This window comes from Pelecanus crispus, chromosome 7 (genome assembly GCF_030463565.1).
Source record: "Pelecanus crispus isolate bPelCri1 chromosome 7, bPelCri1.pri, whole genome shotgun sequence".
In the NCBI taxonomy this organism is placed as follows: Eukaryota; Metazoa; Chordata; class Aves; order Pelecaniformes; family Pelecanidae; genus Pelecanus; species Pelecanus crispus.
The window spans coordinates 28,424,740-28,568,918 of NC_134649.1; the positions used below are offsets into that span (position 1 = coordinate 28,424,740).

General features: G+C 40.1%; 5 protein-coding genes across 10 annotated transcripts; 2 read left to right on the forward strand and 3 right to left on the reverse strand.

Moving 5' to 3' along the window:
• The first annotated feature begins 28,572 nt into the window (after positions 1-28,572).
• On the forward strand, positions 28,573-31,923 carry GP9 (glycoprotein IX platelet). Of its 2 annotated transcripts, none has more exons than XM_075714320.1 (2): positions 28,573-28,648; positions 30,580-31,923. In XM_075714320.1, the coding sequence occupies exons 1-2, from the start codon at positions 28,591-28,593 to the stop codon at positions 31,173-31,175; spliced, it is 654 nt and encodes a 217-aa protein (XP_075570435.1). In that variant the 5' UTR covers positions 28,573-28,590; the 3' UTR covers positions 31,176-31,923. The 2 variants fall into 2 exon arrangements, with proteins under 2 accessions (XP_075570435.1, XP_009488046.1); XM_009489771.2 differs by having other exon boundaries at positions 28,614-28,648; positions 30,542-31,923.
• Positions 31,924-53,519: 21,596 nt separating this feature from the next.
• On the forward strand, positions 53,520-66,513 carry RAB43 (RAB43, member RAS oncogene family). Its single transcript, XM_075713664.1, has 3 exons — positions 53,520-53,741; positions 64,355-64,538; positions 66,260-66,513. The coding sequence occupies exons 1-3, from the start codon at positions 53,520-53,522 to the stop codon at positions 66,511-66,513; spliced, it is 660 nt and encodes a 219-aa protein (XP_075569779.1).
• A 15,595-nt stretch (positions 66,514-82,108) lies between these two features.
• Positions 82,109-95,061, reverse strand: LOC104034192 (haloacid dehalogenase-like hydrolase domain-containing 5). The gene is made up of 8 exons (XM_075713662.1): positions 94,918-95,061; positions 92,318-92,527; positions 91,111-91,223; positions 89,382-89,475; positions 88,147-88,180; positions 87,088-87,262; positions 84,827-85,015; positions 82,109-84,016 (listed from the first exon to the last, which is right to left on the reverse strand). The coding sequence occupies exons 1-8, from the start codon at positions 95,059-95,061 to the stop codon at positions 83,620-83,622; spliced, it is 1,356 nt and encodes a 451-aa protein (XP_075569777.1). The 3' UTR covers positions 82,109-83,619.
• A 1,041-nt stretch (positions 95,062-96,102) lies between these two features.
• Positions 96,103-110,463, reverse strand: ISY1 (ISY1 spliceosome associated protein). Of its 3 annotated transcripts, XR_012831186.1 has the most exons (13): positions 110,436-110,463; positions 110,117-110,139; positions 108,569-108,620; positions 106,731-106,796; positions 105,864-105,906; positions 105,584-105,696; positions 104,757-104,874; positions 103,746-103,868; positions 101,210-101,319; positions 100,014-100,100; positions 98,608-99,088; positions 98,106-98,262; positions 96,103-96,119 (listed from the first exon to the last, which is right to left on the reverse strand). XR_012831186.1 is itself a non-coding variant. In XM_075713663.1 (11 exons), exons 1-11 carry the CDS (start codon positions 110,436-110,438, stop codon positions 98,981-98,983), a joined length of 846 nt encoding a protein of 281 aa, XP_075569778.1. In that variant the 5' UTR covers positions 110,439-110,463; the 3' UTR covers positions 98,281-98,980. The 3 variants fall into 3 exon arrangements, 1 of the variants encoding a protein (XP_075569778.1); XR_012831185.1 differs by lacking the exon at positions 96,103-96,119 and having other exon boundaries at positions 97,912-98,262; XM_075713663.1 differs by lacking the exons at positions 96,103-96,119; positions 98,106-98,262 and having other exon boundaries at positions 98,281-99,088.
• Positions 110,464-112,279: 1,816 nt separating this feature from the next.
• On the reverse strand, positions 112,280-122,998 carry CNBP (CCHC-type zinc finger nucleic acid binding protein). Of its 3 annotated transcripts, none has more exons than XM_009482820.2 (4): positions 117,336-122,998; positions 116,969-117,059; positions 116,580-116,786; positions 112,280-115,640 (listed from the first exon to the last, which is right to left on the reverse strand). In XM_009482820.2, the coding sequence occupies exons 1-4, from the start codon at positions 117,436-117,438 to the stop codon at positions 115,523-115,525; spliced, it is 519 nt and encodes a 172-aa protein (XP_009481095.1). In that variant the 5' UTR covers positions 117,439-122,998; the 3' UTR covers positions 112,280-115,522. The 3 variants fall into 3 exon arrangements, with proteins under 3 accessions (XP_009481095.1, XP_009481097.1, XP_009481096.1); XM_009482822.2 differs by having other exon boundaries at positions 116,580-116,778; positions 116,967-117,059; XM_009482821.2 differs by having other exon boundaries at positions 116,580-116,778; positions 116,967-117,062.
• Between the last annotated feature and the right edge of the window lie 21,181 nt (positions 122,999-144,179).

Below are 144,179 nucleotides of genomic sequence, written 5' to 3' on the forward strand. Positions count from 1 at the left end.
TTTCTATTCATAATACACTGTATAGCTTACACACACCTCCATCCAAAATTGTGATACGTTACTTAGCATTTAGAGCCATGTTAGTAACAAAAATTTGCAATAGATATTTTCATTTCATTTTAGAGGAGAAATAAAAGGTGCTTTTCAAACAATGGAACAAGCTCTGTTCAATGGTGTTTTACCTGGGGTTTTTTTTCCTGGTTTAACAGAGGAAGATTTTAAGAATAGATATATATATTTTTTTAATCTAGATTTTCATAAAGATAAATTAGACAGGATATATATACATAGTGTAATATTCACCCTGTGAGACCAAAAACTGTACACTAATACTAAATATAATACTAATGTAATATTAAGCATTACATACTATTACTTAGTATATACTAAACTACATGCTCATATTACAAAAACTACACACATGTGAACAGATAAAAATGAAAATGAGAAAAACTTAGTTCCCTGCTTGGGTTCATTTTCTAAAACAAACAAAACAAGTATCAGCTTACATTTTGTGCAGCGCTCTCAGACTTTCCCAGGAATACTGTGTATGTATAAAGAGAGAAAATGCCAGCAAATCATTAAATAAGCATGATTTGTGTGTATAGTTAGCAGAAGAGGCACTTCAGGAATAGGATTATAATGCAAGTACATACCTGATTATGGATACCCTCATGAACTCCAGGATTCTTTTATCATTTGAATTAATATTACTTACTGTATCTACTCTCCCTCTGTACACATATATATATGTGTGTATTTGAATTAGATATACTTATGTATACCTTCAGATTGCTATCTAATTGTATACTTTTGGTACCTTTTTCACCAGTAAGTTTCTACTTCACTTTCTGATACACTTCTAGAAATCTTGACTATTAAGTAAACTGTTGTCCTAATGCCAAAATGGGGGAGGAGCAATATAATCTGAGTGAGTACTGCACAGTTTATCCAAGCAGCAGTTGAACTGTAATTAGAAACTGTCACTGGAAACCTAAACTGGTGTTAAAGAATATGCAAACACTTGAGATAAAAGGAAGCTTTTAATAAGCAGCATTTAACTGATATAACAAGCAGCAAAATTGTATCTTGCTAAATTAGCTTTCAATACTGTAACAATTTTTGTTTCTTTAAGAAATGTCTATATCAGCATCTTTTTTGATACATCAGCATTTGCTGATTAATCTTTTAATAATAAAAGCTGATTATTTTAACTCCAAAAAGCAATTAATATGGAGCAAGTCAGACTTGCAGTATTTCCATAAGAAGAAGATGTTCTTCAGGATGGATCGAGAAATTCTTGCTGTAAATCACAGGCAAAGCAAAGCACTGTACTTCGAGAGTCCTTGTTTGGTGACCTTAAAATTGATTTTTTTTCTTAAATATTTTTACCGTAACATGTTATACTGAGCCTGTCAGCAGTGTTGCTGAGGCTGATAAATATTTCATATGAACCTGTATAAATATGTGATTTTAAATCAATGTAATTGAGAAATTTATAGCTCTGCCTCAAAAGCAAGGAGGCTTCTACAGTTTGAGTTACTATGTGGAACATGTTCAAAAGAGTCTGCACAGTAATCATGGGGAGCAAACCCAAATCTCTAGGTTTTTTTTAAGAGACCTAGCTTCTTAAATCAAGTGATTACTGCAGATTTCAGCTACCTTTTTTCTACAGGGAATATATAAAAAGTTTAAACTGACTTTGTAAAAACAAATTCCCCTGTGTGACAAAACCTGAGAAGATAACAAAGCACACTCAAAAGCCTTCAATTTAAAACATACAACCCCAAATCCAGTATCTCAAACCCCTGCAAACACTTTATTTTGTTGTATGTTTACCAAATGGTAATAAGTGGCCATTTACTTGCATGTTGACTTCTCAGTAAAGAAAAAAATCATGGTGAGATTGCATGTGCTCTAAACATAAGTGCAATTGCCCATCTAAAATTTTGTATAAGCAGACAAAGGCTAACAGAGCGTACATTCCCAACATTTCTTTGTTCAGTAGGAAAACCACTGGAGGATTACACGTGATTTTACCAGGTGAGACCAGAGCCCTGCTGTACAGTTTCCAACTTTTAAGGGTTACTTAGGTCTTGTCTGTAGAAAGGACCTGTACTACTTTGATTTTCAGTAAGAAAGCCAATGGGCATCTATGAAAGGGCTAAAGTCAACCTAATTATGCAGTCTTTGAGGCACTCCTGTTGAACTCTGGCCTTATACCATGCTTGAGATTTTATCCCCTCCCCAGCATGCTCATTCCTTATTCTAGTAGATTTTTTTTTTTTTTAACTTGAGAATAATTCCATTCTTACAGAAAGGACAGTTTTGTTTCCTCCCTGTTGGATCTTCTGGGGACTCCCTAATGTAATTCACCCCAGCAAAAAAGTTATTCTTCATCACCTCTTCTATATGCCCTTTCCTCGTTCACTGCTAATTGCAGAGCAATAAATCCCTTGGGCTCCCAGATTTTGTACGTTAAGACTGGTGTCCAGTCTTTCCTTGAATGAGCTGCCTGGAATGTTCTCAGCACCCCTAACTCTCACTCCTACAAGTCTCATGGAACATGCCCTTTTTCCTGCTCATGTCCCCTAAACCTGGCAGTTTAGCTCTCACAGACTTTGCTCGTATACTGTGTTGGCATTTTCTTAGCCTCAGCAGTTCAACATTAGATCTCCACAAAATGTGATCAAGCTCGCTTTCTTAGCAGTCACCATCTTAATTTGTTAATTTTCCATTAAAACTGCAAATTGGCCCTAACAAGGAAGTGGGGACATTTCCTCCACTGGTCTCCACTGTGTTTCCACAAAACAAGCTTTCTGATTTGACTTCGTTCTCAAACTACTTTCTCCTCCCAATGCCTTCCTCACTTATCGTTTGGCATATTTATCGCTGACATAAACTAAGGGTCTGCAAACTTCTAGCACAAGTTACATTTTTCAAGAACAGTTTCCTCCGCCCATTATTTTTTATTTTCTATGAGGTATTAGCTATTAGTAAATTAAAGTCCACCTGATAGAATCATAGAATGCTTTAGGTTGGAAGGGACCTTTAGAAGTCATCTGGCCCAACCCCCCTGTAGCGAGCAGGGATATACAGAGTTATTCAATAATTGTCCAATTTATTTTCATTGAAGCTCTCTCTGAAGTGTCTGGCAGTGACTACTCGTCACAGATGTTACCCTGGTTCGCAAAACTTTTGCACCAAATCAATGTGGCTGTCTCTAGCCAGAGCTACTCCAAGAGGTTGATGGCATTTGTACACACTTTTGGAAGAAAAACATCCTTGGCACTGGTATGTTTAAATATGCTGAATCTCTTCAAATTAAATCTCTTCCCTTTCATTAATCTACTACATGGTGCATTTTAATGATGAAAGGCTGTTTAGATTTCATTCTTTGTTTCTGTCTTGCTGTTAAGAAGAAGGGAACACTTTCAAGCAGTGCTGCATAAAATAGAATTGCTTGGTATGAGAGAATGACAATAAACATTCACAGCATGTGTGTGACATTGCATTACCAGCCAAACGGTTTCTCTTAGATTTATAATTTCATGGAGTTTAAGACACTGAATCCTTTAATATTAACATTATCTTATTTGCTGAATAATTTTATGTGTAATACCACATAATACAAAAGCTATAGAATACGTTTCTTAGTGTGAAATTCAATTGAAAATTGAATCATCCTTATTTCCTGAATTACACTTTACTTTCAAGATGCCAGGATTTTCACGGTTCTGTTTGGTTTCTATTCTACTTTTCTGGCTCTTGTGTAATACACCAGCAGAAACATCCTTACCCATTTCCCATGGTACTGTCTGTTATAGTACTTTGGTGGCCCTAAATTGTGGGGTTTGCAGGCAACTGGTCAGACTGAATATGCATTTCTTTGGGGATGCTACCAGACCTTCCTGAGCCCAGCTTCCTCCCTGAAAAGAAGGAAGACAGACTCAGCATTCCCCATCTTGACCTCAAGCCAGCAGATGACATCACCAGAGCACTGCCCATTTCAGCTACACGTGTATATATCCTCAGTGGAGTGTCCATGGGCTGCCCATGGGCAGTAACTCACTGCTCTAGGCCAGTCTGCTCAACAGCTGTGGAAATCCTGGGGAGACTGAGAGAGGCACTTTTCTGGCATTGCCTTAGCATGCCCAAATAGCTCAGCTTCATTTTGTCCCCTTGACTTTTTTCAAATTAGTATTTGTCCTTCAGGCTGAAAGTATTGGACACCACACGTGGACTGATGTACTCAGGTTCTTAGAAGAGCTCCTCCTTAGTAAATCTCTTTATTTAAATAGAATCATAGAATCATAGAATGCTTTGGGTTGGAAGAGACCTTTAGAGGTCATCTAGCCCAACCCCCCTGCAGTGAGCAGGGACAGCTTTAACCAGATCAGGTTGCTCAGAGCCCCATCCAACCTGACCTTGAATGTTTCTAGGGATGGGGCCTCCACTACCTCTCTGGGCAACCTGTTCCAGTTCTTCACCACCCTCATTGTGAAAAACTTCTTTCTAATGTCTAGTCTAAATCTATTCTTCTTTAGTTTAAATCCGTTATTCCTTGTCCTGTCACAACAGGCCTTATTAAAAAGATTCTCCCCATCTTTCCTGTAGGCCCCCTTTAAGTATTGGAAGGTCGCAATAAGGTCTCCTCGCAGCCTTCTCTTCTCTAGGCTGAACAATCCCAACTCTTTCAGCCTGGCCTCATAGGAGAGGTGTTCCAGCCCTCAGATCATTTTGGTGGCCCTCTTCTGCACCCGCTCCAGCAGGTCCATGTCCTTCTTAAAAGACATGGAGAGAGACTTCTTCACTTAGGAGGGGTGTCTGCATTAGAGCAAACCTCCCTGAATTGAGACTCACATTTTAAATGCCATTACTTCCTAAAATGCTTACACTTTTCTGAACCATAACAATTTCAGACCCTGACTGAAGAACTGTCTGCTCCTCAAATTAATACCCTACCCATTTCCAGAGTGTATTAACAGTAGAACAAAAGAAAAGAATAAAAAGGCTCAGAGGAAATTCCAGAAATCCTAGCTGGCATTTTAGAGCAAGTTGCCAGTTAGACATAAAACTCAATTCATGACCAGTTTTCCTCCTGCCAATACTACATTTTTGTCTAATGAAACTCACAAAAGGATAGCAGAGTGTCAGAATCAGTAGGCAAAGGTCTGCTTAAACTTCTACATTTGCCAAAACTTGGAGCACAGAATACAGATAGCTTTTTATTTTTAAGCTAAATAAGTCTAGGAAATAAAAAAGAATTAACTCAGCATGATACTAATGCATGCTTCAGAGAATGCAGACTTTGTACCTTTGCGATTCCAATCTGTGAAGGAAATAGCCCTTACTTAGTTCAGACTTCACTAGAAAGTTTTGGTAATGAAAGTTCAACTGCTTCCACACCAGCTGCTTGTGAGCTGACAGAGGCCTGGTGCAACAGCTGGGTAGCATGTCTTCCTTAGACAAAACAAACCCTTGGTTTTCATAAGGCAGCCAACATAAAGTTAGCATAGATGCACTCCAGCATCCATAGGGCCCCCCAATAGCGATGCTCAGGTACCCTGTAGGTTAGCTATTGTTGTGTTAGCTTTTCTGTGTTATACTGACTGAGTGCCGTGGATGCTGTGAAATGGAAACCCACGATCCTGCAAATCCATTCTTTCCGTCCATTACTACTTGGAAAATGCAGCTGAATTACAGGATTTGTCACAACCACAAGCTCACACCACAACACTGTGCCTGCTGCAATAGGGAGGTGCCAATTATTCTATGTTGGGAGGGGGGCGATATACAAGTCCTGCTCTGTGGGGACTATAGAGACGTTTCTGAGGAAACAGCAGAGGGTAAGCAGCCCAAGGTATATAACGAGGCTGAAAGCAGTACAGGACTGGTCCTACCAAAATAGTCTGTGCCAACTAACCTAAAGCTCACTACCATATTTTTCAGAACTCACACCTTAGTGAGCTCAGCATATGTCAGGCCTATAAAATACTTAATTTCACACACCATATAATAACCCACTTTTACATACTAATGAGATGAGGCCTATGAGCACTGTTCCTAGTGAGGGTGTCTCTTCACTACAGACTTATTTCAAGTGATCAGCAGCCTGATCTCTGGATGCCAGGCAGCTGTACTTAGGTGAGAGTGGGTAGGCTTCAAAAACCCCTTGAGTCACTGTGTTCCCTGTGATGTTTTGTATGAATAGTACTTTTTGTGAGCAAAACATAAATTACATTATAAATGACTGGTTTATGATTCTGCCTCAAAGAACTATGAGATAACTTATCTTTGTCAAGCAGTAAACAAGGACTGTAGGATGACATTGAAAAATTATCAGTATTCAAGTGGTTTCACCCACACCCTCACTGCAAAGCAAAAAGGTCATAAGAGCTGAGTGTGCTATTACAGTTAGGGATAATTTCTGTACTTGAAGAAGGTTTTATTGTTTGATAGTTCTGGTTTTGCTGATTATTTCTCATCAATTTTTTCACAACTACAAATGGAAAAAAGTTCTCTAATAAAGGCAAGGTCCAGTGTTTTGTGAGGGATTTTCTACCTCTGAGAGTTGCGGAAAAATAGAAAAAATACATGGAGGGTGAGACAACTTGACCCAAACATACCATTTAGATAAAAAACGTTATTTTTAAATAAAGAATATGCAATACCCATGGGAGGGTCTTTTTTGTTTTTAAACTAATCTTGGAAGTAGAATTCATTACACATTCACAGTGCTAGTCCAGCACATGCAGCCCTACTGCTTGCTTTCTTGTCAAGCAGCGCAACTCTTACCAGCAGAGATCAGCTCTGGGGACTACAGGGGAAGTCAGTACAGCTGCTAATTGCTTGTGAACAAACATCTGTCATGCCCAGGGCTGAGACACACCACTGACTCATCTACCAAAGGATTGATAGTCACCCAAAAATGTCACTAGGTTTTGAGTCATTTGAAAGTAGCTCTCAAATTTGCTCACATTTTAAACCTAATAGCCTTCTGGGGCCTCCTCTGAGCCCTGCCTTCAATAGCATGTAGCACATCCTACTGCCATGGAAACCATTTCTAGGTCATCTTTACATAACAGTGCAGAGAAAACATCTTATCACCAACTCCACCATTAAAGCACACTCCTTTTCAATGAAGAGAGCAGTGACCAGCTTAACATTTACTGTAATTATACATAATATGCCACAAATGAAAAGACATACTCTAGTGTAAAGATGGGAACGTATATACCATGCAGGAGATCTTGGTTCAGATTCTGCTGTTATACTTCTAGTCTTCTATCGAGGGAAGCAAAATGATTGCCTGATCCTATGCATCCATTTTGTAACTCAAGCTGTGTAACAGCTTGGGTTAAACTAATTCTGCAGAGAACATCATTAACACTGGAGAGACCCTACCAAGAGGGAAAACACAGCTGGAGCTGCTTTTACATATCTGGCTGGAGTTACGTATAAATAAAACTGACAGAACCCATAATTTGAGTCACAAAATCAGATTTAAGGAGCCATTGAACTGAACAACAATATATTGAGTAGAGACAGAAAAGAGATAGGAAGCATTTCAAATCCTGAAATACAGAAATATTTCAGGACATAAGAAGTAAGAAATAATTACATAGCACATTCTTTTCTGTTCAGGGAACACTGAAGAGTTCCTGATGCAGGAAGAAGAAACTGAATTTTTACAGCAACTGTTAGTGAACACTCTAGCTTAATTGTTTTATGTAAGGAATCAAGATGTTCAGATCTGTGAAGGAAGTGTCTTTAGCAAGATAGAATTTGGGAAGGGAACGTAAGAAGAAAGATAACAAAGTTTTCATATTACATTGATAAATCTGGAAAATTTACTTCTGTGCTGATAATTTTAACCAGTTGCTCTCAAGAACTCAAGTTTGAACTTATACTGCAGGACTTCTAGCTTATGTACAGGGCACAGTCCCCCATTCCAACACCCACAAATCCTCAAGAAATATGTTAATATTTATAGCTATCATTTGTTTTCTTTTTTGCAATTGTTGGGTTTGTTGTTGGTTTTTTTTTTTCCCTAATGAAGAAGCAGAATAGTATATCTAGCAACCAATATTTCATAAAAGGAAATTGTTGCAAGTGATGGTAGACTGACCTCAACTTATACTATTACTTTATTGATTGTACAAATCATTCCCAAACTCTTGCGAGTTAGAGCATGACAGAGATCACAAGCAGTTAAAAAGTACAGGAAGAGGAAAAAAATATGGCCAAGACTGAAATAAAGTGTATTTGACAATGCTGAGACTATGGAAAAGGAGATTCTGCTGACAAGACTTGTACAAGAAAAAGCTCTCTAGAATATGTAGAAGGAGAGGGTGGAATTTCCTTGGTTTTATTTTATCTCCTGTAGGGACAAGGATGTCAGCAAATGCGGAACTGAGACCGTGTCGACAAGGTGGAACTGAGAAAAGCTGAAGGACAATTTTTCAAACAACTGAAAAGTCCAAGCTACTTCAATAGTGCATACAAATGCAGCACTGTATTATTATCACCATTATTTTAAAAGTCTAAAAATATGAAGGATTTCATAATAGGTTAGGATAAAACCCTGCTTGCTCCTTTTCTGAGGAATGTTTCTGAAGATACTTTACTAGAACTTGGATTAGCATTGGAAAAAGGCTGTGAAATTTCATTAAGGAGAATATACATCAGTATAATTAAATATAGATTATAAATTATAAACTGATCAATTATATGGGGAATAACTAAAGAGCATGCTTGTTTGTGCTATAAAACCATCTAGGGTTACAAGATCAAATATTTGAACAATCTGTTTAATTATAAATAATTAAATATTCAATGGGCCATTGAGAGACTGACTCATCATCAGAGAGGAACATGGAGAAATACATAGATACACGTTTTTGCACTCGAACTGCAGCACTGTAATGAGAAGAGACCCACCTTCACACAGTCGGTCTGAATAATCCACTAGTCAGGGTACTCATCTGAGACAGGTGGAGCTGAAATTCAAGTTTGTGCTTTGAATCAAGGGGGACTTCAATCATGATCTTTCAACCCAGATGAAGACCAATGGCATCCTGGGCAGCATTAGACACAGCATTGCTAGCAGGTTGAGGGAGTGATCCTTCTTCTCAGCTCAGCACTGGTGAGACATCTGGAGTGCTGGGTTCAGTGCTGGGCTCCCAGTACAAGACAGTCCTCCCAGAACTGCTGAAGCAAGTCCAGCGTGGGGCCACAAAGACGTTTAAGGGACTGGAACATCTGACATACAAGGGGTGGCTGAGAGAGCTGAGGTTGCTCAGCCTGGAGAAGAGAAGGCTCGGGGGGGAACCTTATCAATGTGTATAAATACCTGATGGGGGGAGTAATGAAGACGGAGGCAGACTCTTCTCAGATATCCATTGACATGCAAGAGGCAATAAATTGAAATACAAGAAATTCCACCTAAACATAAGACCTTTTTTTTTTTTTTTTTAAACTGTGAGGGTGGTCAAACACTGCAACAGGTTCAGGTTGCCCAGAGAAGTTGTGGACTCTCCAGCCTTGGAGCAATTCAAAGCACAACTGGACATGGGAGCAACCACCTTCTGCTGCCCCTGCTCTGAGCATGGCAGTTGGACTAGACGATCTCCAGAGGTCCCCTGCAGCCTCAACTATTCTGTGATTCTCAGAGTCTCTTACATATGGAGATGAAGGTCCCTATAGTTTGTGTTTTTCATTAGTAACTTTATGAACAAGGAGAGTATTATAGAAAATATCCAGCAACAAAACAAACTGACAGCACAATAGCCCTTGACTATCCTAACATGGGAAATCTCTGTTCCTCACTTACCAGAAGGTCCACCCTTGACAAAACACCTGTTTATGTTCACTTGACCTGTTCCACTTCAACTGAATCTCATTTTGTGATTACCAATGTAATGAGGAATCCTAACCTATTTTAGAATTTAGAGGCATTTAAAACTAAAAGATTTGGCAATACAAAAACCTTGTTTTTCTTTATTCTTTTGCTCATGCAAGAAAACAGCAGCTCCAAGCTTACTACTCTGTTCATATTTTTTAAGGAAAAGGAAGCTTAGAACTAAAAACTAGTAAGACTTTTTAAAGCCATTTCAAATCTTACAAGACATTTGACATTGCCTTGTAAGCAGAAACAGACTTAATAACACAAAACAGCATATAGGCCCATATATTACTGCTCCTAAAAATGGGAAGAACTAACTGCAGCAATCTGTATGAAATCTTTGGAAATTCCTACATCTGCTGTTGAATGATAACATTATGGAGACCTGGTCATAACTTCTGCTGAAAATAAACAGTTGGAGATCTTTGAAGGATAGTGGAATTGTAGTTTAGCCTTTGACTAGCTCATGAATTGTCACACAAGCAAATAGCAAATGTAAGTCACATTTTCCTTTCTTTCTTCCCTATCAGTCCTTGTCCAGCCAATACCACATAAAAATTTCCATACAAATTACAGCAGGTATGGACACAGAAATGCTGACAAGTCACTTAATGGCCCTACTACAACTATGTTACAGTGCAAGAGTGCTAAATAGACCCCCCCCCCCAAAGGTCTTTGGAAGCATTTTACACAATTATGAGAAGAAAAATGAACCATAATAGGCAAGTCTTTCAGATTCAAGTTTAATTTTTCGTAGTAATAAATGGCTAAGAATGATTCAGAAAACATACTTAGCAATTGGTACGCTGTGTTTACATACACCCCCACCATAATTAAACACAAGGCAATTTTTCTATTCAAACAATTTGACCATTGCATGTTCATATTTGTTCTGTTTAACCATCAATGCCAATGTAATGAAAAATTCCTATTCAGCTACATCTAGAGCACTTAGTCATTCACTTGACTCTACCCTTTCTCAGTTCCAGGTCCTCCAGTATTCACTATTTCCTTTGACCTTAGCTTTTGCATTGGGAGAATAAATGGTTCTCTGCCTGGCAGAAGGCAGATAAGGGATATTTCCCAATAAACAGTTTCTACATTGCCTGATCAAGGGCACCTACCTGTGTCAGTGCTTTACATTCCCTGCTTGGTTCTAATAACTCTCATTTATCTTTGTGCTCTAAAGTGCATACAGTATTTAGTATGAACCAACCCATAGAACTCCCACCATCTTCACAGTAAGTTGTATGGGAAATCAGCTCCTCATGAGTGAAATCTCCCTGTCTAATTCTGTTTTACCAGTCCATCTTCACTTATTTCTCTGACTGAAGTAAACGTTGGATATGCAAGAACAAGAGAACATTTTCATACCATGCACAGAAATAGTATTTGATAAGCATAACAGCAAAGATACTTGCATTTGAAAAGTGAATGCAAGATAAAGACAGCAAGCACATGCCTTTTCTTGGTAAACTGGTGGCACTGATACATTCAAAATTAGTAGAAGTCCATCATCAGGTCAGTCACATTAGGCCAACTGTCTTGGAGTTTTAAGAATACTGGTGAGAGGTACCAAGTGAACTAATGCTGTTCAGTTCAGGCCTAAAAAGCCTTGTTGAAATGAAGAACTATTCTTTATGCTACTCATCCAGAGCATGTTTTTACTATGCATAGATCAAAACTTCTGATGTGGCCTACTCGGAGCACTTCTGGACACACTGAAAAGTCCTATCTACATTACAGGTGTGCACAGTACACAGCCCCTGGGTGGGCTCCTGCAGGGAGTCTTTTAGGCCACAGGAATTCTCCATGACTTCTTTTGGCTGAGGTGCTGGAGAGCTTGTTTATCCCTCTAAATATCTCAGGGGGCAATGGGACAGAACTTGAGGATCATCTGTTCCCGCCTGATCTAGCCGGCACCCTCGGTGCACAGGGGTTGGTTCCAACTACCTCAAAGCAGCAGTGAGGTTGTGAGTGTACATGCGTGCACATGGGGCAGGGGCTTTGCAGGCATCTGCCTTCAGGGGCAGCAGGAAGTTAGGATGCCCTAAGAGATGTCTCAGCTTGGGTGAAAAGGATATAACTTGATTGCAGTTTTAAAAGATTTTCTGGCTTGAATAATAGGGAGGGGAAATTTTGGGTTCTGTTCAGAAAGTTCCAACAAAACAAAAAGAGGAAAAAAAGCAAAATTACCAGACAACAGAGGAGAAAATAATGTAGCCATTTCAGTAGATCTGACACTCAAAAAAATCCAGTCTGGCAAGTGAGTGTGCCCTACCTAGAATGTGAAATTAGTTCTGCGCATGGTAACAATTGCTAAGCACATCACTATGGAAATTGAGAGCTCACAGCAGGCATAAGGAGACTTAGAAATGTGGAAAATGCACTGTATGCTGTGGCGAAGAATGATTCCAGCAGAGTGACCTTTAAACAACTTCATAGATTGTAAACCAGCCAAAGAGAAGCGCAAGAGGACAAGCCAAGCGCCGGAGAGTGCAGCCACGCTGCAGCCCCTTGGCCAATGGCAGCACCCGGGGTTCCCCAACACCTCAGCCTGGCAGTGGTTCTGTGGGATGGGAGAAATAACAATAAGGATTATTTACCCATGTTTAAGGTAAAATGGGTAGCTATTCAATGGTAACGTTACATAATAATTTGAGAGGAGAAATAGAAACTACCCCACACTGTGGATATTACATAGCATATTAAGACAAAAAGAATACCATTGATGAATTTGGTCAGGACATCTACATTAACAGCTCTTCCTTCCACAGAGTGACAAGGACCCAGTAAGTGAAGTCCTCAGGGTGGCAGAGGGAAGAGTAGATGATATATCATTCCCTTCACACAATTGGAGGAAGGACAAACTTAGCAAGCAAAACAGACCAGGAATTTTCCAGTGAAATACTTTGGTCAGAAAAAGTGGACTTCATTAAATTGAATGTTATTTTGTTGATACAAGTTGCATCAAGAGTTCTGCAGTATAACCAGCAGCCCAGGGATATGGTACTCACCCGGGAGGTGGAAGATTGAATATAATTGAGTAGGGGCTTAACTTTGGTCTCCCATATCATTACGAATTCTCTAACCATTGCACTATTGACCTGCTGGGTTCTCTCTTAATCTTTCCTGTTGGAGCTGCTCCACTTTGCATAAATAATTGCATGTTATGCAGAGCAAGGAATTAAACCCAGTTCTCCCATATCCTAGATGAAAACCATGACCAATGGGGTATCCACTTCAACTTTACATACACCTCTTGGGTTAAACCAGTTTAAATCAGCTTTCTGAATAAGGTATAACAGTTATCTAAATCAGATCAAACAAATCTGAAATAAGCAATTTACACTCAGCCTTCCCTTCTTGTCCCCAGAACAAGAAAAACTGTTCACGCAGCCTTTTGTATTGGTTTAATTACAGCAGTTTAAAATAAGACTTTAAATAAGAACAATGCAAACTGCTAGCACGGAAGAAAACTCATCTGAACTGAGTTGCTCCCCATCACAAAACCCACTGCTAGTCACTGTTGTCATCCCCCCGGGTACTCAGGCCCCTGAGCTAGAAGACAGGGATGGGGACCAGAATGGAGCCCTCATAGTCCAGGAGGAAGCAGTTAACGACCTGCTATGCCACCTGGATGCTCACAAGTCTATGGGGCCAGATGGGATCCACCCGAGAGTATTGAGGGAGCTGGCAGAGGAGCTCACCAAGCCACTTTCCATCATCTATCAGCAGTCCTGGTTAACACAGGAGGTCCCTGATGACTGGAGGCTTGCCAGTGTGATGCCCATCGACAAGAAGGGCCGGAAGGAGGACCTGGGGAACTACAGGTCTGTCAGTCTGACCTTGGTGCCTGGAAAGATTATGGAGCAGTTCATATGGAGTGAACTCAACAGGCAAGTGCAGATCAACCAGGGGATCAGGCCCAGCCAGCATGGGTTCACGAAAGGCAGGTCCTGCTTGACCAACCTGTTCTCCTTCTATGACCTGGTGGATGAAGGAAAGGCTGTGGATGTCATTTACCTGGACTTTAGCAAAGCCTCTGACACAGTCTCCCATAATATTCTCCTTGGGAAGCTGGAAGCTCATGGCTTGGATGGGCGTAGTCTTCGCTGGGTAAAAAACTGGTTGGGTGGCCGAGCCCAGAGAGTAGTGATGAATGGAGTTAAGTCCAGTTGGCAGCCGGTCATGAGCAGTGTTCCCCAGGGCTCTATTTTGGGGCCAGCCTTGTTTAATATCTTTATCAATGATCTGGACAAAGGAATTGAGTGCACCCTCAGTATGTTTGCAGGTGACACCAAACTGGGTGGGAGTGTCAATCTGCTGGATGGTAGGATGGCCCTGCAGAGGGACCTGGACAGGCTGGACCGATGGGCCAAGGCCAACTGTATGAAGTTCAACAAGGCCAAGTGCCGGGTCCTGCACTTCAGTCACAATAACCCCATGCAACGCTACAGGCTTGGGGAAGAGTGGCTGGAAAGCTGCCTGGCCAAAAAGGACCTGGGGGTGCTGGTTGACAGCCAGCTGAACATGAGCCAGCAGTGTGCCCAGGTGGCCAAGAAGACCAACAGCATCCTGGCTTGTATGATGAATGGTGCGGCCAGCAGGAGCAGGGAGGTGATTGTCCTGTACTTGGCGCTGGTGAGGCCACACCTGGAATACAGTGTCCAGTTTTGGGCCCCTCAATACAAGAAAGACATTGAGGTGCTGGAGCGTGTTCAGAGAAGGGCAATGAAGCTGGTGAAGGGTCTGGAGCACAGGTCTTATGAGGAGCGGCTGCGGGAATTGGGATTGTTTAGTCTGGAGAAGAGGAGGCTGAGGGGAGACCTTATCGCTCTCTACAACTACCTGAAAGGAGGTTGTAGCGAGGTGGGTGTTGGTCTCTTCTCCCAAGTACTTAGCGATAGGACGAGAGGAAATGGGCTTAAGCTGCGCTAGGGGAGGTTTAGGTTGGATATTAGGAAAAATTTCTTCACAGAAAGGGTAGTCAAGCATTGGAACAGGCTGCCCAGAGAGGTGGTGGAGTCACCATCCCTGGAACTGTTCAAAAAATGGGTAGATGTGGCACTTTGGGACATGGTTTAGTCTAGTCTACCCTTGATTGGTTTAGTGTGGACTTGGTAGTGTAGGTTAATGGTTGGACTGGATGATCTTAAAGGTCTTTTCCAACCTAAACGATTCTATGATTCTATGATTCCTTGTGTCCATTGTACCAGGCAGGCTGGGTATTGAAGAGTAAGGAAGAGCATTACCCTTTCATCCTACAGCCTGGGGGCTCTTTCAGGGCAGAGCTGGGAAAGTTGAAGGGGAAGAATGGAAAAGGCTGCTTTGCAGAGGCCTGTACTTTATCTGCTTTGTGTATGCAGCTCCTTCATTAGCATTACAGTTACTTTCAGAAAGTCCAGCCATGTTAGTTCAGAAAAAGCTTGACCATATTTGGCCCATAGAACACTGGGAATGGTATTTACTGGCATTACTCAATTCTGAAGGATGTTTTATTTGTAATAAGCATTTTAATAACATACCAAAAAGAAATAATTCAAAATGTAAGGAAAAGCTTTATATCTACTAAAACCACATTGTGCAAACGTGTCCATCATATTTTACAGACTATACAATGGCTCTTTAAATCTCTAAAAATTATTGTAGACCTCAAGCATATTTTCTGCAAAAAGATATTTTTTTTTTTCTCCCATACATTTTTCAATTTTTCTGGTGATTCTTCTTTCAGAAACTGAAAATTCCCATTCCATTGTTTCAAATATTTACTTTTACCTGTCACTCACTCAATGCCAGTCTGGCTTACATTTCCTCTTACCTACAGCTTATATGGTATGATTCAGGGTTAAGCCGCAGTAAATATCCATAAAAATAGCTAGTCATACAGAAACATAATTTATTTAGATAGTACTTTTCTTCTCATCAAGAACCAACTATATATAGAAATACAATAAATGCTACAATCATCAAAGAAGGAAGCTCTTTTTTTTAGTATCTTCCTTTTGCAAATCATAGTAATTTAAATCCAGTCTCCGTGTGAGAACATTCACCTCATTTAATAACGGTAAAACTTCAGTTCTTAAGACCCAAGAAAGTTGTACATTTTCTTATGTGCTACTATACATTAAAAAAAGTAGCAGACAACCTGTAATTTAAAATCAATCTAAGAAATTTTTCACTGGCTTAATAAAAGAACTAAGATCTTTAGTTTGTCTTTCTAGCCAAAGGAAACACAATCAGTATTATATAGTAATTTGTATTGTCTACTTATCCAGAGAGAGCTTCAGAAGGCCTTGATTTCAAAGAGTGGTCAGTCAGCAGTTCCTTAAAATTAGGGCTGTTAGTAATTTCTCATTTAGGTATGAAACATGGTGACATGAAAGTAAGTATTTCCTTTTGAAAAAAGCATTCTGAATTATTTTTTGAGAAGGATGTCAGTCTATTAAGGTCAATAACAAGCATCCCTATGCTGAAGCATTTTACCAGTGATCATCTAGAACTCCAAAAGTAGCAGAAGAGAGTCAACACTCCCCTTTCCTTTGCTGCTTTACTGAAAATGGCTTTGAAAGTAGCAAGGCTGTTTCAGGTGGTGTTGGTTGGGAATATAGTTCTTAAATATTGTAAACCAAAAGTAAAATTCAAAAGTAAATAAACTCAGCCAGACAGTTTGTAAGGCTTCAAGAAACTGTTAAGATAGTAAAAATCCTTGGTCACTAATGAAGATGGGGGCGAGGGAGAAGAGGTAAAGAGGTGTAGGGGGAAGATCTTGTATTTTTTCACCCAAACAATCTGGCTTTGAATGAAAAACATAATGTGAAACTAAAGATTAGTAAAAAGAACCCTGAGAGCTTCCATACTATAGTAGTAAGTATATACTTATATTTTACCTGCTAGCACAATCTGAATAAACATAGTATTTCTTCTTTACATATTGTCTATGCTACAATGTTATTGTGCTACTGGTTTGATATTATCTTCTTCCAGTCTGAACAACAAAGAACATTTTTTTTAACTTTCTCCAGTTTTACCCCAGTATCTGGAGATTATTTTTATCCATACTTCCTTTTTCACCTAGCTCCTTATGCATAAAGAAAAATCACCTCTAGCCTGAAAACAACAGTATATCAAGAATTTAAAGAGTTGAAAGGAACTTGCTTGAGACTTGCAACACCATCACCAATGGTTTAAGCCTGGAAAAGGGACTGAGCTCTTATCATTGATTTTTGGCTGAAGAGATGGGTAGTGTACTCATGTTGAGTCTTTGTCAAAGGTATGGCCAAAGTCAAGGTGTAGGGGAAAATTTGTCAGCTTTTCAAATAGATTATATTATTCCTGTTCATATTATATGCACTTATTTCAGCAGGCTGAGACAGTCTGGTGGGTGAAATATCAAAAGCCAAAAGATTTATACCTATTTCAAAAGCGTAGTGCAAAACATACTCCTACTCATAGAGCTGTGGTACCTGGACTCAGTAGTTAATGCCAGTAACATCACTTAACAGATTACCTCAATAATCTTCTATTATCTGATTTTATTTTCCTATAAGAAGCAGTTAGGACATACTCACTTCTTCATGGCATTACAGCTTCCATGGCATTCAGGTTGCAGTACTGGCTAAGCCAATCAATCCTTTCCACAAGAGGAGAGAAACTGCATGCAGGCTTTAAAATACTACAGAGAAGGTCCTTCATTTCTGCCTTTTTTCATTAAAGTAAATTGTAAGCTTTGGAATCATTACCATCAATATTATCATTATTAGCTAATCTGAAGATTAGCTCCCACATCTTCTTCAAAGTTGCCTCACTGAGCAACTTTGTCAGCAAGTGCCAACTTTTACTAAATATATTTAGAGTATAGATTCCAGTATATCCAGTGACTTGCCATCCATCCACCTTTCCCTTACTTTGCAAGGTGAACTGCCTCAATTTAGGTTAGCTAAATTGGGCAAAACCAGGAAGGTGTCAAAGATAGGAGTCAATCCTTAGCTTCTATTCAAAAAGTTCTCAAATGCAAATATAGTTCATACTGTTGAAATTACATTACAGAAAGCTTATTCAATGGCATGAGTTTTTTTTGCCCACTTAACTCTAATATGAAAATAACAGCAGATGGATTTTCTGGCTTGCAGTCTGACCAAGCAGAAGTTTTTGAGGAAAACTACCACATACAAAATACCAAAATCTCAAGCTGTGGTATATTTGGGTTCATACATAGCAATAGGTCGAATGCATCTTTGTTGACTATGAGTTAGATACACTTTAGAATATATCCCTAGCAATGAGTTTTAACAGGGTTCTAAACCATGGCTGAGTTTTCTGGACAACTTTTATACCCACAATTTCACAAAATGAACACTTAAAAGAATGAAATTACATAAAGACTGAACCAGGTTGTTAATCAATACAAACTATGCTTCCTCCCCCCAACAGGACAACACCTCCAAGATATATTTGCATATTGCATATGTCTGCATTGGAAATAATGCAGTTGTAATAGGTGGAACAGATGGCAGGATGAAAGAGAAAAACTAAGTGGTGAAGAGCATACATCTATCTCTAGTAGCAGCAAAGCGCTGAAAGGAAGACCTGGAGTAGCCAGAAAGAAAGACGTTTAGAGAGAAACACTTTAGAGATATAAGCTGTTCAACTTCCCTTTTCTCCCCTATTAAGTAAAGATAACTTGCTCTTATCACTCTCTACAACTACCTGAAAGGAGGTTGTAGTGAGGTGGGTGTTGGCCTCTTCTCCCAAGTACTTAGCGATGGGACAAGAGGAAATGGGCTCAAGCTGCATCAGGGGACGTTTAGATTGGATATTAGGAAAAATTTCTTTACGGAAAGGGTAGTCAGGCATTGGAACAGGCTTCCCAGGGAGGTGGTGGAGTCACCATCCCTGGAAGTGTTCAAAAAAATGGGTAGACATGGCACTCTGAGACATGGTTTAGTGGACATGGTGGTGTTGGGTTGATGGTTGGACTGATGATCTTAGAGATCCTTTCCAACCTTAAAGATTCCTAGTTTTTACTGTCATTAAAAACAATCCAGCCACCAAGCCAGGAAACACAAAATTGCTACTCTACCCCTAATTGTTTTAGTGGTGGACTTGGTGGTGTTAGGTTAATGGTTGGACTGGATGATCTTAAAGGTCTTTTCCAACCTAAACGATTCTATGATTCTATTCGTAAGATGTAACTACTGCATGTGGCTATTATTTTGGTATAAGATGCCTTTTTCTTGTTCAGCTTTGCTGAATGTTTTTGGCTTAAAGTAAAGGAAACAGGCACCTTGCAGCATGTGTCCACATATGGAATTTGTCAGGAGTAGCTGCTTCTGAGCAGGTTCAAGTGCAAACAAGACCTGCATATTACATGTCCACTCTGGTTTTCTAAAGAAAAAGAAATCATGTTTACTATCAATATATGTGCAATACACTTAAGGCTCTAAATGGAGTTTGAGTGATTCCTTGGCTTTTGGCATGTGATGAACATCATGGCTAACTGTCTTTCAAAGTTGTGAAGAATGTGCTGTTAGCTATGTGTAGGCCCTCCTTTTCCACATTGCCGAAGATTACCACATAAGCCTTTGCCGCAGTCAGATCATGCCAGCAGTTTTACACACTCATCTGATTTTCTGCACTGGTTGTGCAATGACCTTGCTGTTATTTTTATATTGTACGAAGTAGCACCCAGACTTTTCATTCTATTTTAAGCATTCTGCCCTTGGGGCTTACTTCATGTAAATGAAAAAAGCTGTTAGCAACTCCATACTCATGAAAATTCACATGACACCAACACCCCAGCAAGACCTTTAAAACCTTTCAAAGATGAATCTCAGGAACATTTGTTCAGAGTCACAGATATCTTCACCCTCTTCAAGACACTACTCTCCATGCTGACTCTGAACAAAAAAGACAGCTACTGAATTTCAGTTTTACAGACTTCCTTAGAAACAATGAAAGCCTAAAAATAAGGTGACATCTGCACTATTTATTAGTTGTATCCAATATCCTGAAGGCTGAGAAAATCTCAGACTTCACTGAATTGAGAATTAGCATCTGTGCTTCTTTCCTCAGATGTTCAATTTGTATCCACTAGGAACTTTTCCCTGAGTAAAATTGCAGACTGCTCTGTACGTTCTTTTATTCCACTATTAATCACAATCAAGATAAGAAGCTTCTTGAACAAGTATTTTCAAACACAAGGGTTTGATGGCCCTGCTTGACACATCAGGAAAAAAAAATGTAATTTTGGCACTCTGGAAATTCATGGATTCACATTTTTGTCAACCCACAGGAAATATACCTTTTTTTCACCCATTCCCTAAAAATAGTATGTCTGTTTACTGACTCTATATATGGAGATGATTCAGCAAAGTCCTACCCACTCAAGCCCCAGGTCCAAGCCCTAGCAGTTAGTTTATTTTTCCCTCCAGAAATCCCTCTCTCAACCAGAGGTTGGCACATGACATTAAGCTCAAGAAAGTGCTTAGGTTACAGAGTTCTCATGGACACTGCTTCCTATAACCAAACCTTGGGGTGTTAGTTCACTAGCTTGACTAGCTCTTTCTATTGTTTCCTTTTCCTTTTTTTTTTTTTTTTAATTATACTCCTGGCTGTAGAGGGGTGGGATAACCTCCTCCCCACCTTTTCTTTCATATGGGATGTATAACTGTAACCCCAAATAGCACCTGCAAGTCCCACAGGTAAGCATCTGTCTCTGCTGTATCTACCCAGTTAAGCCCTTCAGGCATAGCTTTATCACAGAAATGAAACACTCTTTTTCATCCTATTGACTTTCAGAGCAAGATTAAGAAAGAACTAATAGAATTTTGATAAATTTTTCCCAAATACCAGATATGTAAACTGAGCAAAAGCTAAGATTTGTAACAAAGCTCTGTTCAGCTGCAGCAATCTAGCAATAGTGATTAAACTGGAGGTAGTATATAGACATTTAACTTGCCATATATTCTGGAAAGGCATCCTCACTACTATAAATTGTGTCTTATTCATACAGATTTATCAGAAACGCCACAGAGTTTAGAGAAGAGAAGGAAAAATAATTGGGTTCACTAGGAAACAAATTGAGACATCCAAAAGAATGTAGATGATGAGTAAAGGCAAAAAGCAAAGCACAGAAGCAAAATCTCAGGCAAAGCACTGTGATCCCACTAACACACTTAGGTCGTAATGAAAGTCTCCCTTAAAAAAGTGAAAGTACAAAATACTTCTGAAAGGGAGACAGTAACAAAGACTTAGTGGGAAGCAGAATCCCATAGATTTTTCTTTCTTCATCCTTTTATCTGAAAGAGCCTAATATTTCAGAATACTTCATGTGAGGACTCCTCATTTAAAAAAAAAAAAAAAAAGTAAAGTAGACAGATTTTCTGTCATCATAAAACCTGAACAATGTTCTTTAACTTGTGTAAATAAAGGTGCTGCAGCTAGACCTGCAGAAAGCAGCCAGCCAGGGTAGGAGGCAAATGCTGATTGATTTCAGATGTGTACTCAGGGCGAGCTGTTGACTAAAGAGGACAGAGAGGTTTCCTCTCATTACAGGCTCTGATTTTTCCTAGTAGAGGCTGAGATACTGCAGGTGTTCCATGCCTGTCAGCATGGAGAGAATGACACCATGAGTGTCATTGCAGGACAACATCAAACCACCAAGATTCATCAAAACTGATGTGGAAATAAATATAAATAACCTCCACCTAGCTCCATTAAATGTAGGAAGTTTCACTGAAGTACAGTCACCAACACTGTGTTTGAGCTAGAGGGAGCAAATGAGGGCAAAGAAAGAATTATATTATGTGGGAAGAGACTTGCAGCATCTTTTAATGAATTTACAGTCCTCCTCAGAGGAACACTGCTTATTTATTCCCTGGTGTATGTGACCATATGATTAATTCATCTGCCAGCTTGATAAAACTGACTCTCCTAACTGTTCACATATTAGGATTCAGTGATAGGAAATAATAGGATTAGCAAAGCAGCATTTTCAGCTTTTGTGATTTTATCACAGGTCACGCTATATAAAAGATTTCCCTCAGAACCCAGCACTTGGAGGCATGTGATTAGAAGTGAACCTCAGTTTTCATAAGTAATACCTAGCCTTAATGACTATGAGCAGAACTTGGAAAATGTGTATTTTAATGGCTCAAAACACCAAGCCCACAAAAAAAAAATTTTCAAAAAAAAATCAACATACATCACTTTAAAATGTAAATACCATACCTTTGGGGATGCAATGCAAGAATTGTAAAATTGGGATTGGCAATAATGTTATCTCACATACTAAAGCAAGTACTCTGTGGTAACAGTTTTTGAGAGCATTGTTCCTGACTATCCTCCCTCCCAACCACATGAAAACTCTGCAGTTTTGACGGCACCTTCTAAGTGGGTTAAATGGGTTAGCTAGGGTGTGCATTCCTGACAATCCATCTGCTTTGCAGTAGAAATACAGCAGAACTGGATTACATCTGTCTGCAGTGAATTTCTATGTGATCAGAAGTCTGGGCAAAATCTTCTGCAGTTCACTGTGGCACAAAGAACATAACTGGGCACATCTGCAAATTTTAGCAACACAAACGGTGTGTAAATACAGCATTAGTATGGAAGGAGTGATGTGACTGTACTTGCTCGCATCTGGAAAAATTAATTCGTCATTGAAAACATGTCCGGAGTTGACTGTTTTATTTCAAAAAAACATGAAGTCATAGCTTTATAAAGGGCAATATAAAAACTAACCATCTTATCAGTTATGAAGAGTGAGTTAAATTCTACAACAAATTACCACGGTAAACTCATCACTTGGGTTTTTCCAATACAGTCTTTTACATCAGACACTAATTAACTTCTAACTGATCTTTCCAAGAACAACTGTTCTGTGTGACCATAAAGTCCAATGCCCTGCCTTCAACATTGCCAACTGAGCAGAAAACAGCAGAACTTTAGCTAATGGGGCTGAAGACTGATTTTGTTTATCACCAAACTCCTTAAACAAGGGCAACACCACAACACCAGAGTGCTGCTTAATCTCTTGTATTTCACAATCCTACTACAGCTATTATGCAGTAACCTGGTAAAGATGCTTAAATATCTTTAGCAGGCTTGACTGCATAGTTCAAACAAGGTTCACTTAATAGAATAGAATCGTTTAGGTTGGAAAACACCTTTAAGATCATCCAGTCCAACCATTAACCTACACTACCAAATCCACACTAAACCAATCAAGGGTAGACTAGACTAAACCATGTCCTGAAGTGCCACATCTACCCATTTTTTGAACACTTCCAGGGATGGTGACTCCACCACCTCTCTGGGCAGCCTGTTCCAATGCTTGACTACCCTTTCTGTGAAGAAATTTCTCCTAATTTATGCACAGCTCTTTGGCTGTCACACTGCCAATGTCTGTATCAAACAGAACAGCCCAAAGAGCTGGATCACAGCAGTGAAACAATCTGGAACTGACGACACCACATCCAACCATATATACTAGGAGAGGAGGTGTTATTTTGGACTGTCTTTAGTCTGGTCCCAAGTGTTGAACCTTAGCACCTGGAACAAATCAGATGTATTTCCAGAGGGAACACTGCAGTTTAGTTTCATCTAAAAGGCATACATGGAAAATTGAGAAGATCATGAGATTTGCTCTGAAAGCTCAATCCTGATCCTAAATAAAACATTCACATAAATGCAGCATTGTGTCGTAGTTGTTTGACTGAAACACGGTATTGTATTTTGAATAACAGTGACTGTGCATAAAGAGCTAGAAAACTAATTACTTTTCATTAGAGCAAAACATTTAATTCAGCAAAGCAAGCAAGGCAGAGAGGGGCATAGCTGACTTCATTTTACCAAGCTCAGCACTTCGCACCAAGGTGCCAACATCGCATTCAGTTCATGGAACACAGGACAGAAACACTGACTGCACTGACTGCTGTCGGGATGACTGGGTTCCTTGGTGCACATTCAGAGCTGCTTAACCGAACCGGGTGTGCAGGGAACTGCTTAGGCACTATCTTGTGGTGGGAAATACTGCCTTGATGGGGGTCTTTTCATTATGCTTTTAGAGATTCTCCCTCTAGAAGCTTCCCCATGTGCACTCTATCATTGCTACAACTTAGCATAAATGGTATTAATATTTTCCTGAGGACAGTTTGAATCCAAATTGCCTATGAATATTTATTTTCATTAACAGGCTCAAGACCCTAAGAGTTCCATAAAACACAAACATTGTGATTAGCTATCTGACTTAGACAGATCACTTTATATAGACATTTTGTACCTCTGTTACATTTTTACCTTGGAGGCTACAGAAAAAGTAAAATCCTAAAAGAATATAATATTTCAGTCGTTCAGACAATTATTTTGAATTGATAAATTATATCTAAAGGGTGATTCAGACAGTGTATGCTCAACATTTAACAAAAAAATAACTCGAATGACACCTAGTGGAAAGATAAGCAATAGCTGATGATTGCACAGCAGCTATGTACAGTTTTGAACAGTGAAAACAGCAAGGAGGGAGATTCTTTACGAGAATGGGTGGGAGGAGAAAGAATTATTTGATAAAATGGGTGGAGTACAATTTAGAAGAATTTCCTAAATGATAAGAGTTTATCAGCCTGTATAATAATCTTCTGAGGAAATGGGATATTTGATTTGACAGAGGCAAAATTAAATCAGGTAAAACCACAATAAATGTGCAGTGGGAAACAAAACAATAAGCAGAATATAGACAGGATGAAATTCAGAGTCCTCCTATGTATAAATACCAAAAAGGCTTTGGCAGGCTAGCTCTCTAGGGTGCAGGAGATAATAGAAATATTTTGGCCCTGGGGTGACAATAACTCCTGATTGTGAGAGAATCCACAGATTTTCTTTAATTCATTTCTGCAGGCAATATTCCTTGATGATTAATTTCATGATCGATCTTTTTTTTTCCTTCTTTTTTCTTATTCACTTATTGGTATAATTCATTAATTACCAGTGACTCACATCCAGTTATAAAGAAATATTTTGGTTAGTCTGTTCTCACCGACCTATTTGAAAATATGAAAGAACAGGTTTAATCAAGGTGATAGAGCTTAAATGAGAAGCACTTTCGCCATCTATTGACAATGTGATGTGGCAAGTCTTTTCAGCATTGGAAATGGAAATAGTGCTTGAGAAAGACTGCTGTCTTTCTACGTCAAGAACCAGTCATTGACAGCAATAAATGCCTGTAACTCCTTAAAACCTTCTATAAAAAATGATGGTATATTCTGCCTGAATTTCCTCTTAGCAGGTCACGCATTTGATCTGCACATTTATCTTTAACTTGCAGCTTTTATATTCTTAACTGCAAGAAAACTAGTAATCTCCCTTCCACTCTTTTTTCTCCCTACATAAGCAACCAGATGCAGCACCCATGTAACTGACTGGAAAAGTCAAGGCATCAAAAGAAAACTAATCCAGAGAAGTGTGCTTTCAGGGAGTAAGGTAGCGAGAGAGGTTTTGTTTGGGAAACAAGAGTGTTCAGAAATACCTCTCCGCTGAGAGAAGACAGAGCCTCTCTCATTCACAAAATGTTCAAACAGATTCACTCTGTGGAAAATATATTTTCAGACTATAACAAGATTATAGCAGATCATAACTTTTTTTTCAAATTGGCTCTTAATAAATCCTCTTAAACGGAGAATCCTCATTTGGCCTACAAAAAGCTATAGCCCTAAAATCATAAATGTAAATGCCTTGTATTTTAAGCGCTGCTCCTGCCCGATACTCCCTGTGTACATTCACCTCCACACAGAGCTGAAGAAACTGGCCCATGGTCCTCATCACAAGTAACAGATTCAGTGACTCGGCATGACCAGCTACTTCTCCAAGCATGTGTGACACAGCAGCTGGAGGAAGGTAGGACTGCTGTGAGGATTACCCAGAGCACAGAATTTGAGTATGGATTCCAGAGGATTCCAAATATTTTCCATCCATTTCAATGCAAAAAGATGCAGCATTTGATTTCACCATATAACAGAAAAATTTTTATTCTGTGTGGCAGCATTCCTTAAGACATATGGCATAGATTGTGTGGTACAAGAAACAGGCATAAGGGAAGACAGACTTTTATGAAATCTATGGTCTAGTGATGTACGTTCAAAAAAAAACAAAAAGAAACAATCCCTAAGATAGAAGGATCTTCCCATTATTAGCAGTCCTCCAGCTGTTGAACATCTGACAGGCAGATGAACTATTAATTTCAACAAGGGAGGAAACACTTTCCTTATTGTCCTGGTTTCAGCTGGGATAGAGTTAATTTTCTTCCTAGTAGCAGGCACAGTGCTGTGTTTTGGATTTAGTAGGAGAAGAATGTCGATAACACCCTGATGTTTTAGTTGTTGCTAAGTACTGCTTATGCTAGTCAAGGACTTTTCAGCTTCCCATGCTCTGCCAGGTGCACAAGAAACTGGGAGGGGACACAGCCAGAACAGTTGATCCAAACTGACCAAAGGGCTATTCCATACCATATGACGTCATGCTCAGTATATAAGCTGGGGGGGGTTGGCCGGGGAGCAGCGATCGCTGCTCGGGAACTGTCTGGCTATCGGTTGGCAGGTGGTGAGCAATTGCATTGTGCATCACTTGTTTTGTATATTATTATTACTGTTATTATATTGTTATTATCATTACTATTTTACTTTACTTCAACTATTAAACTGTTCTTATCTCAACCCAGGAGTGTTTCTCACTCTTACTCCTCCAATTCTCTCCCCCATCCCACTCGGGTAGGGGGAGTGAGCGAGCGGCTGCGTGGTGCTTAGTTGCTGGCTGGGGTTAAACCATGACACTCATAGAAAAGATCAAAATTCAAATGGGTTTGAAATATTTTTGTCTTCTCCCTCCAGCACTGTCTAAATTACCTTTTAAAATTCTAAAGAGAAAAGATACATATTAAGTAGTTTTCTTAAGAAAGTTCCTAACAAACTTCAGGCTACTGCTAATTGATTAGACTTAATGAAGAAAAGTACTTGAAATATAAGTAAGAACTAAACAATAAGAATTGTTACCAGAATAATGTTAAATTTCAGAATTTTCCCCTCCCCCCAAGAACAGCATGTTATAAAGAAACAGCAGCACAGAAGCAGGGCTCTACTGCACATCTACAACATCTTTAAACTCACCTGGGTTTCACTTCCAAATGCAGAACATAGCTCAGAGCCTGACCCCAAAACAACACACTAAACAAGAACTGGCCTGAATTAAATATCAGATGCACAACACACTGCGTTTCCAAATGTCAGCTGCTGTCTTAATTCTAGAGCGTTCCTGTCTGGTAGCTAAGGATAAGGATAAATAAGGAAAACTTATTTCAATACTATCCCAAAATTTCACATACCAAAAAAAAAAAAAAAAAAAAGTGAAAACAAATTCCTATTTTTGTTTTTCTTTTACACAAACACAGCATTCTTTATTTAGATGAACAGATACATGTATATTATAAACTTGTATCATCCTGAATTACCAGCTTTCCAGCCAAATATACACAGAGCATGTTATGTTCTAAGATGTCACATTGCTGTTATTCAGCAGTTGATATTCTTTGGCAACTTGACTGTGAAAAAATTGGCAGGATCATAGTCCTTTCGAGGACATAGTTCTTTTGAGCTATGCACAGCTCTTGTGACTGGGAAGAAAAGCGATATAAGTGCCCAAGGCTGTCCCTGTCCTCTTGGCTGTGCCGATTAAGGAGAGCCATACTACCATGACAGTAAGCCTTTCCCAGTGCACCTTCCCTGACTATTCTGGAGTTCATTTCTAAACTCCAAACTAGGACATTACAAAGAAATTATATTCCACAAAATATCACAAGAACCAAAATAGGAATTAATCCATTGATCAATAGACATGTACCCTTCTTCACATCCAAGGTTGTGTCAGGGGCACCTACCTGTCTGAGCCGTTCTGGCACAGGTATTTCTGCATTGCTCCACATCGCAGGGTCCAGGTCATTCCCAGCCTCTTTGCATAACATAGGTTCTCCAAATCCCTGATCATCACAGAAACCTTCCTTTCACTTCTTGGCTTAATCTTTTTTGAGCATGGGCGACCAGAATTGAATACTGTATTTTGGGTGACTTTTCACCACTATTTCAACATAATGGCATTAATATTTCTCTATCCCTTAAAGATCTCATCTGACATATAAGCTGACCTCATCTGACTAACATAAGGTATTTCAATGCTATGGTATGTTTTTTACAAATTTTACTTAATCAGTGGAAAGGCAGATATCAAACACACCCGACTTTGACTAAAACAGAACAACTCTACTTCCTGAGCTAACTTTAGCTCCCTTATATCTTACTTGGGCTTGCATGTGTCAGCAGCTGAAGGACAAGCTAACTTTTATACCTGTAGATAATTACAGCTGAGGAAAAAACCCACTAGATTTCAGATGAGTCATTTTAGGTTTTCCAGACATTGCCAGGTTTAATGGGAAAAATACAAAAAATAAAAAAAAATTAAAAACTATTTCCTCTTGTCTGCAGAAAATACAAAAATGCCCCAAGCACTATATGCCATGACATGTCAACCATATATAGCATCTTCCAATGGGAATGGTTTCCTGTTATGCATAGGAAAAAGCCCGTCTTCTTTAGCACATTTCCTTACCGAGCCTTTAAAAAGTCAGCTCCAGTTGCTATATGTACTCCAACACTTTACCAAGCAGAGGTAAAAGGAATCAAGAGGGAATAAATAAAGGTAAGTGTCAGTCAGGCATCTCACCAACTCTTCCTTTCTGCATTTTTGCCACAGTTCTTATTTCTGTTTGATTTGGAATTTCTTGCTGTTTATATATTAAATCAGAAGAGAGCGTCTTTTCTATAGATATTGCTTAACTTTATTTTAGTCACATGACATAGTCTGTCCTTGTAAGATGTCTACTTTGAAAAAACAGCTCTAGTAGATTTCTTGAAAAATAACAGATGAGTATCCAGATTCAGGGCAAAGATATTCAGACTACCTACTTGCAATCAAAGACATAAGCGATTGTTAAGATTTCAGCTTCTCTGTGATGAAGCTTATAATTTTAGGTAGTGTTAATCCAGTTTAAAATATAGGAATGTAGTATTTAGATCAGGAATCTAAAGCTGTCTAACCTTATTTTGATAAAGCTGATTACATAATCCTTGCAAATAAATTGAAGCAAATTAATTTAAAACAAAATAAATCCATTTTTCCTACAATTTAGTCTTTATTAAATGAAACTTCCTAGAGAAAAAAAATAGTCTCAGTTTATTTTAAGTTTTTAAGAGGAAAACTTTTTTTTTAAAATTCTAAAATATCTCTACACTTGAAAACATTATTTTGAAGACTTTTTTTTTTTCAAATTCCATTCTGCGTTAGTATAAATTAGGCTCCTTATTGCCTTAGTATGTAAAAACCTCTTTTACTCTGTATTTGTTGTTGTTAATAGGTCTGTTCTACCCACTTGTTATTTCTCAGGCTTTGTCCAGTCCAATTTTAAAATCATACTCAATGTGCTTCTAATGCTTGCCTGCAAACAAATTTATACAACTGTTTTCACGTTCTTCAGTTAAAATGGAATTTTCTTTAAGTGGATAGTGTATAAAAACCCAACACTTCTTACATTATCTGCCATTCTGCAAGTAGTATCCGAGGCAATATACAGTCAAATATTTTTGCTTCAGTACTTACTTATTGCAAACAAATTGGAAAAAAGAAGAAGAAAATACATTTTAATTATGGGATGTATTAAAATCATAAAGAAAGATGGTTTCAAGATTGGAAATTCCCCAACTTGTGCAAGGGAGTTTGTATTTCAAATTCCAATCTGGTCCCAAGGCTAGCTATGTATTTTTAAATGCAGAGTAGTAGTAGGAAATACAGGAAGGGAAGAGTTTTCAAGGTTTTAAGCTGCCAAATAGAAGGGACTAAGATGGAAGTCTAGTGGGATCCACTCTACACAAGTGGGAATGACATAGCAAAAGGGATAATTATCTGCTAGCCTAAAGCATGGTTATTTAATCCCTAAAAGACAAGCAGTACCAGATATGCAAAATTTCCAGTTTTCTATTCATCCAAATCTTAAGCTGTATGTTCTCAGAGATGCATGAAACTACAAGACAGCAAAAAAGAACTTTTTGCCATATAAAAATACATACTTCCTGGTTAGAATCTTCATACTCTCAGAAAGAAGATTTTTAGACATTTACAATTATTCAATCTCTTAAGCTCAATTTTGAAAACTGAATTCAATGCACAATTTTAACACTAGACCTATGAAGATACAGAAACAGAATCAATATCTTTGCCTAAAACTAACCTAGTTTTTACCATTGTCTCCTGGTGACATTCTGTTCTAAAACTTTGAACAATAATTTTGTACAATTACAAAGGAAAAGCAATGAACTAGAGACAAAATGGAAGCACTGTGCTCTCTCCCAGTTGCATTTATGCTACTTAATGTCAGGAAGAATGGTTCTGTGGGAAATCAGAAAGCTAAAGATTTTCTTCCAAAAACCTGAACCTCACGAGTAATCCTGAGAAAGAAATAGCTGTGTTGTAGTTCTGCATTTAGAAACATGCTGATGAATCATACTTATCACATTATTATTCTTATTTTCTGGGTAGTTGAAACATGAACAAGACAGAATTCATCACTCTTGCAGGATTTGCCATATCGTTGCTGTTCCACATGACCCAAACTGAAGTCTGTCCTCCCTCCTGCAATTGTAAGTCACTGGGAGAAATGAAGGGTTTGCAGATAGACTGCAGCTCAAGGAAGCTGACGGAAGTGCCTGCCCTGCCTGTTGACACCAAGAGGCTTTATCTACAGAACAACAGCCTGACCTCGGTTCCTCCCGGTGCCCTGGACAGCTTGCACAGCCTGGAGGAAGTGAAAATATTTGACAATCCTTGGAACTGTGACTGTCATATTCTGTATCTAAAACTCTGGTTAGAAGATATCTCTGCACCCTCTCTTGCAGACATCAGATGTGCAACCCCAGCTCCCATGAGGATGAAACCCTTGAGGCAGCTGACTGGGAATGAGCTGGGGACTTGTAAGAGGCTTCTCCCAATCAAGTGTCTTGAGTTCTTTTGGCGAGACCTCATTTTAATTGCTGGAGCAATAATTACACTTATTTTAGTAACATGGGCTCTGAAATTCTCAAAAAAGCTGGTCTCCCAAATAAACCTAAGCCGATATGACTCTAGGCGCCCACTGTTTGGGAGGCATACCTCCAAAACCCACAAGATACAATGAGCTGTTCACTACCACTAGCTTGAACAGAAACATCAAACTATTCTACCACAAAAAAGCACATGCACTGGCAACACTAGTTTTAATCACAAACATGCTACAAACAGATCCCAGGGCTCAAAGTCTGGGTCCTCAGATAGGCAAGTTTGATTTAATTTCATTTCAAAAATAGGCTTGGTGATGTACTGACAGGCAAGTTTCATTCTGCTGCCATCTACTCATATGAAAAGCAGTTTCTAAATTTTAAAAAATCATTTAACTTAGTATTTTTCCACTAAATTATCAACTCTTATAGCAAGAAGATTTACATCCCTAAATCCTACACTTTTTAATATATGGAGATTAATTGTACTATTAGCAATTCTTTTCTCAGTCGGAAGCTATGTGAGTTTGCAACCAGTTGCCCCCTCACAGTGTCCCACTGGGCTTGGTAGGACCATGCTTGTGTGCAAACAAATTCAACCATTGCTTACTCAGGTTCATGAGTTTCCTGCCAGCAAAACCACTATGATTATATAGGCCAGCTATTTAATGTATCCCTTATTGAATACGTTTAAAGATGGACTGGTAATGAGAACATAATCAGTAAAAATAATTTAAAATATTGTTGAATTTCCTAGAGACTGAACAATAAAAAAGCATTCTATGTGAAATTGAAATAATGGATGCTTATTGAACATTCATACTCACTCAAGTTTGATCTCTCTCACAATTCTACGGATTTCTGATTAAAATCCTAAGAAATTTCCAGAGCTTGTCTTCCAGTTTTACTACTGAAATTTGATACTCTGGATTTTATGCAACAGCTTTGAAGAGGATGTACTCTCTTCCCTTCTCTTCTTGTGCTCCCCATCCTCATAGCAAAACTGTTGTGGTAACTCAAGCATATTGTTTTCTCCCTAGCCTCATTATTCACAAGACTCCAAGAACAGCAGTTCATGCTGGGACACCATCTAGTCTGGTGAAGTTAGGCTAGTTAGATGGAAGATCTCTGAAGGTCTTCCAAAATTAATACTACTCTTGGCAGTTCAATTTAAGACACATTTTGCAAATGCTACTCCTAGACCCAAACCTGAGCTAGGTATTAGAGGTTATCTGCTGAAGATGCTAAAGTCTGCTCGGCTCTTTATGTAGCACCTTGTCACATGAGTGGGGTTCCTTGTTAAAGCATGTAATATCCCTAACAAAGCTGGTGGTTAGCTTTCTTCTGATAGGTGGGTTTGCAATTACCATGTGCTGTCACTTCTATAAGATGAGACTCATTCCTAGCCACAAACACCCAAATCAAAGACAGCAGAAGCTCACAGGGACATTTCCAGGTCCCTCTTGCCCCTGCCAAAGCACTTCAGCAATATGGAGTCAAACTGTCAATGCTGACTGCTGGTGACATTCTCAGACAGCTTTAGAAGAGACATAGAATCATAGAATCATAGAATCGTTTAGGTTGAAAAAGACCTTTAAGATCATCCAGTCCAACCATTAACCTACACTACCAAGTCCACACTAAACCAATCAAGGGTAGACTAGACTAAACCATGTCCTGAAGTGCCACATCTACCCATTTTTTGAACGCTTCCAGGGATGGTGACTCCACCACCTCTCTGGGCAGCCTGTTCCAATGCTTGACTACCCTTTCTGTGAAGAAATTTTTCCTAATATCCAACCTAAACCTCCCCTAGCGCAGCTTAAGCCCATTTCCTCTTGTCCTATCGCTAATGACTTGGGAGAAGAGACCAACACGCACCTCACTACAACCTCCTTTCAGGTAGCTGTAGAGAGCGATAAGGTCTCCCCTCAGCCTCCTCTTCTCCAGGCTAAACAACCCCAGCTCCCTCAGCCGCTCCTCATAAGGCCTGTGCTCCAGACCCTTCACCAGCTTCGTTGCCCTTCTCTGAACATGCTCCAGACATGTTACAGTCTGTAAAATATCTTCACTGTTGGTCCTCTCTCTCCTGCACTAGCAGGGAAAGGCCAGTCTGAGACATCACCACTTGTCAACCTAAACTGATGCCAATTCAGGATGAGTCGCTTGCCCCTCTCTGTGACACAAGGAACGGCCACTGAGTACAGTGGAACTGCTGAAAGAACCTCTGAAGTGCAGATAGATTTGGGGAAAGGACACGCACCATGGTAGAGGGCTGCACAATTTAGTAGCAAAGTGTAGCATGGGGCTTTAGATTGAGGAAAGGAAAGAACAGAGTTAGATGGTTTCCCTGTAAAATAAGTAATGATTTGGGAGACAACACGCTCATTGCAATGTTAAAGTCTGCAAATGATACACAGCAGGGAACAAGAAGAGGGAAGTCATAAATGCAAAGAGCGGCAGGTTACTTGCAGTGCCAAGTAATCGAAAGCAAGATCATACATACATCATACATACATACATACATACATACATCAAACAAAAGATGGACTGAGGACTCGGTTCAGAGAAGGCAAATAATCTGGTAATCATGATTTCCCATGTATTACATTGCAGCAAAGGGCTAATGTGATCTTTTCTTGTTAAAATAGGCAATACCATTTAGGGATAGATATATTTATTTACTTCCATGTTTAGATAAGCTACAATAATCCAGTATCAATGTCCAGAAATCGAGAAGAATCAGCTGCAGAAGAATCAGAAAAACAACTGTAATGCAAATAAAGGATTGGAAAATATATCTTAAAAGGATGTTAGTCAATTTCATTTAATAAAGAGGAATTTAAGGAATTACAAGATCACAGCTTGTATGAATCTACATGAAGAGAAATTTGTTAACAAAGGGCTGGGAGCAGAAATTAGAACATCAGACTAGAAACAGGGCTCAAAATCTAACAGTGAAAATAAACACTGAAACAGCTCATCAAATATCATGGTGAATCCTATAGCTTAACCAACATGGGGCATTTTTTTTAATTGGTAGGTGCTACCTGAAATAAGAACGATTTTAACAGAATTGTATGAGACACCTAAAACATTACAGCTATTCTTATTGCTTTGGTCACCTGCAAAATTTATGGTGGGACAGGCCATGAAAAGAAAGACCACAATGGCAGTGTGTCACAGGGACATCCTTAGTGAGCACTGACAACACCGCTGAGGAACTCAGTCTGTGCTGGCTGAGCCACCCTCCCACGCTCCACAGCAGCAGTAATATTCCATTCCACCTTCTCCCGTTGCATACTGCATTCTTGACCATGAGTACTCAAAGCGCGGCAAAGAATTTGCTTTTTGCAAAGTGTTGCATCCCTGCTGCAGCAAGTGAACCACATAACCTAGAAACAGCATGGTTTAGTAAGGTTGTATCACCCTCCGGTGCAGACCAGAGTAAAATTGTGTCTTCAGATTTATGTGTGCATTTTGATCGGGTGAGCACAAACATCCAGAATTTCTGCAGATTTATTAAATGTTATTCTACATAAATCACCTCTGCAGGAGAGAATTTCAAATAAACACATAGGAACATAGTGGTGTACGCACTTGGATAATTTTAGAATATTTTCTCTGCACTGAGCTTTTCAATTTTTTTAAAAGGCAACCATCATTTTGTATTAATGCAGAATATTACAGAAGAAATGCACTATGCAATCTCTCGTGGAGAGTTTCCTAAATGATATTTCTTGTTTCCCCAAAATAAAATAATCACTCTCTTGTGACTATAAACCTAGATATGCATAAAATAGTAAACTGCTTTACTGTATAGCTTTAATTGTACAAACATAAAAAAATGAGCAATTAGCAAACATTTCTGCTTATACCAACCAACACATTAAATCAGATGCGCAGAATACAGAAGAAAAAAAAAAAAGTATTTGAGAGAACATGTTTTCTGACCTCATACGAGGAAAGAAGAGGGAATCTATTCCGTGGCAGTATTTCACATTCCACTAAAATAGCATTGTATTTACCACTTCCGATCCATTTGTCTTTTATCTGAAAAAACCCCCTCTGCAAAGGGGGAAGCTGGAACTGCTAACTGAAGGCTCAAGAGCTACATTCAACCGTTTATCTGGCGAGGCCATTATGTTGTGCTTAAGCTACATACTCCATCAAACTGTATAAATAATGCTGCTAACAACGTGCAAAGACAGGAAAACACATCAGCTATCTACATGAAACATACAGACAGCATTCCCAACGGAGTTTGTAAAGATCCCAGAAAGTGTTACTATATCATGCCTGCAAGAGTGCAAACTAGTGAATATATCTGTTTTCACATTCTTTGATAACATAGGTATAACTGCTAGGATTAATTGCAACTAAAAAGTTACGAGTTTTGCTTCAATATTTAGCAAGACAGTAATACTCAGGATTATTGAGCAAGAAACAGTTCACTAGTACACAGAGTACACATTTGTATAAACTGCAATTCTGTAAACTGCAATTCAATTAATGTGGAAGAGATTTGCAGGCTTCATTTATTAAATAGAATGGTAAGTGAATCACCTTTTTTCTTGAAATGCTCAAGGTTTTCTTAACATTGTAGCAAAAAGCATTGTTCAGTCTGAACAATTTCTGTTTAGCTTAATGCTTTCTTTCTGTCTAGGATCTACAGTTAGAATTTATTCCAGATCTATTGTTTGAGTTCATGTATCACAGAAGTTTGCTGCTTTCCCCCCCCTCCCCCCCCCCTCATTTGACACTAATAAATGTTCAGCATTGTTTGGAAAATAGCTTCCAATGCTTATGTGAATAAACATATAGGGAGGCTTAGAAACTAGCCATTTTGTTGTGACCTTACAGTTCCATCCCACACCCAACCTACTTCAAATGCTACTGAAGGCAGTGGCAGACTCTTCTTGGTTTTGGAACATGTCATGCCCATTCACAGCTGAAACATGCAGACATTTTATTTCAACAGGTCTTACCACATTTGACTTCCAAGTTTCCCTGTTCCCTCAAACTTGACGTCACAGCGTCTTGCATCCATGACAAGCATTGTCATGCATTTGTGTTTCACTTTGGCAGTTGGTTTCTAATGTACTTGGATTTTTTTTTTCACTTTTCCATTAATTTGATAAATCAGTTTGGGGAAAAAAAAATCTTTAGAACAGCAGGATAACTCCCACTAAAGCAAGTGCAATATACTTAAGTGACTAGTGCCTGAAATTTGAGTGTAATAAATGGTGGCTACAAACATACAGGACCCTTATTAAAGTGCACACAATGTAGGATGTCAGCATGAAACAGAGAGGTGAAAATCAATAGTTTTGCTTAAAAAAAAACTAATTAAAAATTAAAATCTGTTCTCTGTATACAGCAGGCTGCTCATGTATCTTCACAAAGGCATAAGAATCTCACATGGCCCTCTGATGAAACATGAAATAGAAAAGAACTTATGCATATACAGGGTATATATATGCAATTTAAGTAACATGAATATACACTAGAGTACTGGGTTGCTGGTAACATGGTCTGATCACATGGCATGTAACACTCAGTATTTGGTTGTATTAACGGGTATACTTAAACCACTTCCCTGGGTAATATTACCCCTTATGATGACTTACAGCCGATTCTGAAGAAACTAACCTTTACACCCTCTAGTGCTGTCTAATGATTGAAACTTTTCATACTCCCTTTTTGCCCCTACTGTTTCTTTGTTATCACAAAGACCATCATCAAAACAGTGAGTCACAAATACTCTTGGACAGAGTAGATTATTATCCTTCAGTGCCTGCCCCTACATCCACGCCAAAAATGAGAAACCTGTTTTCATTAGGTATATCATTAAGCTGTTTGCAGTTATTTTTGGTAAAGCTAGAAAAGAAAACTTGTCTGTATTGTAGCCTTATTTTAAATCCCCTACTGTTTCAAAATCGGGAGGGGAGGGGGGGTAAGCATCTCAGTGGAAAACTAATGAATTTTAGAATAAAATTTGGTTATTACATTGTATGGCATTTGGCTGAAGATCCTTAATTCAGGTTCTGGAAATGGACTAGAACAACTTTTCTAATGATATCATTGCTAGATGAAAGAATTATTTCATTCTTAAACAAAAATAAAAATGTATCTAGTTCTTCTTTTTCCATTTTCATTTATTTACAAACATCTTTGAGCAGTAAATTTAATAGCAGGCTACCAGATTATCCATTGACACAACTCCTTTCTTGAAAGTTGCACATTTATTTACATGACTTGTGTTCTCTACAACAAACCAGTAAGGAAGAGGTCTTGGCATGTAACAGAATAGTTTACATAGAACCATGATGTCATAGACTAAAAATCCTCTAATATCTCACTCATGACCTGGATATAATTATATCCACTGCTGATTAATATAATTATGAGTGAATAAATGAACAATAAACTTGGTAGTGTAGGTTAATGGTTGGACTGGATGATCTTAAAGGTCTTTTCCAACCTAAACGATTCTATGATTCTATAATAAATGGTTACTGTTTCATATAAAAGAATGTGATTATTTTACTCCATCACATTATGAGTGTGATGGAGTAAAAGCTCCATCACAAAACTCAGAACCATCTCCCTGCCTTATGGCACTAACGTATCATCAAGATGGAACAAAGGAATAGACAACACTTCCAGTCCATCGTGGGACAAACATTTCACAGCTAGGCTGTAAATAACTGTGTTATCCATTTTTTCATTGAAGAGAGAACTACAGTGTCCAAGTCTAGCATTTCAGGTCTTTTAAAACCTCCTCTGGTTTTAATGTATTAATAGTTAGTACTTTATAGTCACTTGAATCTCTCTGACCTGCCAATGATGATATCACTCTGACTGGTGTGATCCTGAAAGCCCAATGGAATTACACTGGGGATAAATTCCCTCTGAAGCTTTTATAGGCTTCATTTGTATTTTTGTGTACAACCTTCACACGTCTTACACACACATCACACAATGCTGTTCTCTGTTGTGCTAAAGGGCTACAATATCATTAATGGCAGGTAATTATTATGATGAATGTGCTAACAATCAGCTTTGGAGCTATATAAAACACAAAAAAGCTCATTCCCTAAAAATTACCATGTCTCAGTTCAGAGTAGGCTGAAAGGCATAAGTGCTCTGTCAAGTACAACTGCCTCTGTGCATTAGTGGAGTCAAACTGTAATATTATTATGCAGTTATTGAGACACAGCAGTTTGGCTTTGCATCACTAATGCCATTCCTCTGAATGCAGCCACTCTGGATCTGTCTTCTGAAGTTAGCTACAAATACTGTTTTCTTCACCCGAGATAGATGAGTACTTAAGAATTAAGGCATTTTTGCTACTTTACAAGACTGCAAGCAACAAGGAAAAAACTCTGAAAGAATACAATAAACAAAACAATAGCACAATTTCCATCTGGGCAGCAGTACCCTGGTCAGGTCACTGGTGCTCCTCAGAAGCCACAGCAAGAGCAGCGAAACCTGGGGAGGAACCGCACAAAGGACAGAGCACCCTGGGATGTGAAGGATGGAGCTAAGCAGGAAAGCAAGTGGAGAAAACAGTGGTATTTCCATGGACAATTGACATGCCTTCTTTCTCCCCCCTCCTTTTTTTTTTTTTTTTTTTTTTTTCCACAAAAACTACACACCCTTCTCCTGCACTCAGAGGACAGGTGGCTGGACAACTACCAGCAGCATTGCTACGAGTGATACTGACAGGAAGGGCTGATTATTTTGGGCTCAGCACCACGATAGTGTATATAACTACATGGCTTTGAGAATGGAGCTAGCTCATGTCTTTCAGCCTTGGCATGAGTGTCTGCTTGCAAAAGAGAAGAGCAAGTGCATGTCTGTGATATAAGTTATTTTAGAAGTGATGCTGATTTATAGTAAAATTACATATTTACAGTAAAAAATACATTTCCACATGCTGTGGATTCACTGAAATTGCTTGATTTCCCCCCCCCCCCCCCCATGTTCTAAGGATGTTGGTATTTTGAGAATATACATTTCTCATGTGTTTCAAAACCCACATTCTGCAGATGAAGGTTAAATGAATGAGATCTAAGTGTACTCAACACCTTTTTTTTCCCTCACAAAGAAAGGAGGAATACTAATTGAACGTACAAAATATATGTAAAGTGACAGTGAGACAAGCTTGTAAATTGGTCTAAGATACCACAGTCGTATTCTTTAAGGTAAACTAATTAGCCAATATACATACATTTTCATACTGGTTTTATGTGTAAATGCACTGTTTTGGGAATTATTAAAATAGAATTTGAGGCTTTAAAAAACTGCTGTTTTTCTTGGACTCTTAAGGTCCACATACTTGTGTGTCATGATCTATATCTGAATTACATGATTTTACTTTTGCCTGACAGCAGGTGAAATGACTACACTGAAAAATTAACAATTCCTGTCTAATGATTCCTTTGATAGTGCTAAGTTTATTGTGATGCTTAGTAATGCTAAGTTTATCTTAGTAATGCTCTTTATCTTAATGCTTTTTCTCTTCAGAGCACTACACAAAACAATTTTCAAAAGCCCTTCTGTTGCTAGAACCCATGTAAATATTTTGCTATTAGATTGACTCCAATTACATTTAGATTACACTCAATAATGGATGTGTGACAACAAATTGCTTTAGTTGCATAACAATCACATGGCTGCTATTTATACTGAACTCCTTCCCGGGGGCAATTTGCTCCCTGATGTATCCTCTCAGAATGCCTTCCCCAGTGGCATATTCTCAGTTTATCCAAACGATTGCCCATGGGCAGCAGCACTGATGTCACTTTAGCAGGCACACAGCTACTGACTGACATGGCAAGTTCATTTTAGGCAAAATAAATCTGAGGTACCTGACAGCAGTTCATTCAGATTTCATTTAGCTTTACTTATGACTTTCTTGTTTGACCATCAAGCATCCAGTCCTTTAACAACCTATAGTTATTAAAGTTGAATGGCACTGTTTTACACAAGTACGTTCTCTGGGAAAAGTGGATTGAGAAGACCTCTTCCCTCTGAAGAGTATTAAGAAATAGGACTAAGGAAATCCAGAACATTCATAAAAAAAAAAAAAAAAAAATCAAGCAAAGCCCTTTCTTAAATGGCCTTGATGTATAGGGAAGGAAGTGTCAGCAGGGATGTATTACAGGCTCCCTTTTCCTCCTTGAATTCTTTTTTCTTGTCTCCTCTATAGGGGTCAGAAGGTTTTTGCCTCTGATATTAATAATTTATTTTTTGGCTAGGATTCATATATTGCCTCTTATGACCATGGAGAAGGACTATGGAACCTGACACATCTATATAAAATCTACCTTTGCAACCCATTCCTATCAGCAGTAGTACAAAGTAGTGGACGAACGTGGCAATCACCACATCATAAAAGGTTGCCTTCAAGACAGTAGAGCACTTAGAAGCAAGTTTATGTTTGACTTCCCTGAGTTTGCAAGGCAACCGCAAAAACTGGGAACTTAATTTTCAGATATACTTACCAAGAGCTGAATTATCGGAAAGACTAAAAGAGCAGCAATTACAACCTGAAGGAAAAATGCCAACTGCAGTCCATAAAAGAGCACAAATTGTGCATAACAGAATCTGAGAGCCCCTGAAGTGATTCCTTTAACTTTAGTAACAGCTTTGTCAGACAGGCAGCTCTGAAACTGGATCAACATTGTCACCTAGCGGCTGCTGAAAACTGCCAGTGAGAAAAATTCCTTGACACTTGTCACCTTTTCATACTAAGACCTCAGTAATGGGATGTGATAGAGTGATTTTCCAAATAGGCTACCAATTACTGTTAGCTCTTTCTAGAGTCTTAATACAGGTCTTCTGTCAGGAAGTGTCAGATGTCGCAAAACGTACACTGTTTTCTATTGACAGAAATCTAAAGTTACTATACTTTCGGACATTGGACAATACAACCTCCATTTACTTTCTTCACTGTGATGAATCATTTTTAGACCTGCCTTAAGTTTTCTGCTACTATGACTCCCAAAGACTCAGCTCAATCTTTATATTAAAACTTGACATAGGTTTTCTTTCTTCTGTTCTCCTAAGGTTGTGATGAACTTTAATGTAAATTAAAATTTGACTAATCAGTTTGGTACTGTAGCTTCATCCTATTAAAGTGCAATAAAATAAAGAAGAAAAAAATTGTAAATTAAGTAACTAAAATAAAATAATGAAATCAAAGCAAACAGCACTTTTGTTTTTTTTTTTCCTACCACTCATCCCCTGTTCCTGAAAGTCTGAGACAGATCTTTCTGAGATAATTTCAAAAAAGAAGACTAAAACTTCAACAAAATCAATCCAAAAAGAAAACAAAATTAAAAAAAAAAAAGCCGTGGCAATCTGTTAGCTATCTTCAATAAAGTAAGATAAATGTTTTTAGATATATTTCAAACTTAGAAATTATGATCTGTTGTTCTACTTTGCATAAAAATACACAGTATGATTTTTCTCAAGCAGCTTCTTGGGGTAGAGATTCTTAACATTTTTTACTTAAGCAGTTAGCTAGTTTCAGGTCAATGCACTTTCAAGAACCTTGTGAGGGAAAACAATACATCCATGTTACAGATGGCAATACCACATTTACAGCAACTCTCAGCCAAGGAACTTAAATTTTTATGGAAGTGCTGGCTGAGTGCACACTGCTGCAGAAGCCGTGTCAAGACACACCAATTCTAAGGCCCCCAGCTTGCTTCCTGATCAACACAAACAAATCCTTACAGCCAAAGAAGTCCCACCAGCCTAGTGGGATAGGCTCTGTTTAACAGACAAAGAGCTGTCAGTGAGAATCCAAGCCCAGGATCTTAGGCAAACCAACATGAATACCTGGAGAAAAGAAGTGAGAGCTGATTACTCTCCATTTTCCTGCTTGTGTTTAAGATAGTCAGTTTATTTTATTTGTTATTATCATAGGTGATAAAGCCCACATTTTTGCATAATCTGAGTGAATTTTAGGCTGGGAAATTCTGGTTTCAACACTTCTTCAGTAAATGTTGTGATTTTCTAAGGTGCTTAACTATGGTTTCAAGAGTAGTTTACATGGCAATGGCAGCACTAAGAGTGCTGTGGCCCCGGAAGAGCTGCCTTCCTTGAAGCTGTAGCAGTGCGTCGCCTCCCTTATCTCCTGTAAAGGATATAGCTCTCAATTATTAGTTGAAAAAGGCTCACAGCTCCTGAAGCAGAGATTGGTGCAAATGCGAGATTATTTTGTTTTCACTTTCTTTGGGGATGTTTCCTTTTTTTTTTTTTTGTTTGTCACTATTTATTCATAGACTGCAAATATGCCTTCACAAGACAGATATAGGTACATCGTTTTGCCCTGGTTACAATATTAAAACACAAACTGGTTTGTTTTGTTCTGGATTTTTTTGCAGCACTATTCAGCATGACCAAGTGCGTCTCAGTATTTTAAGAGTTTTATCTATTTACAATGAAATACCCGCCCCCCCCCCCCCCCCCCAAAAAGCAAACATCCAGGAACCAATCTCTTTTTTTTTGAGTATTGGCTACTCCTTTTCATATCATAATAAAGGATGAAGCACATCCCACATGTACATTTTTTTTTTTTTTTTTTTGCACATTTGAGATAGTCTACTGCTGTAGAGGTAATCCGAAGCTCAAGTATATAATAAATAAAACAAATTACTATAAAACAATAAACAAAACCTTAATTTATTCAGCAAAGGAGCAAGGTTTATGTTCTTTACATACTTCACACAAGAGCTGACAGCTTGCCAGTCTCATTAAATTTAATTGTGTGATGTACCTATATTCGCATATACATCTATCTTTCCAAGTTTGACACAGTACCCCATACGAATCTGCAAAAGTAGCAATAAAGCCACAAAGACTGAATTGCCACATCTGCATTGAAAATGATCTCTGCTACTAGTGACACTAAGAACTGCAACATCAAAAGAATGAGAGGGCTGACAGAAGAATTTTCATATTAACTGTACCTATCATGACAATGAATGCAATTGAGGAACACATATATTAACCTTAATTAATACGTATATTTTTGTTCTCTTAATTTCAGTGAGGATTTATTCATAATATAGCCTAAGTTTGGCAAATAAAGTACTTAAACTTCTATTTCCCAACACAGAGATACCACATGTAAACAGTTAGAGGAAGTACAAGACATCTCCCTGCATCAGAGGCCATCAAATACCAGGTGCGGATTTGGTTTGTCAAAATTTTGTACACAGAATTTGGCAAAATCTGTAATATTATACTTAAACACCTTTGAAGTATAATAGTATTGTAACAACACTGGTCAAATTCAGATTTAATAATGTATCCCATGGAAATATACAAAAGTATTCACTAGCTTTTGGGGCCCAATTTAACCAGGTATTTGACTACATCTTAACTTCAAACATGCAAATTCATTCCACTGACTCTTGCGAGATCAAAACCTTTGAGAAGAGTAGAAATAAATATCAGGAAATACAGAAACTGAGAACAGTTGAGCAAAAAGAGCATGCTATTTAAATCAGCAGAACACCACCATTAGAGTTGGAAAGGCAGACATTTGCTTTACTGCTGAGCTCTCATGAAAGAGTCAGAGAAAGCAGAAGATAAACTAATGGAAGTCTGAAGCCAGGTCTCTGGCGTGTCTTCTCACAAACTGCATGCTTCTTTTGATAGGTACCCAGCTGTCCTTCAGCTGTGCCCTTTTCCAAGTACATTCAGGTATAAAAATCAATCCTCCATCTAGCTGCACACACCATGAAAATGACCATTTTAAGACCCTTGTTGGCATATGCACAAAGCAAGCAAGAAGCCTTGCAATCACTTAAGGGGGAATTAAATTATGCCACTGATGGTGATGATGAATTTTGATAAGATATTGAAAAAAATTATTAATTCTGGTAAGAATTTCAAAATGCTTAAATGAAAATAAAATGTAGAGACTTGTATAATACACTTCTAGCAAGCTAAGCATTTTGATCTTTCACATTCTTGGTATGATAAATAAGATAAAGCAAAGAATTACTGGCCTGAGTGGGAAATAAGTTTCACTTCAGAAATGAAAACCTCCATCCAGTATTACTACCTGATGTTAGCCGTCTTTGAAGAACATAGCAGTAATGTCAAGTGCTCAGCAGATTCACAACATATTCCAAAACTACAAAGATATCTTTTTAGTACCAATCATGTGTAGACCTGAACTGTAGATGTACCTCTACTGCAAATAAGTTATACATATCAATGGTGTATCTGACCATTAATGAGTTCACATTGCTATCAATCTCAATTGAGTAATATAAAATTGCTCTTTATCCTTACACTTACTGTTCAGCGACTCAAAAATTATGTTAAATTTGCTGTGTATGAAATGAAAACAAAAATACTATTCTACCCATAGAAAAAAAAAGAAAAAGAAGAAAAAAAGAAAGGCATTTTCTTACCAGATTTTCTCCGTTTATGTACGCAAGATCTTGCTCCTCATTTGTCTAAATCCTCCAGAGGCAGCATAACTAAGGCAAAGATCTGGACTGTATTGCATACTGGCAAAGTTATTTCACATGTTCTAATCCCTGCTGCACCTCTGCAGTTCAAAAGACAACAGTTGGCACAAATATTACTGCAGGTTGAATTTAGCCCCAGCTTTTTTATTACTGGTGATGGGACAAAAGTAGTAATAAATTCAGCTTGCCCTCAGAACAAAAAATGGGGCCACAAGTCAGAAGGGGAAAAAATATGTTTAATTTAGGCTGAAAACACATTGAGTCAATGACACCATATTTTCCTAACACCATTTTTACAGTCCATGCTTAGAGTCAGTAGTTTTCTTAACCTAGTTTTATTAATCCAGCAACTAAATTACTATGCCATAGACGTATCACCATTTTGCTTGAGGCAGATACAAGTTCCAGGGAAATTCAAAGCAATAAACTGCAGGAGGATTTGGGGAGTACTGACAGAATCATGACATTGTGACAACTGCCACACTCATTATCTCCTCCAGTATAATACAGAAAAATTATGTCAAAAAGGATTGACTACCTGCAATTTTAAAACCTTACGTTTGGAATTGTGAAGAACTTTGTAAATGCTAGGTATTCTTGCTATGACAGGATTTTAATAACTGCCAACTGCTCAATTAGCGCACTCTGAAAACACACTAAAAAGTTACATCTTTATTAAAAGGTGGACTGAAAGATGTAATACTAGACTCACAGAATCATAGAATGCTTTGGGTTGGAAGGGACCTTTAGAGGTCATCTAGCCCAACCCCTGCAGTGAGCAGGGACAGCTTTAACTACATCAGGTTGCTCAAAGCCCCATCCAACCTGACCTTGAATGTTGCCAGGGATGGGGCCTCCACTACCTCTCTGGGCAACCTGTTCCAGTGCTTCACCACCCTCATAGTAAAAAATTTCTTCCTTACATCCAGTCTAAATCTACCCTCTTTTAGTTTAAAACCATTACTCCTTGTCCTGTCACAACAGGCCTTGCTAAAAAGATTCTCCCCATCCTTCCTATAGGCCCCCTTTAAGTACTGGAAGGTCGCAATAAGGTCTCCCTGCAGTCTTCTCTTCTCCAGGCTGAACAACCCCAACTCTCTCAGCCTGGCCTCACAGGAGAGGTGCTCCAGCCCTCGGATCATTTTTGTGGCCCTCCTCTGGACCCGCTCCAGCAGGTCCATGTCCTTCTTGGGCTGAGGGCCCCAGAGCTGGACGCAGTACTCCAGGTGAGGTCTCACCAGAGCAGGGTAGAGAGACAGAATCACCTCCCTCGACGTGCTGGCCACGCTTCTTTTGATGCAGCCCAGGATACGGTTCGCTTTCTGGGCTGCAAGTGCACATTGTTGGCTCAAGTCCAGCTTTTCATCCACCAGTACCCCCAAGTCCTTCTCTGCAGGGCTGCTCTCAATCCCTTCATCCCCCAGCCTGTATTGATATCGGGGGTTGCCCTGACACAGGTGTGGGACCTTGCACTTGGCCTTGTTGCACCTCATGAGGTTCACACAGGCCCACCTCTCCAGCTTGTCCAGGTCCCTTTGGATGATGTCTCGTCCTTCTGGCATGTCAACTGCACCACTCAGTTTGGTGTCATCTGCACACTTGCAGAGGGTGCACTTGATCCCACTGTCTATGTCATTGATGAAAATATTAAACAGTACTGGTCCCAGTACGGACCCCTGAGGGACCCCACTTGTCACCGGTCTCCGTGTGGACATAGAGCCATTGACCGCTACCCCCTGGATGCGACCATCCAACCAATTTCTTATCCACCAAACAGTCCACCCATCAAATCCTTATCTCCCCAATCTAGAGTGAAGGATGTTGTGGGGGACCGTGGCAAAGGCTTTACAGGAGTCCAGACAGATAACATCCATTGCTTTTCCCTTGTCCACTAATGCAGTCACTCATTCATAGAAGGCCACTAGGTTAGTCAGGCAGGACTTGCCCTTTGTGAAGCCGTGCTGGCTGTCCTCCATGTGCTTTAGCATAGCTTCTAGGAGGATCTGTTCCATGATATTCCCAGGCACAGAAGTGAAGCTGACAGTTCCCAGGGTCCTCCTTTCTTCCTTTTTTAAAAATGGGCACAATGCTTCCCTCCTTCCAGTCACCAGGAACTTCACCTGACTGCCACAACTTTTCAAATATCATGGAGAGTGGCTTGGCAACTATGTTAGCAAATTCCCTCAGGACTCTGGGATGCATCTCATCAGGTCCCATAGACTTACTTACATTCAGGTTCCTCAGGTGGTCTCAAACCTGATCTTCCCTTACAGTGGGAGGGGCTTTAACTCCCTGGTCCCCAATTTGTAGTCCATCAACTTGAAAGGGGTGAGGAGAGAGGCTGCCAGTGAAGACTGAGGCAAAAAAGTTGTTGAGTATCTCAGCCTTCTCATCTGTTGATCCTAGGTCGGCATCCTTGTTCATCAGGGGTGTACGCTTTCTTTAACCTTCCTTTTCTGGTTGACATACCTGTAGAAGCCCTTCTTGTTAATCTTTACATCCCTTGCCAAATTCAGCTCCAGCTGTGCCTTGGCCTTCCTGACCCCATCCCTACAGGCAAAAGGTCATTATTATATTACAGGCAAAAGTTAAATCACACACTACTATGATATTTGAAAGAAGTTGTTTGTAGGTTGTTTATATAACATGACATCATGTAATTGAAACTACAGAGAAAGTACTAGAATTTAACAGAAAGATAAATTTTGCTTGTATTTTTCCAACATGTTATATCAAAACTCTCATCTATATTTGGGAAAACTGGAATGTGCACTTGAACTGAAGCTTTGCTGGCTGCGTTTCAGTTCCATCTTCTAGATATAGCAAAAAATTGTTTGTAGGATATATTCTAGATTTACTCAAGTCACAAGGCCAAAGCAACTGTTCTCAGGAAATAAGAAAGCTATATGTAAGACTTAACTTGGAAAACCTCTACACAAACACTTCAGGGCTGAAGTAATCCTTATGGTACTCCAGGAAGAAAATGGGACATTTCATTTTTTGAATCTCACATGACAACATTTCAGATTTCACATAGGAGAAGCAGCAGCAATTACAGCATAAATACTGACAGAAAATATGTTGGAGAGGAAGTATTCACAGCCAGTATTTAACCTATTTACACAATTCAGAAGGTAACAGAAATCAGTATGTTTCAAATGAAGACACTAAACATGAGCTCATATTGAGAAAAAAATAAGCCTTTTAAAAACTGTAAGTAGAAGAGATAAAATGTCTTGGAAATCAAATACGCAGTTGTACAGAAACAATAAAGCAAACTTGCTTAATGAACAGAAACATCAACAGACAAAGAACTCTCAGAACAGAAGTACTGCCATGGGATGGGATGCATTAGCTATAGGACTATATATGCAGGAATGAGCTGTGGTTTAACTCACCAGAAGCTTTTTTAATCATGGGTAATTTTTACAGTATCAACAACAGGCTTGCTACTTTTTGGCAGATTTATAATATTTTTTGCTTTTACAGTGTTTTTCAGGAAGAAAAAGTGTTCATATATATACTCAAGCATATACGGGTGCATATACATATGTACAAGTTTATATACACACACACACATAAAAATCACAGACACATGTATTCAAAAAACATATTCAGATATCTTATATGCCCTTACTAAGATAAAGATATGTAGGCTGATATCATCGAGTGTTTTACAATCTTTATTTTGTTTTATTACATCAACACTAAAACATCACTAAGCCAAAAAAACAATGACATTGAGTTAACAAATACAAAAAAAAAAAAAAAAGGAGAAGAATTTACACTACATAAAACTGATTCCTAAATTAAATGCATCAGCTCTGAAAAGAAGACTTGGGCATTATGAAAACCTTTACCTAATTGATGCGTGGCATCATAATTTTTAAAGGCCCAAATATATTAGAATAACTTCAGCTCCCTCAACAATCTTTACCAGGGAAAGGAAAATTTACCATCAAGAAATCCAACTATCATGACAAGTATCAGGGGATCTCAAACAGACATGTGGAGACTGTGAAAACACAGATTTTAAGATAAATTTACAGGTACTACATTAATCTCACTCAGAAGAATAAAGAGTCAGCAAACTATGCAGATTTCCAGGTGGTTCTTTACTGAGTCTTTAGCACTTTAAGCAATATTTCATGAATGTGCAGTCACAGGCCAACAAGTAAATCCTCAGTCCGTGTGCACACTGCTGCTCTGTGGGATTCTGGTTGCACTTGAAATGCAAGAGAGGAATACTGACAAGCATACACACTGTTCAAAGGCATTTCACTCATTCCCCTTACCCTACATTCTTGAAGGTACATCTACAATCTACAGTGGCAAGATGACGCAGATCAACAACTTGAGGAACCACACAGATACCCGAAACCAAGGGACTGGCCTGTGATGATTTGCCAAATAAACCTGACTGCAAGGAACCAAGGTTTTTAGTTTCATCAGCAACTCTTTGGTGTTTGAAACTGTGATTAACAGCTGTGTTTTAAGAAATCTGTTCTATTAATTGGCACGGTTTCTGAAGTGGCATGTTTCCTCTTACGCTTTTTGAGATAAAACCCATGCAATGACTGGCTTTCATTCTCTATAGAATACAGGCAAGGAAAACAGATGGGTGACTAAGATTGATAAAAGCCTTTAGAAACTAAGCAGAGGAGAATTTGCATTGCGTTCATCCAGAAGATGATTAAGCTATGTATATGAATATAGTATTTCAAATGACAATGAAGCCAGGATCCACAACTGAGTCATCTGAAAGGAACTGGAATAGCTTATGGCTTCTGATATTCAAAATCCGTAACTCGGAAAACTTCATGAATGCAATTAATTTTTTTTTATTTCTAGCTTGTTCTGAAACTTGGCTGATAACAAATTCAACACTTGCATTGGGTAACAAACATGTCACACATGACAAGTCATACACTTTGCTGAATAACTGCATAATAGATGCTATTTCATTGCTAGGAATCACCCATGAAGGAGACACTAAAAATTTTCTCAGAGCAAGGCTAGGCTCTGCAAGCTTACAAGGAGTAGTACTCAGTAAAAATCCTTGGTTGGAGAAGTTTCAGACCCCAAATTCATCCCTGTTTGCTGGTCAGCAACTTCCTTATAACTTGGCAGTTTCACTGCCACTTGTGCTGGTACTGTAAGAGACCACCAGAGCAAAAGCAAAATTTCTGCTAGAACAGGCCACAAGCGATACAAGATCTAAGTGGCATCATTTTTCAAGACTCCAGGAGTCTTCCAAGTGCTGCAACCACTGCAGCTTTGAGGGACAAATGGCTGAGTGTGAGAAAAAATGAGCACGTAAGGGTCTCCAGGAAAACCCCATTGTAAACTGTGGGGCTTCTCAATTAATCGTGATTCTTACCATTACCTTAAAGAGCATTTCTATCTTTATGCTGCTCCCCAATTACTTCTCACACAGAATACAGACATACAGATATGGAAAAGAGAGGCTGTCATGTACAGCAAGAATATCTGTTGACTAGTGACAGTCCTCAAAATACCCATTCATTTGTCTCAGCCCTCTGCAAATGAGTTACAACATCTACACCCCACCCACAGAGAGGACAAAATTTTGTCTCTCCTGTAAACAGTAAACACTCAGGTAACTTTACTAATTCTCTTTTTGCTCAAAAAAGCTTTAGAACACTAACAAATTAAAAATAAACCTACTAACATTTTAACTGGTAAGCATCAGACACTGATAAACTTTAAAGAGAAAGTTCTGGACACAAGTATGCTTAAATCAGCATGTCCTTCATTTTAGACTGAATTACTAAATAGTACATTATTGCAAAATTCCTCTGGTTAAAATTTAGAACAATCAACTTTTGTAAAAGAACACACCCCATAATACCACAGGCAGACTCAAACAGATAACCTTACCTGTGGAAAATGGAAATCTAAGACTTCTTCAAGATAACCTCACACTGTCTGGAGGTACAAAGCCAGAGCCCACATGATTACAAATATAGGTAAATTTTTAAAGAGCAAAAGTACTTAATCTCAAACAATATAAAAAATATTATAAGATGAAAAAAAGAGCAGTTTGGTCTCATAAACTCAAGAGACACAAAATATGTATGATTTAATATGCACAACCAATAATTTATGCATCAAATATATGGGGCCATGTCAGGTAATGGTGAGTATGGGAATATGATTTTATGACCTTTAAAAAAAAAATCAAATAAGTAGCTCTTATTTTGTATATATTATATTCACTTAAAAAAGAAATTACAATATATTACTACTTTTGTTGTCTTGAAGAAATCAATCCGTTCAAGCTGACTCAGCTGTAAAATTGGCAGGCTATAAAGCCATCAAGAAACACAGATGCTTACACATTCTTTTAACCAAAATCTAACCAAAGAAAGTTTGTACCACATAAGGAGCATCAACACATCAAAAAATATGCCTGCATTATAAATACAAGGAGGAAATGTTGAATTTCACTGGAAAATTTATCTTGGGACACAGTATAAACGATATACCAACCAAGCTATAATTCAAGTCATCTTGGTTTCCATGAACAGTTTTGGCAATTGTTCTATATCCACACTGGAAGTTATTAAGAATGAATGCTTGCTACTGCATAGAACTACAGTAATCTATAAACTTACTGAGTCATTTTGTAGTTATAAAACTTACTTTGAACTGTTACCCTCTGCTCCTTCAAACAGTGCTGCAGAAGACTGGGTAATACATTTTAGGTCTCCTCCTTGGGTTTTTTCAGTGTTTCATATGAGATCACCATATATGTTTATTTAGACGGTCAGAACTTAATGAATGTACTTTGTAACTCCAAATCTCAAGCACCTGCTTTGAAATATAATACAGTCTCACCACCCAAATTCCACGATCAAATGTGGAAATTGCAAGCAACCTTGCACCTGTAGCAAAGGCTTTGCAGCCCAACCCCTTTGTCAGAGTTGAAATTTAACTTCCCTTGTTAAACTGAGTTAGCTGACTAAAAAGGAAACTGTGACTAAGGCCAGTATAAGGGGTCTTCTGTCATGCTTTGGTACTGTCTTCTAGTAACTACCAGACTAGCGCTAGTAGAGAGACTACACTCTGCTTGAGAGTGTTTTCTAGCACACTCTACTCTTCCCTGATGAATGACTCTCAAATACAGCCAGAAACAAATTGGAATTCACTCAAACCCATTTTGTTTTTCCTAATCTTTGCATGAATCAGGTGTTAACCCCAGTGGAGTCTGGGGATTAAACAAAGACAGGTATTTAACATTCAAACCACTATTACAGCTTTCACAATTTGAGAGAACTAATGAAAGATCCCTCACATAAGCGTAACGACGTAACGTGACAATTCATGGGTTTTGTTTGGGGAATTCTTTGTTTTAGAAGCAGTTAAAGGCTCATGATGACAAGCAGCAACAATGACAGTTAATACAAAAAAGTTTGTAATGATCTATAGCAAGGATAATAGAATACCTGATTTATAATTATCTTCAGGGAAGTAGTACCTTTATTTTTCCACTAAAATGAGGTCATACTATTAATTCTAAACATTAAAGACTGACTTCTCTAGCAATGTGTCTTCTTAAATAAATTCCCTAAGTGCTTTGCTCAGACACTGAAAACATAAAAAGTGCTAATTAACATGAAAGCATATGCACAGAGATGTCTTATTTCCTCTTTAACACTTTTTCTGTCCTCGTTGATCAATATTCTAGAATTTAGTGGCCTGCTTAATTCACAGTTGCAGGCTACCAGGATCAGAAAGCCTTTGTTCCAGCCTAGAGAGAATACTCATACCTCTGCTCTTGCTGGAAGGTACCATGGATCACCAAAAATATATATGGAGACCTGAAAAAGAATAACCATGAAGCCACCCAAAAATCCATTGATTCAGAGCAATTCAAGACAAGCTGGCCTGGTTGGTCTATGCTGGCTCAGTCATAAATCAGGTTGTTTTCCTCCTGAACATGGGAAAATTTAACTCTGACTCTCTGCCATTGAACAGTTTCATTTCACCATTTTGTCACTTGAAACCATGAGGATGGAATTTAGCAAACCTGTGTTACAAAGAACAGACTAACAAAACGTGCTGTGTCAAAGTATTTTATTAGTAAAGCTGATTTTTATTAGTATCTTGACTCACCACATAATCTGAAGGAGAGTACCTATTAACGAGCAGTTTGTTTTGTAGATAAACCAGGTAGCAGTTAAAACACGAGTAATTCCAGATCACTGAGATACACTTAATACACATAACCAGTTTGTGATGCAATATATAACCGCGCATATACACGTATCTAAGACACGTAGCACTATCTTAACGGTTCTAAAGATGGGCCTGAGCAGTACAGCACCTTCCAAGGGTGAAAAAACGTAGCCCTGAGCCTTGGACTGCGACTCTGGAAACAAACCACACCCCAGCTCAGGCATAAAAATGAAAAGCCAACAAGGCAAATCAGCCGCACTTCCTGGATGACTTCATGGTGTAATTGCACCTGTTTATTCCTGCGTCTCAGTAACTGTAAAATGTATCAGAAAGAATACATGACAAAAATACGTCGCTCCAGCAAAGAATGCGGACAAACACTCGCATGTGCGGATCCTCTGCACGGGACTGGGGCACCGGTAGCGACTAATGGCTCCTCGGTGCCGCTTACGACAGCTCACTACCGCGCTTGTTCGCCCACACACGACGGCTTATGTCGGACCGCGACCCGAGCCGGCCCCGGCCCACCGGGGGACCTGCCGGCGGTCCTGGGGGCTGGCGGGAGGCCGCGGCCCGCCTCGCCCCCGCCCCAGCAGCGGGCCGCCATGCCGGGAGGCGGCCGGGGCGGAGAGAGGGAGGGGGCGGGCGGGAGGCGGGCTCAGCGCTGGGCCCGGCCCGGCGCGGCGGGGGGCGGCGGGCGCTGCGCAGAGCAGAGCAGAGCAGAGCAGAGCCCGGCTCCCCTCGGCGGCGGGCGGAAGGCCGGAGGGCGGCAGCGCCATGCCCGGCCCGGCAGCGCCGGGGGCGGCGGCGGGGCCCGGCCCCGACCCGGAGGAGAGCTACGACTTCCTCTTCAAGCTGGTGCTCATCGGGGACGCCAGCGTGGGCAAGACCTGCCTCGTGCAGCGCTTCAAAACCGGGGCCTTCACCGAGCGCCAGGGCAGCACCATCGGCGTGGACTTCACCATGAAGAGCCTGGAGATCCAGGGCAAGCGGGTGAAGGTGAGCGGAGCGGCGGCCCGGGGCGGGAGGAGCGGCCCGGCACCCCGCCGCCCCGGCTCCGGGGCTGGCGGAGCGGGAGGGGAGCTGCGGCTCCCGGGCCGGCCCAGCCGCCGAGGCGCCGGCGGGGCCGCCCGGCCCCGGCCCGACCGCAGGAGGAGGCGGCGGCGGTGGCGGTGGCGGGACGGTGGCTGGCGGCGAGCGGTGCCGCCCGCCCGGGCTGCCCCGCCTCAGGGCCGCTGCCCGCGCCCCCGTCCCGCGGCGGAGCTGTCTGTGCGCCGCCGCTGCGCCGGGCGGACGGGGCTGCTCGGCGCCGGTGCCGCCTTCCCCAGCGGCTCTGACGGGCGAGGAGGGACCCAGCGCATCCCTTAGCTTGGTTCGCTGCGGCGGGAGCCGCTGTGCGGCCGCCAGCTGGGCTGGTTCCGCCTTAGCGCTGCGGGATCGCTGGGTGTAGAAGCCCCGCTGCAAACCCGCGCTTCAGGACACGCTCTGCCTCCGGTGTACTGTAACTGCAGCACCCCTCCTTTCAGGCAGGCTTCTGGCCATGGCTTATTTACAAGGCAGAGGGAAGCTCAGCTGGACCGGCATGCTTCCGGAGAGGGACGTGGAACCGGCAGATCGAGAGATGCCGGGGGGAGCGGTTGTTGAATTAGGCGTATTTAAAAGTTATCTTAAAGACGTTGTTTACAGGGTGTCTCGGAAAGTGCAACTCCTGTAGATCTTCTCAAACCAGAACAAATCAACCCGAAATCTGGCTTCTGCTTTTCTTATGCTGGAGAAAATCAGTTCGTTAGAAGGGTTAGAAAGAGGATAGGACACTTACCTGGTGGGGTGGAACTATCCGCAGACTCTCAGTGGCACAAATTCCCTACAGCCGACTTGGCCTCTGAGCACAGAAGCCTGACAAACAGCAGGAAAAAAGGCTTAAAGCTCCTGCAGTTTGTAGGGGGCTGCTGGAATAAATCCCTTCGCCAGCCCCCTCCAGAATGGAGTCATACAACTATCCCCACTTGTCCCCAGTGGGACTAAAAAGAACTTAATGCAGTCACTGCCTGGGAAAGATCATGAAAATGTAAAGCTTTTGAGATGAAAGGTGACACAGAAGTATGGTGACTGCAGTTGAATTTTGGTCTGTGTTTACCGAATTAGGTGTTAAAGTCCACTATTGTCTTTTTCTTATAAATTAACTTTGGTGAGCAGAATAATAAACAGAGAAAGTTGCAGAAAACGAAAGAAATGAAGGCTCACATTTTTTTAGGAAAGGAGGGGGATTAAAGTTCCACACCTAGCAAAGTTGTTTACTTCCTTAGTAGTGTTACACCTTTTCCTATCATGTATAGCTGCGGTTAGCAGTTGAAAAAGAAACTCAGGTTTTCTGTTTGTGCTGCTAGTACCTATTCTGTGCTCTCTAGCAAGTGAGCTGTTAGAAGTAGGGTTTCTCCTTTCACATTGGAACCTGGCTCCATTTAAATGCCAGGCACATAGAAAGTGACAAATGTGTCTGTTCTTGGGACCAGGGGTCTCAGCCACAGACTTCAGGAGTAGGAGAGGTCTAGCCCAGGAAATAACCCAAACTTCCTAGGTGTGCTTTTTCATATTGTCACACCTCAATATTCCCATATTAGTAGTTAGTCTGTAACAAAACCTGTGGATTATTTCTAAGTATTTTACAAAAAGCAAGTAAGAAAATGCAAGCCTCGTGGTACTTTCTTTTGCTTTGGATTGTTCTGCACTTCCACTGAGGAAAAAATTAGGGATGCACAGATTGAAGAAGGGTATTTAAACATTAGTTTAGCAAAATTAATCCAACATCATTGCTGATTAACCTTAAAGACATTTTTGTTAGCTGCTGAGTCGGGGACACAGCTAGGATATGAAAACATTTGCTTGGAGTTTTTTTGTTTAGTCTGTTAAGGTCTGGGTTGTATGTGAAGTTTAATTTCAAGTCAGGCTTTTCCAGTTGGATTGAGATTTCAGAGCAGTCCATCTAATCTGGGTAGGTGTGTTCAGCATGTTATACAAAACAGAAAACAAGGAGGCATTTTATTATACTTTTGTGAGCTCCTTTATAAAGCAGGTAAATAAAGTCCTACTATCAGGTGTGTGTATCTTTCACATTTTCCAGATTTGCTTTTGGTGTAGGTGATAGTGGTTCTAGGAGGAGCACTTAACAGATCATATCCTAGCCCGTTAGTAAACAAGCCTGTACATGTGCTCTGCTAGAAGGGCACTGTGTTTCTCATTGTTTCTGTCTCAGTCATGTGAGACAAACTTGTTTAAAAGAGTTTCAGATAAATTGTTGATTGGGATGCCTTAAAGCAAGAGATGTTCAGGGCATGTTTAAAATAAAGTTTGTTTGACCTTACAAAAAGCTCCTTACGAAAGCATGCCAGGTGATTCTCTGTGCTGCTCTGATTTCATTATGGGTTTATGCTACTCAAGACAGTATCTTCATAAGGAATGCAAAGGCTTATTTTCTTTTTAGCAAACCGTGCAGGAATAAGAAAATTCCCATTTTTTTGAATGTTATATAAGCTTATCTTTAGAAGTTCCTTCAGAACAACAGTGTGTACAAAAAAAGTTCTAAGGAGCTTTTGAACACTACTTGCTCCGCATTCCCAGTGGCCTAAGCTTCATTTTTAGTCAGGCCGAGGATAGTATTACAACACAGCTGAGTGAGTATGAATCAGACACTTATTTTGAGATTGAAACAAACATTTTAAGGTTAATTGTCACTTTTAAGGTTAGTGTCTCTTTCTGTTTAAAACTTCAGATGTTGTCATTACAGCTACGTAATGTTTCTGAAACATTTCGAGCCCAAGGATTTTAAGCCTCACTTCCTTTTGATGCATTTTTGTTGGATAAGGGAAAACAAGCATGTTGGGATACTAAAGGTTAAGGTTCTGCAAATAACTTTTTTTTTTTTAAACTCAAGACTTTCCTTGCATCTTAAAGCTGTATTCGCTCAAGTGTCTCAAATGGTATTTCATACACTACTGCTTCATCAGCTACCTGAAGCTGACTAAACTTCATATATAAAGAGATGTTAGTGCTTGAGAAAGGAGCTATTCATGGGTAGTCCTGATAACTGAAGCTTTCTCTTTAGAAATAAAGCAGTAAAGTGCTGGTATCGTAAGCTTCCCCAATATCTGCTAACCCTGATTTGCAGAGATTTCCCACTTCCAGAGAGGAAGAACATGTAAGCTTGTCTGTGCCATCCAGTCTTCTGTTTCTTTTCTTGTTCCTTCTTTAAGATCTCCAGTTGCAATTTGGGGTATTGTCCAGTGGGATTATACAAGCCAGCTGCCTCTGGGACAGGCTGTTGTGAGCCATGGGCTCTTGGAGGCCTTGGAGCTAAAAAGCAGGCTGTGTGGCAAGGAGCCAGGCAGGGATTTGGCACATCTAGCATACTGGGTTCTAATGGCACTTCAAAGTCAAAGTGACCTGTGATGACCACCTTGATTTTTATCGCAAAGGCAAATTCTGACCAGCATGTATCCAGAATTTCCCCCCCTCAGCTTTATGAAATGTCTGCAGTCTATCTTAATTTAAAAAAAAAAAAAAAAAGCTCTAGTATATGCTGTTTAACAGGTTGAAATTGTGGCATGGTATTCTATAAAATACATCCTTCTTAGCTGGCTAAAGCCTAGAGTACAGACTGTAGTTCCCAAAAGTTGTGGTTGTTGACTTAATGCATAGTGATTAAAGTCCTATTGATAAAAATAATTACTTGTTCTTTGAGTGATAGAATCTGGCAAACGGAACTAAAATGTTTTGTAACTGTTATGTCACTGTAAGGAAAGATATTTATAAAACAGTGGAACTAAGATTTTACATAATGATAGGCAAGGACATTCTGAAGTCCAAGTCCATGAATTGTGGTTAGCAATAACAAAATTACTTTACTTTTGATGAATTTCCTCCTATGAACTGATAAATTAATTTGGTATCTTTAATGTCTGCTTTATGCTGTCACTTCATAGTGTTTTACATATACTGAATATTTTTTTCCTTTATGCCATAGTTTTTTCTCTCTCTTGCTATATCTTTCAGAAAGCAGCAGGAGAGAAGAACATTTGAAAACACATTCCTTTTATAACAAATACTTCTTTATGTATCATTGCATTTTTCATTTACAAGCTTTTTCAGCCCATATGGTATCAAGATTCTTGGCTTTTATTCAGGCCTCATGGCTGTAACTATATTCCTTTCAGAATGGCCCAAAATGTAACGTGTTGTTATCTGGCCAAATTGCAAGTGATATAAAATTATGACTTGTTAACTGTCTTGTCTCCTGACTGTTGTATTTAATAACATTGCTAAACAAATACAAATGAAGCTGTTGGTTATTACATGGAAGCAATATTCTTTGATATCCAGAGGAAAGTGTAGCGCTCTTCTCTGTCAACTACTTTGATGCTCATAATGCTAGCACAAACAGGGATTCCTTGTTCTCTGAAAATTTTGTAGGGAAACAATTGAATGGAGCAGTTTATCCTAACTGTTCTGTGTATGAATATCACTTCAAATTACCATACAGATGTTAGTTTTGTTGCTTTTGGCAAAAACTGTGTAGATTAAGTTGCAAGATTGTTTCAGTAAGTCTTTTTAGAAGCAAGTGCTGTGATTTGCCAGTGTACATAAATGTGTATTACTGTTTGCCATTTGAGATTACAGGATTCAGACACAGTCAGTTGGTTAAGAATCATTTAGCACGGTCTTTGCATCCGCCATTTCACTACTGGGAAATTTTATGGAAGTTGCTATATTTTGAAGAATTTATAGCACAAAAGTGACATTTCTATCTTTGTAAAGAAAGGTATCAGCTACAGGATGTATTTAGTTATTATTAATGCTGCTTCACAAGCAAAAGTAAACCTGAACTCCCATGATACTTTAGAAGAATCAGGAAAGTACTTAATAAATTATGTAGGAAGTAAGGGAGGGAGAAATTATTTGATGTGCCTTGAGGCCATTTGTTAAGCATTAACCTTTGATAAACAATATGTTTATCAATGCAAGAGGAATCCACATCAAACCATTTGATAATAGTCGTTTACTGTGCTCTTTGGTCAACCTGTCACTCACCATTTTCAACTTTTCGTCTGTTTCTGTAGTTGAAACTCTGCTTTCTTTAAGCCTAATCAGACATCCCAGAATAGTCTTCCCGAGACCCACGATAAATGTTACCACCTTCTGTTTTCCTCCTTATATCAAGTTGAAACATTCCTGTTTCAGTTTTTCTCTGGTGTCTCTCATCTCCCCATCATGTGCCACTGTGAAGAGCCTGTCTCGGTCTTCTTGGTGACCTCCTCATAGGTACTAGACAGCAGCTAACAGGTCATCTCAAATCCCTCTCCCATGCTGAATAAAGCCTGTTTCCCTCAGAACTCTTCTCACGGGGTACTTACTCCGATTACCTGACCATCTTGGTGGCCCTCCACTGAACTCGCTCCAGTTCTTCAATGTCTTTCTCGTATGGGGGGGCAAAACTGGACACTGTATTTCAGTTGGAATCTAGTAAGTTACTGTGTCCAGTTTTGGGCCCCTCAATACAAGAAAGACATTGAGGTGCTGGAGTGTGTTCAGAGAAGGGCAACAAGGCTGGTGAAGGGTCTGGAGCACAAGTCTTATGAGGAGCGGCTGAGGGAGCTGGGGTTGTTTAGCCTGGAGAAGAGGAGGCTGAGGGGAGACCTTACTGCTCTGTACAACTACCTGAAAGGAGGTTGTAGTGAGGTGGGTGTTGGTCTCTTCTCCCAAGTAGTTAGCGATAGGACGAGAGGAAATGGGCTTAAGCTGCGCCAGGGGAGGTTTAGGTTGGAAATTAGGAAAAATTTCTTTACAGAAAGGGTTGTCAAGCATTGGAACAGGCTGCCCAGAGAGGTGGTGGAGTCACCATCCCTGGAAGTGTTCAAAAAATGGGTAAATGTGGCACTTCAGGACATGGTTTAGTCTAGTCCACCCTTGATTGGCTTAGAGTAGACTTGGTAGTGTAGGTTAATGGTTGGACTGCATGATCTTAAAGGTCTTTTCCAACTTAAATGATTCTATGATTCTAAGTGCCAGATAAAAGGGAATAACCACCCCCCTTGATCTGTTGGCTTCACTGCTGTCAATGCAGCTGAGGACGCTGCCAGGACACACTGCTGGCTCCAGGGCATTTTCAGCACAGCTGCTCCCCAGCCAGTCAGACCCCAGCCTGCAAAGGATGAATGACATATACTCCCTGTATACTCCTTTGCAACAGGAAAAGATGAAAAAGCAAATACGAAAAGATGTTCAAGACTTTGTCTAATGTACTTACGGAAAGCTGCAATTCTACGGTGATTATGTAGAGTCATGAAAAATCTTACAGGAGTTAATAGCTAGTTTAGCACTTTGCTATTCAGCACCAGCCAGTGCTAAGGGTTCTGCTGTCCAAAAAATCCAAAGCTAAAAGCAGATCAAAATAACCAGCTTTTGTAAGTAAATGGGCATTCAATAGTGAAACAATTAGCACAAGAAAGGTGGCTCCTTGTCTTTGTTCACTTAGGGTATTCTGTCATACTCCTTCTGAACAATGGGTATTTATTCTCTGTTCTTTATCCTGTCCTCATTTGTTACTAGAGATGGTCCCCCTGAAGGCCTGCTACCAATCTCTTATTTCATAGGTGTTTTTTCTTACTAAGCTCAGATGAATTTAACACAATTCTCCAGCAATCCCAACTTCTGTCTTTCTTACACCAAAGTAATTATAAAATGGAATTGCTTAAAAAGGTTACTAAGTGACAGACATGGCTTCCATCACGTTATTTACAAAGCTGAAGCACTTAAATCAAGGAAATAATTAAGAACTTTGTGTCGTATACTGCATATGTGATACACTTACACAATACAAAAGAATATATGATTGTATTTTTTTGTAACCTGTGGCTAGTACGGTTCATTTGGTATTTTGATTTTAATATCTAACTTATATTGAGGGGTTTTTAATGAGAAATACTAAGACTACATTTTTTTCCAAAGAATTTGCAATTGTTATTTCTTGTCAAGAGTTACATACTTGTAAATATAGTTTAGCAGAGAGACCATGTAGTAAAAAAATTTATAAAATGGTGGTTTTAAATTATAGTTGTGATTGGAATTTATATATAGTTGTCATGTTTCTTTTTCAATAGAATTGTCTGAAATGTATCTCTGTACACCTAGTGGAGAAAATAGTGTTTACTTAGAATCAGAACTGGTATTTTTGTAATTAAATTATTTTTTTAATCCTATATCAGACCAATTCATGTTATACAGAATTATTTTTCTTAGAGTTTTCTAAAGATGCTGTCAAACAAATTACCTGATTTAAAGGAAGGTGTATTTCTAAAGGCAAAATACAGCTAATCTGGTTCACAATACTTGTGCTCTGTGTGTGTCTGTAGCGTGTGTTCTTAATGATTTAAAATAAGACAGTCATTTAAACTTCAAAAAACGTGTCAGGACAGATTTTCAAGCTTCCAAACTGTAAGGAGTGAGTTGTTATTAGCCTCCCAAAAAGTACCTTTGCACACTGAGCAATGCTGCAAGGCAGACTGATTCTTACTAGCTGAAGCGACTATCTCTGCATAGGTCTGCCAGAGGAGACTGAACAAGGACTCCTTACTTCAGGGGAGGTTATTGGATCGGTTCACATGCACCTTCAGCAACAAGTTAAACTGAAGGGGCATAGTCATGATTGGTTCAAGACAACCTTACCGTCGCACCTTCCTGCCTATGCATTCTGCATGCTTCCAGTACTATGCAGCTGTGTAATTAGTGTTAACCCTTCAAACAAAAGGAAAACCCCTATTTCTCAGTCACATCAGTGCATTAAGCTATATGGTGAATCAGATTAACAGGTGTTAGTTTCAATGCAGGGAGACAGCAGGGACATGCAGCTGGGATGGCAAGTCTTTGATGACAGTCTGGTCTTAGTTTGGCTTAAGCAAGTCATTAAACCGTGCCCTTACTTGATTTTCCCTGAAACAATGAGCGAGCACTCACCTGGCTTCTTCTGCCAGCAGAAGTGATGGGAATAGTGACAAACAGCTGTGTCAGCTGGTATATATGTTTGCGAAGAAAGTATCTGCTTATGGGTCTAATACATGCTTTAGTCTCAGCAATGAAAGCAAAACCACAACAAACTGAAGATCATGTAAAAAGCTAAATGATTCAGTCCTAACACAAAAGAGTGATGAGTAGGGGAGCATGAACTTCAAATGCCTGAGGGAAAGAGCATAACTGGAGGGCATGGGCTGGGAGGAAGACTGCTGGTTGAGCTTCTGAGATCAAACCTGTGGTCTGTGCTGTTCCCAGCAGGACGCTCAGGGGCTTCAGCAACTTTGTACGTTCAGTCCTGTGAACGCACAGACATAAATGCTTGAGTAAAAAATGGGTAGGGCTGCTGCGAGATCTTGCTGGTGACATTTTGAGGTTGCTCTATCGCTGTTGAAAGGCTGTGGAAAATGGGGGAGGACCACAGAAAAGCAAATATTGTACTCATCTTCAGAAAGGGCAAGAAATCCTGGAAAATACAGACTGGTCAGATTCATTCTGGTCCCTTGGAAAACCATGAAGCAATTCTTCCTGGAAGAATTAAATTTTGACCCCACTTTAAGCAGGCAGTTGGCTTTGTCACCTCCCAAAATTTGTCCTAACCTCAATGATTCTGTGGAATGTACTTATACAGAGGTTTTCAAAATCCAGTATACAGCACAAGGCTCAAGACTGACTTGCTCAGTCACTCTGCAGGTAAATCACTTTTATTTATAGTATGTGGAAAGTGTAGGCTAAAACTTTTTTTTTTTAAGATGTTTATAATTCTCCTGTAAGCACAGAATCTCTCAGACCTCTCCCAAAAGTTGGGTAATCATCATTAGCCTTGTTCTGCACTTGACCTAATCATGTATTGAGATTTAAAACTATGTAACAGACACAAAGGTCTAGTGGGAGTCTTGAGTACAGAGAACATCATAGATAAACCTGCCATGAACTTCCTTGTCTCTAGTAATTGTTGACTGCTCTAAATCATTATATGTTCCATTAATAATCATTGCTTTGTGGTTTTATGAGTCTATTACAGTCCCTTCCCCTTCTCTGAGAAAACTCTTACCAGGACTGAGAAGTACTTTCTCATTGGATTGATTCCTTTTAAGCTGTACATATATCATTTGGAATCTAAATGCTTGGTTAGCACAGGAAAGTGATCTGATCAGCACAGCCTTTCCCGAAGTGAAAGTTTCTGCTCAATCATGCAGCAGAGTCAGAAGATACAAACAAAATACTAATGTCCAAAAGAGATAAATGGAAAAATGATTCCCTGTTATTTGGTATAAAACATCACTGGCTCATTATGTTAAGTTGTTGTCAGCTCTTTAAAAGAAAGCGGTTCAGAGAGAGGGGAACTGGTAAGTAACAGGTCCGCAATATGGGAAGATTTAAAAACCCAGGAGTATTTGCTTATGTCCTGTCTCAGTTAAGAGGAGATACAGAATATAAGGAATGACACAAAAAGACAAGCAGTGGTCTGTCATTTGTCATGTGGGGATAGTGAAGTGAAACTGCAACAGAAGGACAGAAAATACAAATTTTGTAAAAGGAAATTATTTGGTTTCATTGCTACTATATATTGAAGCCAAGAGCTTTGAAAGATTCAAAAAGAGTTAGGGATTTATATGGAGAATGAGAACATCCAGAGTTACTTTAGTTAAAAGCTCCTGGAGTGTATGCTGTCATGTTCCAGAACATTAGACAACCTATAAAGCAAGAGGATTTAAAAAGAAATTCTCCCTATGAGCAGGATATTGTTTTTGTCTACTCTGAGTTATTTGGCTTCTTCCTCTGGAACATCTAGTACTGGGAACTCAAACCCTGATACTAAACCCATAATTCTTATGCTGCTGGATTTAGGCGAAAGTATGTAACCTAAGCATTTCTTCTTCCTGCTCAGATGTAATGTCTGTTCTACCACCTAAAAAAGGACAGGTGACTAGACTGACTAGATCTTTGACTGACTTTATTGAAACCTAGAATTGCTGGCATTTCTGTTATACATTCTTTTATATGTTTTATAGATATTCTTTTAATTGTCTCATATTTCCTTATGGTGTCAGGTGATACTGCCACATCCTTCTCCAGTTGTGACTGCCCCTGCAGCAGAACTGACAAAACCATGTCAGTACCTCAGACAATACGCTAGTGAAAACCCTCTTGTAGTTTCAGTGACACACCAGATGATAAACTGGAGTGGTTTGGCTATGGGCTAACATGTTGTTTTGCTGACTCTGCTAGAGAAGGTGACAAAAGGGTATGGCTGAGCGCACAAAAGTGGTAATTTCATAATCTGCCACAGAAGGATGCATCAGAGCTCATCTGCAGGAACCCAGAGCGTCTCCAGTTGATACAGATAAAAACTTTGAGCAGCCAAGCATGAAAAGTTTCTCCAGTGTATATTATTATCCTTAAATCATGAACAAAGGACTAGAAAAACATGATGCCAGAATGTATTACGTATTAGGGAGATTTATAACAAGGCTATTGAATCAAGTCCTATCTTTTGATTCAGGAAAGCTTGCTAGTCCGTGTCTCATTGTATGCTCTGTTTTATTTAGTTGCAGATCTGGGACACGGCTGGCCAGGAGAGATTCCGAACTATCACACAGAGTTATTACCGCAGCGCCAATGGAGCAATCCTAGCCTATGATATCAGCAAGAGAGGCTCTTTCCTGTCCATTCCTCGCTGGATCGAGGATGTGAGAAAGTATGCCGGTTCCAACATAGTACAATTACTGATTGGTGAGTTAAAAATATTAATACCAAGCGCCACAGGTTACTGTACAATGTAATTAGTTGCAATATTTGTTTAAGATGGTTACAAGTTTTATTTTTGGTTGAAATTAAGATGTATGTAATAGATCTGATTGGAGTTTTTCCCAATATTCTTTTTAATAATAAAGTGCTGATTCATCAAAAAATAAATGTTTTGCTTTGATTAACTTCTGTTAAGAAGTAGCTAGCTTTGTATCAGGAGCCAGCTTTGAATCCTTTGTGTCTCACTTAATGGAGAGCTAGGTACCCAAAATTTCCAGGTTCTGAGGCACAGCTGCTGTGGAGCTGATCTCATGATAAGGACCATAAGGTTTCCAGGGCCCAAAGAAGCTCCATAATATAAAGCCGACATGCTTTGGTGAATTGGAACACCCACATACTTCAGCAGATGGGGGATTTCGGATGGTTGACAGCCGGCTGAACATGAGCCAGCAGTGTGCCCAGTTGGCCAAGAAAGCCAACAGCATCCTTGGAATAGTGAGGCCAGCAGGAGCAGGGAGGTGATTGTCCCACTGTACTTGGCACTGATGAGGCCGCACCTGGAATACTGTGTCCAGTTTTGGGCCCCTCAATACAAGAAAGACAGTGAGGTGCTGGAGCACGTCCAAAGAAGGGTAACAAAGCTGGTGAAGTGTCTGGAGGACAGGTCTTACGAGGAGCGGCTGAGGGAACTGGGGTGGTTTAGCCTGGAGAAGAGGAGGCTGAGGGGAGACCTTATCGCTCTCTACAACTGCCTGAAAGGAGGTTGTAGTGAGGTGGGTGTTGGTCTCTTCTCACTAGTAGCTAGTGATAGGATGAGAGGGAATGGCCTCAAGCTGTGTCAGGGGAGGTTTAGATTGGATATTAGGAAAAATTTCTTTACGGAAAGGGTTGTCAAGCATTGGAACAGGCTGCCCAGAGAGGTGGTGGAGTCACCATCCCTGGAGATGTTCAAAAAATGTGTAGACATGGCACTTTGGGACATGGTTTAGTAGGCATGGTGGTGTTGGGCTGATGGTTGGACTGATGATCTTAGAGGTCCTTTCCAACTTTAATGATTCCTAGTTTTTACTTTCATTAGAAAATAATCCAGCCACCAAGCCAGGAAACATGAAATTAATTATTACTCTACCCTTAATGGTTTTAGTGTTGGCCTTGGTGGTGTTAGGTTAATGGTTGGACTTGATGATCTTAAAGGTCTTTTCCAACCTAAACGATTCTATGATTCTATGACTTTGGGGAAGTCAGGGTTTGTCAGTTCTCTGCTAGAAGTTCTGCTTCCCAGCCCCAACATGTCTGACTCGGACGTCTCTCGGGCCTGTAGAACCAATAGTACAATGTCAGTAGTATTCTAGATTTCCCTAGGAACCAGCAGACTGCTGTTGTTTTCACAAAATGGTTTTAGCTTTTGTTTCTAGCCCATTTTTCTTCTGTTGAGGTCTACAGCTACCACTATTCAGTTACTGACTTTTTCTGTTCTCAGTATGGGTCATACAGAAATACAGGTTGCAAAGGGCTTAGAAGATCATCTAGTCCAACCTCCTGCTCAAAGCGAAGCTAATGTCAGGTTGGTCAGGGCCTTTTCACTCAAATTTTGAAAATCTCCAAGAGTGGAAATTCTGCAGCTTCTCTGGGCAACCTGAGAACCTCCTGCTTACTCTGACATCAATAGTCATTATAATTTACTCTGTTGTTTCTTTTTCTTCCAGGAAACAAGTCTGACCTAAGTGACCTTCGAGAGGTTCAGCTGGAAGAAGCTCAGAGTCTGGCTGAACACTATGATAATATCATCTGTGCCATAGAGACCTCTGCAAAAGACTCCAGCAATGTGGAGAAGGCTTTTGTGAAGATGGCTACAGAGCTCATGATGAGGCATGGAGGCCCTATGTTCAGCGAGAAGAATACTGACAGCATCAAGCTTGACAGCAAAGACGTTGTAGAAGGCTGGGGGTGTGGTTGCTGATATGAGCTAGGTGATATCCCTAACTTTACTGGAATTTAGATGGTGCTTCACCCTAATGCTGAGTAGCATGGTAGCCATATTCTCCTCCTCCTGTGAAACCAGCAATTTTGTAGAAGTTAGACACAATCCTGTTTGCTTTGGTGTCTTATTTTTAAAAAGGGACTCTTGAGAGGTAGTCCTAAAAGTCAAGCCCTCTGAAAAACTTATTCAACATTTGCCCCCACCATTTTCTTTTCTGTAACCTTCATACAAGTTACAAAAGTGGAGGAAGCAACTTTGAACTGGTGGGGTGGGGTGGGGAGACAGGTGGTTGAGGAAGAGACTGATGCGCACCCAAAGTTCTGAAGCATTTAGCATGGGACTGTTGGCAAAGGAGGTCACTTTTGGAATAGGCAATCTTGACAGTGTCTCTTTAAATCCTCAGCACTCCTCCAATGATGAGAAAGTGACAGTGTCTTTGATAAAGGTATTTCAAGTGTCAGAATACCCAATGTTTTGATTACAGGACCAAATAGCAGTCACCTGTCCTAGAGCATATGGATTGCTAGTTAGTATTGGAACAGACCCAGGTGGGAAGCCTCCTCTCAGGTTTCATTATAATTTTTTTAAGTTATCATTTTAACAAAAAGCAAAAGCAGCCTGAGCAATATCACATGACTTGCTGTGAACCAGGATTGGACCAGTGTAGTTATTTTAAATACAGCCTTGAGGAGAGGGTAGATGCATTTCATTAGTTATTGTTTGCACAGCGATAGCTCCCTTTTCCAAGTGGGTATCATTGAGTTTTTGCCCTCAGGTCTCTTAATTTCATTCCATAACTCAAGACCTGCACCACTGGAAACAGGAACTGGAGAAACCTTGAACTGACTGGTAGCCATGATCTCCTGCCATGTGCCTAACAATTATATACGGGGTTAATTCTGGTCATACATTTGACATTATGTTACCAGAGTGTTTATTAAGTGGCATAAGTGGATTTGGTTTTTGTTTTGGTTTCTTTTTAAACCATCTCTTTAAATACAATCTGGGCATATAATGGGAAAGAAGACCTCAGAACAGCTGAAAACCGCATGCATTGCAACTTCTCAGTTGTAAGAAACCAGCGTCTTTTCGAGAGATTCCCTCCCAACTTTGTACTTAACTGCTTCCCTCTCCCTATCACAAGTTACCAGTTGCTTTTCATTTCTTGAAAACACTCAGCAGGAAAATCTTTCACTGTTGATCAAAAGTCTACATTTGTTAAGTAAAATAGATTTCATAATTCAACTACATATAGTTGTCTTTCAGATTCAGCTCTGTATTCTATGTTGTAGATGCCATTGAAGTACTAATGGCAGCAGACCTCTCTGGATTTACACTCTCAAGCACCTTACAAAAATGGATTTGCAAAGGGAGCAGAAGCAGGATTATTTTTAACTCTGCAAAGGTGTTCAGAGGTGACAAGTGATTTTTGCAATTCTGATACTTTGAAGGAGCTCATTTCCAGAAAGCACCCACTTAAAGTGAAGTCACTTGTACCTTTTGAAAATCTTGATCAAAAAGGACCTGGATTGGTTTGCTGCTAGCGCTAAAGCAGTTTTCAGTTATTCAACATATCCAGTATCATGAAAATCAGAAGATTTAAGAAAGGGCTAATGGATCCTAATTTCAATACTATTCATCTTCCTACAGAAAATATTAAACCATTGTCTGGTATTTCTGGGTTTTTTTAAACTATGAGGTAGATAATTGAGGAGTTATGTACACTTTGTAGCCTGTTTGCTTCTAATCTAAGTTTTCAAGTTTTATAGTTGTAAGAGTGAAAGGGCCTTACATTTTTCAGTTAGTATAGTTTTCACAATTCTAATGTTTTATATGGAAGGGCAGGTTGAGCTGCAGTACTCAGTAGTATTTTTGGATAGTTTTCCAGGACATTCCCAGCTCTCCTACATCCAAAGATAACAGGCAATAAGTGTCCAGCAGTAGCTAGATGCTGAAAATGAGAATTGTCTGAACTCTAGATTTGTTAGTGATTAGCAAACACTGTATTCCGCTCTCAGGAGAAACTATGAAGAAAGTCCACGCCAAAACTCAGTCCTGATGCCTGCTTTTCCTCCTGGTTAGATGGTCCTTTAGATACAGAACACTAGCAAGCATTTGAGTTCATGTCGTGACATATTACAGTTTATATCTGTAGGTCACAGTCCTGCAGTTCTGCATGCTTGAACATGGACCCTCAGATAAGCTCAGCCCCCCACTGTTTGCAGGATTAGTGCCAAATTATTTAAGCCATGCTGATAAAAATTCACATGCATTTAAGAACAGTATTGCTACTACTCAGATTGAAATCAGTAGTTTACATAGTAACTCATCTTAAAACTGGAGCAAGATGCAAAATGAACATAAATCCTGCTTCCAATGCAGTCAGTGAATGATTGTGTTTTTACAGCAGATGGAGAAGTGAGGAATTATTGATCCATTTCCTTAGTTTTGAGGTTTGTTTAGTAAACAAGTAGAATTAGACCAAGCACTATACTTTTCCTTACAATTTGCCCCCATAAGTTTGCCCCCTCTTAAGTTAGTCTTGAAGGTTGAGACTCTGTCTACAGGTCAGTCTGTTTCAGTCAGAAAACATGAAATACAGTGGCAGTGATTTGTTTGCTATGTTTACACAAATGAAGGCACCAATTCAGATTAGTTTTCATTTTGCTGTAGAAAACTAAGACTATGGCTGTAAGCCAGCTTTGTCTTCTAAATCTTGGCTCTTCTATGTTGCAATAAGTGTAATACAAGTTTGCATGCCCTACCTAACTGAACAAAAGGGAACAAAGAAACAGACTGAAGACCTGGTTTATTTTTTCAGGTTAGTGGCAGATATGACAGTGCTTGGACTGTCAGTAGTAAAAGGCCATCTCAATTACCAAACCCTTTCTTCGTCTATTAGTAATAGCACAATACTCACTAGGCTGATTGCTTCTTGACCAGAAATAAATTAAACAGTAAACGTAACTTAGAGCTTTTCACTCCCCTTCTGAAGACTTTTATTAAATCTATAATTCACACACATAGCTATGTAATTCAAGGATCAGGAAGACAGTCCTGTTGGTTTAATTCCATTAATCCTATTGAAACCAAAAGGATACCTGAGTGAAGAGATTAAGTAGCAATAAACCTGAGATTTACAGGTAAAAACCTCAGTTTCAAATCTTAGGTTACAAATGTGCACTGATGTACATCAAGTGAATAATTCAGTAGTCTGTGATCAGAGTTCACAGCATACACATTTGCCAAGAAACCTGTTTACTGGCTGTTGAACATTAACAAGACTGTGGTGCAGTAATTCTTTTTAAGCAGATCTCCTTGGCTGACCATGTATTTGCATTAGTATTTGTAATTTATTTTTGGCAGTACCCGAAGTGTGCTAAATATTGCAAAAACACAGAAGGGAACATTGATCCCTGCCTTGTAACACTTAGAAGTGGAATGCAGAGGCAAATACTGAAATGAAATCATCAAGAGAATATGGTTCCCAGGAGCGTGGGCATTGTTATCCTTTGTATTGCTTTTGGTTTAAGCTAGTTTTATCTCCAGTTACTGATCCAGTCCATCATCATGGATGGAACTTGTGCAAATATTTATAATTATGTAAATATAATACCAAATAAATGCCAGCCCAGAAACCTGCTAACATTTGCTTTGCACAACAAAATTTTTCAAAAATGAAAATACCTAAGAACAGAGGAAAAGTTGTAATGATTTTATCACTCACTGTACTGGAAAGCAGGTTGCTTGGCGGGGCGGGGTGGGGAACTACAAAACTAAATGAAGCCCAGCTAATACCGGATAGATTTCTAAGAACTTCATGAAAAAGTGGAGCTCTTGCTCAGTTTTTTCTTTGCCTTTAAAGATCATATTTATTTGAAGAATAGAGCTGATTGTCACATGCAATATACATATATACGTGCGTTACTGCAGTAGTACATTGCAGCATGTATGCATGCACACAGCAGCATGCTTAAATAACATTAAAGCCTTTCCTTGATTTGCCCCAGTGTATATTGTCCCACTAAGATTTACACCTCCATTATTTAACTTCATAGTCCCAGCCAGTTGACTATTTGAATGTCTTTTAACGTCTCACACCAATCCTGAGGGAACTGGAAGGTTTCTCTTCATGGGATTGTTTTACTCAATGTTATAATGAGAGTCTGTTTACATCAAGATGAATTTATATGTTACTTCATTAATAGAAATTGTTTATGTTTACCTATCCTGCTTCCAAAACATTAATATATTAAGAGACCACTGAAGTTTACCCTATTGCATTATTTTGGGTAAACAGTGTGCTGGAGGAAAATGAAGTGAGAACAATACATGCTTTGTGAAACTGAAAAATAAAGTTACTCTCCTTTTGGTATCTTCCAACCTTGGAGAGTGCTCAGTTTAACCCCTGTCAGTCATTCTATGTGGAGACTTCACAGAAACAAACCAGGTTATGGACAGCGTGTGCAACCAGTAAGCAGGGAAAATCCAAGGGAACTGGAGGGAGTATGTACTCGTTTGTGAAGAGGTAGTTACCACATGACTCGCTTTGCCCCACTAGCTGATGATGACCACATAGCTTCCATTCCCACCCTTGTGGTACAAGAAGTGAGGCAATTAAAGAGCAACAGATCTGAGGACACGTGTAGTTCTTGGTGGAATTGAAAGGAAGGGAATCTCAAAGTTTAGGCTAATCACCCTAACCACTTAATTATCCTTTCTCAAATGATACTAGGTTGTTTCATCAACTAAAAGGCAATCTAGATTTACAAATTTGGCAATAAAATTTTCAATTTTAAAATTTAAAATTAATGTTAATGTAGATTAATAGTTACATTTTATTATAGTTGTATGAAGTATAGTGACTTCAGAGTCACAGAGCAGAGTCCTTTATAATTGGGCTGTTCTCAGATTTGACAATTCTTTTCCATGCTATAAGAAGGTATTCATAGATTTGGGAAATACTGTCTCATTTTTATTTTTGTAGTATCTTTTGGTGCTGATCATCCCACTGAGATTTCAGTTAGAGAACCAGCCTCCTAGTTATCTTAGTTTTTACTGGCCAGGTGATGTTAATTTCTTTTAAATTTACTGAATTGGGTTATAGAGCTATTCGAAGCAGCAAAAAATCTCAGATGGAAGCATTTAATTGCACTCCCCACTGCGTACTTTAGAAAAAAAACCCCAAACTATTCCACAACTAGATGTTCTGATTTCCAGCACAAGTTTAGCCCTCTGCATCTTTTTTATAATTTAATTTTAGTTTACTTGGAAAAGAGCAGGGTTACAAAATCAAAACAAACAAAACCAACCCAAATGTATATTTACTCTCCACGGAATTGTTGCCAGAGGTCAGATAAAAATAGCCAGCATACTCTCCTATCCTGATCTTAGATAGCATTTTTTTTAATATGACTGAAAAAATGTTAAAATGCACTTTAAAAATAATTATTTGAAGCACAAAAGGGTTGCAATTTTTTTTTTTCACTGTGTCTTTTCTAACAAGGGTTTCTATTACTTGAATACTGATAAAGGAAGTTACCTGTATTACATTCATAACTTTAGGCATCAGTGAAGACAGACTGTGTCAACAATTGTCTTGTTTTTCCATATGAGTCAACGGCCAGTGGAAAACAAGGGAACAGAGTAACTTCACACGAATGAGAAAAGTAAAGCCTGAGTAACAGTCAGGGAAGATTTTCTATTTAGTCTGATTAAATGTGTTAGGTTTAATCAATGCTTACTCAGTTCAAAGAAAATACTTTCCTTCCCAAAGGTAAAATAATACACTACACAAATAGTTAACGTGTTTTCCTGTTCACTTTTTGTACAACAGAAATTTGACTGCTGTCTATACTGAAGACGAGTGGACTGCTAAACTAGTTAAGTGTATGGTAACAGCATAGTTTAACATTTGGAGAGCTGTTAAATTGGCTTAAAGCTGTATTTAGAACCTATTCCTTCCATTATGAGGTAAAAAGTATGTCTCTCCGCCAGAATACCACTTGAAAACCTTTAGAAGATCCAAGCTCATACCTTGATAAAAATTTATTGAGGCGCTCTCATTAAAAAAGTCACTTTCCATGTTTCTTTTACAAGCTATTTTTAGACTTCAATTGCGTTATTTCCAATTTGATTATCCAACTGAACTGCTGACACTGATTTCTACTTTCTTTCAACCTCAAACTTAACAGAAAACTGAAGATTAATCTTCCTATCACAAAGCGCCGAAGGGCCACCAGATAGACTATAACCAACAGGTTTTTGCACATGTACAGCTATCAATCTCCTGCTCCTGTGACAGTTACTCAGTATCTGTAATGTGTGTATATAATACACTGTACTCTGAAATCAATCAAGTCCAGCTTTGTGATCATTCATCCAAGTAGGTAGTGTAGGTCAGGGTAAGGTACTAGGTAGGTACAGCAGCTTCACAAAGCTGCTTCTGTTTAAACCACTTCTGTCTAAGGCTTACCTAGCCCAATCAAAATTTGCTATTACAGCTAAGTTACTATAAGTGAACTATTTTCCTTTAGTCATAAACATAACATTTAAAAAATCATAATTTATATCTTTCAGTTTTAAAGCCTAGACTAGGATACTAAGAACAGCAGTCACCTATTTTAAGCTTTCATAAGAACATATACCTTATCACTGACTACTCTGTAGGAGTTTAAACCTTAATTCCCCCGTAAGCTCACTCAGACATCTTAAAATACACACTATTCAGATGCAATAGCTAGCTAAAAGGATCCAAGTTTCTGTAAATTTTAGCTTAGAGAAAGTATCTTACAACCAAAATTGTGGCAAGCTAGCAGTTATGATTTCTATTTGTTCAATCAATAAAAAAATCCCTTATGACACAAAGATTATCTTCTCCAGATAAAAGCAGAGGAAAACATTAAATGGAAGACTGTATTTCCCTAGAAATTGTCTTTTTAAGGCACCTGACCAACACGATCTGTATACTTCCAAAAGCCAGTCTCTTTTCAGTAACCACTAAGTAACAGCATATTACACTCCACTGTGCTGTAGAACATGCGATGATCAACACCTATTTTTCTGCAATAAATTCTATGAGCAATGTAGACTCATATGAAGATATGAGGGAGTGATTTGGGGTATCTAAACTATTGCATGTGAAAACAAGGGTATGAAAAACTGTCCTTTGAACACAGCGTGCAAACTTGTCTTGACAATTTGAAGGTACTTTTAAAAAGTGAGTTAAGAGCTGAATTTTCAGATACATTAAAGCTGCAGACAGATGCCTACCAATGTATTCAAAAGCACCTCGTTACCATTGCAAAAAAGCAGAAAACTAGTATGGAACTGGTGTTGCACTAAAGGGAAATAGTTACCAGAAAAAAAAAAAAAAAATTACTGTGAAAGGCAGAGCATCCTGATTATTCTGTATTTTTCATGTTCATTCCCTATTTCAATGCTGTGCGTAAGTAAGCATTTTTTTTTCCTTTATAAATGGTATTAAAATAGATTATTCTAAGTGTGAGTAGTTTGGTACTTGATAGAATAAAATGCTGTATACATTTTCTTAAGAGAGTGATAATATTGATGAGGAGAGTAACTTTGCTAATACAGTTTGGTGGTGTAATATAAGTGATTCACCCAATAGTTAAGTGTTGGAATGGTGCTACATAGACACACCATTTCAAAACCAGGGGAAGCCAACAGATGAGATCAGACACTGTCCTGCCTGCCAGACATAAAGTACATACAGACATATACTGAGCAGAAGGTGAATTTAGTTATTTGTAACAGTTTTTAAAGATTTCTGGTTTATAAGTCTGTAAGGAGAAATGCTAAGATTTTTGATAGTCAGATATGCTCAGTGCCGTCAACCAGCTTTTCCCTCTTTTGTGCCTCACTCACTGATACCTGACGTATAAAACCCACAACTCCAGAGACTAGATAGCATTCATGTGAGTCTGGCTCACACACCTGTTGGGGAGAAAATAAAAATCTGTAATTCATATTGAATTATTTCACTGCATTCCAAAATTAATTGAGGGGTTTGGATGATAACAGTGTTACAATTATTCTGCATTTTCTAGGACAAATCTGTTGCTGTTTTTCAAGGTTTCTTCAAGAGATGCAGGCTCTACGTTTCTAATCATTAGTAACTACTTTGCTTTTAAACTTTCTTATCTCAGTACTGACTAGATTATTTGGAATATGAGGAGACAAGGGAGCAAGCTCGCATACTACAGTAATTTTTTATACTTTAACCTTCATCTATTTATGAATTTATTATGAAAAATATTTTTAAACATATGAAACCTGCTTTTTGTCGTGAATTTTAGCAAAGTAGTTGATACGTACTGTGTATCATTAAAAAGGTTTAATTAAAGTAAACATTTGGCAATTAATATCTTTTGTTGTTATTTTATGTACGTACCTTGCTGTGGCTTATTATCAGAAACAAAATCAAGTTTTAAGGAATTATGTATCCTGTTCTACAGTGCTGTATGGTCTTCTACTTTCACACAAGATATGATCTAATGTACTCTTATTAAACAAGCAGTGCTTAACTCTCTTCCTCTTATCCTTACAACTGCCCATCGCTTGCATAAATGCATGCACATTAAATTGTTTCAAATTAGTAAGCTCTCCAACATAACTGGCCAGAACATTAAGAACAAAAGCCAAAGTCCTCAGTGCTGTAGATGGGCAAATAACTTTTTCAGTACTTACAATTAAGTGTAAACAATGTAGTTACAACTGTACCTTCCCAAGGGAACATTTAGATCCTGGATTTTATTTAATTGCTGTAAATTAAACAAAGCAACACCCCTTTCTTTTTGCTTGGCTCTTTAATTCTTACGTCAGTAGATGAGCAATTTTGATCCGCAGGAGCCAAATATTGAATTACTTGGTTCTGTATTCAGCCTACTACTTCAGTAACAGCCTCAGATACCAAAACAGCGATCAGTTTTCAATGAAATGGCCATGCTCTAAAGCTGGTTCCTTAGAGTGCTGGGTATAGCTGAATTAATTAGTTAATTCTCTGGTAATGACACATTCTTTACTACTGAAACATTATGGATGTACCTATACATGTCACTGGTGTGCACAGTGCTGTAGAGAATCAGTGTAAGAGATAAATAACACAAGTGTCATGCTTAACATGTACCTAGTCTTTGTAGGTGTTGACCTTTGTTTTTTCATGTACTTCACATGTGTTCTGCACATCTATAGTATAGTTTCTAAATCTGTGTGTGGGGAAAAAAACAACTTACCCAAAAAATACAAAGGGAAAAGCAATTTGTGAATTCCAAGGCTGTGATACAAGACAAAATGTAACAGTTTATACAAAGCTGGGTTTCATTTATGTAAGTAATACCATTATTATAATACAGTCCTAGAATATAACATGCAGAACAGTTCTCTCTAAACCCTGTAAAACGCATGGCCTTCAAAAGCAAGCCTGTGCTTTCACAGCAAATGCCAACAATGAACTAGTCATATGTCACCTTGTATGAACCTTGGAACCTGCCTGTCTTGCTGCTAATAAGCTCTCACAATATTTGCAGTGGAAAGGACACACACCTGTGTCAATATAACTAACTAGTTTCATAGCTACTTCCCAGGTCATCTTCCAAAGCACTGTATGACATGCAGACCAGACATCTCTGACTGAGGAGGGAGCAAGATGGGTGGCCACCAATGGGTGGCAAAAATCTCCCCAGGGTGCCCTTGTGCACCCTTGGAAATGTGAACAGACTAAACCAGTCATAAAGGGTTATGCAGAGGGAAAAAAAAACCACACACTGAAAAAAACCCAAAACCCCACTCTGGTCTCTGGTGCCTGACCATTTGTAAGTGTGTGCAGCAAATTAAAATACGTATCATCTTTCAGTAACTTGAATTTATTGTGGCAAACAACCATGACAACTGTTTAGTTGGCTTATAATAAGTACATATGACAAAACATTTTAAAGGGACTTCTTATTTGCATTTCTAGTAACTCCTTCTTGAATTCTATAGGAATGTGGAATAGTTCAGATACACTGCGCTCTGAACAACTAACTCAAATGAGACTCAAATCCTAGCTGTTAGGAACAAAAATAACTTACGTTGGAAATACCAAAGTTTAGCACAATGGTTCTGTGGATCATTTTGTTAGCATTCCTCCTTTCCATCCATCACCTAGAAACACTTTTTGAACAAGAAAACGCTGACAAAGAGCTGACACTGAAGTTCTGAAAATCCAGAGCTGAGAAAGCGTGGCCATGGTACGATACCTGCTATTTTTTAAGCATTTTGGCTTTTTAAGGGTCTGCCAATCCCATATAACCCTTACCAAGCTGGAGTTCAGTCCATGGAGTTGGAGAACCTGAAATACCCTGAGCCTTGGAGAACTGCGTGGGGACAATGGCTTTGCATTTTATAACTTCTATGATGGCCGGGGGGCGGGGGAAGAAAAGGGAAGAAAAAAAAGAGACAGGAGATGGTCGCAATACTCCCACTTCTTTCCCTCCCCCGTCCAGCACCGCGCCTCAGCCATGAGTGCTGCCGCCGGGCTGAGGTAAAGACAAAATGGCGGAGAGCGCCCCTGCGGCGGCCCCTGGGGAGCTGAGAGGGAAATCCACCAGCCCTCACCTACACCTGGAGGATCCCATACCAAAAACCATTGCAGTCTCCATCAGAGAAGCTATCTATCCCTTCACTTCCCAAATAAATTCAGTTCTTACTGGCATGCCTCATACTTGTGTGTTTAAGACAAGGGAGTCTCCAGTCTCCCACCTACAGTTACTGAGGCACCTGCAACAGCAGTCACGCTGCAGGGCAAGGAAAGTTTCCCAAGGGTGAAACAAGTTCCCACCTGGACATGGATTGCACCAGGACTTTGCTGAACTAAATACCTTTGAGAAATGCTTGTGACTTGTACTCATGCTGATGAGGCTATTGAAAGGCGTGTGCTGCTTTCAAGAACAGTTTATTTGTGTGAAAACCAAAGGTAATTACTTATTAGTATCTGCTCACATTCATGGGAGATGAGCCTGGATGACTACATTTTTGAAGCATTTTAGGAGGCAGGCCACAGATATCTTCTCAGAGAGCCAGACATTAATTTGGAAATGAACAAGAACTATCTTCTACTTTAACCTTTCACTGTCTTCTGCCAAAGGAACAGGTTAATTTCACTGAAACGGCAAATAACCCCTTTCAAAATCTACAGACAGTAGTGGAGAAGTAAACCCAAGCCCTGTATGAAAGCAGACATCTTTGCACCCCCCAACAGCCCAGCCCAAACCCCATGTACATTCTGCTGTATTCTTCCAGAATTTAATAGATCCTGGACTTAAGTATCTCAACTCTGCCCAAGTGTGTGGTCCTCTATAGAATCATAGAATTGTTTAGGTTGGAAAAGACCTTTAAGATCATCAAGTCCAACCATTAACCTAACACTACTAAACCAATTAAGGGTAGAGTAATAATTAATTTCATGTTTCCTGGCTTGGTGCTGGATTATTTTCTAATGAAAGTAAAAACTAGGAATCGTTAAGGTTGGAAAGGACCTCTAAGATCATCAGTCCAACTATCAGCCCAATGCCACCATGCCCACTAAACCATGTCCCAAAGTGCAACATCTACCCATTTTTTTAACACCTCCAGGGACGGGGACTTCACCACCTCTCTGGGCAGCCTGTTCCAATGCTTGACCACTCTTTCTGTGAAGAAATGTTTCCTAATATCCAATCTAAACCTCCCCTGACACAGCGTGAGGCCATTTCCTCTTGCCCTGTTGCTAGTTACTTGGGAGAAGAGACCAACACCCACCTCACTACAACCTCCTTTCAGGTAGTTGTAGAGAGCGATAAGGTCTCCCCTCAGCCTCCTCTTCTCCAGGCTAAACCACCCCAGTTCCCTCAGCTGCTCCTCATAAGGCCTGTTCTCTAGACCCTTCACCAGCTTCATTGCCCTTCTCTGGACACACTCCAGCACCTCAATGTCTTTCTTGTATTGAGGGGCCCAAAACCAGACACACAGTATTCCAGGTGCGGCCTCACCAGTGCTGAGTACAGGGGAACAATCACCTCCCTGCTCCTCCTGGCCACACTGTTCCTGATACAAGCCAGGATGCTGTTGGCCTTCTTGGCCACCTGGGCACACTGCTGGCTCATGTTCAGCCGGCTGTCAACCACCCGAAACCCCCAGGTCCCTTTCTGCTGGGCAGCTTTCCAGCCACTCTTTCCCAAGCCTGTAGCACTGCATGGGGTTGTTGTGACCAAAGTGCAGGACCTGGCACTTGGCCTTGTTGAACCTCATACAATTGACCTCAGCCCATTGATCCAGCCTGTCCAGGTCCCTCTGCAGGGCCTTCCTATCCTTGAGCAGATTGACACTCCCACCCAATTTGGTATCATCTGCAAACTTACTGAGGGCACACTCAAACCCCTCATCCAGATTGTTGATAAAGATGTTAAGTAAGACTGGCCCCAAAACCGAGCCCTGGGGAACACCGCTATGGGTATGTCTGCATTACTGTTTCAGTTGTATCAAGGTGTCTTTTGATGTGAAGCTTCTGACCACCTCCACTTGCTCTGCAGAGCAGTCGCCAAGGGCATCAGCTGGATTCCCACTGGATGAAGCCTAACGCACTTCAACAGAGGTCTAAAAATTGCATACCAGGTTTAAATACTGCACTGACAGCCAGTGAGAATATCTTTCAAGCTTAGTGAAAACATTCATTTTAGAAGATCTTTTACAATATTCTTACCGATAGTCGTCTGCCAATCCCACCACATTGCAGAGACTGTTTCATCTCCTACTACTGCTGAAATATTTTTAAGTTCAATTTTTCTAGATATGATTCAATTACAGCATATCACAGCGTATCACCACATTTGTGTTGCTGAAGAATGTAACACGTAGCAACATGAGGAGGGTTGTCCCAGAAAAAAAACTACCGAGCCGTTTATGCAAAGTAGTAAACTACTACAAAACACTGCAACAGATTATCGTGAATTACTCACATCTTTAAGACAAGCTGCCTGGATATAATCTTTTACTAAAAAAATCTGCAATTTGAAAAGAGTATTCCATAACAAGTAGTATCAATAGGTGCAGTAGACTGATTTAATAAAAGTAAGATCTACTACAAAATTATTCCTTTCATTACATTTAAGAATATTTAAGTTTTGACATGATAAATTTAATTTTAAATGCATGGTTGTTTTTAGATTGAAGAAGAGATATCTGTAAATTAGTTTTTCTTTAAAATATGTCTCATACATTCCTCTAACTTTAATTGAAAAATGCTTCTGAAGAAAAACATGTGATACTGAAGACAATACATGACTGGAGTTTAAAATATTTTGTCAATTTTGTATTAGCAAAAATAAGTATAGACTGTATTTTTGAAAGGTTATTTTTGAGGTCTTTTTTTAATAGAACAAAAGGTATCAAGAATAAAAACACTACTATGCAAACAAAGGGCAAGTTCTACTTAGAAGAAACTTCAGCAAGATCCTCAGAAGTATTTTTTAATAGTGATTTCAGTGATCTATTTCTGCACGTGCTGGTCACTTAGGTGTTTCAGCAGTACATTTTAAACTTGAAAGAAGCATTGCAACATCCAATAGCTTACCTGTATTATGACTGAAATACACTGAACATGACATGTGGGAAATACTGTCTGTTTCAAAAAAGTGATGTCAAAGCTGAAAACATATTGAAGAAGTGAAAATCCAGGTAAGAGGACATTCAAGGAAAGGAGAGCGAAAGTTAAGACAGGGTCTTAGTCTTTTTCTTACCTAATATTATATTCATTCATCTCACTCTTAGCTGAATTAAAGAACATTTTACTAAACTCTGTTTTCCTTAAGAACTCTGAAAAAAGGACCTTTCCAGTACTACAGATTGAGATTTCTTCTAAGGATTTCCACATCTTAGCTTGTTACTAACAAAGAATCACTAAACTTCACTTTAAAGTACTATAGCAGGAAACATTAGAAATTACAGTGGTAACTCCAATGCAATGTTTTATGACACTTCTTTTCAAAAAAATTCTCATTTGTACCACTTCCTGAGTGAATAGGAGGCACAAAGTTCAAAGACTCAGAAGTCTGTCAGTGTAGCATCTTCATTTGTAAGACATTAAATAATAATGTAATGAGCAATGTGTGCTTTTTGGGGGGTCACATTAATAAAAAGATAAAGATGACAAGTCTTTTGCTGAATTCAGTAAAGCAGGTGGAATGGCAGCTTTGCCCAAGTCACATACTAGCATCCTGGCATAAATATTTTCACCAAAAATTTGAGTGAAAGTGTAAACTGGACTGGGACTCTTTGAGGGAGGAACACACATGCTTTTCCACTCATTTTGCAAAGGGTAAGGACCTCTGGCCAGGAGTTTGCTATACCACTAACACCAGGAATATTTCAAAATTTGAACTGCAGTGTAAGTGCTCAGTGCACATAAACATTGGAACAGGTCACTGAGGAAGCAGCTTGCGTTCAGGCTCTAGAGCTAGATCTATGGTGTGTGGTTGCAGTACTAACTAGGGAATACATAATCTAATTCCAATGTACCTCGCTTAGCACTGCAATGAAGCTGTGGGAGCATCTAGCAAGTGGATGCTGTGAGGTCCTTCACCTTTGGCAAGAGCTCCAGTAGCTCACTATACTCTTTCAAATCCTTCCTTAAAAATTTATTCTTCACGATATGTCACCAAAATATTTGCCTACCTCACTGGTATACCACAACAAGTGTCTACTACACTAACATTTCTTTTTTGTGTTTTACAGTAAGACCCAGATATATAAATCATATTTATCCACCATTTGTGGCAATAACTGCCTATTTTTTGTTTTGTGCTGATACAGTTCCAAAATCAGTCATACATTCATACAAGGAATCACAATAAAGATAGCTCAAGCAGACTCATCAGGCAACATTCACACCCCTGCAACACAGACACAGCCTAAATGGTTTAAGAGGGATATAGACTAAAAACCTGTCTTCAGTTAAAAAACAGTAGCAGCCTGACTAGCAGCCAAACAGTATTTTTTTTTTCTACATATGCATTATAAGTTAATGTTTCTATGAGGGACAACGTTTAAAAAGTATATGCACAGTTCCTTCATGAACCTTTTCAAGTGTTCATGCATATTCTGGGGAAAAAAAGAAGAAACAAATTCAACATTTTCTGTTCTTCATCAGCTTTCATATTTTTATTCCTTGCTTCAGGGACAGCCTGAAACTGCTTCCAGTAATAGTTAAAGAGCTCTGCAAGATGCTTCAGTATTGAAACAATGCCACTTCAGTCACCCTGACATTTTACAAAACTACAATCTTTACTTCAAAAGGTTTGGCATACTTTGCAAATAATTGGCGTATTACAGAAAACTGCTAAATAAATAGGTACATATGTTTATTGTACCAGTTAAAAAGGCAAGAATGTGCTGCTATAGTACTTTCCCAGTGAAGAAACAGGAAATACACTGTTTAGAGCAGTGTCCTTAAACTGGATCCAGCAAGATATGTTGAAAACTACTTATGAAACATTAGGAGTGAATGAATCAACAATCCTGACAGTAGAGAGGGGGATTACAAATGGAGAAAACACAACAACAAAAAAATCTGACTTCATCACAGCAGTGTTTTCTTCATGATGTGAGTTTTCAGATTTTGATTTCGGGATGACAAGCAGTGAAGAAGTTGGCCAGGAAATCACTTCACTTTATGCCACCATCTGTCTATCAGTGCTTTTAAGCTAGCGTTCTGCTAGTTCTGCAATAACTTGTGAACACTGAAGGCCCACAGATTTTTGTTTGTATGATTTTAATTTCAAAAAAACCCCCAAAACACAACAACAAAATAAACCAAAAACCCAACCATAAAAACCTGACTAGCCCCCAAGGTGATGTTAAGTGATATTTGTGTGTAAGTTGACTTTGTTTTTAAACACACTTAATTGGCTTATGTTTTCCAAGCTTACGTAACAAGTATACCATATACTGTGCTATAACAACACAAAAAAATTTTCAAAGACATCTTTTGGATGAAAACATTTAACAGTATTTTACAAAAGTAACAAAATATTCTTTTTTAAATGAACAGCTATAAAATCCATGAACCGAACAACATATAACATTGACACAACACGACATGTATTACACTAAAGGCCAGTTAATTACCACAGTGGTATGAAGCTTCAAGTAAATTACTAGGCACTTTTTGCCCAGACAGTAGTCACTCATTCAGTGGAAAAGTCCAACTGACAGAAACGCCTGAAACATAATTGCTAAAGCTTTCTAAGATTCTAAATTCCTCAAAAAAGTGCAGGTAAAAAAGAAGGCGTAGACAAAAAGGCCAGGTATTATGCCACACAGGATACCCAATGTTAGCCGCTTTTCTCACGTGACTATGTTTGGCTTAGCTGGAGTTCCAAAAACAGTGCTAACAAGTCAGCATTCCCCTTCTTATATGGACATTTCTATTAAGGCTTTGCATGTCAGAGTAGAGAGAAGCAATAGCAGCCCTAGACACAGGGAAAAACAGATAAAATCAAAGGCTGCAGTATTATACGTGAGCAAGTACAAAGTAGCAGAACAGACTTGCACTTCGCTCTAATTTGAAAGAGCACTCATTACTTGCAGAATATCAAGCAGTAACACATTGTGCTCTCTACCAGCCAATTTGTAACTGTGTGAACGACCCCAGCACCACAATCTAATATCCTCAAGGTCCCCAATACCTAGAAGCTAAATCCTCCAGCAAACAAAAGAATGTACCATCACATGGGAATTTAAGTACCAGCAACATGCATGAAAAATGCATGTTTACTATGAAAAATTGCTATTGTAATACCTAACATAATGAAGAGGAGGACAGTAAAGGGCAACTAAAGCAAGAAATGACCTATTTCAAAGTACTTAAAAAAGCATTACTGTTATTTAATATACTTATATTAAGTATATTAATATACCTAATGTAAGATTGGACTAATTTAAAAGTTAAAAATTTTAGAAAGCAGCGTTTTGTGGCATGATTTTAAAGCACAGCTTGTTTTTTGGGAAGAAAAGCATAGCACTGAGTAGTCCTTAAGAAACCATGTCATCTCAATTAGGTGCAAAGTTCTCCAGCTGGAAGACCAGGTCTACAGCAGCATCAACATCTGGTACAATATGATCTGGTTCTACTAAACCAGGATCAAATCTAAAATCTCTGTGGCCATGGAACACCGTTTCAGTTATGCTCTCCCTGGTATCCAAGGGTACCTCTGTGTGAGGGTTGTAAACCCCAGTACAAACAAGAACAGACCTACAGCGGGCAGCAGCTGCAGATGCTAATTCAGTCTCCCAACTGTTGTCTATTTCATCATCCTGAGAGAGAGTGGCAGATCCCCTTCCACCAGCAACTTTGGCCTGAATCCGTGATTTTGAACCTTTTCTGGAGTTCTCTTCCAGATAGCGATTGTAAAGGTTAGCACCATAGACATCAGTCATGAGATTATCTCTGGAAATATAAGAAGAAGGTTTAGTGCAATTTTAGTTGTCAAATTTCAATTGTATGAAAGACATTTTTACGGTTTCGATTTAAGAGTTTATTTTATACTTCACATAACTTTATGTGGAAGTATGCAGACAGGAAGAAATCCAATCCTACAGCTGTTTTATTACACCATTTTCATTAAGCATGACATATAATGAAAGTGAGTAACACTCCATGTTGAAACTGCAGACCAGGGCAGTGGGAGGGGAAATCAAGGATAGGTATTAGCAGTCCATGAATGAGCTTATTATATTTCCAAACATCTTGGAGATTCTGGAACAGTCTTTAATACAATACAGCTTTATCTCTTTCTATGAAAAGGATTCTATGATATGACAGCACGCACAGTAGCATATGACTGACCTTAACGATCTCACAAATAAATTCTTGCTCTCCATTCCCTAATAACCAGCATTTACTCAAAGCTTGATGGTGTTATACCAGTAAATCTAACAAAACACCCATGCAAATTCTTTTTGTTAGATTTACACAGCTTATTACAGCAATTTAAAAAAGGGAGAAATCTTAGCTGCATATGAACCACTCTTTATGCTTCTACAGAAATTACACATAGAAAGAACAAAGTATTATTAATTTTCAAGATTAGAAACAGTGAGGCTCAAAAATGTTACAAAAAGTACACCATAGCACCAAGAACGTTAGGTGGTCCCAATGGCATGAGAAAGAAAGTAGAAAGAGTTGTGTATTTTTCATCGCTGGTATTTATGTTGCGAGTAATTTCCTGATGAACTCGTTAGACTTACGGTATCTTACCCGACAGCATAAAGAGTTTGAATAGGTTGCTTCCATTGTCTTTCTGCTGCCTGGGCCCTGATGAGGTATTCTGCATACTGGTAGGTCAGTTTACTAGGTTTGCCCATTAAGGCCTCATATTTCAGATCTTTGCCAGTGATCTTCTTGTAAATGTTTTCCAAACAAACCATGAACGTTCCATGCCCAAACCTACACAGATATAAAGGCAAATCAAATTATATTAAGTACAGATAAAAACACCAAGGCTTTTTTATTTCATGGTCTTTTAGGAATAAATCATATCCTGTAACTATCAAATTTCCCACCATTTGCATGCAATGTTTCCACAGCTGTTTCCCTGAAAATTAAGTGCTGATTAGCTGAACAATAAACACTGCAATAAAAACACACTATTGGGAGAGCACAGACTTACCCATTTTTAAAACTTAGCAATGATTTGTGTATTACTTGCATTTAAGTAGATACCCTAGTTACAAAAGTGATGCTTCTTGAGATAATGCCTATCCTGATGTACTCTCTGCAGTGACCTAACAGAATCCGCTAAATTGACAAAGAGGAGAAATGGAAAAGGAAAGTCAGAGTCAGACAGAAGGAAAATTGATCTCTCCTTAAGCACAAGAGTATACCACAACCCACTTATAATATGGAAACAAAAAAAACTTCATGGGTTTCTCTAAAAAAATAGATGCAAAGGAGGATCAAGGAACAAACTCTAATTTTACAGCATGCTTTCGATAACTTACTGTTATTTTGATCAAGGTGGAAACAGTCATCAACCAAGCCAGTAATCTCATGATGAAAAAAACAGATTTACTTCATTACTGAAGTCAGGTTGTGATACTAGGGATGAACTAATATGTATCACTTGAGAAATAAGGAATTACCAAAAAACCAAAAGAAGAATAAAAGGTTACTATCCAACAATTCTATATACAATAAATAACACATAATTCTTAAGAAGAGCTGCCAGGTAACTTCTAATGCAGACAGATTAGTATAGCTGCTCAAACCAGGTATCTACAGCCTAAAAAACCAAAAGACCAACATAATGAGCATCAGAAGCCAGCAGAGATATATGAAGTGCACTAATAAAGAAATTAAATCCCTAGTGGCCTAGAAATCAAAACAGTCTTTTAAGGAAAAACACTACAAAGAAGGAAGCAGCTGTAGCACTTTTAAATGTAGTACAGAATTAGCTTTTCTGAATTCTGAGTTAACCCTTCATTCCTTCTCTCCACCCTGTTTGTTGCTTTGTATTATGAAATACCAATAAATAAGCGCAACATTATTTCCAGTAATTATTAGCAACAGCTTAAAACAACTTAGTCATGGCATTATATTCGAATAGTGAAGGTAACAGCACTGACAGATGCAAACTTGTCATACTGTCAAACTCAAAGGAAAAAACAAACTTTATACTGGATCTTTTCCAAAGGACACAACTGAAACTACGTAACTTATCCACTGTAGATACATGGGTTTCCTTACTCTAGCCTGATACTATCACACATATGTATTTGGCCAATGTGCTAATTAGAGATGGTCTTTGCATCCAAGTAAGGATATCCAACAAGATCTTTGATCCAAGATCAAGGCAGCAATCCAGTCACAATAACAACAATTTCTACTTCAGTGTATGTTCAAATTTTAGACCGAGGGGAAGGGAGGGGAAACAAAACTATTAGAGAGCTACCTTCTATTGAAAACAAAATCAAACAAAACCACTATCAGAGATCACGCCACCTTGTTCTGTGTGTTCTACTTGTTGTTTCTTGTGTTCTTTAAAGCACTCACTATATTGCCCTCAGCTCAAAAGCACTCACTGCTTTCAACTAGCAGGGTCAAATCTTCACCCTACCTGAAACTGTACAGTGGAAAAGCAAAATACCAAAGAAGGACCTAATGAAATGAAACAACGGCCTTGATAATTTTTTCATTTTTTCCTTTGAACTGGGACTCTGAGGCCCTCAGGCAAAAACCTATCTTTCCCCATTCTTCTGGGAGTGGGGAAACAAAAAGGTTTAGGGCTTAAAAGCAGTTTTTATCTTGAGTAACTGATTTCCTGAATGCAATAAAGTAGACAGTAAGAAGGCAGCATTTGCTGAAAGTGCATTGCTTTAGAGATGTTGTATTCAAAGCTGAGACCTACTGTGAAGCTACAGCAAGCATTTTGTATAAACGTATTGGCTCTGAATTTTACTGAAGAAACGAGGAAACCCCAAATATATAATGATATACACACGTGTTATAATTGCACTTACCTTGGAGACTGTGCTTCAGCTACCCACATCAGATCCATGTTACAGGCAAGTACAGGAATGTGAGGGTAATTTTCATGGTGATACGGATTTCCAGGATAACCACTTGTCAACAAAACATCTATTATCAACTGGAGGTTGGTTTCCCATCTGACTGGCTCCCCAAACAAAACAACAGCTATGAGAACAAGAATTACAAAATAGAGTTATGGAATTAGTTAACAGGGCACCAAATCTCTGACACTGAAACTTGGTCTAAAGAGACTGAAAAAGTAATTTGATTTAACCGTGAGCTAATGTAATCGTCACATTAACTTAGGGTTTTAATATATTACATACCCATTCATTCACAGAAAATCTCAGAAGTAACAAGACCCCACTGCAAAATCTACAGGTTTAAGAAATTTATTTTTTTATTGGCTAAGCTTCTCCATAGCACCACAAACTATTAACTTCTAAATTGTATTTCTAAGTCTTCCATACCGTTGTGAATTCTATGTACAGTATTTAAATAATCCATCAGAGACATTATTTTGTTCATCTTAAAACAAAATTTGGATGTTGTTTTTAGACAGCAATAACCTGACGTGGACTTTTTAAAATCCTAGAGTCCAGTTTCTACTTTCCTGTGGTTCAGAGGAGACAAGGGTGAATACGGTATGCCGAAACAAGATGATTCTCCTACTACAACTCTGAAGTGACTATCCTGTCTACTGTACGAACAAGACCAATTATTTCTGAACACGTCAATTCATTCCTCATTTTTGAAAGGAAGGCAGCAATAGCCTGTTAAAGGAAGATGAAAAGGAAAGCAGACCTCACCTACCTTCTGAAACTTCAAAATCACATGGCTGAAAACAGCACACATTAAAAAAAACCCAGCTTTATCACATGTGATACAGTCCAAATTAATGACAGATGTCATTAACAAGGAAATTTTAGAATTGTCTCAGCCAACTTTCTGAAGTACCCAGCAATCTAAAAATAAATTCTAATTATAAAGTACAATAAAGATATTTCATCTATTAATGGATAGTTGCAAGTTAAATAAAGATAACTGACCCTCAATCTTGGGAAGCTCCACAGCAGAAGGGTACTGTAATAAGAAAAAAGTGAAAGTTTTCTACAAGATTAAACATCTACTACTATTTGTAACAGAATAAATTCAAGTATAGCTCCCACAGTTGCCTTCTGCAACACTGACAGGAAATGCACTCACTATTTTGGTATATACCTGACATCAGTTTACTTAGAAACTTGTATTTCAGTTCTGAAGTGAAATCTCGTGGCAAATGGACAGCAGACAAGTTAGTGTGTTCTGCATTCACTAGCCTCCTACATCTATTTAACTTCCACTGGCAAGCTATAAAGCTTTGGTTGTTTAATTTACTTGTGTATGAAAGTATGGATGTTTATTTTTCCACACGAGTAAGAGGCCTCTAGTATTAACAAGATATTTGAAAAATAGTTTTTGAAATGTATTCTTTAACACTGCTAAGAAAGAAAAATACATTGTATAGCACGTAATATATTTGCTAAACAAGTAAGAGCTTGCACTTCATGATTTACTCCCTGTGGTGGCAAATACATTAACAGTTTCTTGAACTTCTACATCCGCATGGTTGAGAAGCAAGGTAAAAGGTGATATAACTGAGTTATGGATTCTATGAACCACAAAGAATTTCTTGACTTCATATGGGAAAAAGCCACTCTATATACTGACCCTGAACATGTACAATACACACATGTATTTACCGTGTATGTATTCACTCCTTTTTGAAATTCTGCACAATTCAGTTGAAACCATACTGTACATACTCTTAATATTTGTATAGATTTAAGTAATGGTATAAACAAGAAAGGGAGTCCTTTAGAGAAAAATTAGTTATCTGCAAAGCATTAACTTACAATCAAAGCAACCTCACAGCCTAGAAACAATACCAAGGGAATCCTATACTGAAGGAAAAAGCTTATTTTATCTTCCACACATCTGAAGAAGCTAATAAGCTTTCCAAGACAGATTTTGAATTAGGTATCTGTACTAAATGGTAAGTTTTCCCACAACAGTAAGTTAAAAAATCAAAGAATATGTTAAAGAATTACCACTGATAGAAAAAAAGTCTATACAGTTGTTCTTGAAAATGCTGTAATAAAACAAATAAAGAAGCAGAAAAGCAAAGTCAAAATACAATGTTAAGAACAACAGCATTAGCTCTGTAGTTTACATATTGACCCCTATTACAGAATGTCATCTAATGAGCAAGCAAAGAATTTTAAAACAAAAAATACTCACTCACCAGAACTTTAGGTCTTCTGTCATGGTCAACTACATCTAGCAAAGGGTGTTTCTCCCGCAACGTTTCAATGGTAATAGGTTGACAGAAACCAAGGCTGGGAAAATACCAGTTAAGGATACAGAATTGCTTATGTTATAAGATTTTAAAAATCAGTAATTCCATTTTAACAATTTTAACTTATGCAGTTTATCTGGTAAAGCAAATTATTTAGGAATGAAAGCAACATATAAAAGACTGACTTTTTCTTCTGTGAGATAAAAAGATGATCATCGCATTATTTATAAATGGAAGACCTGTGTGTCTGAAATCTTCAGACAGAAATTATACATAAATCTTTCTCAAAACATGAAATGAAAAGCAAGAAGCCACTCTACAGCTGCAATACTCCAAGATCATCTTTACATAAGCACAAAAAGAAGTTTATCCAGCAGCAAGACAACTTCTTGTGTAATTATTACAGAAAAGAAATATGAGCTAGTTGAGGAAAAAATACTGCCTCCACAAACTGTGCCTTCCTTAGGCCACTATAGCTGCAAATGTATTGCTAGATAAACAAACACTGTAAAGCTCAGTCTCTTGCAAAATGGTGGACTGACGAATCAGGTTTAATTATGCTCTACAGGTAGTTAAGATAAATACACATCAAAATGAGCAAAAGGGAAAAAATAACCTCCTGATTTGCATAGCAGTGCTCTTAAATGCTGATATAACCCATTAATTTAAACTTAGTTAACAAGAGGTAATCAAACTAAAACTGCTCATTTATGTAAAAAGCCATTGTGATGCTACTCTCCATGCTGACAACTTCTTACAATGCAAATGAAAATAACAGATATTTAAATATATCATGTATACAAACTAAGCAACCTGATTTTGTATTGGAATTAACACCACAGGCCATTTATAAAGTTATTTTAAGATAAGATTATCGCGTATGAAAATGCTATCTAACAGAAATATGGTTTTTGTATTTCGTATTCAGTCTTGTAATATACTTTTCTCTTAGCCATGCCTAACAAATTTTGACAGTTAACCGGAATGTTCCTTCAGTAACTTTTTCTCATCTTTGTATCTGAAATAAAGCTTACACTTAAAAGTCGCATATACATCTTCTACACCTCATGATTTACACCAACTTTAATTAAAATGCCAGTAAAGGAAGAAGTGCAGAAGGGAGTTACTGGAAGCATGAGCAAAGATTATGCATAAGGTAAGGTCATTAAATTACAGTTTGAAGCTTTGATGCCACCATTTTATCAACATAATTCAAGTTCTTTTTGGCAGTTAGTATAGAAGCAGCAAAATATTTTCAAGTATAGTTCTACTCCAGAGGTCGGTTACAAAAACAATGTGACCTGGCCTGGCCACATGCTTACAAGCGGATCGTGAGCCACTGAGCTAAAAGTTAGTGATAAATAACAGACAGCATGCCATGCTCTCATCCTCGAGAAAGAACAAACCCTTTGTGCTAAAGTGTCATTTACATATGAGTGAAAAAAATAATTCTTTCTCTTTTTTCCTTCCTCATTAAAAACAGATAGAACAAAGTGAAGCAAGTATCAACACACCAACCATTTTCAAAATATAAATTTGACATCATAGTAAGAACTACCATTGCTTTTTGGGTTTGTAGCGTTGAAATATTTGGTCTTCACTTGATACACAGGATCCCCTGAACTTGATTAAGGAAAATACTTAAACAGAAAGTTTTTTCTTTTTTTAAAGATACTCTTGAGCAATATCAAGTAGTGGTCCTTGTCCAGATACAAGAACACATTTTTCATGATAACGTTTGAACATCCGCAGAGGACTGTGTGACATCATCACTTGATCTTGTGAAATCTGTTTGGGGTTTAAAAACAAAAGGAGTCTGTTGTTTTTCAGATAAGTTATTTATGTGTAGACTTAATTAATAGGTGTGACAAATTCTATGAATTACGAAACAATTATACATATCTACCTAAAACCCTACCATATAATTTTCTCCTACGTTTCACAGATTATGTATTGATAATGTGCCAGAAAAAAATACATTACTGACATTGTCATACACACCCCTTTCAGCTTCAGGAATTACTCTATTCAACATGAACACAAGGTTTTCTCTCCTAGTTTTATAGTATCACAAAATTAATTTAGAAAGCAAACAGGGAAAAAGAATCAGAACTGTCCTAGTTCCTACTGTGGTCCCTTCGCTAGACTGCAGCATTGATTTAATTGTATCAGAAGATCACTTTCTTTTAGTTTACATATCCCCATTCCTTCAACAGGTATAAAACCAGTAAAATTATTATCCTGGAAGGATGCTATTATGAATCGCTACTTATCACCTTTACAGGTCTAAAAAAACCAAAAAATAACTGAGATGTCATTTAACCCATGACACACAGGATTTTATTGATACAGATATGCCCTTGCCTGCTGGCCCTTACAGAAACAAAACACACTGCAGAACTGACTTTATGGGTTTATCTTAGTAATGCTCAAAACACAGTCTCCAACAACAGAGCAGTCCTACTGCCCACAAATCAGGGGGGAATAAAGTTTTACCACTTGTATTAAAAAGAGGCAGGAAGCTCTTGTCTTGCACATTATCACAGAAGACATTCAGCTTGCTAAAGCAGAGTTTCATGTTACTGGCACACACATTTTTTTCTTCAGAAGGAGAAGGTAAGACTTATTCCCACAATAATAATGTTGCAAAGAAATACCACTACCATTAGCTTTACCATTGGAAAAATCAGTACCTTTACCAATGGAAATACCATTAGCTTTGGACAGTATTTTTTACTTTTATAATACCTCCAGCAAAGCATTTCAGGGGGCTTAAGGGAAAACCAAAACTGATTAACTGAGCAGTATTTAATGGAAAAGAATACATTTGACATATTCACCATAAGTAAATTAAATAAATAAATAGTATTTAAGTTACTCACTGGAACTCCCAGTAGATGAGACAGCTGATCAGCTTTTTTCTGGCGAAGGCAATTCCCTGCATTGGTGACAAATACTACAGGCACCAAGAATTGTCCCTGAGAATTAACTAGCTTTTGAAAGGCTGTTTTTGCAGCAGGAATCGGGGTTTTTCCTCGTACTAGTACACCGTCAATGTCAAAAAGAAAACCAAAGGATGGAGGTATGTTGAGCTGTAAGAAGGAATTGAAAAGAAAGAGTACATTAGTTATGCCCTTACTTAGGCTCGCTTGGTAAAGCTTACAATAGCTAAGGCCCAATGAAAGCAGCCACCTCCACAGAGAAGGAACAGATCTTTAATTTTGTGCATTTTAATGTGCCTTACAGACATATTCATATACTACAATACTTACTGTGAAAAAATGAGCACTACAACTCCCTTTTCCTTATGCATGCAGCCTCATGAGTTCTACCTTGCTTTATGAGTAGTTCCAGGACACTTCAGAAGATTGGGACAAATTGAGTTAAACTGATAAAAAGAGGTAGAAAATACATGCTGCTGTGCCAGCGAGTGACACCTTTGATTTAACCCCACTCTATTTCACAGGTGATTTCAATGCACAGAACACTAACAAAATAAACAAAAGTAATTTTTTCCAGCAGCAGTTAGGTCTTGAATGCAAATATTGTACTTTGCTCCTCCCTTATAAGATGCTTAGATACGAAAACAGTCCCTACTACCTCTTGTACTTTTCTGTTCCACAACAGGTTCGAGTACAGCTAGGTATCTGTTGTGCTCCTTATACATCGCTTCAGTTGATTCTTAGTTTTATATATGGCAGATTAATGCCTATTGTAAAAATTAGCACCTCCTTAAACAAAGGTGCTGTTTGAGTTACTAAAATTTATCTCACTGCCTGCCTTTGAAGAAGTGAAGAACTGGAGTTCATGAGCCCAGAAAAAGAGAGTGAGGCTAACCAAGGGTAAGAAAGATGAGCTGGGTGATAAGCCTAAGGAGTGGAGACAGAGGGAGGACTGTCGAACAATGAAACCATTACTGAATTGGGTTGGAAAGGATGGACCAAAAGGGGTCTATAATCTAAACTTCATTTCTCTCCCAAGCCTAAAATGGAATCAAAGACTCTTGGGATTCATGATCCCCTCTTTCATCGTTTGATGAAAAAGGAGTGAGAGATCAAGCACCGAGACCAAGCCTGATGGGGAGAACAGGTGCAGAAATTACTCCAGCCAGTGAAGGTGGGACGGCCTTTGCTATTCAAGCTGTCTCAGGGCACATACCGACAGCAATCCAGCCCACTGTTTTTCCCATGCAGGGAGAAGGGCATTTTGCCTATTTAAGCAGCACTTTGTTCCTCATCAATTATTCATCCGCTACATTTTTGCTGCAGCTGGGTACAGCATAGATAGACACTGCCACCACCACCACTATGTGAAAGGTGATGTAGCTACAGATCCACTCCTTGACACGCTGGCTCGCACTGCTGCCTTTTCTAAAGCCATCACACACAAATGACATTTGAAAACCCATGAGTTTGAGTATATTCCCCGACAGAGCCCAATTTAATAGAGTTAACACTTCAAATGTAATGCAATATCACTGACTGTAATTGGGCAGCTGGGGTTTGTTCAGTTTTACATGCAAGTACTCCCCTTGAAGCCCTCTCCTTTCTCCCCTATTAATCACCAGCCTTCTGTTTAAATAAAACCAAAAACCCCTGCAACCATTGTCTCCAAGTTGTCTGCAATAGTTTCACAAATGCTACATCAGAAATAACCCAACTGCTACGCAAATGAGTTGCAGGCTTGCCGATAAATGTACAGTAGTTATCTCAGGCTTTGTAAACTAGCGTGTGAAATTACTGAAACTATACTGTAACAGTTTTGTAGTAAACACAGTTCTTCACGTTAATTTTGCTATCTGTAAATAATGTGGATTACAAACGTGAATTTTACAGTGAACAACACTGTAGCAAAAAAAAAAAAATCTTTTGCCAAGTATACCGAAAAAACTAAGAAGGGAATTCGGCGTATATCCAACAGGGAAATAACGAAATCAACAGCTACGTTTTTTTGTTCCTTTGACCATAAAGGAGTGCTCTCTGACCGACAAGCGAGCTGCAGCGCTGCAACAACAAAGGAGTCGGGATGAAGCACGCGCGCCAGGCGCGCGACCCTAACGACTTTCCGTCGTTCCTCTTTTGCAAGACCGCGAAGCAAAAGCAGGCCCTTGGGAGAGGGGGGCTCGCAGGCACTGGCGATGAAACCCCCGGTAGCGGCCTCCCACGTCCCGGCTGGGACGGGAGCGGGACGATCCCGCCGGGCAGGGAAAGCCCCTGGGAGCGGGAGCCACCGCCCCGCCCCGCCCGGCCAGCCCGGGCCCGCGCCCCCGCCTCCACGGCCGCCCCTCAGACACCGCGGGCGGCCCGGCCGTGCCGCGCCGTACCCTCGGGCGCCGGGAGGCCGCGCCCCGCCGAGGCCGGGTTTGGCAGCCGCCGCCCGAAGCCGTTTCGGTTTCGCTCCGGCTTTCACTCCGGTTTCCCGCACGCCTTGAAGCGACCGGCACCGCCCAGGCGGTCCTGCCCGCCCCGGGCCCCTCGCTTACCTGACTGCCGCCGCTCCCCTCAGCCGCCGGCGCTGGGAGGCCGGCCGGCGGGCCGCAGAGCCCGCTGAGCGCCGGCAGCCAGGGCGGCCGTCCCGCGGCGCCGGCCCTGAGGAGAGCGCGGAGCGGCGGCAGCGCCCGCCGCATAACGGCCGCGTGGCGGGGGGGGGGGCGGGGAGCGGCGGCAGCGCCCAGCGACCGGGGCCGGGGGGAAGGCGGCGGCGGCGCCCGGGGCGGGGAGGGAAAGCGGCAGTGGCGGCGGCAGCGCCCGGCGCCCGGCCTTCCCCGCCGCTGCCCCGGCTTCAAACTGCGGCCCCGCCCGCGCCCGTGACGTCCCACAGGCGGAGGCCCCGCCCACGCCCCTTTTGACGGGCGCGCAGGCCCCGCCCCCGGCTGCCGGGAGCGCGGGCCGGGCCAGGCCCAGGCCCAGGCCGTTAGCTCATCAAGCACCATCAAAGGCAAGTCACGGGCCGTAACGGCACAGACATCCTCGCACAGCTCACCTCAGCCGCAGAGCAAGCGGGCACCTGGAGCACGTTCTACCGCCACGGCTGCGCCCGGGGTTTGTGCCACCGTTTTACACCGTGGCAGCCGGCGAACGTTCGCGGAGCAGCCGCGACGTCAGCTCCGAGCCCTGTCGTGCGAGAGGGCTGCGGAGCGGCGGCAAGCCCAAGAGCCCTCGGGGGAGCTCGGCTGCCTGGCCCTCTTCGAACTCACCAGGAGGCGGTACCACCTTAGCAGCAAAGGAAAAGGGAGTAGCACAAAGTTACTACCAAGGCAATAACTAATTTTTTCTTTAATAACAAACCAGACGTTCCTTCTGGTTCTTCAGGAATCAATGCTTTTTAGAAAAAAGCACATCATGTATATGCACAAACACTGCGGTATTTTAGATGCGGGATCCGTATTGCAAAGGGATTTCCCAGCAACTAGACTTAAGAGTGAGAGAACAAGCACAAAATATCATTAGTTAATGGATACTCTTCAAAGCTATCTCTGTTTATCTTGCTCATCCAGATTAGGTAAACCCACTTCTTTCCTGGTACTCCCCAAAAATATTCCTCACCACCCTCTCTCAGACTCCAAGGAGAAACTGATCCTCCAGCGATCGCATTGCACTCACCAACACAAAGATTAAGGAAGGTGTCTTTCAATCTGCACCACTTACATGGCTGGCATTAAATGAAGCAGAATTGAATGCATTTCTAAAACACAAAAGCCAAAATTGATGCAGAGAACAGAACAATTATGGAGGTTAACCCCTCAAAGCTCAAGCCAGGACCATGCAGAGTGGAGAACTCTACGGCAGACAAGAGAACAAGCTACATGTTAGCATGTATAAAATGACGTTTATTTTATAACCTAGACGTCTTCAAGGCTGAGACATTATAGAGATGGTACAAGTTATAAGCCCAACACCACACATATGTCTAAGTACAGCTGCACACTCAAAGTAAGAGTTAATGCAGAGCCTATGCACCATTTCATTCTCTATGACACACTACAAGATCAGTTTCTTGGCTTTGGCTACAGAAGCTTCCCAGCCCTAACTCCTCCAGCAGTTTAACAGTCTGTACAGCAAGCAGAACACAGGCATTCTGCTATAGGCTGCTGCTGGCAAACAATTTGCAATTTGTTGGCTCAGATGCAGCCAAAGAGAGCATTCAGTTTAAAAATGCTTAGCACTCGGAGCTACAGAGTGAGTATCTAGTACAGCAGGTTCAAGTAGCAGCCACAGTTTGCATTGCACAGTTCCATATTGCATTTTTTCACGTTTATTCCACTTCTGAGTTGGTCAGCAAAGATCAGCACTGCCTTAACGACTTCTTTGTTTACCTCATTATATTGGTCTTGCTCAGGGCTGTAGCTACTCCTTTGAACACGAATGCAATTACTATCCTGTCTCAGTTTTCTCTCATTCTTTCCATTTATACTTTTTTTTTTATGCCTTCTGCCATTATCACTCTGTCTCTGACCTGCCTTTACCCTTCTGCTTTCTGTCTTCCATGTTATAGATTCATAGTGACAGAAGGGATCAACCACGAGTATTATCAAACTCCCAGACTGTATCAGGCCATAAAAACTAGCTGTGTTTTTCCCCCTCTAAATCTAGTTTGATTATGCCAGCATATAGTTCAGCAAATCTACAGCAAGACTGGCATTCTTCTCCCAAGCACTGCTGCCCTAGAAGAAAACAGTTTTGTAGTGAACAAACAAACAGTACAGTCTAGCAGAAGCATGGCTGGCAAGGGGCTGTACACCACAGACCTTTAACTCTAAATGCCTTTTTGGCAAGCCCGTTTGACTGCTCTAGTTTTTTTGCTGGTGTCATGTCCCCTCCTGCCCCGGTCATACTAAGGTTTGGTGATCAACACTCCTGAAGCATGATAAGAACTTACTAGACTGCCTGCCAATTTATTAAGCTCCAGGAACTCAGTTAGTGGCTTAGTACCAGGCAACAAAGCCTTTATCCTTTACATGCTAATCTTTTCCACAGGTGAAGTACACTAGGCTTGATGCAGTACTGCTAGACCATAAACCTGTTAGCACATCCAGCATGAAAGGAGCCTGTTTTTCCATTCTTGGTGGCCAAGGGTTTCAGGGAAGGAACTCTGGGAAACAGTCTTTTACAGCAATATAGCAGCATGTGGATAAAAGCACATCACCTTCTCTAAACCCAAGAATAGAAAACACTCAAGAGGCAGCAGCAAAAACTAAACCCAACTTTGGATAGGTGTTTGCAACTCAGAGCACACAATTTATTATGAGTCAAACATACTCATTTGCTGCTTTATTACAGAGAAAGCTATGCTGCTAACAGGAAGAGAGAAGAATGTGCTTGTGTTGGTCATCTGCTTGCTATCAATACTTGAGTGTTTGATTTTTTTTTTTTTTTTAAAGATTTGAATTTTGCAGCTATGCTTCCCACTTTTTCAAGGCTTTTTTGTTTAGTCATTTACATCAAGTAAGACAAAGTTTGCCTCTATAATTTAGAGCTTTGATTGTTCTGGAGTGGATTATTTATAATAGACAGAGCTGAACACTAATTGCATCTAGAAACTCTAAACAGTCCCAGACATGGTTAATCGGTTGTTGAATACTATATTCCTTAGATAGCACTTCTACTCCACAGCTGCAGATGTCCAATTTAAAATTTCATTCATTCAGACCTGTATAACAATGTTAGTCACCTGTAAGACTCTAAACAGCCTCTGCTGTAATCGGCTCCTTGTCACAGGATACACAAGCTAAGAGCAGTGGGGATGCACAGCTTCAAATCCCTACACGGATGGCTGTTTATGATCCCATTCTTTGGCTACGATCAGGAAAACAACACAATCCTTGGAGCTAGAATGAAACAAGACATCAGGTTGTAAATAAGTTTTACTAAAAATATTTGAACAAATTATTGCAAAGTTGGAAGTATTTACAATAGTTGCTGAAATATCCAGCATTTAAGCAATTCACCCAGGCACAGTTACAAACCACAAAAAGGGTTAACAGTTTTTAGACATACTGCATGTCTCATATGAAGATCCAAACCAACTTCAAAGTCACTCATAAGATCTGCCATCAAGGTATCTCTAAACACGTTTTAGGCTATTCCGGTAAACTAACCAGGCATAATAGAGTAAGTTAGTTCATAGAGTAAGCTCAGTAAAAAATCAACATGAGAAAGACGTGCACGCTTACAGTCAGGATACAGCAGACAGAATGGCAGTAACATCAGTCAGTTTTCCTTCAGTATTTAAGGATTCACTGGGTTTGCAGTTCTACCTGTAAGAGGCACCGCTGCACAGACTGTTTTACAAAGTGAAAGGACTGAAGACAGCTGCTGAAGATGTACACAAGTTAACCAAGGGTTGATCTTTTTCAGCACTGAAATGCAAGTCATCTCAGTGGATAAATCAAAATGATGGCTTTCCTTCTACAGAATACACGGCAACTTCATCAGTTTACTCAACATCCAAAGGGACTTTCAGAGCCAAAAGTGATTGCTACCAGAATATGTGAACCTCTTGCTTTAAGATGGATTATATAAAAAGCAGAATATACTGGTGCAATGTTACAATCCTAAAAGTGTTTTTGCTTCTTCACTCTGTGCCATGAGGGTTTCACTAGCATATTTCTGAAGAAGCTCCATCTTCTTTCTCCGTACAAGAGCTTCCTCAATCTGCAAATAGAAACATAGGATGACATTCAGCTTAATCAAGATGCTGAAACCTAGCATGCTTAGCTATTGAGACAGGAGAAAACCACAGGAAACAGACTGAAAGTTAGAGGTATGTACTACTGTAAAACTAGTTGAATTAAGACGAGTCAGAAGTATCTTTTTTAATACTCAGCTGAAGTCATGGAAGTCAAAAGAAGCACTAAAATTGATGCCTCCATTTCAGATCTCAGCTCCTGCCAGAGAGCAATGTTTTTAATCATTATTTCTCTCCTGCAGTTTTGACAAGCCATGACACGTATATTTTGTTGAATATGCAGGATCATGACTTCACAGCAGAATACAGCATTGTTATCTGACAAGATGACAGCAGGGGACAAACCGCCACATGCTATCCGTGTCATGTAAAGGCATACCTAACAAAAGGTACATAACTCCAGAATCTTACCTGAGTTGTATTTCAAAAAACCTGTCAATGTTAAGGTAATATATACCCTAGAGCAGTTTCAAAATATAATAGTCAATTCAAGGTCATGCCACCAAAATAATTTTAGAAAACTTATGAAAGCAAACCCTGCAATTCAGAAATCATCCCATTAAATAAAAAAAAAAAATTAGACTGTCAGCAGAAAAGCACAGTAAAGATATAGTAGGCAATCAGGGTTATCTTGATCATAACACCACAATGCTTTCCAATTCATATAATACTTATTAAGGTTTTGGAAATTCTCAGATGAAAAGGGTTATAGCAATGGTACCGTAATTCTGGCCAGTTCCACAGCATTTGCAAGAGGATTAAAGAGCTGCAGAGTAAAGTCATAGAAATAACAAACTGAGGACATTTTTAGCGATGACCTGCCACAAGTTAAGATCTCTATCTTGCAAAAGCCAGAGTGCAATTCTGCAACTTAGTTTTCTTATGTCTTACCTCCTGTTGAGATGGCACTGGAACATGTGCAATAAATTTCTGCTGGCCTTCTTCACCTTCTTTTTCCTTGCCACCTTCCTCATCAGACTTAAAAAAAAAAAAAAAAGCCACATCAAGTTTACTTTCTGAAGGGGTCATCAAAGACACCATTTTTACTTCCTCTGCCAGAAGGAACCAGATAGACAATGATCGATGCTACAAACACAAGAACTAGGTGAACTGGACCAAACAACAAAGGAATATGGCAAGCATCACATTCAGATCCTGCTCCTTGACATTTTCAGGATTGTTGCTTTCATTCTTCATATGGCTTTTCTTCTGCTGTGGCATGGGCATGAATGTAAAGCTATATTCCCTCCTCTTCCACATCTCTCTCGCTGGCATAGCAAAGCTATAAACAAGAGGAGCTAGCTAACCAAGAAGCGAGTACCTTAAAAATATATGTACCACCTGCCTGTATAGCTCTGTACTGCTTCTTTCTCATGCCTGAGAGCTCGGCTTATGAATCATGAGATAATCAAACAAAACAGGGTACTGAAGGAACCACCAGTTTTACCTTATGGACTATGTCCTTTTTATTCTTGTGAGAAACCTACTTAGGTATGGACTGCAAAATAAGGACCCATTTCCAGTACCCCTTTTACAGGTCTCCAAGAACACAGGCAATGTCCCTCACTTCCCTTACCGGCGTTGGGAGCAGAGAGGATAAAGAAGCAAGAGCCATGTCACAGCAGTGACTTCAGCGTCAGCAAAGCCTTGCTGTATCAGGATTCAACTATAAAGACGACCCTGGCAACCCTTGGTTTTGCCACACATTGGCAGTGTGAAATTATGCTGTACACAAGACTACTTGTGCTGTTACTGATGTAGATTGTACTTAGAAGCAAGTGTTCAGTTAACAACACACTACCTTACAAATACCAGCATTCCAGGCAGTGACAGTTAAATCTCAACAAGGTCTCAGCTGTTAGTTGTTTCTCACTCAAGTAAGAAGTCTTCCCTAGCTGCCAGTTTTCACTGCTTTCTAAACTTGGACCAAGTATACTCATCCACTACTGATTTTTACTGAACAGGGACAATTGTGTAGCAAGTTAGGCAGAGAGAAGGGCAGACAGATTCTCAGCAAAATAACTCTACTTCCAAGAAGGCAGCGTAGAAGACACATGACATGTTACATCACCTTAGCCATCACATACCTCATCATCATTGACAGCATAGATATTTACTTCCTCCTCCTCTTCCTCCTCACCTCTTGCAAGTCGTGCTTCTCTCTCCATTTTCCATTTCTCCACTGCTTCTGCTATAACTGGTCAGCAAAGGAAAATGGCAAGTGTATTGAGAGCAAGTTAAAGCAGCATGGTCCAGCTGAAGCCCCAGTTTCCTTGACAGCAGTTCTGCAGCACTGAAGTTAGAGCTCCCTTGACTTGTCTCCTATTTCCAAAGCTTTTCCAGACTTAAACTTCTTGCTTAAATCCTCTACATCAGTAACACATTTACTGTAGAACCTTGGTGTAGTATCTAAAAATACATCTGAGCAAAACCCAATGCTATCATTGTGAAAGTGTGGTACTTGCTAATGCCTTAATTTGGGTACATTTTAGACTCGAAATGTCTAAATGGATAAATATCAACCTACTTTCTGAAGTAAGTAACAGGGGGTCACATGACCAGGCTAAGTGGCTCTTACAGCTCTGTGGCATGTCAACAGCTATAGGAATGTTGATCACCATGTAATCAGATTATGCTGCTTAGAGTGACCATCCATGTAAGTCTCTCTCTTTTCATCTCGTAGTGTATTTCTCTTATTTTGTAGCATGATTCAACTCGCTGCTAGCTAGGAGCTGTTAGGCTGCTGTATCTCTACTACACAGCAGAGTGCTAGTAAGAGTGCTAAAACAAGTTTTAAGCTTAATCAGTGACATCACCAGCACATAAAAATCCTAGGGAGCTGCAAGATTAATGCAACTAGGCAGTATGAAATGCCTACAACTATGGAAGCCAGCAGCCACTCCCCCTAGCTCTCAAAGATTAAACATTAAAATACCCTCCCCGAGAAAGCAAAATCTAACTACCTAGTGGCACACAGCTGCATTTTTATGTGGCTTCAGAACAGAAAAGGTGCCCCAAATGGAGTTTTTTCAACACTTTGCTTCACAACAATTTAACTCTTCTGATAACAAGATAACAACTACAAGAGCCTAGACAAGAAGTGACCCTAAGAGAATCTTAGCTATTGTGCATTAATAGTACATTAATAGTACAGTTACTGGTTCTGTTAGCATCTCTAGCCTTATTTCAAGTGGCACCAAAGATGATAATTTTCTTAAATAACCATATGAATCTAGATGAGCTACCTCTCCTGCCTGCAATTAGCAAGGTGTGCAAGATGAACACAGAGTGGGATGCCTTTCTGAGAGCACTGCACCACACAACTTCCCTTCTTACACTATCAACTGTCTGCCAGCCAGCTACCATTCACTTGGTTTAGCACTCTAAGCTGTACTGCAGGACACAGATAAGTAAAATATTTCCTTTATTCCTCTCTTCCTCCCTGTCCTATACCAACAAGGCATGATCTCTAACACGTCATACTATGAAGATCTCACACATGGAGAAGGGATAAATATAAGAGGATGACCACACCAAGAGATACTAAGTATTGATAGCAGTTACAAGCTCAACAATTTATAATCATTTAACAATTAACTTCCTGCAGTTCTGTTTAAAGTTTTCTCTCTAACTCCAGAGAGATAATTATATACAAAAAGCAGCACCATTCAAGAAAAAACTTGATTGTTTTATCTGCTGTGTTCTGTGGAAAAGCCTGCCAAGGGTTCCTATACCAGGACATTTCCTACAGAGCACTGAGTATCTGCCTGCAGTTGAAGCTTCAGAAGTATAAAACAAACACACAATGTGAACAGCAACACATTGCCAGGATGAGACAATGTTCACCAGAAGCACTGAAAGAACTATTTAGAAAACAGCTAAGCTCTTAAAGGTGGTGGGTGGCCTCTTGCTTAAAGCTACACAAATACCAGAAGATGGCACACAGTGCTGAATTTTAAATAGGGTTTCAGGAATCAGACTCATAATCCTAGTGTCTTTACCGGACAAGTCAGTAGAAACAAAACTAGAGAACTAAGTGAGCAGACACATGTATAAATATTATCTATTGAGAAAGTATGGATTTCAAAGGAAAAAAGATTCACAAATGTCTTGAAGTTCCAATATAGATGATGTGGATAAATTAACATAGGTCACCTACACTTCAGGGTTTCCAGAAGGTCCCCTCTAAACTCCAAGAAAACTAAACAGCTATGTTTATGGATAAATAATTAGGTGAGACAGGAAACAGATGGTATTGTCAGTTTTCACAAAAGAGGAGATAACCACTTGAGTTCCACAGATGTCCCTACTTCAACCTACTCTTACGTTCTTAAGCATGAAAAGGTGGGGGGAAAAAAGAGATTTGTCTTCAATAGCGAATCACTTGCTGACAATATTAAATCATTAATAGCAGTAAAGATGAAAGTGAACTCTAAAGCACACTCCCTTACCCCTGAAATGCCTTACAGAATAGTGGTTTGGATACCTATGTGACAGATGAAATCTGACAGCTAAGCACAAGATAACACTCACGGAGGGGCGAGAAAAAAAAGGTATCTTAACTTCAGAGTCCACCACCACACCTTCTTGGACTGATTTATGCAGGTTTTGAATCTCACACACCTTTCCTTTCATGTTCTTGTTCCAGTGGCTCCAGAATACCATCATCTTCATCCCTGTAGCCATAGTATTCTGCATCAATGGCTTTCATAAGCTCAGCTCGAGTTTTCCGAGGTGGTGGGAGGGCTGAAAGAACACACAACTGTCATTCATCCAGGTCCATCTTGATAGCTTGCTGTGCATTCCTGGTTTCTATTGACCTCACAGCAACTACAGCTACCTTGCTTTAGCTAATAACCAATGCATGATCTGAACTGCTGTCAATACTGGGAGTACTGTTATTTTATTCTGGCCTGCAAAAAACAGTTTGAATACATGACCTGATGTTTCATATTGCACAGCTCCCACCCTGTAGCAATTCTACACTGTCATGCATGCAGTTGTTTTTCCCCCTGTACTGGAGTCCCAGTACTGAGCAAGACTACTATATGAAAGGAACTAAAAAACTGTCCCAAGGTCCCCCAGATCATGTAGTACTTCCCGTAATTTTTCTTTGCAGATGGTAAGAAAGAAAGAGCTGATTCAGTAGGCCTGCCTCACTTTCGGGTCCAAGTAATTCGCACTCATTCTATGACAAATCAATAGTTCTATCCACTTACATCTAGTTTTTCCTCTTATGAAAGCTGATTCCCGCATCTAAAATTATGTTCAAACCAACTTTTTTTTTTTTTTTTTAAAAATTCTGAACTCAGAGTACTATTTAGAACTTATCAATAAAGTTAACCTGTTATGCTGGAAAGTTTCTATAGAACATCAGTCCCTACCATTTGGAACTCCCAGCAGAAAACAGACTTTACTCTTTTCTACATGTCTTTAATTGCAAACAGCCAAAGGTGTTCTTTGTCCAAGGAAATAACATTTAATTAATTACTTGTGTTCAGCGTTTCATTTAGCTGATCTAAGACACAGGCCAGAGTATGCTGTTACTAGCATTCTCCACACACTACAGCAGACATTTACTCAAGATATACTACTATGTAGAATCATGTCTGGGAAGAGTTGCTATCTACTTACGTTCCTTTTCAAAAAGTTCTCTAACTCCTGGTAAGTCCTTTGCAGCTCCAAAATATTTGTAACCTCTGTTTCCTGGAACTTCTTTCCCTTCATGGTCTAACATTTTCGGTCCAATCCTCTGGAAAATAAAGAGAGTTCATTGTTTAAAATTTTATTCCTTTTGCATCTTGCATTTCTGTTTTCCTGGGCATCTTAGTAGATTAAAGGATTGAGAAAGAAGATATGCTATACCAATTCAAGTTACCCCATAAGTAAAACGCCCTCATAGCTCATTTTTATACAGGTTCTCTACTTTTACTACAAATCACACACTTAAAATGACCACACACACCACAGAGTGCCCATACCAGATTAACCTTCACAAAATACCTAAACCTGTCTTATTCTCTGTACTAGTATATTCAGGTATCAGATAAATAAGCACTACTAAATCTGACAATAAGCATACTTTTGATGTTTTGGCAAGTAAGAGCTAGTGTCCTTATTTCATTTTCAGCAGTAACTAGGTGAGCCAAGTGAAAACCCTTCTACAGAATGATAGAGTACAACACAGAAAAACACCACCTACTGATGGGTAAAATCAGACCATTGCTGCAAACTCTTAAGAGGAAGGCAAGACCCCTTGAACCAGTGTTCCAAATGAAAAATCTGATTCACTCATCATGGAAACAAGTATTTCTTCTAACCGTTTTAGGGGCTGAATAAAGTTCCTCTCTAATAAGCATTGGCCAAGTAACACGTGGTTGACTAAACGTTGCAGATTTTTCTCATTAGTGACTTTACTTGTAACCAGAACAACCATGTAGTACAAAATAATCTACACTTACAGCATAATCAGGACCTCCCAGCTCCTTTATTCTGAATTCCCAGTGTCCTTTCTCCCTCAGAAGTTTGTTTATTTCATCATTCAGGTCCCGAATTCTGAATTCACCTAATCCAGCTGTTAGAGGGGAAAAAGGCAATGAATTAGGCAGCTTATTAGAAGCACCAGAGTAATTTCAGAATTTATGCAATGGAAACAGTGTAGTTCACATGGAATGTGATTTTTGCTGTAACTGCTTAGGACTGAAGATTCAAAAAAATAAAACGTAATTAGAAAAATCTTACCATTTTGAATCTGTGCCACTTTCTTGGAAATTTCCCCGATGATCTAGTCAAATAAGAACACAGAAGTAATTTCTCAAAAAAAAAAAAAAAAAAAAAAGGCAAAAAAACCTTAGAAATATCCAACTTCTAAGTTGGCTTTTTGATCTAGAAAATGGATCTGAGCCCCTTAATTGGTTTAGTGGTGGACTTGGTAATGTTAGGTTAATGGTTGGACTGGATGATCTTAAAGGTCTTTTCCAACCTTAACGATTCTATGATTCTATCAATTTCAAATACCAACACAGATTTTATTCAGACACAAATACAGTACCTCAGAAGCTTAAAAAACAAGGACACATTTTTACAGCTGTGCATGTAACGAGGGCACCAGCACATGAAGTACAGAGAAAAGCTGAGCGAGAACTGGGTTTGATCCACCTTAAGAGAAGACAAAAAGGGCATAACCTATTGCCTGCTTTACCTAGTGGAGGGTATAAAGAAGACAGAGCCAGACTGTTTGAGAGGTGCATAACAATAGGACAAGTAGTAACACACACAAGGGGAAATTCTGTTTAGATGCAAGGGGGTGGGGGTGAAGCAACCCATTAAGAAGGTAATCAAACACTGGAACAGGGGCCCCCAAAAGTTGTGGAATCCAAATCCTTGAAGATATTAAAAACTCAGTTGAACATGGCCCTGAGCAACTTGATGTGGTAGAACCTACTCTGAACACTGTGGTGAACTATATGATCTTCCAGTCTAAATTATTCTGTGATTTAAGTGTCAGCATACTGAAGAAGTCTGAAAATTTGTAAGCAGGCTGTCTAAATAGGAAGTACTAAAGTTCTACCTACTATAGAATTGGAAAAATCTATAACTTGACATTACCTGCCGCCTCCATTTCTCAGCTTTAGGCAATTCATTACACTCTGATGCAAGGAAAGGTCTTCGTTCCTGTTTGACAGAAAGCCACACACCATGAAGTTTTAACCTAGCATCAACACATTCACAGCATTTCATGCAAACTTTATTGCTTGATTAATCCCAAACTATGCTACCAAGCTCCAGTGCCTTCTGCTCCCACCGATTTTTATTAAGTGGAAAACAATGACGATTTACAGCCCTGCCAAATTAAACCATCAACGAATATAACAATCTACTTAAATCCACCTTATTCAAAACAAAATCTGTCACCTGTTTTTTCAAATCACCCCGCAATCCTCTTCAATACAAATAATGTTCCACTTAGGACAGCTGAATTACAACATCATTTTCAATATACTAGCACCTAAATAAAATCCGCTGTTTTCCAAATAGCTATTAAGTTTAGGCCCTTCTTTAATTGCTACTGCCTAAATACTGTAATTTTTTTTCCAAGATTATTTTCTTTTCTACTCTCCCAACTACAACTCATCCAAAACAGCTTTTTCCCAACCTTCGCCACATTCTGTGGACTTGCTTACACAAACTAATACTTCACCTTACCTCTAGGACTCTGTGTGCAGTTATTTTGTCCCCTTCCCTACAGTACTTCCAGAGCTCTATCTTTTATATATTAAAAAACCTTCCTTCATATAATATACCAGAAACTCTATTCCATCTTATTCTCTGGCTATTGTTCATGGAATCTTTTCCACTACAGTTTCCTCAAACTGTTTTTTTCCACTTTAGTGTTTCGTATTGCTCGCGCTTGTGCATAGAACAATTTCTTAAGGTGCAAACATAGGACACCTCAGTTAGTTTCCAGAATTCCTTCGTCATTTACCCAAAAGTAAAAATTATAAACCTGTCCAAAAAAACTTATTTGAGAACACTCTGATCCCCACATAAATATTCTTGTAATTTGAGTTATGATTCAGTGAAGAATGTACAGGAATATCCAGAGATAGCTGAGAATCAGTCTCTAAGGTTCTGTGTGGGTTTAGGGGTGCTATTTCTTTCATTACAGTGGTGGGGTTTTTTTAAATTACTAAGTTGCTAAGCCCATTTTTTTTTTGTCAATCTTACACCAATCAAATAAAAAAGCTGCATGACAGTGAAGACAACTATGAATAGATGCACAGCTATCACGTGTTGGGTTAATAACATGCCAGTGTTATGTCTCATGCAAGCCTTGAGTTCACAATAATTCTGAATGGCCCTCTGTTTTGTGGTTACTGTTTTGTCAGAATATTACCAATGACAAAGATTATAAGAAGGATTTCTCTACTTCTTCTGGGAAGAAATCCAAACCAACCTTGTGATTACTGTCAGTAAAAATAAGTGTAAGTACATCAATTTGCATAAGCAGCTGCAGGAGATAACGTCAGCCTCAAAAATAATTTTCCTTTTCTGCCCAGCACACTGCCTCTATTATAGCAGTATTGTAGTTTGAGGGGTTTTTTTTCCTGAACTATTACATATCCTACCTACATTACATAAAAAAATTAAGTGATGTTCAGTTTGCACTTTCTTCTCAGCAGCCAAGCCAACGTACCTCTGAAACATACATATACATACATTTTCAAACAGGTTATTTAGTTAAGAAAATTCTATTTACCATTTCTGTTTGTGTCACTGTGAAATACCATCACTACTTCAGGTGCTTTCCGGGTGACTAACATCAGACTCCTATAGGATACCTGTATCTGGCATATGACCTTTCTGAAGCTGTCACACAGCTCTGTACATGGCTTGCATTTCACTCTTGACTAGAGCTAAAAAAGCTTTAGTTTTTTACATCATACCTTAACTTTTCCTTCCTCAAGCTGAGCTTGCCGAAATCTTGCCAAGGCCGTCCTAAAGAAAAAGAAAGGAAGCAGATTTACTTTTACAAATTTACATTCCAACAGGAACAAGTTTTGCTCTGGATGTTTATTATGGACTTAATTATAGTCTGTAGAAAACAAAAGCTTGAACATATTCATTGACCAGCTCTTCTGGCTAGCAACTTCTTCAACACTAGAAATCCTTGGTGGTTAATTTCTTAGATAAATATAAATCCTAGGGAGCAGCTAATTATTTTTTTCTGTTTAGCGTATGCCAGCATGTTAGATATTAGCAGCAAAAGGACGTCAACAAGTTATAAGCACAAGCATAAAGTTTACATATCTTAGCAGGGGATACATCAAAAAGCAAACAAAATCTCAAGAGGAAAAAAGCTCCAGTAAGGAAAGCAGCAGTTAGTAATCAAGTTTATTAACATTACCAAAATATTCTGAGTTTCTCACAACTGAGCAGAGACTACATACAGTACGCTTTTTTTAATATAGTTTTATTTATTTACTAGACATTTAATAGTTACATTAAAAAGCCCAAAACGATTGAGCACATTTAAAACCTTTGACAGCATACCTACACCCTGCATCTAAGCCAATTATCTAGGCTCCATCTGCTGTTAAGAGGCATTTCCAGAATGAGAATCACACCATCGAATCCAGCGTCCCAGATGCACTGGATGGGATCACCATAAAAGAGCACCTCACAAGGTATTAGATAGCTGTAGTCTCTTCAGCCTCTCTCTGAGTTACTATTACGAGCTCAGAAAGTATTTCAGCAAAAAGAACAAACATGAGACATATATTGAAAAGCCTCTGATCTAGCAGTTCTAAATATGTGGTCTGCAAACGTTTTTGGAAAGTACTGAAGAAAGTCAATGTAAAAATAAATATGTTAAGGACCATTGGTTTATCCCAAACCACTCCTAAGCAAGTAGAATTATACTTAAACGAATACTGACAGATTCCTGTCTAGCCTGGCATCTCTGTTCCAAAAATAGGAACCGCCTAAAACCGTAACATTATAACATATTTGACCACATTTCTCATCCAGCCCTTGCGGCAGCCTCTCTCCTGCACTGGTTAGTGCAGCACCAACCAACACAGCTACACAAGCTCCACGCTACCAGGTACACTGCGCACAGATGCCTTGTATCCCTCCTACTCCCACTGTCTCTAGACCAGTATAACACATGCAACTAATACCCAAAAGCATTATTAAATTCCCAGTGCTTTAAAAAAGGCTGAACAGCAAGTCCCACTGGGAAAGCATGGCTCTGTGGGTGCAAGACACGGCACAGATGTCTCTAAAACCAAATTACAGCCAGAGTCTCAGACATGCAAGACAGCGTAACACATAGGCACGATCATGCTGCTTCAGAAGTAACACGAGATAACACAGACTGATCTCTGGAACCCGCAGGGCTCTACCCTAAGGCCAAAGCAAGTGGTGCTTGTACTCAAGTGCCCACTCAGGGGGTATGAGCATGGCCAGTGGCTCGCCCCGGCCGTACTTACATGGCCTTTTCTGCGTTTCGAGCCTGAAAGAGAGAAAACAGACGTCTTGTTACTGACGGCGCTCAGCAGCCCCTCACCGCTCAGCCCCCCGCTGAAGCTCCCCTCGCTTCTAAGCGCGTAGGAGGAGGGAACGGACACCAGGCCCCCGCCTCGCTCCTCATCCTCACCAGCCCCAACCCCGGCCGGGGCGGCGGTGGGACATCCCACCCTGCGCAGGAGCGGCCGGCCGCACGTCGGCCTCACTCTCTGCGGAGCCCCCCTCGCCGGGCAAAAGCACCAGCGGGGAGCAAGGGCCCACCGGCCGAGGCCCCGCACTCACCATGGTGCCAACCAGCCGCCTCAGCCCCGCGCCGTCACCCCGGAACTGAAAGCGGCCCCAACTGCGCAGGCGCATCAACGGGCTGCGCCCCGCCCCGCCCCACTGCGCGTGCGCCATCCGCCCCGTGCGGAAGGGTCCCGCGGTGACGGCGCGTGCCGCCCGCCGCGCACCCCCGCAACCGGAGAAGAACGTCGCCGCGTCTCGTCCGTCTACAAATGACGTTGAACTTTCTGTCGTATTGCTTTCCAAAGATGCCGCGGTCCTACACAGGGTCGGAGAAATCTGCGTTCTTCTGCACCGCTTCGTACACCGAGAATTCAAAGCTGTCCCCTGGCACGGTTTTACGCATACCGCTGTTCACAGCCTACGGTTTGTGAAAATGATTCTGTACTTCAAGACTGCAAATGTCTGTGCCGCATGATGTAGCGTCAGCAGTTTCCTGAGGGTCTTGGCTTTGTTCACCAAGGACAGCGTGCGGTCAGGTACAGACCTCGGGTACAGCTCAGAAAATACAACGCTCTTACACAGGTGTGAGTGGATTTACACCAAGTAAGCACGCCCGTTTGTGCTTTGAGCAGCCAACGGGAACCAATGCATGACATCTGTTGAAATGATTTACAGGCTAAAGGAGTCACAGACATAAGTTAGTTTGCCTGGCTCACAAGCTTCAAAATACTCGTACTCCAAGTAGGTGATGTGCAAAATTGTAAATTCCCAGCTACAAAATTTTGTACTGCACAATAATTTGTTAGTCTTACGGAAAACTGTAACTATTTTTCCTGCTAATAATTTGAAACTTCTAAGTATTTCTCTTTAAATCCGAGTATTTCTGCACAGTGCTCTAGTCCAACATTTTTGCTTCCCCTGTATTTGGAACATCCAGCCATTCTGGAAAAGAGATCCAATACTTATCTTCTGTAGTGTTACTGCAGCGCCTCCAGTTCACAAAATTAAAGAAAAAATTACTAATATAAGGCAGTAAAAAATACTTTTGTATTCTTCCACACACTTAGTTTCTCCACTTAACGAATGGAAACGTACTTTTTGCAGGCATTTCATACATCACATTCAAGACTTCCCACATAGCAACAGCGTTACAAGAGATGGATTTAGAAATGCTGGCACACAGACCAGCCTCCTGTGTTCAGCCAACATGGCCTTTAATGGGAAGATCCATACAGATAAATTCCCACAGCATCTGAAACCTACGCAATATGCCTTGCCACCTCTACCAACAGATTCTCCTGTCATCCAGAACTCTATAGCCTACTGACCAAAGCCACCTGTATTTTGCCATGCACATCCCATTGTCAGTGGAGCCATTACATCAAACCCTTGCAGTTGGTCTAAAAACCACACTGGGAAGACTGGTTTTCAGTGAGGATTTATTCAATGACTCCCAATAGTTTTAATAAAATAAAAATTCCCCTTCCAGAAAATGCTAGCCCTTCAGAAAGCCCTGTTTGTAGAAAATAATCTATTACACATTTATCTCTTTGCCTTCCTGACCCATATAATCTACCAGATCTATGAAAACCATTACACTGGAGTTCATCAGGGGATTGGTCTTTGAAACAAATGAGGAGATGCTTCAGTGTTAGTGAAAAAGATTAACATGGAACAAATGAAATATTAGGTTTGATTTTTCAAAGTCCCCAGTTTCTGAAATCAGTATTTGCTCATGCATCTTGTTAACTTCAGAACAGAAGCAGCAGCATCAATATTCTGAACAGTTCTCTACAGAAAGATGACTAGGAAGAGATACCTCAGCTGGAGTAATTTTCTCCTTTTTGAATTTACTGGTTTGAATTTCTCAGCTTTCAAATCCCATTTTCTTTGTTGAAAAAAAAAAAAAAGGTAATTCTCAGAGAACAATACTACTTTTCAGACACACAAGAATTATTCAGTGATAATAAAGCATTTAAGCACCAGAGTATTAAGAGGCAGTAGCTGCAGGATCTTCATAACCAAGCTTGATCGTCAAGTTCTACAGGAATGGAAAAGTAGACTACAGACATCACCAGTACTGCAGGTCTTTGACACAGCATTTTTTTTAGCTACAGGTTAAGTCCCAGAGACTTTCAGGTCTTTGTAATCACAGAGCTTTAAGCTTTATTACTGTTTAACTAAGATAATTATACGCAAAGATTCAGTTAATCCATACTAACCTACCACAAGACTGAACAAGAATATGCTATGATTAGGCTATCCATACTATCCCAAGACAACGCACTTATTTCAACTGTGGATTTTACATGGGTTTTAGCAATGTTTAAGACTCAAAAGTACATTCATGCTCCAACAGCAGCTATTCAAAAGAAAAAAAAAATCAAAACCAAACACACACACCCCACACTCAAAAAACCCCACACAACTCAGGCAAGAATCTCTTCCCCACCCCTTAGTTCCACAAGAGCTGAAAAGCTTTGTTCTTCACCAAATAGGTTGGACAAAAGGCATCCTGCCAAAAAATCATGACCCATTGCAGTAGCAGTCACCATCTCATCTTGGTTTTATACTCCGTAGAACCTGCCTTCTACATCTTTACATCACACTGACCAGGCAGAAGCAAATACTCAGCATTTTCTTCTGCTTAGGCAAAGCAGTACAAGAATATTCCCTCTATAAGTGCTTCAAATACAGACTTCTTCAACAGCCCATTTCCTTCCATCTCTGCAGCAGTACCAACTCAGCCTGTCTAAAGCCTGCTCAGGTTGGCTGCTGCCAGCCAAGTGATCAGGGCTCTAGCTACCTGGTACTTAGTATTCTCACCAGAATCTTCTTTTTCTCCCTGAACTATGGCTCAATGTTTTCCACAAGCTTTGAACATCAAACCCAGGCTGAAAACTTTAGTTCTTTATAAGTCTTTATTTCCTGAAATGTTAAGGAACTCTAGATTGCTATGGCAATCACACATTTTCTTGGACACACACATTAGATACCAGATTTCCTGAAACAGTAACACTAAGATTATCAGGCAATATTCCTGCTTTACCTGGGAGTGTTTGAAACTGTGAAGACTCCTCATTGGGATCTTCTTGTTCATCAACTGAGGCATTCTTACTGCTCTTCTGTAAGTCTCACCTATGTGCTATAGTCTGCTCAAAGCCACAGGCTTAAGTTGTTCCTGGAAGACCACAACCTTCAGCAGCATTACTGCATGACTGTGTCATGTTTAACAGCCTTGCTTCCAAAGGAAAATGTTAATGTGATACTTAACTGGTGAATTATAACACAGCCCTAGAAGACAAGTAATAGTGCCCATTTAGTTTTACTCTAGCATAGCTGTAGATGATCAGTCTGGTACCTCCCCTCTCTCTAAAGGGATCCACACGCAATCATCCCAACATCACAGGCCATTTTTTCACCACTATAGCATACATAGCCTATGAAAAACACTTCAGGACTTGAAAGTAAGGAAAGCCTTTAGTTTGTGTGTGAAGGTGCAAACACAAACTGACTACAGTACACTATCCCTGATCATACCTGGACAGATTCTATATGATCTGCTAGAGCTCCTGAAGACAGCCAAAAGCTCACAAGGTACTCCAGCTGAAGCTGCTGTTAGTTGCCTTGAACACCAATGTGAAAGACATGCCTTCTACAATTGTGCCTTATGGTGAAACACTGATCAGTCAGGACTCCTGCCCTTGTTTTTCCTTGCACATCAGGATGACTTTACTCACTTACTAAGCGGATGTGCTTGAGATACACAGATGACAAGGGAGCTGACACAGAGAGTAACTTCACTAACCCTTAGTCAATCAACATAGTACAACAACATATGGGAATGGGAAGTACTTGTAATACTAGACAGTTTAAATAATAGTTCTTTGTGTAATGACATCTGTGAAGGCTGAAGTACTGCTAACAGACTATTAAACTACTCCAGATTTGGAACTCACTGTGCCTTCAACTTTTGTGCCTTCTTCAACAATTTCTTTAAAGAAATGCTTTAACTGCATCAGCACAAATGAAACAAGCCCACTCCAAGACCACACAATCCATTCACACGAACATATGCAGATATGCAATAGTCTGGAAGGAGGACTGCATACTTAATGTATTTACGGTTTGATGCTACCGGATGGAAACTTAACATAAGACAGTACAAAAGAAAAGTCCAAACTAAACATTTTATACCTCCACATACCCCTTTTTAATATGTTACTTTGCACTGTGTACATGAAAACCAAAAATAAACAAAAAGAACTTTAGCCAAACTCCCCTTCCTCCTCCAGCTTTATTGATAGTTTAAAATTACATTTTCTATGTTCTAGGACTTCAATTGCTTTTACCATCTTACTTTAAAAACTGATTACAAGCAAATGAAACTCAGTTGTCTAAGTGATATAGTATACAAAAATAACATCTTGATTTCTGTGAAAATGCATTTATTTGCAACTCCTGAATAGCTCCAAATTGTATATGCTATGAGCACTGATGTCTGGGTTTCAGATTTACTTTGAAATATTTATTCAAAAGCTTCCCATTACGTTCTGTATCTCCAACATGAACATTCATTGACTGAATTACTGTTACTTTTAAGTTTATTCCTGATTTCTCTCTCTCTCTCTCATGGCCATTAACAGGCATGTGCATCTTGTTTGTTTACTCCCACTCAGCTATATGCTCTAGGTAGGGCCTGATACAGATATTACTTGGTGTTAACAGCTACTGAGGTCAGACAATCCAAGGCCATTGCAATAAAATTAAAGTTATGAGGAAGTTTAGACACTTCCAGAATTTCTTTCCTCCTGCATAGGATCACTTCCATGTAATCCAGAGAGGGTTTGCTGGTCTGACTCAACTCTTCCCACTCATCAATCCCTATTCACCAGTGGCACGGAAAGGGGGTTCTTTAACAAAGCATTATACATAACACCTCTACCAAACTAAACATAAACATTTTTTGTAGTTAAATGCAGAAAGTTGATTTTTCCACCCCTTTCCTCCTTTTACACGGCAAGTAAAGCTCACTGGCCTGGGAGTAGCCTCTATCTGCCAACCTTTGGCCAGTGAAGAGGATTCAGAGAAAAATAATACAACCATCAATCAGAAAAAGGAGGGGCGACAAAGGAAAATAATTAGGCTGTAGCTTCAATTGTGCATTCCCGTGCAAGGTGCCCTGACTCGCCGCAGCGATAGCAGTTGACTTCACTGGTCTTGCTGCAGTTGATGGCTACATGGCCAGTTTCACCACACCTGGAAAAAGCAAATGATTTTTATCAAAGTCATCCAGAACAGTTACTCAGAAAAGCAACCCTAGTCTGTCAAGTACATTATCTACTTAAATCTCATGCAACACTAGTTCTGCATTCAAGACTTCTGCTTCAGTGTTCCAGAATTCTTTGACATGAGGCAAGTTTCTGTCTTCACCAGAGGCAGGAACTGTTCCCCAACTGATCGACTCACATTGATCGCCGTATATGCCAAAACCACAGTACATCAAATACAGAAGTTTTGGTTTTTTACTGTGTATGAGGTTTTGCCTGCTCCTATGCTTCTGTCTGCAGTTTAGGCTTGTTTTGAGAGTAATTAGTTTTAACTGAAATGCACCATATTCTCTCTCCTTCCTCCACAGAAGGGAACCTTGGTGGGGGTGAAGAATACTGCATTCACGAACGCACTGTTTCTGGTACAGGCCTGCATTCGAAAAGCCAGACAGCATTTTGAAGCTGGCATTTCAAGCTGATTGAACATCTGCATGTTCCTATGTATGCAGTTCCTATAACCAAGACTTAAGTATATTCCTGCTGGTGTTGGCTGTGCCAGTCAGCCAATTTGTACAGCTGGAGTTTGTTAGTTCCAGCATAAGATACAGGGTACCCAACCCTACTTTAAGTTTGTGCTACAAGCAAGTACTTCCTGTTACCTTCTGCAAAAAGATATGACCCTTTCTCCTGTACAGCTTAAGTGATTTAACATCTGCATTTTTCTGTCCATCTGGAGATATCCATCAATGAATTTATTACTTGACTTTGCTAACAGGTGTTTAAGTCTTATTTTTGAACAACAGTAGGTAAACAGTTTAAAGAAACAAGCTACCTGGTCAAAGTTTAAACTTAATTTCCTAACCAAAATTAGATACAGAATGCATCTCACTTAAGGTACATTTTGCAGTTCTTTCTCGTCAGTTCTTACCTATAGCATTTCACTTTGGTGCAGTCTTTTTGAATGTGCCCAAACTCTCCACAAGAATAGCACTTCTGCTCATCTGCATGGTCACAGTCACGAGCCAGATGGCCAGGTTTGCCACAGTTGTAGCAGCACTGCTCTCTCTCCCTCTTCGGCTCCTTGCAGTCCTTCGCAATGTGGCCACCTCTACCGCAGTTATAGCAGGCTTCCACAATAAGAAAAACATACCAAACAAGACTATAAAACCTTGGTAAAGTGAGATGTAGCATGCTTCTAGCTAAGGACATGTACAGCTTGTTTCCAATGAAACATAATCAGTGTACCATATCCTTCTCTTCAACCAGAGATCTCTGTCCACGTGATTGAAGAGATAGAATATTTAGTGATACTTACCATCCTCCTGAAGATCACAGTCCTTGGCAAGATGGCCAGACTCACCACAGCGGTAACAGATGTCCGGGAGAGATGAAGACATGAACTGGAAGCCTGCTTGAAATGGGTACGAGGAGAAAAAAAGGCTTAAGGATTAAGTTAAGAATATTCTGAACAGCTAATCAAGGACACTGCCAGCTGAATTAACAAGTTAACTTCACTCTCAGAGGCCCCTGGCAAAATTCTTATGCAGGGGTAAGAACCAGCGAAATTTATTACCAATGTGCGTCCTAACTTGTTCAGACTAACAAAGCCAGCTTTACACACTACTCGGAACAGTCAGCTAAAAATCTTACTATACAAGTACTGAAAACCACAGGGATCAATCACCTCTACCACGGCTTCTCATCCCACGACCACGGCCAATTCCAGTAGGGCACTCCCGAGCCCAGTGGCCAGTACGTCCACACTTGAAGCATTCATTGCTGCTCATGGCTGCAGATTACCTGCCTGAGAAAGAAAAACATTTTTAGAATACCTTCCCCTCCCCCAGCCAAAGGCTACATTAAAATAAGAGATTTAGAGGTTTCCCACCCTCCCAGCAAAGGCAATGAAAACCAAGCAGGACTTCTGCCTAACTCAATACTTTCTTGTACAATATCTGATCATGACCATTAAAACCACTGTATGAAAGAAAAGTTTGCCTCTGCTTTGCTTGGAGTAAGGCAGCTTTGAACAGCCGAATCACAGATCATTTAAGCTGTGAAAGACATTTAAGATCGAGTCCAACTGTAAACCAAAGAAATGGTTTACTACATATCTTTTCCTCTAATTAGTTTCTATAGCCAGTCTTTGCTTCAAAAACTTACAAAATGCTTAGGAGTGGGGAAAAAAGTAGACCCCTTTAAGCAGCCTTACTGTTGTTCTCTTTCAGTAACGCACCTTCTTCCTTATTCCTCAGAGTTAAACTCAAAAGCCAGCTACTACTCTCTACAAATTATTTCTTCTTGGTAGCTGCTACACTTTCTCTTGAAGTGTCTGGTTGGCAGCTACTACTCCTACTGACTAATCAAGCTTCATTCTGGAAGCTAATTGTAAGCACAGGCAGTATCAAACCTAAAGCCTTAGAGTATTAGCTTAACATTTGAAGACTTAGGTTCTTCTATGACTTAAATAGTTAAACTCCAAGAAACAAGAATTACAACTTCAATATATTGACCTATAGCTCAGGATGCATACTTTGCTCCCAGGTTTACATGAAAGAAAATGTTTGAGACATTTGGCTTCCCTAAAAGACACCAGACACTTGCCAGATATTTAGAAGGCTAACTTGGAAAACATCCTTAGAATGCTAGGGAAACATCAGACAGGCATGCCTGTCAGAGACAGTATAAACCACTTCTTTTGCCCGTATTGGGGAATAGATGTATACGTTTCACTGAGCAGGAAAGTCAGTCTGCCACAGGCCACTGAAGCAGCGGTTAGGATGGGGGAGATTAAACAGACCGCAGTCACAGTACCATAACTCCCCTAAGCTGTAGAACAGTTACACATGACTTCTACAACTAGAAATAAAATAATAAGGAAGTTAAACATTTAAATTGGAGCCTTTTTTAAAGTGTGCTTGAAGACAAGTTTAAAGTACACTAGTTTAAAAATACATGTCAAGCTTTGTTTTGATGAAGTCTCCTTAAGTTTAAATACTTCACATGCTCTCTCCCAATTCATTATTCTTAACCCAACAGAAGCAGAATCATTATCTGGTATGTTTCGTCAGTTTACCTGATGCCCCATCAAGATAATCCTCCTGTAACCCTACAGTTTATTTATGTTACAGAATGCTTCCCTCCCCTCCAAACCATCCAGCATTCCAAATTACCAGAAACATTCATGAGTTGTATCTTGAAGAAAGCCACTACAGAAGCAGTAAGAACAACACATGACCTCAAGAAGGAACCAGAATTAGCATCCTGACATTTAGCTCTTAAATGGAGAGTGTATATCTAAACACAAATTTTTATTTAGTTATTTTTAAAGTACTCCAATGTTGAAAAATTTACTGTGGCTTTGTAACCACTCCTCCCTCAAAACAGTTCCCCTCTCTCCAATCATCTTCAGCACAGAAGTTCTGCAATGAAAGGATGTAAGCAGATCTTAAACAGATATTAACAAAAATAAAACAACTGGCTGTCTGAGCACTTAAGAGATATACTTTGATTTTACACATAACCCGGTCTTCTCTGCTTCATTGCAGTGTTCAAGATTTTACTTAGTAGGACGCCCGAGGGTAAAGAGCTGTCTACTATGGTGGCAGCAGCTGGCACTCAGTGTGCTATTGTTTATGCCTGTTTTCATAGCAACCATGTTGACACTGCAGAACAGGAAAAACACAGGCAAAGCCAACTGCAGGAGCTGAGCTCAGGCACAATAGTTGGTGCTGCTTTTAATTTCAAACGGGACAAGATTGGGTCTCTGAATTATATACCAAGATTCTTCACTCAACTTGCAACTCAAAAAAAAGTCTTCAGATTAAAACATTATAGAACAGCAACATAAGACCTGTTAAAAAGAGCAGAACAGTAGGCCAACAGCTGTAACAGAATTGCAATACATCTTTACAGATAGTAACAACTACCAGAATTTCATTCCAAACCATGAACTTGAGACTACAACATGAAGTGACAGGATTGAATACTGCAAGCAGTTACCCAGATGAAGAACCTAACATAACCAGTTAGGTTAACATATAGGAAAAGACAAATATTTAATAGGTGAGCTAGACCTGCTTTAGATACACAGTGGAAAAGTTTTTATACTAAGATTAATCTGTCAGCCTGTATCTAGTCTGTCAACCTGCCAGTCAGGGTCAGGATCTCCATGATCACTACTCACTGCCCCAAAGGAATCTGAAAAGAGAAGTTTTACATCTGATTCAAAGTTGCTTCCTTTTTAACTGCTCCTTCAAGAGGAAAACCCAAAGTTTCTTTTCCTCTGGTATATAGCAAGTTGGCAAAGTACGATTATGCAAACCGAGTAAGAAATCTAAAGTCAAAAACCAGTCTCTGCACAACCATCCTTCAAGATTATTTGAGAAATTTGTTTAAAAACCTTTATCTTCAGGAGGCCCCCTTTTCCCCTGAACTCAGATATTTGAAGGTTACAGCTGCCACAGAAGTATGATTACAAAGCACGCTGCTCCATCTTCAGATACCTTAAGTATATGAAAGTACCAAACAGTTTGCCTGGAATTTCTCTTCACCAGTATTTTAATGTTTAACTTATGCATTCTTCCTGTAAAGGATCTGAAACTGAATACAAGTTCACCAGCTAGAGGTGGATGCAGCTGACACTGGTTTTACTTGCCCCACATTCTAAGAAGCCTTACACAGGACAAAATTCCCCACTGGTGTAAACTGTTTTAAAACCCAATGTAACTATTTAGTTTTCAGATAAAGCCACAGCCACCTTTAAGAAGCAATATCCAGAAAAGGCTAGTTCAGAAGACAAGTCCTTAAATGGACAGCCTCCAAGCAGTTTGGACACCATTACATTTTTCAGTTACTTCCAAGAGAGAGAAAAAAATGAGTACAGTAAAAACCGCCCAAGTTCAAATTCTCCTCTATTAGTCAATACTCCTCCATTTTGTCATCACAGGCCAGTTTCCAGCAGTTCCTTTTATCTATCAAGGCCACCTTAAGTAAGCCTTCTGCAAGAAGGGTATTTGTTTAAGTCTTCTTGGAAAGTTTTCACTCAGTCACATCTGTCAGTGTTTTCTACAGTTCAAATGTGTTGTACAAAGCAGCTTTCCCCTCCCCCTTTACATCCCAGAACTGGATTTTTACCTCACCAGGACAGGAAAAGTAATAATAGAAAACAAGTAAGAACTACGGCCTCATCTACCATTTCTGAGCCAGGTCAAATACTAAGCCACTGCCTCATAGACTAGATTCCAAAACTTGTGAAGAAACACAAGTCTAGTTGCCTCAAACCTTACCTTTCTACTGAAGATAGATGGTAGCCATTTACCTGAGCTCCTTCTACAGAGCTCCACAGCTGTAGTTTGAAGCTGAAATAAATCACCTCACAGCTATTCAGCAAAACATAATTAAGAATGAATTTTAGACTTTGTTCTGTACAATTGCCCTACTGCTAAAGATCATGGGCTGAGAATAGCTCAAAGATCCAAGTGAGAGGTGCCACCAGTCGTTTCCTAGGTCAGATTTCAAGGTTTTGAGTGCAACTTTAGCACAAAACTTCAAAGTGACAAAGGTTCTTTGTGATTCCTCTAGTGATACAAGAAACATCAAAATTTCTTGTATCAAACTTTTAAGTTGAAGATCATGTCTTTCTATGGCTTTACAGTTAACACACATTCAAAACTTCTAAAACAGGAGAGGTGCTATTAATCTTTAGCCTGCACAAGATTCAACAATATCCAAGTCTGCTTTAGTAACCCATCTAGACCTGATGATGGAAAGAACTACCACTAAGCTCCACAGTAATACTCCTTATTTTATGGCTTTTAGCTTAGATGCCCTCTGAGGAAGACCTTGTTTTAACAAAAGGAAAACTAACTTGGGCTCCTCATAGTAGAAAGGAAGCTGAACTTCACCTCTAAGATTACTCACAATTCTTCTAGATACTAGCAGTTCCTTAGCGTTCAACAGCCCAATATAGGGGCAATTATATAGGGGCAATTATCTTCATTATACTTACCAGGTGCTTCTTTTGTTCTACAAGTATCACTTCCATTCAGTATTAACAGGACTTCACTCCTCCAATCAAAAAACAGACTAGATAAAACCACGGCTAAAGCCAGCATACTTAGTAGCTCTCTGGCAAGTTAGCTGTATCAAAGAGGCATATACGTTGAGAAATCAGCAGTTTCTTTCCAGGCTGTTGGTGACCAACCTAAAATACCACGCCTGAATTTGACAAGCCAGTGCAGAGCCAGCCTGAACATGGCAAAAACCCTGTGTAACAGGAAGCATAGCTTTGCTTTCCTATAAGATAAAGGAATAGAAAGGCAGAAAGGACTGCTGACAGAAGCCGTAGCATTTCATTTCAAAAGAGAAGTCAAAATATTAGTCATTTAAAGAGAAATGTTTCCTCTTGAGTTTTTATTTCCCAAGAAGCATGTTTTGAGAATTCTTGAACACAGGACACATGACTGTCACCAAAGCTACTCAGTATTCAGCTGGTTGAATTTCCACATCTGTAACCTGAAAACATGCTACAGAGAGAGTCAGTGATGCTCCTGTCCCCGGCTTTTGTCCTCACTAGAAAAGCTACAAAATTAAGTATTCTGACCACCAGGTAGCAATACTCCCAATTCTGAAAGGAAGTAGTTTGAAGCATCAAGAAAACCTGCAGAAGTGGAAAGCCAAGCCCTACACTCCATTTGGGTCCCCTCAATACATTCCACAGCCAAGCTGATCCAAGAATGCTGAACATTAACTAAAACTCAAAAACTTAGATCCCTACTGAGGGGCCAGAAGCCAGGTCAAAAAGACATCATGACTTCCATTAGACTAGTAATTCTTGGATAGCTTTGTGGACACAGATCAGAGGGAGAGCAAAAGTTCATCAGAAAGTGACTCTATAGCACTTGCTGCCTACCCATACTAGTTAATACAGAGTGGGAGAAACTATAGATTATCTACCAAATATGCATATTCTATCATCTTCCCCTTTTATTTTTTATTGCTGTCTGTACAAAATTTTAAACTTAGAGACATAAACAACATCAGCAACATGCAAACTTTTAAACTGACTTTGTTAATGTCTGAGCTGAATTTTATGTTTAAAAAAAAAGGTAGGTTAAGCCTGTAACTCGCAAGGCTGTTGCACAGCTCTGGTGAACTCATTTAACCTCTTCACTTTGAAGACAGATGCAGGGCTGCTTCTCTAGGCAAGTTTGCATCGAGGAACATAGACTAGGCAACCCTAACGCTGCATGGCAATGGGATCTTATTAAGTGCTGAAATGAAAATAAAACTCACTATTAAGTTTAATAATTCCTTATGACAATCCTGGATACTAAATGAGTAACAGCACTTACTCGAGAACTACATCTCTTAAGAACTACGTCTGACAGGAACTTAAATAAAAGGCTGCTCCACTAGTCCATGATCTGTAGATGTCACAGGCTATTTTTCCTATCCATTTATAGGTCACATTTGGATTTGGAGCAGGCCACCATCCATGCCTGTGGTCGGAGACAAATACTTGCAACACCTCGACCCTCTTGTCTCCGGCAGAGCCTCACACGTGGGGCAGCCACGTGGTGCACCCAGGCCAAGGCCCCGCCGCCACCGCTCCGCCAGCTCCCCACTCAGCCACGGCAAAGAGAAGTTTAGCAGACATTTAAAAAAAAAAAAAAGTAAAAAAGAAAAAGAAGAACAATTTTATTTCAGCCACCTTTCACCCAGTCCCCGCTCTCACAAGATCTTCTCCCTCCCAAACTTGCTGCAGCCGCTCACCCACAGGGAAGTTAGTCACACACCCCAACCCGCGCATTAAGGCCGGACCAGGCGGTGCTCCCCTCCCCACACCGCCGGGACGGCCACGTGAAGCGTTACCCCCGACTACCACACCGCCCTCCGCCCCCGCGCTGCAGGCCTAGCCAGCAGGACACGTCGTCGCAGCCGCCGCCGGACCCCGGCCAACAGGCCGAGCGCCGCCGCCGGCCCGCGGGCTCGGCAGGAGACTGATCCCGGGCGGCGCCCGGCCTGACCGAGCGGCCCGGGATAACCTACCCCCGCCCCAGCGCCCCGGCCTCCCTTCCCCCCGAGCAGCGCAGGCTCCCTCAGCGTCTCCCGGAACCCGCCAGAGCCTGACTCACCCGCCGCCACCGCCCGCCCTCGCAGGGCCTGCGGCGCCCCGCTCCCCCCGCGGCGCTCCCCATCCACCTCCCTCCGCCCTACCCCCGACGGCCGGGCCAGGGAATCGCGCCCGAGCCCGGGCGGGCCGGTCGGCGCCACTTTCCCGCGCACTAGGCCAGAGTGCGCCAGCGCCATCATCCCTCCGCGCTCTGCCTTCGCTCCCCACCCTCGGCCCCAGCAGCTCCCCTCACCGCCGAGGCCGGCCCGGCAGTTACCTGCGGACTCTCGACCCCGCTGCGGCAGTAGCCCGCCCGGACGACGCTAGGCCCCGCTCGCTCCGGCTCTGCCCGCCTGCTCCCGGGTCCCTTCTGGCTGCGCCACACGCGGTTTGCACACGGCCCCACGCGCTCTCCCCCCCCGGATCACCCCGCCCCTCCCCACTACTCTGCGCACGGCTCACTGGAGGCCACCTCTCAGCCAATGGGCGCAAACCGCTTTTCCGGATGGCCAATCAGAGTTGCAGACGGGGGCACCCAACCATCGCAGTCGAAAGGTGGGAGGGGCCCGCCTACTGGGCCTCTTCGCTCGCCTGGCTGCCTGCTCCGGGGCGGGCGGGGCGAGGGGCGTCAGCGGCGGGGACGCGCTCGCTCGGGAGGGGGGGTGGGCGGGCTGGCGGCCGTTCCCAGGGCGCTGCAGGGTGGCGCGGCGCCTGTCAGGCGCTGCGGCACCTCCCTGCCCTTCGCACCGTCACTCGCCACCCGGACAGCTCCGGCTTCCTCCCTGCGCCTCCCCTTCCCCCATGCCGGGCGCTCCAGTGAGAGGCGCGGCGCAGACGGCTCCGCCGCCCGCCTGACGCGAGAGGGAACGCCAGGCTGCCCGGTGATGCAGCAGAACGCGGCGGCAGGGGAGAACGGCGCCGCGAAACGGCCTGTCAGAGCCGCCCTGTCTCTGCCTCCGCCAGCTCCGCAGTCCGCGGTGCAGTCCCGCGGTGGATGAGACACGCGGGACGGTTGCTGCTGTGGGTTTGCCACCTTGGGAAAAGCAGCTCAGGCCCACGCAAAATCGAACGGAATGGCGCGCCCCTCTGCCGGCTGATCGGCGGGAGCTGCGCGGGGAGCTGCCTGCCCGCCTCCCCTCCCGGTCTCATGGCCCTGCCTGCTCCCTCGCAGCCTCCTCCACGTTACTCCGAGGAGACGAGCTCGTCCCCCACGCCCCAGCTCTTTATCCCGCCTTTGCTCCCCACGCCGAACCGGGCAACCCGCATGCCCCTGGCCTCGGGTTTGCCTCTCGCTAACCGGCGTGTCCCCGCACGCCCCAGCGAGACTTGCATCGGACTTGCGGCCACCCCCCGTCGCCGAGCAGCCTTCAGCCGCCGGCGCCGTGGCTTTCTCGGCCTCCTTCCTGCCCTGCCGTGGACGCTGCGTAAGGCGCCTGTGCCGCCGGTACCGCGCTGAGGCTCTCGGCACAACCCGGCGGTGCTGCGTCGGCTGCCGGGACAGCCCTGCGGCACGGAGGCTGGAGGCACCTGGGCAGCGGCAGGGAGCCCGCGCTAAGCGCCGGGCTGCGGCCCGCCTGCGGCGGCGGCCTCCTCCCCGTCCGCCAACGGCCCGGAGAAGCGGCAGCCATCTTGACAGGAGGGCTGGGCGCCTGTCCTGCCGGTAGCACTAGGAAATGGTGGACACGGGGTGGGTTGCGCTGGGGGCTGGTGGTGGCTGTCACGAAATAAGCGTCGATTTTTCCCGGACTCCTATAATATCATTAGTGCTGACGAGGACACCAGTTAACAAGGCTTCTGATATTTTCACATATTATTTTCACAGCCAAAAGACACAAAAAGGAAGTTTTTTTTAAAAATTGAATTACTGAACAAAATTGACTGTCTTAGCATCTGTGTCTTACACAAATCTCATAAATAATATTACTACTTAGTTTAGTACTCAGCTATGAGGAATTTTACATAAACCCTCTCCCTTTTGCCTAGGAACTTTGTAAATTAATTAGTGACTATGGCACCAAAGCCACTTCTGTGTGGACATCGTAGGAAGTACAATACACCAACGATATCCACAATTACTCTGTTCATCTGGTTGTCATCGTTTTGTTTAAAATTCCACCATTTCAACTTCATGTTGAAATGTCTTTCCCTTCTTGTTGGCTGCAAGAAAGCCCCACCGGACCCTGGGACTGGGAGTGAAGTGTTGGTGTGAGGCTGATCGTGGAGATGCTTTGGATTGACCTTTCCTGAAGCTGTAAATCTAATATTGTAGCACTATAGTTAGGTTTCTTTTATTAGAATATGAGTAACAACGTATGTCTTTTCCTCCGTGTTGTTAAGTGCAGTTCATTTAAGATGGACTTTACTTTGTTTTATTTGTATTTTGTGTGCTGTATTTGCATGTCTCTGTTGTGTGTTTTATAATAAACTGTATTTTGTACAGAACTAAACCAGGCTGGATTGCATCAGCACTGAGGTTTGATAAGGGGACAAGCCTTTCAGGCCTATCTCTGCATGTTATGCTGTAATGTCTTACTAAAACTTTTGCCAACTCTCATTCTGGTATTTGTTTTACAGCAATGTAAAAACATCAACATTGCCGACAAGCTTTGAACTCATAATAACATTTCTTCCCATTAATTACTGTTTGCATCACTACTGTCGTAGTTCAGCATAATTCTCATGGCCTTTGGTTGCCTCGGATACATTACAATGCTGTTCATAACTAGTCATACTTTTAGTTCTAAATACTACTGTTTTCAGGTGATAAAGGGAAGAAAAATAATGTGTGTTGCTAAGGAAGTGCTCAGAGCTTCTAAATCACGAGTGTGCCTACACTGCATTAAAAAAAACCCCAAACATCTGATCCATATCACTAAGAAAGAATGCAGAGAGAAAATCATATATCCTCAAATTTTTTATCAAATATTTACTTTTTTTAAAGTACTAGAACGTGGCTTCTGTATGAGTCTTTGTAACAGGAATTTCAGACTGACAGAACAATTGTAATACGACTTCTCTAACTTTTTCTTGTGTTTTGCTTGGTTGTACTCCTGGTGCTGTCCATGAGGCTGGGAAACTCCAAGCTTAATCTTGGAGGCAGTAGACTTACTGTCATAGAAAGTTTTTGTGACTGATACAGTCAATAAATTCCCCTGAACAAATCAAAATGGTTTACTTTATTTGAAGGAACTTCAAATCATCTTGGACTCTCCCTTAGTTGAAATGGAAATAGGGTGCAATTGTGAGTGAAAAGGCATTACTCAAGAAGCGTTACTGCTGGTGACAAACCAATTAATCATCCTCTCTAAGTGTACTGCCTCAAATACAGTTCTGGGTTCTTATAATATATTTTTAGCTGTGTATCATTATAATGGATGAAATTTTCCCCCAGCAGATAATAAGAGAGTGTTCTAACAGCATTTGGTTTGTGTACTTACCTTAAGAATTAATTTGGCTTGTTGTATCTTAATAAAGCTTGCAATTCTTGTTTTGCAGGTTTCTCTTTGATACTTTGGCAAAGGTTAGTCTTGCAGTTAAAGAACAAAGTTCTTTACATCTGTTCCTGGCTAAGTTAGTACTTCCTGTAGAAAACAAAATAGACAGAAAATTTAGAAGTACAAAGTCTTTAAATTTCTTATGCACAAGGAAAAGACAATTTTATGTCAATTCCAGGCTTCTCCATTGTGTTAGCACTGCCTGAAAAATTCCAAGCTTCAAGAACAATTTATGAATAACAGTGTGCAAAGGAGCTCAAGTACAGTAATAGTTGAAGGTAATCTATTGTTTCAAAAATATATCTTTCCTAATGCAGACAGTTCTTAGGAGTGTTGGATGAGGAGCCAAATCATTTTAAGACCAAATAAAACAACAAATCACATTTTGCAACCAATGTTGTTGCATTGTTTTCCTCTGAGTGGTTGGACATGTGGGTAGAAAACTGTTTCAGTTGCTGGGCAATTGTCATTGCGTCTCAGCCACGTATTTTTATTGTTAATCTTACTTCATTTTGTATGTGGGATTTCTCAAAACCAAGGAGACATAAAATAATCACTATGGATCATAAGTATTCAAAAGAGAAACTACTTTTGAAGCACAGTTTAGTTGAAAACAACTTGTCAGCAGCAGTTTCAGGACAAGTGGTAGCTGTTGCCCATTCCTTCCCCCATCCCCAACCCCAATCCTCCATTTGCACTGACAGGAGGCCATAGCAGAGCAGGAATACACACCCATCTTTGCACAGTTCTGCCCCTGAATACTTTGCCCTAGCCTCTGCAGTAAATTTAATTCCAATGGTATAAGAATAACAAAGGGGGAAAGTATTTATTTTTAAAGATTGGTAAGTGACATCATACCTCTAAGATCAATAGATTCCTTGTGATATTCTGTATTACAGTGTCACATAAGAGAAGCATATTTTACCTGGTTTAAGCCCAGTGGGTCAGCAATGTCCACCAAGATTACTTCTGCAAAAAGAGAATCATCTGTTACTGAAATAAACAAAGTGAGTCTCTAGTCAGCTCTGTATATTTATTTATGTAAAAAAGTCATGGTCAACTGTTTTGAAAAGAGGCTGCATAAAACACCCAGTGAAATCAGTTGGTGTAATGAGAAAGGAAAGACTGACTCTGGTTAATACTTGCCTATATGAATGACGGTTCAGGAAGCTTCAGTGGTGATCTTAAGAGACTTTTGAAAGATAGAAGGCGTAATCCCCTGGATGATGCAACAGATAACAGGAAAACTCTGCCTGCTTCTTTTATAAAATATTCATATTTATATTTAAGTTTCATGGCTGAATTATTTCACAGGCTTTTTTTTTTTTTTTTTTGGAGAGTATGTCTGTTCTAAATTAGCTACATAAAGTCTTCTAATTATTCTGGTTGAAGAGAAGCAATCATCCTGATTCCAGATGCTTAGTTCATTTTGATTTATTATAATTAGCTGATGAGATTTCAAAGAATGACTTATTTAATCTATATAGTAATACAAGAATGATTAGTTAGCTCCTGACTGTTGCACAGATATCCACATTTAGAGTCAGGCAAAAAGAACTTTGCTTGCTAACTAAAGGGTCCAGCTACACAATCATCCTTCTATTTCCCTAAAGAGAATAAAACCCTTAAATATGCCTGAAAAACTACTATACACTCTCTAAACATTTTTTAGAGATATATAAATATATGCAGCAATGCATATATTATTTGGCAGGGACCAGTGAGGGCCATCTGCTCCCCAGAGGGCAAGGAGCCAGGAACCAGGCATGATACCAAGGTGGCAGGGCCCAGCCCCATAGCACCCAGGCAGGGCAAACCCAGGGATGGCAGCTGGGGTCAACCAGGAGTCCGGATCATCAGACAAGCTCACAGTGAGGAGGCAGATCTGAGGTGATGCCAGGAAGTCAATTTGCAGATCAGGGTTAGGTCCTGTGGCAGTAAACAGGGTGAGATGCAGTCTGGTGATTGCCAGGCAAGTCCATGGTGGCAAGGCAGGGCTGGGATCAAGGCAGGAAGAACCGGGCAGGCGTAGACATGGCTGTACCACAGCTGAACATGGAGCTGGAGACCAGCACCCCCCCAGCATAGCTCAGGCGGCGGCTGAGGGCCCAGGGCTGAGATGGACCCCTGGGCCCACGGGCAGGGGTGTGGGTGGAAGCATCAGGAAAAGCTGGTCAAAGCAATTAAAGTCTATTAGTACACTCATAGCCCTGCCGTTATTAAATGTGCATAGTGACTCTGCTGTGTCTTTAAGATTTAATGTATTTTTAAGTGATTTACTCCATTGATTTTTCACAGGTGATACAGATGACTTCATTAGCCAGACAGGTTTTCTAAGTGTGCAACGAAGTTTATGAATTACATGAAATTGGTTATTCAGAATGTCCTGTGGAATGAAAAGCCAGAGCTTACATGGTATGAAGGAGGGCAGAAGTCTTCAGGACTCAATTAGGGCAAAGGCCTGAAGCAGCAGATTGGTGTCACATGAAAATGGGAAGATACAACCTGCATATGAAGGCACCATGAGGGCATATCCAACATAACCAATGGCCAGTGTACCAGACTGAGATACATTGAGAAAATGCCTCAATAAAGCATTCTCTAAAGCATGTTCTTTGACATAAAAAAACCACCCAAACCTCTTTTTGCTATTCTTCTCTTATTTTTAAAACAACCTATGTAATAACCTGTTGGGTCCCAGCTGCTCAGTATACTTTAATATTTTGTGCTCTGTCCTTCTTCAAGCTATCATTTCCTTTTATCACACCAACAATTGTGCCATTGAGCCAATTGTTACATCTGTTAAGCTGCCTACAGTGCTAAAAATTATACTAATATTTGATGGCCTGTATGACACTTCAAAGAACTGTATGGTGCATGATGGAGCAGTCCTCGCTGAAGGATGCAAGACCACACACATAAAAAAGATTGTAAGAATAACCTATATAACCTGAAGTGTAAAGTAGCTTAGGTACTATACCATGATCATAATAGTAGATGTTGATGTGTACACAGTCTTGGTGGATTTCTGGTATCCCTCTAAAATGGGATATTCGACTAAAGGGTCAGATTTTGTAGTGCCCCTGCTTCTATTTTTGTGCAGTGCCCTAAGGTTAAAATGTTACAAGGTAAAACCAAGGTCAAGAGGTACCCTTGATTGTACCAGGGAGTGCGCAGAAGCATACTAAAGTATATTATCAGCTGTCTGATCCTCAGGCATCTGCTGCAGTCAATCTGTAGCCCTGGGTGCTTGCTTTCTTGCTTGCTTTCAAATGCTTTTCTCACTTCTCCCAGTGATTTACACAAGTGATTCCAAAATTTAACTTTTGCTGACTACGAACCGGTGACAGAAGATCTCTTACATAGTGTTGTATTCAAAATACAATTAAAAATATTAATTACTAATTTAACATGATTGGACTATATGAGCCTGAGTCTTCCATGATGTATATATCAGTTGAATGTTTGTGCAGTTCTGTTTACTTGAACAGGGTGCCTCCTGATCTGTGACTCCAAAGGAGTATCAGATCCAATAGCTGGAACATTTCTTTGCTGGGCAATCGTACTGGACTGTGTAAAATGAATGTGTAGAATGAAGTCTACATTTGAGATTCATAATCAACCCATATTGTATCAGCATATGTTTGCTGTCGAGCAACTGTAAATGGACACCAGAGATTTTACCTTGTTTAGAGGGCATCTGCACATGGCTATTCCAGTTAACTCTGGGGAAGAAAGAGATTCTTAGGAAAAAATAGTATGTCAAGAATGCAGCAGCAGCCTAGAGATATCCAGATGCCAGAACAGTTTTTTTACGTTTTCAAGAGGCATCTCTAAGTAGAGAAAATAGACTGTTCTAGCTTGACTTGACTGCAAGACAGCTAGAGCCTAGAAGTACAAAAGCAAAGCTGCTTTGTCCTTTCATACTCCTGCCTCTCCCCAGTATCAGGTTCCTAACCTAGTTTGGATGCAGCAATACTCAGCTTGGATCCAAAAATGAAATGAGCTCTTTATCTGTACTTGACTAGACTCCAAATGATTTCAGTAAGAGGAGGCTGAATAAGGACTTGGCTGTAGATGGATCAGAGACTTTGCAGTGTTTATTTATTAGATATATCCCATTTGGTGTCTGTTTGCAGCCTGCCAAAGCGAAAAGGATTAAAACCTTTTTCCCCCCCTACATCTCATTACTGAAATAATGACTAGAACTTTTTTTCCCTCTACATTATTACTGGAATAATCTGTCAAACAAGCAATTCAGTTGTTTCACCTTATCACAATCTTTGCCAAGAAAGATTTAGCAGCATGATAATTTAATGGAAAATATTATAGCCACATTCCTTTCAGACATAAATTCTGTGTAGAAAGATAGACATCTAATGGGAAAAAAGTTATGTTGATATTAACAGAGATTTATCTGCTTTATTGTTTTTTCCAGTGTGGTGTTTTACCTGAAATAGTGCGGAGCATATATGAGAGCAAGCTAAGTGAAGTTATCCCACCTCTTATTGAAATGTGGATATAAAAATGACAGCATCCTTTCAGCTTCATTAAATATTAAGTAGAAGTACAAACATAATTAGTACGAATACTCTTTTGATAACCAAAGGATGATTAAAATATATGTTCACTTAAATCTGTGCAAAGCAAGGTTAGGGGGTATGCCTGTCAGGAAGGAGCAGTGTGAATAACTCACAGTCAAGGCAGAAATTATCTAAAAAATGTAAGCATTATCAACAACAAAAAGATAACTGAATTCCGTGGCAATTTCAACCAACTAACAAATGAAAACAATCAGGCTCTACCAACAGAGATGACAAACAGTTCTGTAGTTCCTAGAATATTTTTATGTGCTAAAAATAGGCATGTCTCACTTTAATTGCATGAGAAACTACAAGCTGAGGATGAGTAAAAGGTCATAAAAAGGTACTTGGCTTGAAGGTAGAAAAAAGCATCAGAGCAGACATATCAGAATTAAAAGTTATGATAAAGATGTATATGTTAGATATTCTGCAGGGCTGAGTTAATAGAGTTGCTTTAATTATGTCATAAGCTAGAAGTTAGAGCAATAATACAGATGAGGCAACGTGAAAGGTTAAAAAAAGCCCAGAAACTGTGGGGTTCACCGGCAGTGCAAACATACTGTGTTTGGAATTGTAAAGGTGAAGATTTACAGGTAAAAACTCATATAAGTCATCCTGACTTCCATTCTTTTCATGTCAATTCCATATGAATTACGTAGAAATGAAACAATATTCTCCTCATAATTGTATAATAATATAATCTTCCAGCTGTTTGTGACAACAAAGGTAAATTTACAGATCTAATTGATTACTTCAACCAAATAGAAAAAATCGTCAGCTTCAATGCAAGCTTTTAGTGACATCATCCTAAGAACATGAAGCATCTTTTTCTTCTTCTCAACACATACGGCCAGGTTCTGCTCTTTTTCCTGTTGGGATATTCTCAAGTTGTTTTAAGGATTTCAGTCCTGGAAATGCAAACGGACATTGTAAAAACGTATAGAGGTCCTGGGGTTTGCTGGCTGTTAGAACACTGGCAAATGGCCCTGCATCCCTAAATTCAGAGTGTAATGCTGACTTAAAGCCACCTTCATAAGCCAGGCCCTGTGGAAGCTACCTATAAAGGCTCAGCTCAGGATGTGCTCTGCACTACTTTCGCACTGTGGTCACTGCTATTTTCATTTCCCGTGAGTGCATTTCACTGTTTTAAGTAAGACTTACTTAGGAAGGAACTATCTTCATTTTCTAGGCTTCTTCTCATTAACATGTGTAAAATTTAACTTAGTAGATAGCTACCTAAGTCTTGAGTATTGTATCAGAAAAGGATTTACTTGTGAGCACATATGGTCTGCTATATAAATTCATAGTTCATAATTCACAATAGCTGTGATCTGCTCTGTATAAATAAATAATTTCCTAATGTTTTCCAGCTTTTTGAATTGATTATTCATAAAATCTTGTGGTGCATTAGTCTTAGGGAATCTAGGAATAGCTCTCTCTGGAACATACAGTTTACCGTAATACTTTCATGTAAACTGATCTCTGGTATGAATGCAGAAAGGGCTTCCATTTAACATTTGACTTTTCCAAAGATGTTTCCCAGTGCACTGTCTTCTTAAAAGACCTTCCTTCTCACACCAAATACATACAATTTTACTACTCAACTTGAAAACTGTTTGGAGTCACAGTCAGGCATTGGATGTGTGAGTAGGGACATTGGTGCAGAAGGGTTGATGGAGATGTACTAGTGTATAGCAAGTAAAGTCTAGACAGGAGCCATATATTGCACAATACATGTTGCTCTTGCATTGCTTGGGGAGAAGCAGGGGTCCTGTGGGATAAAATGAAATGTGATGATACAATTAAGAACTTCAGTTCTGTTCCTGTGATACACACAGATTGAACACACGCTACCATCACTCTGGCCTTTCATAATCTCAGAGTGTTTGGACATCTCTTAAGTGGGTATCTGCATGTGTGAAAGCTAAGAGACTCTTAATGCAGCCAGCATGGTGGTTTTTAGACCAGGGGCTGTGTCAGCATAGCACATTGAGAAGGACAGTCCTGGATTTTCATAGGTTTATGTCATCAGCCTCCATTCTATGCACACCTAAGACCGGAATTCCTTAAACCTGTATGCAGTGGAAACTGAGGTAGGTTTCCAAGCATCAGGCCTTTGGAGAAGCTGGTTATTTCTGTTTTGTAATGTTGCATGAAGTGAGATTTTGTTTCCCCTGATATTTTTTCTTCCCATGTGGTCTCCCTGCAGTGGCTGGAAAACCCACTTACACATTTTGTATGATTTCAGAATTATACAGAGTGCAAAAGATTCTTGTTCCAAATATTACACATGGGTTGTGATCTGTAACTAAACAATGCCACAACAGGACACTATATCACAAGTCCTTTACTTAAGAGAAGTGACTTACATGGCTCGTAATGGAAAAATACTATTATTAAAACTACAGCATTGAGCACTGTTATATCCCAAACTGGCAGAAACAAACAATTAAAAAGAAAGGTGTTCCTTCTTGCATGTTCTGTAGCTTAACCAAGCTGCATTATAAGGAACAGAACTGAAGAGTCACTATCCAGTCTACTGCTCAAGGAGATCTCATTCATAGCGAGGGAAGGAGAATAGTGCCCAATAAAAAGGGATACCCATTTGGAAAAGAGCAGGAACAAGTCTTCCTGAAGTACAGGTTAAATACTAAATGACATTTTAATACAAAATAGAAAGTGATTTTTTTGAGATCATAGTCTTAAGTTAAGACTGATGGAGGAGCCAGAATAAATCCAAATCTTTGAGAACATGTGGAAATGCTGTTTGAATTTCTTACCCCACTACATGAGCAATGAGACTTCACACTTTTAAGGCATTTTTTTCCCCGGTGGTTCACAACTATTAGCCCAACTTTACAACATCTTGGGAATGGAGGAAGATAAACAGGATCACTGCTGAGGTATAGTCTCTTGGGTGGAAAGCAGGATCTGCTTAAAAGCTGTGTTAATTTGATTTGGCCAGTATTTTGATTCTAGTCCTTTTAGGAGTTTACAAGAATAGTAAAAAGTAGGAACACACCACCTATAATGTAATTTTTAAGAGAGCTGTCAGCAAGGTTTCTTTTTCAATGTCAGATACAGATGGGTGAAATAAAGTGTTTATTTATACTCCAAGAAGGGATTCCCAATAACTACATGAGTGATTTAAGCATCACTGGTATATTTGGCAAATTATATCAAATTGTGCATCTGGACTTCAGAACTGCAGACACTTGGTTTTCAAGACATCTCTAATTCCAAGTTGATGGTACAACATTTAGTACATATGATGACTGTTTTGTAATTTATATAAATGCTATAAAAGTAGATAGAGTCACCTAAGAGAATGGTGCAGAAATGGTATTTGTTTACAGCATTTGTTATTCAATAAAATGGACTAAAAAGCCTGTCTTTGCTCAAAAGTATGGTTTGTTTTTCCTCACTGGTGTCCTACTTGATGTCATATTATAGTAATTAAATATGCAAGAACTCATCTTAGCTGCAGATTGTTAGTATTATCACCAGCTTTAATAGGTACACTTCATATTAAAGCCGTCTTAAAAAAAATTCTTCCTTTAAGATTCAGACAACTGAAAGTCTAGTCATAATTATGTCATAAACATCCATCTCCAAGATTGGTCATACTAATAAAATGAGTCATCTAGAAGGATGTTTTATCCATGTGAACCTGAAAATGGCACAATACTGGTATTTAGCAAAAGATAGGAAAAAGGAGGTTGCATGTGAAATTAAGAGAAAAACCAGATACTGCTGAAAACTGAAGAATAAATAGAATTAACTGATTTCTGCCTTTGAAGAAAGAAAACATTTTTCAAAAATTGTAACATGTTTTTGTCTTTAGTGTGTACCAGGATGAAACACATTATCTGCTGGGGTCATGATCATTTTCATGGAAGCAGCTCTCAGTCAGCTTCAAAGTGGGAAAAGTGATAAAAGCAATAGCAAATGGAAAGTACATCAAGAAGGTATTTTCATATTTTGAGTTGGGAATGACCTTGGGTGTTGCCTGATCCTTCTATTGTTACAAATGTTCATACAGTGACTAACGTTGACGCTGGAACATTCAGAAACAAATACGTTAATTAGCCAACTTGATGAACAGGTTTGTGGTCATGAAACTCCTGCCAGTCTACATGAGTAATTAAAAGGTCCATGCATTTGGTTTGAAATAAGAGACCTGAAATGCAGGACCTCCATTGTATCACCAACTGTAACTTACTCTTTGTACATCTGCAAGTTGTGTTGTAGATGGTCCTGATGACTGAAGTCTCTTAGCAATGCCACGACTGATAGCCAGACTGTTTCTGCATAGAGTTGAGAATCTGTGCTCCCTAAAGGTGATGATTCTAGCAAGTCTGGACGGGTTTTCAATTTGAAGGAAGAACCGGGAGGCATGTTAATCAAACAGCTCATCATTCCTCATCTGATGGACACAGAAATCTCTTTCTCTTGTATACATATAAAGGGAAGGTCTGAGTGGGTTTTTCCATTAAATTTTCATTTAATGAAATGAAACCTCCCCCTACTAAGACAGAAAAGTGCCTTTTGGCCACTCCATTAGTATTGGTGAATGTAATTGTTAATTCTTCAGGCCTGCATATCCGAGCACTGAGACTGCTAGAAAGAGTAGCTGCAGAATGTTTATGAAGTATATGAATTGCTAGACAAAATTCATCTAGAAAACAAATGCAGTTATTAGAATACATGCAAAAGGTTGCAGACCAGGCACTCCAAAATTGGGACATGCTAGAGTTAAGTTTGCTTATACAACCTTAATTTAGGAATTTTGTGGACAGAATTACAATAGCCTTTAGTGAAATAATTCATTGCTATTTTTTCCCACCCTCCTTGGAGTGAAGCGGGGTTGCATGCTAATGGAATGTTTACCTTGTTGGAAAAGCTGGGAGATGCATAAGGAGACAGGAGACTACAGGAAAGGACAATTTCATGGCTCAGAGAACTGAGCATTGTCCTGGGTAACTGAATTCTATCCACGTTTGTGCCACAGATCACCTGTGTGATACCAGACAGGTCACATAACTAAACTTTTCACAGGTGGTGACTAAGTGTATATGCTTCATTTTCAAAGGCTCTGTATTTGAGACTCTCAGAAGTGAGGAATGACCACAGTTGTAGGGAAGTCCTAACCCTGAAGTATGGGAGCACTGGAATTATCAGAAAAAGAGGTCACAGGAACTTCTTCTAAGCCAAGGGTCATCCTTGGAAATTGTTGAATCAGTTTTAAGTTGTCCCATTGTAAACTGAGTGTGTGTCTAACCAGGTGAGGGAAGACATTCATCTTGAAAAATGTATAAAAATGATTAAAATTTGGTAGAGTCACAAGCAACCTATCACAGAGTCTTCCAGAGGGAAACACTGGTAAATAATACATGGTACTCTATCCCTCTTCGGACTACCTCTGTATAGATAGGGGAGGCAGTGGGAGAGATGACAAAGTGAGGAAGACAGGGAAATTTCTGTCTCCAGTTTTAAAAAGTGTATCATTGATACAGCATAGGCTAAACAACAAGGTTTTAAAGAGCGTAACAAACTGCTCACACAAGTGTCTCCATGCTAGTCATTCATTTGAAACAGAGGTTGCTCAAGTACACTTTCTACTAGTACAGATCCTAACAAACATTTAGATGCATTGCCTGCCTCTAAAGGCAATGTTAAGCTTTGTGTCTGCTTCACATACTTCCCCATCCAACTGTTATATCTAAGTCTACTAACTCTTTAATTCTAGAAAGTCCTTTCTGAAATTTACCACACCCCCTAAGTTAGAGAGGACTTGTGCAAACCAATCAGCACATACTCAGCTCTAAGGTTATGACTTAATCCATTGCAGTCAGCCTTTCTGAGTCTTGGGTGTGATGCTGACCTCAGCAAGATCACACTACCTCATTATTGCCTGACGTACTTGTTGATATTATTCTTACTCCTCCCTACCTCCACCTCTCTAAAAAATTCTGGGTCTTAGTACAGTCTTAGCTGACATTAGCAGCTACTTTCAGCTGCATTGGTAAGACAATATAGCTGAGGAAACTCGCCTCAGATTATGTAATAGAAAAGTGTGTCCACAGAGTCATGATTCCTCTATAATCTTGTAACTGTCCACTGTTCTATGTAGATCTCATGTGGAGTTCACAGGTTTTGATGACAGCTTGCAAGGCTCCTAAATTTTGCATTGTTTCACTTTCTTCTTAGAGAATAACTTGACAGAACAATGACTCCCAAGTAATTATTCTAGAGTACTTGGAGACTGATGGAATGCAATGCAAGTCAGTGATTTTCTGTCTATGGCAGTACAACTGGAAACACAGACTCCTTGGCAATACTAAACTTGTCAAAATCAAATCTGAAACTCCTGTTTTGTTTTTCTGTTTGTTGCCTCTCTTTCTGGGCTTTACACTGAAACTCAGGAAAACAAAACTTGTGAAAAATGGGGGAGTGAAAACTGCTAGGAGTGGTTGAGCAGAGCCAGGGGACTTCCTCTGTACAAACCAGCCTACCTCCCTTTATGTCTCTGAGAACAAGATCACTGTTCATATGTCATGCCCTTACTTTTGTGCTGCACCTGAAAATAAGCAATTTATTCCTGAAAAACTAGAAAAGAGGATACTGAGAGAAAGACTGTCTTTAGCTAGCCAATGCCTTCCCCATCTAAAGTAAGTTTAAACAAACACTAAAATCACATCCAGTTAAAGAAGTAACTTTAAAGTGTTCTCCTAAAATACAATCCAGCTTATTTTTATTAGTATATCCTAGAAAGCTACTGGTTTAACCAGGTCAGCATTTTGCACTTGCACTTAGGAGTGTGACTGGATCAGGGGAGTAATTCTATATTTGAATAATGACAAGGCAGAAGTCACACAGTACGTGATGTGACGGTGGTCCATGCAGGATGAAATTCAGAAAGTGCAAGGGCCATTTCACCCTGTTCATACCATGTAGAACAGGATGTGTGAATTCCAACAGATCTAATTTCAAGTTAACTCCATATTTATATTCCTGGTGCTCATCTGTTGCACCAAGAAAAGATCATCTGAAAAATGTGATCCCAGTTAATAGTAGCTAAAAGGCTCATTCAGCGCATCAAGTAAAGCAAGCAAAATGCTTATTGGCAGGAACAACAGCTGTATGCTTGACCTTTACCCATTCTCTCTTTTCTCGCTTCACATTCAGGACCAGGCTCAATGCATTCTTAGGAGGCATGTATTCGGAAAGAGAGGGCTATTTTTATTCGCCGTGTGGTTTCTCAGCATAGTGGGTCTTTAGGAATATTTCCTTTCACATCAATCCCTTTAAGCATTTTACAGACCATAGTCTGTTCTGGGAAGTCAGTAAATTTGAATTCATGTTTTGAAGTTTTATCATGACTCGGAATATAATGTGCAGAAGGCACATAGCGCAGTTGATGAATAAAACAAATGCAGACTATGTAGTCCTGCTAAAGCTATTACCAAAATATTTTACATTTTCCATGCACCCAAATTAAACCCTTTATACAAGTGAAGTAATCCAAAACCGTCTGGCACTAGAATTTGGGATTTCATAATGCTTTAATGCAAACCATGTGAGCAGGATGTCCAAAATGTCTCTGTCAGTGGGTTGAATTAATACATGTAAAGAAGATGAACTTTGCAATAGTTTTGCCCAGTTTTCATTATGTCCAGTCAATGAATACCTTATACCACTGCTGTTCAGCAAGGATAACTTCTGCACTGTGACCTTTCCTTGCCTGACACTTGTCACTTCACTGTTCCTGAACACAGAGGAATAACCAAGATCAAAGAGGAGGAGCGTGAGCTATGAAGCCAGATGTACAACTCCAGCATAAAGCTAAATAGCCACATGATTTTTTTCCATCTTGTTACTGAATGGCAGTAAGAATTTGTTACTATGGGTCATCAAAGACCTGTTTGGCCTTCAGTATGGAAGAGATGCTTCATCCTTTGCCTAGCTGTTCTCTTGAAGTGCTTTCCCACCCTACATTTCAATTTAATAACCAATGGGAATAACTGTGACAAAGGGAACTCAGGATCACTTCGAATTCCATATCCCTCTCTCCGCCTTTCAGGGCTGAATCCTACAATGAGTCAACACTGGGTGACCAGGCAAATATTGGTACTGCCTAATGGAAGCCCAGTGTTTTCAGACCCCTGAGTGGATTGCAGCCAGACTGACTGCTTACATATTTAACAAGCATAAACTCTCTTTCTCCTGGCCATGCCTCTCCAAAATGTGCTACGAAAAGTTTTGCCAATACATGCTTTATCTTTCCAGACTCCTTGGCATCCCAGCCAGTTATCTTCCCCATGTGGATTCTTTGTTCTTCTCTATGCATTTTCTTGAGGGCGTTGCTAGAAGTCACATACACTCTTCACTCTGGGTCTCAGGGCCCTGAGTAAGCCTTGCTGGCCTTGACCAGCCTCGCCTGGTTCCTCCACCCACAGTCCCTGCACATAGGCCCAGGAGCTCCACTTATGTACAGCCCTGGGCCTTCAGTCCTAGCCCAAGCTGTGCTGCAGGAGTACTGCTCAGCCACAACCATACCTTGCCATGGACCCCATTGACCCTGACCTCTGGATTGACCTCCCAGCTTGACCTTGGATCTGTCTCTTAACTATGGACCTGCCCAGCAGTCACTGGACTATAGACTCAGGAGACCTGATCCTGGCCCTGACTTGTGGACTGACCTGTTGGCCCTGTCTCATCACTGTGAATTTGCGGGATGATCTGGACTCATGGTTGAACTTAGCTGCTATCTTTGGGTCTGGCCTGCTCGCCCTGCCTGGTTACCATGGGGCTGGACCTTGGCTGTGTTATTGCACTCGGCTTCTGGCTCCCTGCCCCTTAGGGAGCAGCTGGCACTAGCTGCTCCCTGACAATGGGCACAGCCTTGTTAGACTGAAGTTGTTTACAGATCCCCCAAAGTTCAGAAAATCCAAAACTCGGTGACAACATAACTGAAAATAGACTTGGAAGAAATCTTGAGTAATAATGATTTCAGAACTCTGATTATTCCAGCAACCCTGCTGCAAAACAGAAACACTTTATTCTGTGTTGATTATTTTGCATTAACCCATGCAATGTCCAGCTTGATTGGTGCAGTGAATTCTGTTGACTGCTTGGGCTGCTGGAAGATGACTCTGCTCTACTCCTGACCTCTGCAGCACACTATTCAACCTGACCTGGTGATGTTTGTAAATAGCATCAATGGCCTTGAAAGTCCTTAATACTGGGCAACTCTGGTTGGTCAGCATTTTGAGAACCAAACAACTGAAGAAAATCCAAGCTACTCTTCACTGAGCATTCACTTCTAATTTATATCAGACTTTAGCAGCATAGGAAATACAGCTAACTTCTGACTTGTTAGCATAGCTCATAACGTAGCCCCTCCTGTTAATGCCCATGTCATCCCATGGTTGCTCGCGGGTGTGGGATGTCTCCCGTTTGGCACAGGAGCTCCCAGCTACTCCAGGTGCCCTTCTAGTCACACAGCTTCTGCCTCTGCCACAAGCTGCCTCACTATCGCAAGTAAGGCAAGGTAGTTGAGTTGCTAGTGTGTACCACTGGCATATCAAAGAGGGGAATTTTATAGGTTAGTCCCATCCTCTCCTTCAGAACTGCTTCCTGTGCCACCACATTTGTCTTTTCCCCAAATACCTTTTTGTGGATGACCTGAGACACTAACCCCAGACTTAGGGGCACAGGAGGACTTCCTCCCCACTGCACAAGTGTTATGTGGTGCTTTTCCTCTTCACCTCCCGTGTCCTGAACCTCCCTGCCTCTAGATAAACTTGATTACATTCCTCAGTCCTGGTGCTCTCATTGAAGAGGTGGATCCTAACAAGATGGGATTGTTGCATCTCTAATGAGAAGATTTTTAGAGATGACAGCTTGCAGCTTGCACTTCAAAATGCATGCAATATGCAATAGGCAAATGCTGTGCCTGAATGTAAGAGGCAGCTTTACCCTGGCAGGGTGGAGCAAGAGAATAGAGGACTCATCTGGCACCAAGCCTTTTTAGGCAAAATTTCAAATGAGAAACCCCTATAATAGTGTAATCACAACAATTACATTAATCTGGGAATGCAGGACTGAGATACTTATGGCAACTTCAAGCCTCCCCTAAGCATGTTGAAAATCACCTAATGGTTGCTCAGTTATGTCAGGTAATCAGTCAGGCAAGGACCAAATAAAGGCAGGAATCTATTTTATATAGTTTAGCTATGCTTCTACTGAAGCCTTAAGCAGCTATTTCTTATTTGTGAGAAGCACAGCTTACCCCACCCATCAATCACACTTTTTTGTATTTCCATCTTCAGTATCTGAATGGGCAGAGGGGGTTAGGAAGGCCAGCATGGCCTGCCACTGTGAACGGATGCCACACCACTGCAGTGGGGCAAAGATGCAGATGCTCAGTATCTCCTTTGCAGGCAGCTTTTCAGACACTTGTCTACCACCAGAGGATGCAAACGGACACTCAGTTTAGAAAAGCAGTTTCCAGACCATCTCTCAAATCTGCAAGCCTTATTCTTCTGGGCTGTCCTCTGGAGCTTCTCTCCTTGTCCCTACCTCGAACAAGCCACCCCCAATTCCTGGTTATCCATCCTTGCCAACTTTCCTTTTCTAGTACCTGCCCAGAGCACAAACTATACTAGCATTAGTGGTGTACTAATAGTGATATACTATATTAGGATACTATACGAGTAGTATAGTACATTATTACTAGTGTAGTAATTTTAACAGAAATGTTTACTGATAATTTGGTAGCTACTTTATTCCAAAATAATTATAAATTCTGTTTTTCAAACGAACAACCTCGAGTATTTTGTTATTATCTTTTTATAAAGCTGTGTCTACATATCTTTGAATACCAAAATAACTGCCAGTTTACTGTCCCTGTTGCCAGGTCACGGCTAAGGACAGCCTAATCCATTTTAGGGCTTTAATGTGCGTTTCCCAGCACTGTGAATCTTCATGTCAGCCACAAGAGGGAGGACGTGACATGCAGTACACTGAAGATTCCAGTTTACCAAAGAAGTTTCCAGTTTACAGGAAAGTTACACTAGTTTACGTTAAGATCCTATTTTAAATCAGTGTAGTCAAAATCGGTGCAAGAAGTTGGCTGACATTTGTAGTCAAGTATAAGAATAGCTTATTTTGGGTTGCCATAAACAGATTCCAAATTGAACACAAACTGAACTAAGAGTCTTTCCAGAAGTGTTTATACCAGTTTAACTGAGTTGGTTGAAACCTCCATGGAAGATTAACCAGTGGGACTTTTGTGTTTGGATAAACACTAAGCCTGAAATACACTAATATATCTTAGAATAGGAATGAAAAAGACTGGTTTATCTTCAGAAGTAAACTGTGTACTATATTCATCATCAGCTTCACAGAAAGTCCCTCTTGAAGAAGAGACTACTCATCTTTATTTGATTGTTTCTATTTGAATATTTTGTATTAATTTTTGCTGTTGATTCTGCTTCATACAAACAATCTCTTAACACCAGGGCATTCTGTGAATGCAATGAGACAACTGAAGATGAGGGAGAAAAGACATTCTAGCACTTGGCTATTTGAGAACTTTGCATTTAAAGCACAATTTGTAGCAGACTTTCTGGTAGCTCTCTAGAAAAAATTTACTCACAATTTGTTTTAACAACAGTGCTAAGTGTTGCTGGGTTGGTTTGTTTGCTGGGATAGAGGTGGAAATCAATGTTTGGAGTGATTCAATTTTGAAAGGTCTGGATCTGTAGAATATCTTCTGAATATTTTTTCCATCACTTGCTTCTCTCAGTTAAGATTGTCTTGTTCCTCCCTTTCATACACTTCCTCCTAGGCTTTGTAATCTACATTGCCCCAAGGAAATGCAGCTGTCATGATGGTTCACAGATCAAAATTCAGCCTTTAATGTAGCTAAGGCTTGATCCATTAACTACTTTGAAGATTATGACCAAAGCCTTAAACTGGCATCTGAAATATGAAACTTCAGCATGAGTTAATGAGGCCCAGGAAAGCTGCACAGGAGGCAGCTATTTTATCCAATATGGTGTGATTATGAAGGGAGACAAAAGCAACTGGCACTGCAGCAGAAGTAAGTAGCAGGGCAAAGTAAAGCCTGAGACAATCTGAAGCAAGATTAAAGATGAGTAATTTTAAAAGTAAGAAGGGAAGTTTTGGCTACAATATTAAACAGACATAGAAGCTAGCAAAGTCTGAAGACAAGAGTGACGTGACCTTGCTCAGATTCACAAGAAGTCAGGCAGCAGTGTTCATCAGGTTTAGGAGTTACTCTGAGCAATGCAAAACACAGAGAGAGG

Excerpts from the sequence above, each read along its gene's own strand:
- RAB43 (XM_075713664.1), top strand. The coding sequence starts at position 53,520 with ATGCCCGGCCCGGCAGCGCCGGGGGCGGCGGCGGGGCCCGGCCCCGAC. Across the intron at positions 53,742-64,354 it reads TCCAGGGCAAGCGGGTGAAG|TTGCAGATCTGGGACACGGC; the intron begins GTGAGCGGAGCG and ends TGTTTTATTTAG. Across the intron at positions 64,539-66,259 it reads CATAGTACAATTACTGATTG|GAAACAAGTCTGACCTAAGT; the intron begins GTGAGTTAAAAA and ends TTTTTCTTCCAG.
- CNBP (XM_009482820.2), bottom strand. The coding sequence starts at position 117,438 with ATGAGCAGCAATGAATGCTTCAAGTGTGGACGTACTGGCCACTGGGCT. Across the intron at positions 116,787-116,968 it reads GACTGTGATCTTCAGGAGGA|TGTGGAAGCCTGCTATAACT; the intron begins TGGTAAGTATCA and ends TGTTTTTCTTAT. Across the intron at positions 115,641-116,579 it reads ACCAAAGTGAAATGCTATAG|GTGTGGTGAAACTGGCCATG; the intron begins GTAAGAACTGAC and ends TGCTTTTTCCAG.
- ISY1 (XM_075713663.1), bottom strand. Across the intron at positions 106,797-108,568 it reads TTGAGGAAGGAAAAGTTAAG|GAACGAAGACCTTTCCTTGC; the intron begins GTATGATGTAAA and ends TCTGTCAAACAG. Across the intron at positions 105,697-105,863 it reads AGTGGCACAGATTCAAAATG|CTGGATTAGGTGAATTCAGA; the intron begins GTAAGATTTTTC and ends CCCCTCTAACAG.
- LOC104034192 (XM_075713662.1), bottom strand. The coding sequence starts at position 95,061 with ATGCGGCGGGCGCTGCCGCCGCTCCGCGCTCTCCTCAGGGCCGGCGCC. Across the intron at positions 89,476-91,110 it reads CTACTTGATATTGCTCAAGA|CCTTGGTTTCTGTCAACCTA; the intron begins GTATCTTTAAAA and ends GTATTTTCCCAG. Across the intron at positions 87,263-88,146 it reads GGAGCTTCCCAAGATTGAGG|CTGTTGTTTTGTTTGGGGAG; the intron begins GTCAGTTATCTT and ends TTGTTCTCATAG.
- GP9 (XM_075714320.1), top strand. The coding sequence starts at position 28,591 with ATGTACTCCAACACTTTACCAAGCAGAGGTAAAAGGAATCAAGAGGGA. Across the intron at positions 28,649-30,579 it reads TCAAGAGGGAATAAATAAAG|GATTTGCCATATCGTTGCTG; the intron begins GTAAGTGTCAGT and ends TCACTCTTGCAG.